Source organism: Xyrauchen texanus, chromosome 43 (genome assembly GCF_025860055.1).
Source record: "Xyrauchen texanus isolate HMW12.3.18 chromosome 43, RBS_HiC_50CHRs, whole genome shotgun sequence".
Classification (NCBI taxonomy): domain Eukaryota; kingdom Metazoa; phylum Chordata; class Actinopteri; order Cypriniformes; family Catostomidae; genus Xyrauchen; species Xyrauchen texanus.
Window position 1 is genome coordinate 15,134,610 of NC_068318.1, and position 121,896 is coordinate 15,256,505.

Consider the following 121,896-nt stretch of genomic DNA (forward strand, 5'->3'; position numbering starts at 1 on the left):
ACATACGTAGTGCAAATCTAAAACAAATTGGTTATATAAAGTACAAAAAATACAGTATGTTATGTACAGTGCAAAAAGTTTATTTTTTTCCTTTGTATGTAATGGCAGAAGAGGATATGTTAGATAATATAAATAGACTTAAACTGTGTATTGCACATAATTATTGCTCAATGGGGTGGCTTTAACTGTTTATGAGATGGATAGCCTGAGGGAAAAACTGTTCCCGTGCCTGACGGTTCTGGTGCTCAGAGCTCTGAAGCGTCGGCCAGAAGGCAACAGTACAATAAACCAACTCCCTGTTCCCATCTGTCAGTGGATTACCAGCTTTCAGTTGGTACAGTTGATACAGTTCTACTCAGCAGTCATTGAGTCTGTCCTCTGCACTTCAATAACTGTCTGGTTTGGTGCAGCTACGAAATCAGATATCAGAAGACCACAAAGAACAGTTCGCACTGTTAGAAATTACCAGCATTTCACAATAATTAACAGTATTATTTTACAGTAACTTGTTGTAATTAAGTTTCCCTGTAATATCCCAATGAATACCTGTAAAAACGACAGTATCCTTGGATTTTACAGCATTTAACTCTTATTTTACAGTAAAATCTTGCAATCTAAAACCTGATGTTATATCACAACAAGGTCTGTAATGTCACAGCAACACAGTGAAAAAAATTAAGGATTTCACAGCATTAAACAGTATTATTGCAGTGAAATATTGTATTGAAATATGCCCTGGGAAGTCACATGACATAACCGAACGGTTTTGAACTGAAGGCTCTGTCGTGTCTCTTCTATTCCGGGCTTAATGGAGAAGGTGAGCAGCATGCATGTTTGCAGCACTTACACCCATGTTATTTTAATATGATAATAATATTTACTTTCAAATAAACGTTTATCGCATGACACAGTTCACATTTTGTTAGCCAGTGCCCGGAATTGTTGAAAGTTCTCTCACAGCATTTGCTAATAGTAGTAATGTTAGTAATGACGAGAGTTTCGCTACAAATTTTCATGTCACTATCACCGTTTTAGACAAATGTGGTGTTTGTAAAGTTTATAAAACCAATGATGGGACAAACATTACTATTTATGTGTGAACATTTCTGTAATTAGTCAAGGTTATCATAGATTAGCAGGGCTAACCGTTAGCTGTTTATCTTTAATAACGTAGTGATTCAAACGGTCCATGAAAAAATCTTTTAAATACTGAAGTATTTAAATTTGGGGAGACTTTTACTTTAACTCCACTACATTTCAAAGTCAAATATCTTACTTTTTACTCTCGACATTTTCAAAATCAGTCGTTCCTTTTTTATTTATGAGTGAATAAAAACGTAACTGGTCAAACGAGCCACCAATCACAGTAGGCCTACAGCGCGCGCGCGCTTTGTTTTGAACTTGCCTTGGCGGCATCTACTAAGCGCGAACCAGCAGTGCGTTTCCCAAAAGCATCGTTAGCCAACTATGGTCGCAAGTTCCGTCGTTATCATCATAGTTCAACGAGTCGGTGTTTCCCGAAACCATCGTTCCAACGAACATTCGCAAACAGCATCGCAGAGTTGTGTGGTTGGAACGACAGCTCTCGACCTGTGGTTAGAAGCAGAGTTTCTTGTTATTATAACATGTGGGCTTAATAAATTATTATCTTGAGCCAAATAAGCAAGATGACATTCAGTACAATCAGTATGTTTTATTTAGAAGACATACAAATGTCATTTATGTCTTTTAGTTTGTCAATAGATTTAAAGCGTTTTTGAAGAGTGCGCATGTGTGAACGTGCTCTAGTGCGTAAGAACGAGCCTATGATTGAATCTGGAAATAAAGCAAATAACTGAGAAAAATATGAGATAGTCCTCAGATGACATGTCCGTAATTTATAGCAAAACATCTAGCATTAATTCGATCGCAAACAGATTCATTAAAAGTAGTTTTTACTCCGCCACATGTGTGACATCATTAACCAACGTGGTTGAACAACCAATTTGCGACAATACGGTTTCGGGAAACAGTCGTGACTAGCAAGTTGATTTCTTCAACAGTGCATCGTACTACGGTAGTGGAGCAGCAAGTTACGTCGTTGTACGGGAAACGCACCCCAGAGCCGTTAAATATGAGAGTTGCGAACATAGACGGTTGCGATAGTGATCTCGCCGCCGCGCGGTCACGTGATTCGTGTAGCTCTCAGTAGTTCCAAAAGAAATTGCGTTGCCAATGATTTTAAGCGGGGCAGAGAGCAGCAGCTATTATTGCAGCAATTATCGGTAAATATTGACGCATAATGTGTATTGCTTATTATGTTGACACTAAAATGACTTGCATATAATAGCATTTTTTTTCTGGGGAGTAGCAGAAACACTGCATTAATACGTTTTTGTGTTTAATTTTGGAGGGAAATTGGCTGCTCCCATAACATAGAATATGCGCGCGCGCGTGTATATATATATATATATATATATATATGGCGTTGTGCAGGTTTATGTGAATGTAGATCTGACCTTGGTGAAGGAGAGGGATCTGGTGAAATACCTCAAACCTGTCCAAAGTCGGAAGTTAATGAAGGGCATCAAAGAAGGTAAATTCATCTGTTCACCCATTACACTTTCACTCTTTCATGTCACTGAACTAGGGCCTTAGAACATTGGCACAACTGGTAGACAATATACTTTGTATGTAGTCCCAAGCTCACACATTGGTTACCTGTCAAATACTACTGGATGAAGTGATTAATCTCAGGTGTGCAGCACAGCTTATAGACCTTATTCATGTGTTTGGCAATTGTTCAGTGTGACGTAATGGGTTGGGGAAATGTATAATAGGCATAAAAAATAATAATGGGAATTACAAACTCATCAAAACTGGGCTGTTTTTCACTGCTGTTGTTTTCACATCTGGAAATACATAGAAGTGAATGCAGCTGATGCTTATTACTTGCATGCATTTCCAAAATTAATAACAATAGCAGTGAAAAACAATCAGACCCTGTTATGATGAGTTTGTAATTCCAATAGTGTATTGGCCTGTTATTTTAACTATTGTTTTTTAAGTGGCATTATTTCAGAGCAATCTTTTAACATGAGTCAATGGACACTTCTGCGTTCTCCCAACCCATTATGTCACATTCGAACAAATGGCACTCGCGTGAATAAATTAGAATTGCTTCATCCAATAGTGCTGACAGGAAACCAATGTGTGCTTCCTCCAGGAAATACTGGAGCAGGACTACAGTTAAGCACACAGTCTATTGACCCATAGCCCTACATCTTGCCCTATCTTAATTAATAAATTGTTTTTGTGCCTTCTAGGACTTGTTACTCTTAATATGGAGTTGGTCTCTGCTCCTGATCCAAGTGCTCCAAGTTCCCCAACTCCATGGTCTCCAAACACAACATTCCAGCCTCCAAATCAGCTGTTGCCCAGCCCTCCAAGCACTGCCCCAAGCACGTCAAGCGCTTCACAGCCTGGCGTACCATGGCATGTTGACTTTCGTCTCAACTGGGACCAGGTGTCATCAGCCATTCGGCTTAGAGTGGAAAAAGAAGAAAGACCATTGCCAGACGAGAGAAAGGCCTTCGTGGTCGTGCTCGTGGACCAAATGATGCAGCACGACCGCAACCCAACCAGAGCCATGTGCCACAGCGTTGTGAGAAACATTGTCAGGTAGGGATGGGACTATTATCAATATTAGCTGTCAGTTAATCCCCAGCCCCACCCCCTTCAACTGTTTGTAACTTTCACTGATTCAGTCCCTGCACCTATGATGTAACAAGGGTGCAAAAGTGAAGACTTTGTAAACATGGTTTGTTTAAACAGAGCTAGTATTTTCAAGAAAACCATACTAATTCACATGTTTTTATGAAGGTCTTGTTCAGCCTGTTAGTTTTTATTTTGGTCTTGTTCAGCCTGATGGTTTTTTTAAGCGTGGTTCTTTCCTTTAAGTAATCCTTACATTAGCTGTACGCTTCTGTCGTAAGTGCCACAATGGTGACATGTTTCCTAATTATCCCACCCACATTTTCAGGAGCAATCCAAAATCATTTGGCGACATTGGCAAGCACGGTGATACTGCTGGAGACGGATGTCACTCTCTTCTGCAACAAGTAAAAACGAGAGTGGAGAACCAAAATAGGAATAATACTCTTGCTCAACGCCGCAGAGAAAGAAGACCGTGCACGGGAATGGCAGGAGAGGCCAGACTGGCAAGAGGTCCTGTTGACCAATACGGGTATGTAGCAATATGTAAAGTCTGTCAATATTTGTTCGAAAGCATTGTATATGACCATGAATAACCCTGAAACAGGACAAAACATACTTTTCTCTTGACTACTTTATTGTCACTTTGACATGGACCCTTTTCACAGCAAGCATGTTGCGATGTTAATAGTGTAGTAAACACAGGTGTAATTAACTGTGATTATGGACCCTCATTCTGGTGTAATAATCAAGGAACGTTGTGAACGTACTGTGGGCGCAGTGATGTCACGCAGCACGTGAAAATAGAATGCAACGTGGACTACTTTCAGGTGCTGCATGATATCACTGCGCCCATGGTACATTTGCAACGTTCCTTGATTATTACGCCAGAATGAGAGTATAGTTCCATGTCAAATCAGCCTAGAAAATTGCCACGTTTCATTTTCCGTTAGTTTTATTGCACATTCTAACTTGAGAAGAGACAACTTTTAAATAGGAAAAATTCTGGAAATCTTAGTCACTTTGCGGGCGAGATGCTAATGGTCTAATCCGATCCAATGATCTATGCTAGGCTGGAGCTATACGTGGTATCGCCAGACTCAGGGAACTGCTGGATGAACGGGAGAAAGGTAAAAATCAATTGTTTTACCCGAGGGGAGGTGGAAAATGAGCTTAATTCCCCAAATGGTGGAATATCCCTTTAATTAGTTTGATAAAATACACCTGTGTTTACAACACTATTACACTGTAACATAACTTCTGTGGGATGGGTCTATTTAGACAGTCACAACAGGGAATCAAACTGCTGACCCTTCAGTCATGAGACGACTTGCTCCTACTTCTGAGCTATAACCGTCCCCAATAGTATTGTTACCCTGTGATGCCCACTCCTAGGTGTGTCAGGTGGGGCCCAGCAGATTGGCCAGAGGGGGGGACCGAGGCAACGTTGGAGAACATGAAGAGGGATCTGCTGAACATCTACTCAGGCATGCCATCTACTGTTTTTGGGTAATTTTGTTTAGACTTTAGTAATTGGTCAAGATCTGAACTCTGTGTGTGTTGGGCGGCTACAAGACCAAATTGTTACTTGGGTACTAACAATACATTTGTATGTCTGTATACACAGAGGAAGGAATGAGTGGGGCAGAGAGAGCAGAACCAATGATGGAAAAGACATACGTCATCCTGCGGAAATACCTTAAAGTGCCTGCTGCAGCGATGTCTGAGATCAAACAGGAATGGACATTTCTCTTCTCTCAGAAATGCCTATTCTCACACTTTTGGCCTCCTGACGGACGTCGATGTCCTTCAGAAGCTACAGGAGGCAATTAGTCGACGAGGACAGACCATCCTGGATTACTGTGCAACACTGGACGACCCCAAGATCCGTGATGTTCTGGCCTGCTATGATCCAGACTCTGACAAGGCTGCCTGCATCCTGCTGCTCCTAATGTTGTACTTCAAAGAGCCGAAAGAGAGTTTGATGCTTGAAGTTGATGTAAGATTTTTTATTCAAATATTTAAAATGCAAAATGAGTGATTACATTATCAAAATTTACCTTGCATGATTTACTACCTCTGACAAATGAACAATATTTATCCTTTATCCTAAATCCATGCTATTGTGTGTTAACTATGTTACAGCCATGTGTCACTGCTGTGGACGTCAATACTGCAGAACTCCCCAGCACCCCCTGCTTGATCATTCAAGGTAATGTTACTTTGATCTAGTATCGACAATTCTAACTCATTATTTTGTTTTCATTCTAGAAATCTACATGACCACAATAAATAATAATAATTATAATAAGAATTACATTTGTATAGCCCTTTGTATCTTAAGCAGATCGCAAAGTGCTCATAACACATAATGTTGTATCTGTTAATTTCAGGTGACATGATGAAGCCCTCTGGATGGCTTATATCCATCGAGGGACATGTCGTGATGGGCCCACACCCTTTCTTTTTACACAGAGTAGCTGCTTTCTTCAGCAGCTATTACGTCTTCAACCTTGAGTATCCTGCCGCTGGATCGTCGATGCTGGAGTTCATTCAAATGTATTTTATAAAGATCACATTTAATCTTGTAATTCACATTATAGTACAGGCTTCCAACTCAATGATTGTCTTCAGGTCTAAAATGCTGACAAACGAGGTACCTGAGGCTAGCCTGGTGAGACCATCCTGATCTCGCGAACTCATTCAATTTCGCTCTGCAGATCAGTCTGGTTTTCTACACATGTTATGCTGACAAATACCTGCCGGTCCAATCACAGCTATTTATTTTGTTTTGGGGCAGGCTATGTGATGATGATTTTGAAACGTCTATTGCGAAATGCGAATGTATTGAATGAAGTAGATGAAATTTTCTTTAAAAGCAGAACAAAATGCTCTCAGGCCCTTAATTGAAAAGGATGTGTTTGAAAAGGATGTGTTTGTCATACTTTTAACAGGGTTTGGTTTTAATTTACCAACTGGCCAATTGCGTGAAGATGCATTTCAGTGGCGGCGCACGTTGATATGGCCTCTCATAGTAGAAAATCAACCACTTTGCCTCAGGCAAACCTAACCTGAGGCACCTTGGCTAAAAATGGCTGAAAAAAATTATGGTGAGAGTAAGATCTAACAAGTTTGGATTATAAATCTATTAGGGTTTGATGTGGGGAAAAAGCACACCTTGATAAATGCTGTCTGCAATACATACTGTAAGTCTATTTAAAACTGAAACTATCTTTGCTTATTAACAGGTGCTTCCTGGGCATCAATCCTGAAAGAGGCTCAAAGACCAAGAAGTGGACAACAATGAACCCTCATGTGAGCACCCTTTTGAGGAAACTTATTGACCATGAGTGGGCATCATAGTTTTCCTTCATCACATTCCTTCATCGCTCTCTCCCTTGCTCTCTTATCTTGCCATGAAGGCCTCATTCCCATCCTGTCCATTACTGTTATTGTGACACAGCTAGTTGAATAGTTGAATTGTGAGACAGGTAGTTGAATTGCAAGTTTGCACAATTTCTCTGCATTTTAAGATGGCTTTTATGACTAGAAAGTTGAATTTCTTGAACTCTTGAAGTTCTTGGCATCTGCTGTACATTGAAAAATATGTATTTGTTAATAAATATGCCATTGGGCTAACATTGACTTTACCTCAGAGTTGTTTGTTGGGGGGAGGGGGTTAATTGTAAAATGATTGTAAATTCACAGTAAGTGGAAGCTTCATCTGCATTACTTTTACAGTAAGTTACTTGACAATTTTAGCATGACTTCCACAGTATACATTGTAAATTCACAGTAAATTATTGTCAACTTGTACATTACTTTCACAGTACACACTGTAAAAGTACAGGGCCCTGTTGTAATGATGTACAGCAAAAGATGGTAATTCCCCAGTAATGTACTGTAATATCACAGTAATTGCTTTGTCATTGAAGCTGTGAAGTTACAGTATACAGTTGTGCTTTTACAACAATGCATTGTAATATCACAGATATAAAATTACAGTAAATTGCTGTGAGTATATTTCACAGTGTATTGCTGTAATCCTTACTGTGAAAGTCATGCAAAATTTATCCAATTATTTATTGTAAATTCACAACGAAAAATTTTGCAGTGCGGACTACTTAGCGGATTATTTGTTGCCCCTGCACTACAATAATTATACGCTTCCAGAGTGAGGAAAAAGGTTGTAAAAATCACTCTGGATCCCACTCACCCAGCCCACTACATTTTTGAAGAGATTACTCATTTAATATTTAGTCCTTTCAGATGGAAAACATTTATACTTATAAATTATGCGATCCAAAGTGCATTTGAACAGCGGTGAAACACTTTCTTATGATGTGTTACATTCATACAAGCAGACAGAGAAGTAAGTCTGAATTAAGTTGAGCAGAAGAAATAGAAATAACCTTGTGTAAATTGTCAGCTTTACGCTAATCTAAAATCTTATTTCTACCCATTTACCTGCACATGTTACCAGACACAATCATATTTTTTTTTATCAAGAAAATTCACGTTATACATATAAATATGTATAAATATTTTCCATCTGAAAGGACTAAATATTAAATGAAACAAATGACAATAAAATGCAAAGTAATCTCTTCAGCAATCAAAATACTTTGTGAATGTAACTCTAAATACCAATGATATAAATGGTAACTGTAGTTGAATACAGTTACATATATTTTGTATTTTAAATACGTAATCCCATTACATGTATTCCGTTACTCCCCAAACCTGTTTTTATATATATATATATATATATATATATATATATATATATATTATTCATAAAAAATAAAACAAATGTATGTGCAACAGTGGCTGGAGAAGAAAAGTAAAAGTGTTGCAGATTGTGCATGAAGTGTCTGAATTGTTCTCTCCACACTCTTTTGGAAGAGCAGGTGTGCTTTCTCTCTTTCTTCTCTGAAAGGATTATCATGTCACTTGGGTGATGGCTGCATCGGTAATCCCTGTCTCTTTGGACAACATTGTTAGAGCAACCTTGTTGACAGACCTGTCATGTTAACTATACGACATCCAATTAGCTTTAATACAAACTTCAAATTTTATATACTGTTTTAAATACAGGAGAAACTTTAAACAAAAAAAGAAATTGATAGACAACTTAATAGGCATTAAAGACAAAATGAGAGTGGAGTGTGAAATGCTTTCATTTGTGCAGATGTGTCTCTTTTAATTAACAGTCACTCGTGCTCACTGTCTCCTGATTGCTATGATAAAATCTGCTAAAATATTCATGGCCCGAAAGAATTATAGATTTTGCATGGCTGCTAACAGTTAGACATATTAGTAACCATTTATTTCAGACTTAAAACATTTTTCATCTCTTTCAGTTATATCTGATTTGACTCTGTGTAAATCCAGTTATGTGTGTGAGGTGCAGACATCTATCAGCAACAGGATTACAGCTGCATCACCTGCTTTCCCTGAGAGGCATAGTGGTAGTTCTAAAACACACACACTCTCTCTCTTTCATTCTGGCTGAATGTCGTTTATTCACAGAACTGCACAACTGGAAAGACTCCGCTTTCTCTTTGGTAAAAGTGCAAAAATAATATTGATTCACCTCGTCTCACACACACTCTTAACCCATCAGTTGCATGACATTTTTTTGCAGATTCTCTGTCCTGATTGACACTTCTGTTTCCCCAAAGGCAGGGGCATCTCTTTGAGATACTGTCTCAGTACTGCATATAATACCTGTCATTGACAAACTGAGCCATTCAATTCAGGCTATCGATCAGGTTTTCCTGCATTTTTGAGATTATTTGCTGTTAACACATGATTTGACAGTATGTAATATGGTATTTATTTAAAAAATACCATCCTTAGGACATTGTGTTGTGTTTGTTTGTTTATTTTAGGGGGTTTAATGTCCTTTTTGAGAATATGGGAATGGCTAACAGACAGAAATATTCAGGGAATCAGTATGTCTTTACCTTTGAATTCTGAACTCTAACATCACTTAAGTTTGCTACTGAGTCATATGAGATGAGATCGACCAGACCTCAGAGAAAGACCTCCAGCCATAAGCCTTTGATCAGCATCAAAGCACCTCAACAGGTGATCTACTGCAGTCAATACAGCAGCTGCTCTGCATGTACCATGGATAAGTTTCAAGTCTGAAATAAACTGTCTGCAGATTGAAGTTAACATTCAAATGTAATATCTTTGACCTCACAAATATTAGGACAAATAATAAACTGACATTTATTCACATTATGAGATTGCATTGTAATCGAAAAAATAGGGGAGACTATTTTTTTTACTCCAGTGAATATTTCTCAGGGTGGGATTATTTATGAAAGTCAATTTCTGTATATATATATATATATATATACATACACACAAGCTATCAAATATAACCTTTTTTACCCAAGAAAAAGATACAGTTCATTGAACACACCTTATTATCACAATAAAACCTCTTGCTTATTGATGCTTTTTATCCACAACACTTCTGCATTTTAACTATAAACAAATAGTAAATAACCTGTTTAATTCTTGAGCTACAAAATGTAAACAGAACAAAGAAATTCATGATGCAGCAAAAAATAAATACAATTAAAAAAGAAATTGTTATTAAAGAATTACCCCAACCTGACAATTTTGAAAAACACCCTTGTCCACAGAACACGGAAAATATATGCCTTTACAAAACACCTTCCAGTTTAGAGTTAATGTATCCCCTTGTCTTTCCAAGAGCTGTATTACAAAAACGTTTGTTTGAAAGATAGAATTAAATAAATAAATAAAAAAATTTTTTATAAATATTATATAATGCTTTAATATATTAAATATTTTATTACATATTATTAAACTATATTTTTGTTCATCATTATGTTTGAAACCAAAAATATAAATTGATCAATTTAAAAATTTATTCCCAAATATTTTAATATTTTAAAAAGTTTGGGTGCTCCACCTTTATGAAATTAATCCTAATTTATGGTGGTTTTGACCATGGTGTTTGGTCTCAAAATCGTGTAGTTCGTGAAATTTTACTTTTCTATATATCTGTACTTTGTTCTTCATGAAGTTGCTCTGTAACATTGTACTTTTTGGTTTTCTTACCTAGCCTATGTATATGACTACTGTACCCCCAGTCTCCCCTATACATAGAGAGAGAGAGAGAGAGATACACTATGACTACCTCAGTCTAAAAATCAGTGCTTCAGGGGGATTTGGTCTGGCAGTGAATGCAATAAAAGAGTAAGCTAGAAGAGCATTCTATGCTATTAGGGGCAAATTTACCCAAGTTGACATTCCTGTAACAATTTGGTGTAAAATCTTTGATAGTATTATAATGCCTATTGCTCTGTATGATTGTGAGGTTTGGGGTCCACTCTCTCTGGCAGATTACCCTAGATGGGACAAACACCCCATGGAATCCCTGCATGCAGAATTCTGTAGAAACATTCTAAGAGTTCAGAGAACAACACCTGCTAATGCATGCCGGGCCAGACTAGGCAGATACCCCCTTATAATACATATTAAAAAATGATCCCTCAAATTTTGGTCACACCTAAATTCAAGTTCCCCTAACACACTGCAACATGAAGCCCTTAAAACCCAAGAGCTGAAGCCTAAAATCAGTCCCCTTTGTCAGCTGGCTCTGAAACTCACAAACCCACTACTAACACCAGTTTCAGACCAGCACTGCAGAACTAAACCAAATCATAAAAGAAAGCAAAAAAATGTATTTGGACCATTGGGGAAATGAAAATAAAAACCAAAGAACATATAATCTAGCAGAATATCTCCACACTGTAAGAGATCCAAAACAGAGACGGATCCTCACCAAATACAGACTCCGCGATCAGTCTGGCCGTAGAAAAAGGCCGACACAGACAAACATGGCATCCAAAGGAAGAACGAGTCTGTGCTCACTATGACACTGGTGTGGTCGAGACAGAGACACACTTTCTCCTTCACTGTGAGAAATGTACAGAGGTGAGAGAGAGATACCACAACAAACTCTCAAACCTCATGCCACAGTTTTCCAGTTCAGCAGAAACAGATCAGATGCTGGTGTTACTGGGGGAGGACCATTATCCATAAGTTGCAGCTAAATTCATTTTTGAGATGCACACCCTCAGAAACCAATCACTGCCTTAATGTACTTCAGTCACTGTACTTTTATTTTCTTATGTTCATAATGTCCTGTTAAAGGCTTATTTTATTTTAAATTGTATAGTGTATATTGTTATTATAGTTTTTATTTCATTTTATTCATTTCCTGGCACCTTATTTTAATTATATGTTTATTGTTATTTGTTACTATTTTATTATTATTATTTGTCATGTCATTATCTGTTTTGTGTATTAATGCTTTGGCAACATTGTATGTGAACAAAATCATGTCAATAAAGTACTTCAAATTTAAATTAGAGAGAGAGAGAGAGAGAGAGAGAGAGAGAGAGAGAGAGAGAGAGAGAGAGATCCCCTTAAAGACCCATTTTGACCACTTTGTTGATCTGCAAGTGGATTGTGTACAGACTGACAGACAGCTAAAAACAGTACTTTAATAATAACATTACGTCCCAGAAATTGTGGTGGGCGGAAGAGGGGGAGGGGTATAATATGAAGGAGAAAAGGTGCATGTCTTAATCTCTGAATGTCACACTTGTTGCAGTACAAGGTATGACTCTTGGACCGGGACTCTCTCATTTAAAATGCTGAATGAGAAAGACAATAGCGAAATGCTTGCAAAGGAGCAGTTTATCATATCCCATGCCGCACTTTGCACCATCCCACTCGCGCTGTCATCGGGGGATGCTGCTGCTGCTGTCGCCTCAACGGAGACCGGCCGAATGCGGCGCACTCCTGCGGAGGAGCATCCGAAACTCACCCCGCTGATGCGTTCACGTACAGTGACAGAAACACCTTCTCTCGCCTTGACCGACCGTTAAGCAGGTGTATGACTCTTCCTGGCACTCTGCTAGAGAGTCGAGGCTACTCGGACTGGCAAAACGAGTCAACCAAACCAGAGTTACTAGATCTTCATGAAGTTGAGGTGTCTAGACAGATAGAGCACGACGAGGACTTTGGACTTCACGCGCACAGGTTGTTCGACAGTGACGATGACCTTGAGGATCACGTGCACCATAACTGGCATCCCCATGAAAGCATCTCACACTATTCGTAAGTATTCAACATCAAATAAGACATAATCTGCGGCACTGCCATCATTTGTAACTTTGTAAATGTATGTAAAATTGTATTTTGGTCTAAAATTGGAAGAAGTTTTGATTGAGTAAAAAATTTAGATAATGTCTTATTGAATTGAGCTTTGGTTCAGTTGGGATCTGTTTCACGTTCAAATGCCATGTGTTTCCCATTTTATCGATTTTTTGAGGAAAAAACAAAAACAAAGATTCTTATTGGCCTTTCATGATTTTCGGTAGCCTATTATATGGCCTTATTTGCTCTAGCGCCATCTTTGATTTTTAATGGGAATGACTACGAGATTGTGAAGGATAGACTTACTGTCTCTTCAATGAACTGTACTGCAGTTTAAAGTGTTTTTGGATCGTTCCGAGAACAACACATTGATAAAATATCTTTCCAAGAACATTCAGTATATAAAGAACTCCAGACAACATTAGTTGTGGAATATCAGCTGTGATCTAGGAGCTTTATACAGCTTTTCGTACCATTGAAGAGACTGTATGTCTATCCTTCACAGCCTCATTGTCATTCCCATTAAAAGATGGCACTAGAGTGAATTAGGTCTATGCGTGAATAGCATTACAGTTATTAGATTGACTCACCTCTCTCAGGCCTTATTGAAACATAAATTATTCATTCTGTTTATTTTAACCTCTGTTCAGTTTTAAAACAACTAAATACATTGAAGACTTAAAATGCGTTGTCCACATTGAACTCAAAAAGCTTTTTGATTATGTAAAAACTTAATGTAGGCTAAACATTGTTTACAAATGCAACCAAAATCTGCATGTTCAAATATCCATAACCAATATGTGTAACACGAGCACTATTAATGAAAACAATGAGGGGAAACACAAAAAGAAAGGGAAAAGAACAAAAATGGCACGAAAAATCTATTTTATTTAACACTTAATTGCCTTTTTTTTCTTCCAAATTTTTATATTATATTGTTTATAGATATTGCTTTATTTCCTTAATGCTTAAGGTTTACATTTTGTTTTAGATTTTTAAGAATTTTAATTTGTGGATATTTAATATATATATATATATATATATATATATATATATATATATATATATATATATATATATATATATATATATATATATATTCATATTTATTATAAATATAAAACACATGCATCTTGTTTAGTATAACAAATGGTTAGAAATCCTGTAAAACATTATTACTTAAACTACTGCTGTTATAATATCTTTCCATATACTTTTTTCTTTCTAGAATTTCAGCTTTTAATTTTTTGTTTTTAACCATTTTTATTGATTCCATTCACAAATTAAATAAACATAACAGAAAATACAGAATCAAATTATATAAATGAAACCCCTCCCCCTGAACAATTGTGAGAAAAGGGGATACCATTTTTTTTTTTTTTAAACTACAAATCCCCCTCCACTGCCCCTCCCTGAGAACCCCCAAAAAGGCCAAACATGAACCCCACCTCCCATTAAACAAATTCAATTTTCCCAGCCCTCTACATGTCACCTCCCCGAACACCGCCACCCTGCCCATTTCCACATACTACTCCCGAAACGAGGGCACCCAAGCCGACCCCCATCCCCCAAGAATGATCCCTTTGCTGATCATAACTCCAGCTAGGACCCAACTTTTTATATATCTGTCCCCTATATTAATGACGCCCCATCACCCAAAACAAAAACCAAGTGTCCAATACATCACATCCAAAACCAAAATTCCTGGATCCCAATACCCCACCAAAAAATATGGGCCATGTCCCCATACTCCGAACAGCACCACCATCAGGTGTGTGTCCCCAAGACCAAGCCCACACAATCCAGAGGGGGCCCAACAGAACCGATGCAAAACCTCAAACTGCACAAGCCGCACCCCCGTAAATCCAGGCGCAGACCCGACGCCCTCCAGAATACAGGCCCACACTCCCTCCCCCAACACCAAGTCCAAATCCCCCTCCTACAATCTCCCGAGAGAAGCCGAAGCTCTGCCCCCCAGATTACGAACCAGCTGGGAGCAACACACCTATGCCCCACGGCCCCCTCCAAAAGCAGCTATCACCGCTCCCTGTGGAGAAAGGTGCACCCACCGAAGAAACACCACATCTCCCCCATGGGGTGCCCCAACTCATCCAAACTCCACGCGGTGAGAGACAAACCACCCACGCCAACACTGACATCCCGAAACACAATAAAAAACAGATTGTGTGCCAAAAACAAGACCACAAACGTTTCACTGTCAAGAACCCCCAAATATTATGATCCCCTGTTTTCATACATACAGATCAATACAGTGTGAGAAAATATTATCCTGAGAGACAGAACCACACAGAAAAAGACAATCTACCAAACAAACTCCAGCCAGTAGGCGTAACAAACCCAAAGAGCATGCAGATTCATCCACAAAACCGTCCCAAAGGTGTGCCACTCCACAAAATAAACTCCAGCCGCTAGGTGGAACCAGCACAAAAAGAGTGCACAAACAGTCAAGTGAAAGTTCAGCAAGCCAGTCCACTCTGCCTCAATGTGAGCACAACAAAATGGCTCACCCACTCCACCAATCCCACGAAGGATACTGCCCGATGTGGGCACGTGAACGTCCCACAGCCCTCCCCAGCATCCACTCCCAACCCGGTCGGGAACACCATTGCAAAAGCGACCCTCCGCCGATGCAAAAGTTTCCCGCACTCCCCAAATAGACCATGTCCCCCTCCCGCTGAACCCGCAAAGTCTGGGAACAAGAAAACGCCGTGGGCCCCCCAAAGAAAGCCCTCCACCACTCCCTGCCCAGTGCAATACTAGATCCCCACCGTATGATCCCAGAAACCCAGACAGAATCAATCAGGGCCTGTCCCCCTCTGCGGATCCACATGGCGGAACCCCATGAGCTCATTCAATGCCAAATAGACCCGGAAGGAGCTCATCCAGACCCTCCTCGTCCCCAGTAACCCCGACAACATAGATGCCACCCCGCCGGTCACGGCCCTCCATTTTCCTCCAACTCCTTTCAGACACACACCAAATCCACCCTGGCTACCAGCAGACAACTCCCCTTCTGATGACAATAGATCCGCCCCTCGACACCCTCCACTCCTGAAACCACCCCAGAGAACCCCGCCCCCATGGCAGCGATCGATCGACTCACCACAGCAAGATCCTCCAAGCCAGTAACGACCCCCGCCAGCACCGCCGACATGCCCAGCATCTCCCGCCACACCCCCCGCACCCCTCCGACCAAACTGACCCCAGGGCCCACGGCCAACACGGGGGAATCAGCCCTATCATGCAAGCATCTCCCAATGTCTCCAGAGCCCGAGGATCCTGAACTCCCCGACACATTGAATCCCACCGGTCCACATCACCAAAAATGGCAAAACTAGCAAAGTGCGCAAAGCTCGCCACCCACATGTCCGATCCCCACACAGCGACAATCAACCCCCTTTCCATAGACTTAAAAAAGTAATGCAGAGCCATAGATTTAAGTGCAATTGAATAAAACAGCAAGACTGAAATTAATGACTGATTCAGGATTGGGACATTTTTGTTAAACAAAATAGTGTCGTTCCTAAACTCACATTAAAATATTTGGAGGTGGAGCAGAATGCCATTGGTACACTATACGGTATATATATATATATATATATATATATATATATATATATATATATATATATATATGTATATGTATATATTTGTACAAAATTTTATTCTAAGTGACATCCACTGTTGTGATCTGTTCACTGTGTTATTTGCACTTAGGCTCTTACAAAATCAAAGCGAATTAGATTTCATCCTTGTGTACCTGTTTGTGTTTGAAAATAACTTGCGTAGTTCTGCATCTTTGAATTTAAACTTCAAGGGAATATGACACTACAAAGTACCCCCGGTTAATTCAATAATGTCAGTTAATTAAGTCCTAAGGTGAAGATCACACACATAAAATTACATTAAGAACATCTGTATCAGAGGTGGTGGTATTTTCCTGTCATGACAGGAAGCTCTATTAAAAGTCCATCTGCATTGATCTCATTGACCACATGTGCAATGTATTATACTGTACTGTTAAGCAGTGTGTGGTATATACCTAAACCAATGTTGTTTTAGATGAATGGAGGTCCTGGACAAATTTCTTCCAGCCTTTGCTCGTCCAACTAGGCCTATTGTAGTCCGGTCTACCCTACAGGTCAGCTTAAACCAAAAAGAATTTTCATGCTGGTCCAGCGTGGTTTATGCTACATTGGTGCATCAAAAACTCAGCGGGTGATGGTTTTCAACAGCATGGTCTTAGTGGGGGAAATGCTGTGAAAAGAGCAATGCTTGTCTTTTCAGTTGATCTATTTGTATTTTTTTTTGTAATTCAGTTTTGAGGCCATGCAGCGTAGACACACCACCCTTAGAGAGAAATGCCGCAGGCAGGCTGTCCGTGGACCGGCATACATGTTCAGCGAGAGAGGCACCAGCCTTACCCCTGAGGAGGAGCGCTTCCTGGATGCTGCCGAGTATGGAAATATCCCAGTTGTCCGTAAAATGCTTGAGGAGTCCAAGACTTTGAATGTGAACTGCGTGGACTACATGGGTCAGAATGCATTGCAGCTTGCTGTAGGGAATGAACACCTGGAGGTCACAGAATTGTTGCTGAAGAAGGAGGGGCTGGCACGAGTGGGTGATGCCCTGCTTTTGGCCATCAGCAAGGGCTACATGCGGATAGTGGAGGCCATCCTGGCCCACCCAGCATTCGAGGGTGGACTGCGTCTTACACTGAGTCCCCTAGAGCAAGAGCTACGTGACGATGACTTCTATGCATACGACGAGGACGGAACTCGCTTCTCCCAGGACATCACGCCTATGATTCTGGCAGCCCACTGCAAAGAATACGAAATTGTGCATATTCTGCTACTTAAGGGGGCTCGCATAGAGAAACCACATGACTACTTCTGCAAGTGCGGTGAGTGTGCTGAGAAACAGAAGCAGGATTCTTTCAGCCACTCAAGATTAAGGATGAATGCCTACAAAGGGCTCGCCAGTGCTGCCTACCTGTCACTCTCCAGCGAGGACCCTGTACTCACAGCTCTTGAGCTCAGCAATGAGTTAACACAACTAGCCAACATTGAGACTGAATTTAAAGTAAGGAGATGCACAGAAACACATTCCAATTTAAATTCACATAAATTTATTTGCTAGGCCATGAAGTAGATTTTCACATTTTCACTGTCAAGAACCCCCAAATATTATGATCCCCTGTTTTCATGTATACAGATCTATAATGTGTGACAAAATATTAAGTGAGATAATAAAAACAACATGTCTGCAAAATAAAAAAGGCTTTTATACTGTCATTGTCCTAAAGCTAAATCAATTTGTTAAAGAAATAGTTCACCCAAAAAATTCATGAAAAATTAATTACTCACCAACATGCCATCCCAGATGTGTATGATGGAGGAGTTACATTTTTGGTCTGTTTTAACCCAAAAACAGTTAGATCACTTCTGAAGACATGGATTAAACCACTAGAGTCGTATGGAGCTTAATTAATATTTGTGGAGCTTCAAAGTTATTGCCACCATTCAATTGCATTGAACTGACCAACAGAGCTGAAATAATCTTCTAAAAAAACATCTGGGTTGGCATGAGGGTGAGTTAATTATGAGAACATTTTAATTTTGGGGTAAATTAATATTTAAAATATTTTCTGGAAAATATTTCCTTCAGATGAATACCCACTATTAGAATACTGTTAGATGTACAAACCTAAGTAAAAACACAATACACAGTAAATAATCAGAATAAATATTGTTTCAGAGAGAATAGTGCCTTGTATAGTGCCATCCCTGAATTGGCTACATCACTCTACCATCTCCTCTCCACCAATAGCTGGTGTGTGGTGGGCGTTCTGGCGCACTATGGCTGCCGTCGCATCATCCAGGTGGATGCTGCACACTGGTGGTGGTTGAGGAGATTCCCCCTATACTATGTAAAGCGCTTTGAGTTTGAGAAAAGCGCTATATAAATGTAAGTTGTTGTTGTTTTTGTTGTTGTTGTATCTCCAAATTATGAGCAAGCTAAAGGAGGCACAGGGGTAAGGAGAAAATATAGCTGTCGATAGAATAAAATAATTGTGAATAATCACATGATTTCCAGTCTTTAGAAAGTAGAATTAAACTGTAATGTCAAATGTTGGGTAGCTCAGCGAGTATTGACACTGACTACCACCCCTGGAGTCGCGAGTTTAAATCCAGGATGTGCTGAGTGACTCCAGCCAGGTCTCCTAAGCAAACAAATTGGCCTGGTTGCTAGGGAGGGTGGAGTCACATAGGGTAACCTCCTCATTGTCACGATTAAGTGGTTCTCTCTCTCAATGGGGCACGTGGTATGTTGTGTGTGGATTGCGGAGTTTAGTATGAGCCTCCACATGTTGTGAGACTCCGCTGTGTCTTGCACAGTGAGCCACGTGATAAGATGCGTGGATTGACGGTCTCAGAAACGGAGGCAACTGAGACTTGTCCTCCGCCACACAGATTGAGGTGAGTAACCGCACCACCATGAGGACCTACTAAAAAGTAGTGGGAATTGGGCATTCCAACATTGTGAGAAAAGGGGAAACGATTTTTTTTTTACACTTTTTTCTTTGAAGCTTTCTACCAACCGCCTAACATGCCTTTGAAGCCCCCTGGGGATCTTCATTTTGAAAGCCCATGTGGCCCTGGAACAGTGGCTCTGTGTACAAAAAATGAAAGGGAAAGTTCACCCAAACATTTTAATTTAGTCAACACTTATTCACCCTCATTTTTTCAAAACCATATGACTTTCTTTTTTTTTTCTGTGGAATATCTGTGGAGATATCAGGCAGAATGTTAGCCTCTGTCACCATTAATCTTTTTTGTATGGAAAGAAGATGCGAAAGTGAAGGGTGTCTGATATTCAGCCTAACATCTTTTGTGTTCCACAGAAGATAGAAAAACAAAGGGTGGTAATCTCTTTAAAACAAGATTTTACTGCATTAATGGCAAAGGCATTTTTATGAATCATTAAGTAATTTGTGGATAATACAAATTCCTTTAAAGTACTCTCATGATATTTCAAAGCACATTTTAATAATAATAATAATAACAATAATAAAACAGCTTCTCATTTAATCTAAGAGGACTCCAATCATGATTAGTACTGAAAAGTCTTTGCTCATTTGAGCTCACAGACCAGCAAAATATTTCACATGAAATCCAATTTCCCACCCTTGAGAGAACCCCTTATTATAAATTAGAGGCTTTTCGATGACAGTTTCTGGTTCATAGAATCTCTGTACACAGAATTTTTCTAAAATAAATTGTTTCTCTAGAGAACTCTGCGCGCTTCAGCGATGTGTGTTGTTTTATATTTAAATGTTTTGGTGAGAAGTTCTTCACTGAAAGTAACTCCTGGGAAATGTCTAATCACGACTTCTCCAATCCAGACAGTTTTCCCCTTATTGTGCTTAGTGAGCTATTAATTGAAAATGCTCCATTGAGAGCTTCCTGTAATCATCCCGTTATTATTCTCTCATCATCATTTTTCTCCACAGACTATCATTTTCGACTGTTGATTCTGGGTCTGGAATTCGACATAAAATGTTTGATCTCCTAAAACAATGTGATTCTATAATTACTGAGGCAGGCTTCTCTTGGGTGCCCTCCATTAGGTACATTACTGTTTGAGAAGATCATCAATTAGACTTCCATTTAGAGGTGTTACTTGGGATTTTTGTTTCAGGACTTCTGCACATCAATGTCTTTCATAGCTGAGTGTGCCCCTGTCGTTTACTGTTTGGGTCTCTGTTGGAGTAATCCAGTAATACTGTTTCTCTGTTTTGTCTCAGAATGACTACAGAAAGCTCTCAATGCAGTGTAAGGACTTTGTGGTTGGAGTATTGGATCTCTGCAGAAACACAGAGGAAGTGGAGGCCATTCTAAATGGAGATGTGGATCAGAACCCCCCAAGCGAACACCACAGGCCCTGCCTTAGCCGGGTCAAACTGGCCATTAAGTATGAAGTCAAAAAGGTACTAAGTAATGTACTCTGTATATCTAAACTATTAATTATAACCCAAAGCAGAATAATTTCACAAGTGCTTACAAGACAATGTCTAATATAATAATTTCTGTGCAGTTTGTGGCCCACCCTAACTGCCAGCAGCAGTTACTGACGCTGTGGTATGAGAATCTATCAGGCCTCAGGCAACAGTCTATAGGCGTGAAATGCTGGACAGTACTGGGAGTGATGGTCGGTCTGCCATTTCTTGCCATTGCATACTGGATTACACCCTGCAGCAAGGTAGATCATTATTGTCCAGTATCAATTCATCTAAAAACAATGAGCAGGCCTTCCTTTTTATCCACTGTACAACATTGCAGGATTAGAATATAAATATCCTTTACACAAATGCGTGTATGCAGATGCGAGCACTTGGCCAACAAATTGTCAATGAGCTGTCCAGATTGAACATATTAACATACGTTTTTGTTTTACTGTGGCGGTAACACGCCTCAGTACTCAAGGGAGTGATAGAATTGCCATCAAAAGTTTGTGCCATTTAATTGGATTCAGGTAAGTTGCTATAAATTGACCATTCTGACTATATCTTACTTGCTCAGCAGTATTCTCTTCAAACTGTTGCTCTGCCATGATAATAGTTGACTTGAAAGAGAAAACTAACCATAGAAGCAGACTAATGTCCCCTACAGCAACCCTTGTGCCAACGTTGAGAATGCAAGACAGTCTGTAACTCAACAACTCATGAAATCAAGATTGCGCAGAAAGAAACCTCAGCATTCATGCACTTGTGAAAAGTATGTTTCGGTCTTTACAATATAGATGAGTGGTTCTCAAGTAGTGGCTACACCCAACAATGGATGGAACAGGATCTGTTCTAAAAGGGTCACAAACATACATATATATATGTGCGCGCGTGTGTGTGTGTGTGTGTGTGTGTATTATTTATTTAAATGACATAAAATGTCTCATCAATTTCCATATACAATGCATCCAATCAAACCCTGAAGTTTTTTGGCCAACCTGGTCTAATAGAATGAATGTTACTCTATTTACAATTTTGCAAACTGACTTGTATGTGCCACTTTCTAAATTTTGCTGCAGTTTCCTGGTGAAATGTACTCTATAGAGGCACTACAACAACTGTGTGATTTAATCATTGTCACACAAATCACGAGTACAATTGCTGATTTTGATTTTATAAAAAATTGTACGCATTATTTGAAAAACGGAACATTTGAAAACTTGTATTATAGACCCATCTACATATTCACTCTTATTCATATGTCTTTAGCTTGCTTGGTAGCTCACCTGATTGGACATTTATTTGGACTTTGAGCGAGATGACCGTGGTTAGAAACCAGCCAAAGACTCACAAAACTGAAAGTGGCATAGAAGTGACACAAAATGACGTGGTTGCTTTAGTTAATGTGTCTTTTCTTTTTTCTTTCTTTTTTAAATTTGCATTTTAAAGCACTATCAGTTAGGGTAAGGTGCTGGTTAAAGGTAAAGATGTCTGTTTTGTTTGGATAGGTTTAGGGTAACGTTTTAGGTTAGGGAGGTATGCTTTACTTATTAAAACATCCATCTAAAATTCAATTTAAAAACCTCATCTGATTACAACCTCATTTTGCTCGATTTTGGCGCCCCCCGCTGGACATTTCACTTGAAAACTGCAGCCAAACATGTAATGAAGCATGCAATTTCAGTTTTGCAAAAACGTTGCAATGCTCACATAAATTTCATGAGACCAGGCTGTTTTTGGTGCAAATCAATCTGGCTAACTTGGACAGGTTGTGATAAACAATGTAAAAAAGTGTATATTCTGTAAAAAGATTGCTTTTATGTGCCTTTTTAATTTATATTTTTTACAGGTGGGACAAGTTCTCCGCAGTCCCTTTATGAAATTTGTAGCTCATGCTGTCTCATTCACCGTCTTCTTGGGGCTTCTAGTTCTCAATGCTTCGGACCGATTTGCAGGAGTCAAAACCCTTCCTAATGAAACCATCACTGATCATCCACGTCAGATCTTTCGCATTAAAACCACTCAGTTCTCTTGGACAGAGATAATGATCATGAAATGGGTACTTGGTGAGTATCAGTCTTCAGTCAAGCCTGATCAACAGAATCATTTGTAATCATTTGAGTTGTGATCTTGAAATGTCCTCTAAAGAAACAATTTTTGTAATTTTTTACTCACCTTCATGTTGTTTCAAACCCATATAACACAAAAATAGATGTCATGCATACAGTGCGCCTCAGTCACCATTAAATTTTGTTGTATCGAAAAAAGATGTGATGGAAGTTTATGGTGACTAAGACTAACGTTATGTCTGACATCTACTTTCGTATACCCTGAGAATCTTTTTTTTTTTAACAACATGCGGTTGAGTAAATGATGACAGAATTGTTATTTTTGGGTGAACTATCCCTTTAAGATTGATTTCACTCATAGTTTGCATCAAAACACCACAAAAAGAAACATAAACATAATTATGATGAAATACCCTTAATTCTTTGCTTTGATTTCTCTGATCAGGAATGATCTGGTCTGAGTGTAAGGAAGTTTGGGCTGACGGGCCGCGTGAGTACATAATGCATTTGTGGAACGTTTTAGACTTCGGCATGCTGTCGATCTTCGTAGCATCCTTCACTGCACGGCTCATGGCTTTTCTTCGAGCTTCGCATGCACAGCTGTATGTGGACTTGAATGTGACCAATGCTGACCTGAGCAATGCCTCATTACCAGCAGACGTAGCCTACTTCACTTATGGTAGGTTGCGTGCTGTCATGCTCTATTTAAGACCAAAAACGTATTGAGATATTTGTGTTTTCTTTCATTTTATCAGTAAATTCAAGAATGTGTGTCTGTTTCTTTTCACAGTGACATGCTAATAAATGTAGCACATGCTTTTTAGTTGTCCTCTGAGTTGAAACCAAATGCTGCCATCAAGTGGTGATACCAATAATTTACTGATTTCTGTCTTTCAGCCAGGAACAGGTGGCTTCCCTCTGATCCTCAGCTCATCTCTGAGGGGTTGTACTCAATTGCTGTGGTGCTGAGTTTCTCTCGTATTGCCTATGTTCTGCCGGCCAGTGAGAGTTTCGGACCCCTGCAAATATCCCTCGGCCGCACTGTTAAGGATATTTTTAAATTCATGGTCATCTTCATCATGGTCTTCCTTGCCTTTATGATTGGCATGTTCAATTTGTATTCCTACTATTTAGGAGCCAAGTACAACCCCGCTTTTACCACGTAAGTCTGGGTAATTTACAATAAAAATATATTTATGTAGGAATTAATTGTTAAAGGAATGTTACAGGTTCAATGCAAGTTAAGCATAATATTGATAACCCAAAAAAAACAAAAAAACATATATATATATATATATATATATACTGGCAGATTTTGCTCTTATGGAAAGAAATTGGTACTCACCAAAGTGGCATTCAACTGATCACAATGTATAGTCAGGATATTAAAGGTGCTATATGTAAGATTGACAACAAGCATTTGAAATGGGTACTGCGGTCCAGATTCAAAATATTTAAGAGTTGTCTGCCCTGCCCTAGACTCGAAGCTCATGCAGGTTGACATGCAAATTAGCCAATTTAGCTTCAGTTTTAAAGAATTTATGGGATTTAAACTGTCTCCATCTTCCAAAGGCATCTCAAATATTTATCCTTGTTTTACTACACCTCTGGTCATGGTGGTTTTTAGACTTATAGAGGCTTTTTAGGTTGGGTGGAAATCTGTTATCTCTGATCCAGTTTGTTTGCTGGCTTCCATGGCTGCAGCATGCAGTGTTGTTTGCCTGCAAACCTGTTGAAATCTGGCAATCCGGCAGTGATGGAATACTATTTGTGAGTGGGAAGTGGGTGGGATCACAGGCCAAAACATAAACATAAATTCCAGCCCAGAATGGAAACTTCAAAGTAGAATATACTGGCTTTAGCATTGTCATCGTAGAAGCCAGTATTTCAACTTAGCATGTTTCCTAATTCTCTAATTACATATTTTGGTAATTTAATGATTTAGTACATTAAAATTATTACATATAGCACCTTTAATAATGTGAAAAATTACTATTTGATTTTTCTTTTCAGAACTTCTTAAAGTACTTCAAAGAGTTCTCATCAAAAAATCCTCCACGTGCAGCAATGACAGCTTTGCAGATTTTTGGCATTCTAGCTGTCGGTTTGTCCAGATATTCAGGTGACATTTCACCCCACACTTCCTGTAGCACGTGCCATGGATGTGGCTGACTTGTCGGGCACTTCTGATCCACCTTACAGTCTAGCTAGCTGATCCCACAAATGCTCAACGGGGTTAAGATCCATAACACTCTTTTCCAATTATCTGTTGTTCAATGTCTGTTTCTTTGCCCACTCGAACATATGCTTTTTGTTTTTCTGTATCAAAAAGGGCTCAATTCGTCCCATAAGGCCTGTACCCGAGTCTTCTCTTTACTGTTGTACATGAAACTAGTGTTAATCGGGTAGAATTCAATGAAGCTGTCAGCTGAGGACATGTGAGGCGTCTATTTCTCAAACTAGAGACTCTCATGTACTCTCTTGTTTAGTTGTACATCTGGCCTTCCACATCTCTTTCTGTACTTGGTAGAGACATTTGTCCTTTGTCTTTTAAGACTGTAGTGTACACCTTTTGTATGAAATGCAATTTCAAGCATTGTATAGCCTTCATTCCTCAAAACAGTGATTGACTGATGAGTTTCTAGAGAAATGTTTTTCTTTTTTGCCATTTTTGACCTAATATTGAGCTCAAGCCATGCCAGTCTTTTGCATACTGTGACACCTCAAAAAAAAAACCACAATGTTAAGCTTCATTTAATGAACCAAATAGCTTTCAACTGTGTTTGATATAATGGCAAGTGATTTTTTTTTAGTACAAATTTAGCAATTTAGCATGATTACTCAAGGATAAGGTGTTGGAGTGAAGGCTGCTGGAAATGAGGCCTGTCTAGATTTAAAAAAATAATAATTAAATAGTGATGGTGCTGTTTTTTACATCAGTAATGTCCTGACTATACTTTGTGATGTGTTGAATGCCACTTTGGTGAATTAAAGTACCAATTTCCACCCGAAACAGCGAAATCTGTACATTACTGTGTGTGTGTTTGTGTGTGCATACGTGTATTACAGGGTTGAAGAAAGTTTTAAGACCCTCTTCTGGTCCATTTTTGGTTTGTCTGAGGTGATCTCTGTGGTCTTGAAGTATGATCATAAGTTCATTGAGAACATTGGTTATGTGCTCTATGGGGTCTACAATGTCACGATGGTGGTGGTATTGCTCAACATGCTGATTGCCATGATTAACCATTCATATCAGGAAATTGAGGTGAGATCAATTTACTTTTCTTTAACAGATTTGCAGTGTTGCAATATAAGTGAGTAGTGCCTGGATCATTTGTCATAATGTACATGGTTGTGTGTGTGTGCGTGTGTGTGTGTGTGTGTGTGAGAGAACAGGAAGACGCTGATGTAGAATGGAAGTTTGCTCGTGCAAAGCTGTGGCTCTCCTATTTTGATGAAGGCAGCACTCTTCCACCCCCCTTTAATCTAATACCCAGCCCCAAATCCTTCTATTACATGGCTCAACGCACCAAAGCATGCCTAGTGAGTTTATGCAAGGCCAGAATCCGTACTCAAAGCAGCCAGCAAGACAAGGGAATGGCCAATCCACGGTCTAAGGTCAGAGTTCATGAAAGGGTTTTTGTTTTGTTTTTCAAGTTAAGATCAAACAAAATTATACTTTTTTTTTTAATATTTCTTTTTTATTTATTTTTCAGCTTCATCGGTTTCAACCTTACCATGAACAAGAGGGATTCACAGTTAGAAATCCCATCAAACACCCGACACGATATCAGGTACTGATAAATGTTTTCCCCAACTCTGTAATTTATAGTAATTGAAGGCAAAGTCATCATATTACTTTTGTAATCTTGTGTATTTCCAAGCAAAAATGGATCTTCGATAAGAAAAAATGTAATGCGGTGCTTGATTTGATCCGTTGGGATTTGATTGGATCAGGAAAAATGGGCATTCCGTAGCACATTGGAGACAGGTGGTTGGAGGGGGAAAGGGTTGGAAAGTAAGAAGGATTTGTGACATCAGCACAAAAGGCAAGTCATTTTAGAGGTGGAGCAAGCTGCTGTATTACACGTTGATTACGTGGATTTAATCTTTTTTTTTTTTTTTTACATGAAATAACGTGCACAGATGCACTGTGCCAAATGAGACCAGCAACACGCATCAAAAAAGTAAACGGGGTCAATTTGATTTCATGTTGACTTGAACTCTCTTGATCTCATAGAAACTGATGAAACGTCTCATCAAGCGATATGTCCTAAAGGCCCAAATTGACAGTGAAAGTGATGAGATCAATGAAGGTAAGATTAACCTGTTTTATGGTGTTTAAGGAATAGTTCACCCAAAATGGAAATTCTCTCAACATTTACTCAGCCTCAAACCATCCCAGATATATGACTTTCTTCTACTGAACACAAAGATATTTAGAAGAATATTTCAGCTCTGTAGGTTCATACAATGTAGGTGAATGGTGACCTAAACTTTCATTGGTTTAATCCATGTCTTCAAGGCACGATCATGATTTCAAGCTTGATTAAAATTACTAGTGCTTGACGCATATGCTGAGCACTAGATGGTGCTTGGAAATGTCATCTAGCTTGAAATCACGATCGCCAATGAGACTGCAGATGTCAAGATATACTATGAAAATGGAGTTATATTTTGGTCTGTTCTCACCCAAAACAGTTTGAATTGCTCCAGAAGACTTGGATTAATCCACTAGAGTTGTATGGATTACTTTTATGGTGCCTTTATGTGCTATTTTAAGCTTCAGAAAGAAAGCAGAAAGAAAGTTCTGGGATGGTATGATTGTGAGTAAATAATGAGAAAAATGTTTTTGTGAACAATTCTTTTAACTAGACTTATAAGGACAACCAAGATGCATTTCTTCATTTGTTTTTCTTTGATGTATGCCCTAAAATGCATCCCTGTGATTGTCCAATGTTATAGTATACATATTTCCACACTCTATGTGTAGAAATTGCTATAACCTCATGTTTCTTGTGATTTTGCGACCAAATATTACTTGAAACCCATGTTTTGTGTGTTATGTTTTATCTCAGGTGAGTTGAAGGAGATCAAGCAGGATATTTCCAGTCTCCGCTATGAGCTCCTTGAGGAAAAGTCACAGGCCACTGAAGAACTTGCTGAACTAATCCAACAGCTTGGAGACAAACTCAGCAAAGGAACCAAGAGACCATGAAAAGTGGACCATTGCAATTGCTTGATGAAGAGGCTACCCTTGTACAGCTCACAGAAATCAGATCTGCTAAAAAGTTTAGTTTAGAGGCTAACTTTTAAGCCCCTTTATACTCTCACTCTGTTTTAGTCATTGGTTTGTGAAATGTTTGAGGCTGCCGTTCTGGGCATTAGGTTGCACATTAATGCAATTAAATTAAGTGATTGTAGCACTAACTCAGGAGAGATTCAACCTATAGAAAAATATGGATGAATATATTATCACAGTACACAGAGCTATGTGTGTTAGTATTAAATATTATGACAATGTATTTTTAACAATAAAATATATTTCATGTTTTTGGTTGTACTTAAATTTTTTTTATGTAAATCATGAAACATGAACGTTTTATTAACATAAATAATGTGAATCTCACGAGACCTGTCAAGACCATGTCTGGGTCATATTTCACCCCAAAATCAAAAGAAACTTTTTTATTATTAATTTATGCATATTTAAATGAAATCATAAAGATTACTGTAGTTCAATAATTACAATCTTATGAGAATCACACTTGAGAAAAATGGCAATTAAGGAAAAAAAAATGTGTATAATTATCAGGAAATTAATGTCATTGCAAAAATTTTCCTAAAAATAGGCTTCGTTTTATTTATTTTTTTAAGAAAATGTCATTATTTTATTTGATTTATTTAATTGTGGGGTGAAATGTGACCTGAAAATGTTTTTGTCTGAAATACAGATCCAAAATATTTAATAATAATAATAATAATAATACAAATATATATCATTACATTTTTATGACATAAGACCTTTCATCAGGGCCGTGCACATACATTTTGAAGGGCAGTGGCCCAAACCAAAAAAGGGACACTAAGAGGGTGGGTGCTTATTAATACAAATTATCCAGTTCTTACAAATATACAATTAAAAGTGAAGACAGTACACGCTCTAATAAATTTCAGACTTTATTGTAGATGTTTTGATAGAACTTCACAATTACACATGGCTGATTATAACAAACTATTTACTGTTTTACATTTTGATATTTACCTGTTCCATTTACAGAAAAACCTTTTTATTTGCTACTATGTCCTGAAAGATCTTAATAATCTCATCTTTTATGATTGGGATGTCCCAAAATGTCTGTGCACGGCCCTTGTATTGCCTTTCTTTCTGAATCTGAACATTTTCTGTCTTTGGCTCAGTTCCAAGACCTTCAATTTTACTCTGTTGAGTTGAGTCTGAGGCAGTTTCATCTTAATATTGAGAATAAATAAATACATGGAGTGGTGGTTCGATCCCCACAGCCACCACCATTGTGTCCTTGAGCAAGGCACTTAACTCCAGGTTGCTCCGGGGGGATTGTCACTGTAATAAGTGCACTGTAAGTCGCTTTGGATAAAAGCGTCTGCCAAATGCATAAATGTAAACAAACCTTTTACAAAAACATTGTAAATACAATTGTTCGGCTTAGTGCTAATTCAATGTATGTTGTTGTAATGCAATTACATTCTCTTGTAACTCTTCCATTCAAATAATGTAATGTCCATCTTTCTTTTCATCACACTCTAGCATATTCCTTTACTGTCAGCCAGTTTAACAGTTTTACCTGTAACCATCTGATTTGGCTGATGCTCAGTGGGCTCTCCCTCACTCTTTGAGCATGCCTCTGCCTCATCTTAAATGGAGGTATGAGTATTAGACATTTTATTTCATATTATACAGCATAAATCTATATTATATACTATACTATGCTAATTTACAACTCATTTAGAACATTTATATTAACCTTTTAACTATGTATAGGCCTACTATTAATATGGTCTTAATAAAATAATATAAATAGCCTATGATGTGTTATAGATTACTAGTATCAACTAAAACAAGTAACTATAATGGGAAACAGGGCCGGTTCTAGACATTTGGAGGCCCTAGGCAAAATGTATGTTGGAGGCCCCCCGCCATGCCCTCCTCCCCTCCACCTTTCAGAATTCACGAGTTCACACTTACATCAAATTAAATAGAGTAAAGATTATGCGTATTTGGCATGCTGTCCAGGGGAGGGCTCCAGGATCTGAATTTTGGCCAGATTTACACAGTATTACATTGGATTGCATTGTATTTTGGATTGTGTTGTTTACATCCAATAAGAGATTATTAAAAATCAAAGTGAGGAGATAGGGGTGGTGGAGGGATGCTGATAAACTGTCAATGAACAGAGCTAAGTCTGCAGTATATATACCTCTTATCTCGTTGATTATCTGAATGTGCTCCTCCCGAACTTTGTTAATAAAACATCATTTAATAAAAAAGACTTGAAAACAAATATGATTCCTAACCATTTTATTTATACAAAACCTGTTATCAGTATTTTTATATTTTTACTTAAATGTGCATATTAATGTAACTTTAATTAACGTAAACAAAAAAATAATAATCTGAAAAGTCATCTTTTTTTTTTTTTTTAGCAGTCAGGACGTTTTTTGCAGTACTTTGTTCAGTAATTTATTTATGGTAACACACTAACCCACTATTTGGAATAATGAACAGTTTTGTTTTTGATAGACTAAATATAGTCATATTAGGTATGTATTGTAGAGAAATACCTTATGATACACAAATCAGCTGCTAGTGGAAGTGAAAAGACAAGTTAATTTCGTCAACTGTAATTGTGTGCTTATTCATATGCTTAAGATTGCATACTTATTTTCAATAAATATTGCAACAGTATTTATGATTGGAAAACGAAAAAAATGAAGTCTATTATGGTCTATAGTCTATTATGATAGACTAGAGCAGTTAATGTAGGCTAAACATCTGCGTTTTAGAAGATATACAGACTGTTTTAAAACATAATAAACAATGCTTTTAGTATAGTGCGTTTGCTCTTTGACTGACAAACTTTACTTTTTCTGTAGTATTTTGCGAGTCAGCTCCTGACTAGGGCTGGAAATCGATTGTAGCTACATACGCTCGGATTCAAAGTGTCAGAAGTGAATTCAGTCCATCAACGGTGCTCGCGCTCTTTTGAACTTGAAATAACCGTCAAATGATCTATCTCAAAATGACGCTGATCGTTAGAATCAGTTTATTTTTTACAATACATTACAATCACTCAAAAATAGATGATACCTGAATCACGAGCTGCACTTTCTTTGCGTGCCTGCTTAGCCTTACGCTTAGCAGCCCCTGAAGGATGAGTTCGCTTCGGCGCCATCAGATAAATTTGCAGAAAAGTTGGATTTTATTCATCTACAATCTCTTCATTCATAAATTCAGAGGTTGGGAGTGACTCGCATGTACACGGTGATATTAATTGGTTTAACTACAGGTGAATGACAATTGCTATATCCAATGGACAAACAGCATAGTATTTTGCTGCTCTTGATTGGTGGATAAGCTTGCGTATATTTTGGAGGCCCCGCCTCCAAGGCCGAGGCCCTAGGCAACTGCCTAGTTCGCCTATAGGTAGCGCCGGCCCTGATGGGAAATATACTTAATTACAAGAATTAAAGTGTGACAAACTGTCTGCTAAATATGCTACATGATAATTTACCTGCTGGCTTGCTGGAGCTTTGAATCCACGTTTGCAATGTTTAACTGCCTTTAACAGCCTCCCTTCACTCTTTCTCTCTCGGTCTTCTTTTTTGTTATTTATATTAGATCTGATCGGGTACAATAATTTCATTAGACAAACATTCTAATTCTAAGAACGTGGATATTTTGAACAAGTTGTTAGCACTACTAGAAGACCAAGAGCAAAACATTACTGAGTGATGCTGCGGCGCGAGCGGGAAAACCCGGAGCGGATTAGTGGAATTAGTGGATCTTTAACAGTGACAACACAACGCTTTGAGCTGGGGTGCGAGAGGGCACCTCGGTCGGGTTTACTTAATATCTCTTTACAATTATTAACTCTTTTGCAAACGTTCACTTGCAAATAGCCAAGGTAATGTCAACGAAACCCTGTTTAAAGCTATTTTGCACAGACTTCAGAACGTTTCAGAAAGATTTGACCAGTAAAAAAAATGAAAAGAAAATCAGTCATCTCTCTCTCTCTCTGTCTCTCTCTCTTTTTTAAATATATAATTATATAAATGTACATTTATAAAAATATATCTTTGTGCTTCAGTCGAAAAACAGATATACCTTTATTCAATTTATTATTTCTATATCATTGTATGTATTTCCCCTCGTATGCAACTGTTTATCAGTTTATGTTTATTTGCAAATACAATTAAAGGGCATTGTTCCAACCTTTTGACTGACAGCTCAATCATCCAATTACATAGCTCCAACTACACCTTCATGCGTCGCGTTTTCAGGAAGCGATACTAAATGGAATGTCTGCCTTTCCCCCACGTGAGCCTCCATTGAAGCATCACCACGCGCAGCAAGAATAAACCGGCTGCTAACGATAAGTGTATAACGTCACTGTGAGAAACAGCGGCGAGCTTGCTCTGGACCATAAAGTAACTGCCGTAAGGAGACGGCGGAGCGGATCAGTGTAGTCTGTGAGTATCTTACAGAGATCTCTGTCACTAAAAGGGGTTTAATGATTCGGACCATGTGTATCTAATAAAAAAACAAATAGAGTTTATTTTAAGGGTTATTTCCCGCGAGCGGCACAGTGTTCCCAGGCGCGAGAGGAGAGGAGAGGAGAGGAGAGGAGAGGGAGAGGGGCCCGCGAGCTGGGTTGCACTAGTCAGTTAGCGCGTCAAACTTCAGTCCCACATCTCTTTCTTGGCCACAATAAGCCTGCCTTACACCGTGTAACCATCCTGTTCTATCGTATATACTTAATCAGTGCCCTAAGATGCGTTATTGTGAATAGCAGTCCATCATAATGGCTGATAATTCATAAAGTTCAATGATCTTTTCAGCAGGTCCAGACGGCACGACGAAGATGGCGGACGATCCCAGCGCAGCGGATAGAAATGTGGAAATTTGGAAGATAAAGAAGTTGATCAAAAGCCTTGAAGCGGCCAGAGGGTGAGGCTCAACTCAGTCTCATCCTCTTTATTTGTATTCCAGGTGTTGAATGACACCTCTGATGTGTGATTCGATTCGCTCTTGGGGAAGACCACATGCTAACCAGTTTGCTAACAGCTGTCTGCTGTTGATGAGAGAGCAGCATGATGGACGGAGAATGAGACCGCGCACAGTAAAGCGTTTTATCATTTATTGACAAAAAATTTATGTTTTGTTATAAAAGAACAAACCAATATTAGTAACTAGTGCGTTGAAAATGTGAAGACCGTTTGGGATGACGCCTAAACATTTGGCTTGTGGATGTGACATTTAGCCTAGCCCATGTATGCTAGGCAAAATATTTTGTATGCTAAAAAATAAATAGCTCTTCAATGGCTTGTAATGTCACATTTGGAAATTACAATGTGATATCTTTGTAGTCAAAATGTTATCTCAACGTGTCCTTGCTTTCTCAACCATGATGATTTGGCTTAACTTGATAATTCTGACTCAATATAAAATTATTGAACATATACCTCTACGAATGCCATCATGAATGTTATATGTTGTTATGAGGCATCTTTTAAGTTCATTTTATAGAAGTAAAGGTCAGTTATTTGTAATGATGCTATGAAGATTTGATTATGGACACAATTTTAACAGATACTGCTCAGTTGCATCCTCTCTTACTTTGGATATTGTCCAAATATTCTGAGTATTTCTCAAACTTTGAGTTGTAGATATCAGTTAATATGCTAATTTTGTATGATTTCACATGGCTTTTATTCTTGCTCCACAGAAATGGCACCAGTATGATTTCCCTCATCATCCCTCCCAAGGATCAGATCTCGCGTGTGGCGAAGATGTTGGCCGATGAGTTTGGCACAGCCTCGAACATCAAGAGTAGAGTCAACAGACTATCTGTGCTGGGAGCCATTACCTCGGTACAGCAGAGACTCAAACTGTACAACAAAGGTGAGTGTGTGGTTGTTTATGCAGCAGAGGGGGTTTAGTTCAAAGATGTTTTGTGGCAATTTATTTAACCGTTTCCTTATCAGATCAGTGATTTTATTGTTGGTAAAGCTTAACTTCTCTTAATGGTGCTGTTTAAACATTAAACTGGCTGTTCAAACAGATGTACCATGCATGTAGAGGTTCAATGGAGTGAATTTTGTTTGTATGGTGGCTGATTTAATCGTTTCTTTGGTGCGGTATCTCCTGATCCCCCTCTCATAAGCTTACTTTTTTTTTTTTTTATCTCGCAGTGCCTCCCAATGGCCTGGTGGTGTATTGTGGCACCATAGTGACAGAGGAAGGCAAAGAGAAGAAAGTCAACATTGACTTTGAACCTTTTAAACCAATCAACACATCTTTGTATTTATGTGACAACAAGTTCCACACTGAGGTGAGTGCAAGATGTGTTTTGCTATGATGTGAGCATCAAGGAATGGGTAATGAACCAACTATTTTTGTCTTTCATAATTGTCTTCATTATCATGATTTTTGTCATAAATGCGCATACACATTCAAATTGCATCAGAAGGATGCAAAGGAAAATTTCATTGGTTCACAACCAAAATTTGACAGCATCCTGCCACATTTTTTAAAATGACATTGCACTTTCCACACCCTAAAAACCGAGCTTACGTATTTCTACCTGTCATATGCTGTCATATATTTTCTTGTGTATTTTTTCCCTGTGTGTGATACAGATTCTCCCACTGCATGTATTTCATACCAAAATATTGTGTTGTCTAAACTAGGGATTGACAATACTGGATAATGTTGATTACTGAAGTGGTGGAAAAGGCCAATAATTCATTAATCGAATTATAGTTTTTTAAATTCATTTATAAATTGCTAAAAAATAATCTTAGTTTGCGCAATAGAGGTGTGAATCTTCACTGGCCTCACGATTCGATAATAAAATGATTCTCACTGCATCATGATGCATCTTGTCCTTCAATATCTTTACTCTATTTTTTCCCCTTTCAGCTTTTTAAATGAACAGCCGTTTTAAAAATCAGAATGAGTCACATTACATAAATTGTCTTAAAAATATTTATTAATTGAAAACATCTCCTGAACCACTGCCTTGTCATTATTCTGTGTTTTCCCTCGTTGTTTGCAAATCAGTGCAATTATGGGTGCGAGCTCATCTTTCATGTTGTTTGTTGGCTTCTTATCACAAATAAACTCTCCTTTTGCTATGTGCATGGGTTTGTGAAAGAATTTCTTTATTGTTGTTTCATTCGGGCACAAATGGTCATGTTTAATACAGCTGGTCTGCAAACTGTCATGTTTGTGCTCTTGACTTCATTGTATGCACTTAACTCACGTCTTTGCTTCCACATCTGTCTTTGGCGTGCACCACTGCTCTGCCATTATTTAAACGGAACTCAGAATCGATTCACCCGAAACACTTTATTTTGAATTGAAAGAGACTTGCGTCTATTTAAAATGTTCTGTATTTACCAAATTAAGCTTTTTATAGTATGCGGTGTGTGTGTGTGTGTGTGTGTGTGTGTGTGTGTGTGTGTGTGTGTATGTGTGTGTGTGTGTGTGTGTATATATATATATATTAGGGCTGTTGATTTAACGTGTTAATTCGCTGCGATTTAATTTTACAAAAACAAACACGTTAAAAACATTTACGGAATTAATTGCAATGCCCGGACCCTAATAAGTAAGAATCCTGAGAAATGCAAGCTTGTAGTACCACCTGTTTACTCCAGAGGGCAGTAAGTGAAATTTCAGCTGTATGAGCAAGGCGCAGTTTATACAGTGAAGAAAACACTTCAGTAGGCAGAACAACACAAACATGCGTTACTTTCTTGCGTTCAAAACACTTGGAGCGCAAGATGTGTTTAAAGATATAGTATTAAACTATGTTTTGTAATATGACTTTGTCCAAATCGTGCATGTTTATGACCCAATGCACCCGAAACTAGGGCTGCACGAATTGGACAAAGTCATATTGCGATTATTTCGAAAAATATTGCGATTATGATGGTAATGTTTTCCACATGTTCAACTGCAAAAAGGCTACTGGGGTTTTCACATTTGAGCCCTCTTAAAAAGAACCAAACAAATAAATATATAAACAGTGTGAAAAAGTCTTCTTCATATCCAAATGTTACCATCCATCGTGTACCTGTTTTTGTTCATTTTGTGACAGGAATCAGCCCACTAATCATCATCATTAGTTTTTGAAACACAGTCAACTTGAATATTAGGGATGCTCCAATCAGGATTTTAAAATCTGACACCGATCTCCAATTGTCATCTCATCAATCCATGCTGATCATAACCAGTTTTGACAGCTGCTGATAAAAAGTTAAATATGTAAGCTTTCTGCTCAATGTCACTGTTAACTAAATTTACCTGTTTCCGTCTGGATCCCTGTCCCCAACCATAGTTGTTGCCTAGTTTTTGCTGTCAAATATAATGTTTGAATAATTCAGTATAAACAAAATATAAATGTAACTCTTTATTCTAGGCCTTAAAAACTAGTAGGCTTATACAAACTATTCTTTACTGTATATAAGATAGTCCTAAAGAATGAGGCTTAATGTCAAACTGAAGTTGAACTGATAACCCATTGGTGTAATTAAATTTAAAGTGAAAATTTTGGTTAGTTTGTCACCATTTAATTATTTGTATTCATTATATTTAATTTAGCAATGCATTATATTATAGTAATTGTTCCTTCCTTTTCATTTTGTTGGATGTTGGTAATATTAGTTCCGCTTTTACTTGTTCCCGCGGGGAGTGTAATAAGTGCTCTCTCGTGAGGTAAACAAATGACAGGAGAATGAAGAGATGTTTCTGGTCTCTACAGGTGTTACTGTTAATGCTGTTTGCTCCGCAATCATTTAATAAAGATGTTTGAATTATACCCCATCTTGTATTCTGTGATGTTATTATTATACCTGTGCTTTGCGGAGACGGAGATGCTGCTACCGCAGATAATAATAAAAAAAAGCTTCACGCAGGACGTGCCAGTTTAGTGTAAATGAAGTGTTCAGCACACATAAGCAAACCGAACTCAGAGCACTTCTGTTACTCCAAGCATGAGAGGGAGTTGTGGAGCACAGAGCCGCTCTGAAAAACTGTAACAATGCGCAAATTTAATATAGACTGGACTGACCGCAAATAAACTTCGAAGGGAGCAGACTATTTATTTATTTATTTAATTAAATCGCAGCCTTTGTTAAATTCACTTGTGAAATGGATTGCTGTGAACTGTGTGCCAATGTTTGGATTATGATCAATAATATGGTAGTAAACAATACATTGTATTCTAAAGCCGCTTTTTGTATTGTCTTATCAATGTTTTTTTTTTCTACTACAGGAATGCATTGTAATTATTTGAATATTTTTTTTTATTATTTTATATATATATATATATACATACACACACACTCACCTAAAGGATTATTAGGAACACCATACTAATGACCCCCTTTCGCCTTCAGAACTGCCTTAATTCTACGTGGCATTGATTCAACAATGTGCTGAAAGCATTCTTTAGAAATGTTGGCACATATTGATAGGATAGCATCTTGCAGTTGATGGAGATTTGTGGGATGCACATCCAGGGCACGAAGCTCCCGTTCCACCACATCCCAAAGATGCTCTATTGGGTTGAGATCTGGTGACTGTGGGGGCCATTTTAGTACAGTGAACTCATTGTCATGTTCAAGAAACCAATTTGAATTGATTCGAGCTTTGTGACATGGTGCATTATCCTGCTGGAAGTAGCCATCAGAAGATGGATCCATTTTCTCTTTCTGTTTATGCCAAATTCTGACTCTACCATCTGAATGTCTCAACAGAAATCGAGACTCATCAGACCAGGCAAAATTTTTCCAGTCTTCAACTGTCCAATTTTGGTGAGCTCTTGCAAATTGTAGCCTCTTTTTCCTATTTGTAGTGGAGATGAGTGGTACCCGGTGGGGTCTTCTGCTGTTGTAGCCCATCCGCCTCAAGGTTGTGCGTGTTGTGGCTTCACAAATGCTTTGCTGCATACCTCGGTTGTAACGAGTGGTTATTTCAGGCAAAGTTGCTCTTCTATCAGCTTGAATCAGTCGGCCCATTCTCCTCTGACCTCTAGCATCAACAAGGCATTTTCAGCCCACAGGACTGCCGCATACTGGATGTTTTTCCTTTTCACACCATTCTTTGTAAACCCTAGAAATGGTTGTGCGTGAAAATCCCAGTAACTGAGCAGATTGTGAAATACTCAGACCGGCCCGTCTGGCACCAACAACCATGCCACGCTCAAAATGGCTTAAATCACCTTTCTTTCCCATTCTGACATTCAGTTTGGAGTTCAGGAGATTGTCTTGACCAGGACCACACCCCTAAATGCATTGAAGCAACTGCCATGTGATTGGTTGATTAGATAATTGCATTAATGAGAAATTGAACAGGTGTTCCTAATAATCCTTTAGGTGTGTGTGTGTGTGTGTGTGTGTGTGTGTGTGTGTGTGTATATATATATATATATATATATATATATATATATATGATGTTGTTTCCATGTAGTTCATTTAAAAAAAAAAAATTGTATGCCCTTGCTTCAATTAGAACCCTTTATTTATCTAATAAAAAAATTAAGTGAGGATTAAAATATGTATGAATATGGTAACTTTTTTTTTTTTTTATGTCAAAATATGTTCACTATCCTGAGTTATTGTTCATTCTCAATTATAAATCATTCGTGGGTTCGATCCTGGTCTTGTTCATTATGATGTTAAATGTTCAAGTTTTTATTTAGTATGGCCTATTTGTTCATAGAATCAGAATGAGCTCATTTGCCAAGTATGCTTACACATACAAGAAATTTGTCTTGGTGACCAGAAGTTTCCAGTGCACAGACAATACAACAACAAGACCGAGATAATACAAAATAAAGTGAATAGTAAATATATATATAGAAATACACAATAGACCAAAAGATAGATATATACACAGTACTGTGCAAAAGTTTTAGGCACTTGTGAAAAATGTTGCACAGTGAGGATTTTCATTTTTCAATAAACATCATTCAAAGTCTAGTAAACATTAAAAAAAGCTAAATCATTATTTGGTGTGACCATCTTTGCCTTCAAAACAGCACCAATTCTCCTAGGGACACCTGGAATCAGTTTTTCTTGGTTGTTGGCAGATAGGATTTTCCAAGCTTCTTGGAGAATTTACCACAGTTCTTCTATCTATTTAGGCTGTCTCAATTGCTTCTGTCTCTTCATGTGTTCAGTGGGGGTCTCTGTGGGGGCATGCCATCTGTTGCAGAACTTCATGTTTTTCTATTCTATTTGCAGAAGGAATGTTTGGGGGTCTAAAATGTATATTACCTATTGACACACTACAGCTAAAGATATAAATAACCATCTTAAGACAAATGTTTTGTCATCTTATGTTCCTAAGATTTTTGCACAGTACTGTATATATGTACAAATACATATTTGGTTATAAACAGATAGTGCATGGGAATGCAATGGCAGAAGAGGTAGGATATGTTAGACTAAGCTGTGTATTGCACATAATTATTGCTCATTGGGGCATTTTTAACTGTTCATGAGATGGGTAGTCTGAGGGGAAAAAAAACTGTTCTTATGCCTGACTGTTCTGGTGCTCTGTAGCGCCGGCCAGAAGGTAACAGTTAAAAAAAGATAGTGGGCTGGGAGAGTCTTGTAGTTAGTAATGTCTTTCAGGCCTCTTGCTACTGATGCAGAGGCAGAGACGCCAGTTAGAGAGCGAAAGAGAGACACTCGACAGTGTTTTTGTGTGCGCCTTTGTTTGTTTTGCAGTTTATGTTTGAGCTTAGTTTGGTATTAAAGTTTTACGCTGACTGTACACTGCTCTCTCTCTAACTGGCATCACCGGCCTGGAGATTAGTCTGATTAGTCAACTCCGTGCCAGGTGTGTGTCACACCCCACCTAATCAGACTCCACCACCACCAGTTTCAGGCTTGGGAGACCTCCAGCCTAACTTACCTCTCCCTTCCTGGAGGGGAGGTGTTGCCTCCTGGGAAACTGAGAGAGACGAGGGGAGGTAGAGAGGAGGGAGAAAGAGCGAACGAGACATAGAAAAAGTGTCTTGCCAGTCCCCGGACATGCTGTCGCTTGATCCTCAGCCACTCCTCCACCCCCTGGCGGACGACAGCCGCTCCTCCGGATGGTAGCGAGTCCTACATCCCCTTGTGGATGGGAGTGGTGACTCCGTACCCTGGCGGACTGCAGTGGCGAGGACTGCACGACAGCGCGTCCTACTTCCTTGTTTTCGCACCAGTGTAACAGGGTTCTTAAGATGGGCAAGGAGGAGGCGGGAACCAGCTGAACAGTCAATGTAAAACTTTAATATCAAACTGAACTCAAACATAGCATAAACTGCAAAACAAAGTCGTGCACACAAAAAACTGCTGCCTTTGTCTCTCTCTCCCACTGATTAGTCAACTTGGAGCCAGGCATGCATCATCACGGTCCGCTCACACCCACCACCTCTTCACAATGAATAAATACAAAAAGTCTCTTAACTATTGTTAACTATCGTCGATATCAATAGTTCCAAAAAGCAACTATCGTTAAACAAACCTTTAACTTAATATCTAAAACAACCTCCTTACTTAAGTATTGAACTTCAACCTGCACTGTTTGTGCTTGGACATGAATGATGCCTCAAGTCATGCAGCTTGTCTTGGTCTGTTATTACTTAACAAATAGATCAGACTCTACTTTTTTTGCCTGATGGATAAAAGGCGGACAAGAAAAATATTTTAATTACATTTCAACTAATAATTTATGTCTGCAGGCTTTAACAGCGCTGCTGTCAGACGACAGTAAGTTTGGCTTTATTGTGATTGATGGTAGCGGTGCCCTTTTTGGGACTTTACAAGGAAACACAAGGGAGGTGCTACACAAGTTTACTGTGGACCTTCCCAAAAAACATGGTAAGTTTTTTTTCAAACCGCTTAAGGTACCTCTTTCCGAATTGAATTTTTATAAAAAAAGAGTGTACTGACTTGGATCTTCACTCCCAGGTAGAGGAGGTCAGTCTGCTCTGCGATTCGCACGTTTGAGGATGGAGAAGAGACATAACTACGTGCGTAAAGTAGCAGAGACTGCTGTACAACTGTTTGTGTCCAATGATAAGGTCAATGTGGCAGGACTGGTGCTCGCCGGATCAGCTGACTTCAAAACGGAGCTCAGCCAGTCAGATATGTTTGATCCGGTGTGTTCTCAATTTAATCATCTTCTATTAGTCTTTTATTAGTCACTGTCTTTTCTGACTTTATTGTCGTCTTTTTCTTTTTGCAAACATACAGAGATTACAAGCAAAGGTTCTAAAGTTGGTTGACATATCGTATGGAGGAGAAAATGGATTCAACCAGGCCATTGAGCTCTCAGCAGAAGTGCTGTCCAATGTTAAGTTCATCCAAGAAAAGAAACTAATAGGTAAGAATACTTTACATGTTGGATGAGGGTGATGGACCACCAAGAACTTCATTTAAATACTTCTGTTATGGTATTTAGTTAAGAATAATAAAACATATGACCTTCTGTGAAATCAACATGTTAAAATTCAGGGAAATTGATTAATGACTGTATGCTTGTTTGATGTTTTATGATGTCCTTGGTTGTGCAGTGAGTCATTTCTCTGATTTCAGGCCGATATTTTGATGAGATCAGTCAGGATACAGGGAAGTACTGTTTTGGAGTTGAAGACACACTCAAAGCAATGGAGATGGGAGCAGTGGAGATTCTAATAGTTTACGAGAATCTAGACACCATGCGTTATGTCCTGCGTTGTCATGGGGAAAACACTACACCGGAAAATGGTATACACATTCTCTCTCACATTATCACAATCAGTATGTTTACATTGTGAACTATACTTTGACTGATTGATGGACAAGGTTGGGGAGTAACTGAATACATGTAACAGGATTACTTGTTTAAAATACAAAATATTAGTAACTGTATTCCACTACAGTTACAATTTAAATAATTGGTAATTAGAACAGTTACATTCTAAAAGTATTTTATTACTGAAGAGATTTCTGTGCATTTTATTGTAATTTTTTTCATTTAATATTTAGTCCTTTCAGATGGAAAACATTTATACATATAAATGATGCGATCCAAAGTGCATTTGAACAGCGGTGAAACACTTTCTTATGATGTGTTACATTCATACAAGCAGACAGAGAAGTAAGTCTGAAGTAAGTTTTGAGCAGAAGAAATAGAAATTACCTTGTGTAAATTGTCAGCTTTACGCTAATCTAAAATCTTATTTCTAGCCATTTTACATGCACATGTTACCAGACACAATCAGATTTTTATTATTTTATCAAGAAAATTCCTGTTGGATTATAATTAATATTTTTCTAGTAAGACCCTTGATATTAGGGCAAAAATCATATTCTTGATAAATTTTTTTATTGTTTTCCTGTAAAAATATAAAAAAAATCCTTAAAACAATATCAATTTGATTGATCTTGTTTTAGAAACAACACTGCATAAGATATTTAGGTTTTTCAGAGAATGTATTTTTAACATGTGTATTTTGTCTTACTGTACCGGCAGAGTTTTTATAGTCGAAAAAAGTGCTGAAGATGTAATCCAAAGTATTTAGAATACATAACTGGCCTTGATCTAACGGAATACATTACAAATTACATTTTACAGCTTGTAATCTGTAATACATTTCAAAAGTAACCCTCTCAACCCTTTAGATGAATACAATGTAGTATGAATACACTAAACTCTGCTGTAGCTCAATTAAAACTTTGCATGTAAATGTAATGTATGTTTTTAAAATATAAAATTGTTCCTTTCTGGTTTTAATTTACATTTTTGTTATTAGATGAAAAGGTACTTTACCTGACACCAGAACAGGAGAAAGACAAGTCTCATTTCACTGACAAAGAGGCAAGTGTAAAGACATTACCAAATACATTTTATGTGAAATTCTGAAGATTTTATTATTAAAAGTTAACAAAAAAAGTTAAAATTAACTTATTGATGGAACACTCTCTCACCCAAATGACCCTCTTGTGGGCTTTAAGTGCTAATCTTAAAGGCACAGTGACAATCTCAGTAACTAGTTGTTCTTGTTCTGATTGTCAGCTTTTGAATGAAAAGCCTGATCCTTTAAGGAATGTTCCGGGTTCAATACAAGTTAAGCTCAATTGACAACATGTGTTGTATACTATTGAGTACCACAAAAAGTAATTTTGACTTCTCTCTCCTTTTCTTTAAAACAAGCAAAGATCTGGGTTCCAGTGAGGCCTTTACTATAGAAGTGATTGAGGGCAAATTTTTTTACGTAAAGTATAGTGACAAGACAAACAGTATGCATGTAAATATGCTTTTACTATAATAAAATCACTTCAACTTTTTTGTGTAAAGTTATAGACAATTTTATAGCAATGACGATGTAATGTCAACAAACCCAAAAATGACTAAAAATTACGATATAATGCGATATCAAATAATGCACACGTTTTAACAGAAGAATTAATGCAAGTGCTATTATAAAATTTATAAGCTTCACATTTCTGTCTTTTTTTAAACCCTCAAAAAATGGAGTCATTCACTTCCATTTTAAGTGCCTCAATGTAACTTTTTTTATTTTTTTTTTTTTATTTATTTATTTATTTTTTTTATTTTTTAAAGAATAGAAGGGACCAGTTGAAATGCATTTTGTGGTAATCACCATTATGCAACAAATGCTGTCATTTAAGCTTAACTTGTATTGAATCTGGAATATTCCTTTAACGATTAGGATGTCACTGCAGTTCTGTTTTTATGTTTAAGTATTTACAGTTGGATCCGATTGTTTGAGAAATGCCACATTAAAATCAAGGATTCAAAAGAGTTTAAGGAGTTTGAAATTGTTTTAAAAGAAACAACAAATAGAATTGGCTTCAGTTGTTTTATATGAAATGTACATATTTCTTCTGAATATACAGTGAGGTTCAAAAGTCCACATTGTAAATATGTGATTCAAAATCTAATTGTAAAAATGTGTAAATTAATGATTATAATTATTAATTGGTACATACTAAAACTCAAATTCATATTAACATAATTACGCAAATGTAAAAATATAATTTTATGAAAAATGATTGAATTAGAAAAAATGCAAAAGCAAAAACAGTTTTCTCTTGTGATCTCTGACTTTTGGACCTCACTGTATGCACATTTGTTTGAACTGAACAAACTTCCCTTTTGTAGTATTTATTTTCAATATAAAACCAATGTGTGGTTCCAGAATGAGGACTGTACTGTATGTTTATTTTTGTTTTTAGACTGGTCAGGAGCATGAGCTGATCGAGAGCATGCCGCTGCTTGAGTGGTTTGCCAATAACTACAAGAAATTTGGGGCCACGCTGGAAATAGTTACAGACAAGAGCCAGGAGGGATCACAGTTTGTGAAAGGCTTTGGGGGTATCGGTGGTAAGTATTCTTCCACATTCTTATTTGAGTTATCTGAATAGTTTTTTTTAATGAAATCAAGGGGCATTTTTTTCACCTTCTGTACTTGTTTTTTTAAGGAATTTTGAGGTACCGGGTGGATTTCCAAGGCATGGAGTACCAGGGAGATGACGATGAATTCTTTGATTTAGATGACTACTAGGTAGTCGGGACTGACACATAAGAAATTTCAAAAATAAGACCCCCCCCCACCCACCTACCCCACAAATGGCAGGGGAGCGAAGGAGATTGAATCAGCAGGAGGGAGAATACGAATTTGAAAAGATGGCAGATATTTCCCTGGCTTTAGAAATACAGTGACACCATCTCTGGACTGGGAGGGACAAGAGTTTTCTCCTCTCTACTAAATACTGGATCATCGCAACAGTATGGCCATGGTCCATCTGCCTGTCCTTCCTCGGCTCTTCACAACACACACTAGGCTTTCAGATCTACTTTTTCTTCTCATCTCACTCCTTTCATCCTTTTTATAATGCATCTGCTGCTGTTGTATTTTATTGAAAATGTATTATATTTTCTCTTATTCAGTGTATGAAGAAAGCAGTAGCAAACGATTAGGTCTGTACTGCTTACATAGCCACCTCAAGTCATTGCAAGGCCTGCATTTTAATTTCCTGGTTATTCCAGACATGATTTGTTGCCTTGTTTCTGCTGTAAACCAGTGTGGTGGCGGTGATGCACTCTGAGCCAGTGGTACACCTCCCATCGTATTGTTCCGATGTTGAGGTGTTTCTTGCCCTCAAATGGACCATTATGGTAACTGGACCCACCTCCCTATGCTCCAACAATTCCTCCATGAAGACCTAGAACAGTCTTTCTCCATACATTTCACTCACTTGTTTTCCTCAGCCCCCAAGAGATGCAAATTCTCAAAATGAACTATATATGAGTGCCTGATTTTTGCAGTTTATGAGACATCACAGCACAGTGTACCAGCGTATGGACCCTAACTTCAGCCTCCTGTTTCAGAACATACAATCTTAGCTCGACCCTTCAGCACTCATTGGTGGCTTCTTTGCCAGCAGAACACATGCATGGAAATGTCAGTTTGGACCGTTTTAGGGGTGAGGGCTACTGTAATAACTGTGATGCGTGAGTGAGTATATGTCAGTTTGGCTGTTTAATTCCCTTTTAGAAGAATTCATTCTGAGACTGATCAACCACACAAAGCTCTAAATAGTTTTTTGTTTTTGCCCAGTTGTAAGAACAGATTGTATTTAGAAGCAAGCCAATGCAAGTAAATGGCATTTTGGAACTTCAGTAGTTGTGGCATGGTTTGTTCTGGCACTTATTAAAATAAACCAGAAATAGAAAACCCAATAATGTAAAAGGGGGAAAACATTAAAGTCCCACAATATTTTAACACGTTGTATATTTTCTCTCTTTTTTTTTTTATTCATTGCTATTTTGTATAAATCATTTGTTACATATGGACACAAGCATTAAACGTTCTCATTGTTTTCAAGTTGCACTTATAGCCTGTTTGTTTTGACAAGTAAATCTTATTTTGGGTGTAAAAAAATTATTACAATTATGAGGTAACTTTCGAATTCCGTTGGTATAGTAAAGCTGGTGAACTTATTTCCCCGACGTATTTATGTATGTAATTAACTGCGGAGAAGTACGGGTTTTTTGTTGTTGTTTTTTTTTCCTCCAAGATTTACTATCGGCGAAATCATCGGGGATAACCCCATTGTTTACCCCAAAACCAGAAAGCAGCCAATCGCTATTAGTTTTACGAAGTGGACAAAACCTTTTTGTCATTTGTCGACCAATCACGAATCTTGTTTCACAAGTCATGACGTAGTGTATCTAGACCCGCTTAGTACCTTAGAAGCAGAAATTAGCCAATCACGACGCGGACAACGCCCATTTAGTCAATTTGTTGTAGTTGACAGCCAACCGTATGTTTCAGCTCAAGGATTCTCTCCCCGCCTCCTTTTGTGACGCGCTTGTGTCGCAGGGCGGGGTTTCCATTTTCACTGCGAGTTTCGGGGAACAAACATGGAGCCGGAGATGGAGGACAAAACCCTGGAGCTGATGGTGAGTCCTCGGTTCTGCTTTTGTAAACGGGGTTTAGTCTGTTCTCAAGACTTAATGTAGATATTGCCGTTTGTGAGGGCAGTCCGTGTGAATATAACCAGCTTGTGAAGTCCGTAAAGATCGATTGAGTTGGTGGGGTTGAAGGAGGGGTGTATACTAGGAGAAATGGCTGGCCCGACTGACAGGGTGGGCCCTGCTCTGAATTGCTGGCTCTTTGGCTTTCTTGTTCGTTCCTTCGCCCTCTTCCTTTTGTCTTTTACTTTTTAGAACAAATGGGGTGTTAATGAACAAGATGAGATATTGTATTGGGCGATTTTTGACGATATTAACTAAACGAAGCGACGGAGTTGGAGGGAAGAAAGCTTCCGCTGCATCGTGGTGAGTCTGTGTCTCATCGACTTTAGCCGGCGAGTCGAGCTTCACTGCGGCGCCACTCAATTCCGCGTAGAATTAGGCCACAGCGGAGAACTATGTTGGATTTCAAGGTTCAGTCCATTTAACAGTGTTTTATTTGTTTGTTTTTATACGTGTTATTGCTGACATACAAACACTCCTCGTTTTCATATCACGACATTTTAAAAGGCGTTTAAAGCTGCGTAATGGGAAGTAATCGACCGTGTTGTCAAATTCTGATGAAGCTTTTAAGCCAGATGATGATCAAACGGAAAATGTTATCATTAATTCTTCTAGAACAGTAGTTGGAAAAGTGAATATTTGTTTTACAAGTGCCCACAAGCCTTTATAAGTTAAATATAAACATCAATTTTTGAGAAATACTCAGTTCTAGCAAGCTGCTAAGTGGCTAATAAAATCCGGTCATTAGCTTATGTAAAACAATTGCGATTATTTCGTTTTTTAAAGAACACGTTTTTTATATCAAGTATAAGTTCAAGTGTTATAAGTTTGTTATGAAAATTAATGTAAAACAAAATAGCTTTGAATAGTTATTTGCTGATTAAGCATGCAGGTTTTGATCAATTTGGTATTTTTGAAACTATTTACGTCTGTGTAGTCATCAAGTTTGATGTACTATTTATTGATATAAGGATGTTAGGATTAAATATTATGTGCAGTATATTTTATATTTCTATATTGATTTAACATGCAATATTAAAAACGACATCTACAAAAGCATTAGCGTGATTCATTTGGCTTTCTACGAATCAATGGCCGAGGTATTTAATACAATAGCATTGTAGAATCAGAGTGAATTTGCTTCTTGTTACCATGGAGACAGTAAAAATGGTACGTGTGAATACTCTGAGTTTGTTCACTTGTGTATATGAAGCTTGAGGTAGATGGATAAATGACTTTTTTCTTAAAGACAACACACCATGTGCAATTGTTTATGAAGACTCTTTATTAGAAACCCTCATGAGTAGTGCTTTTCCTGCTCTGTTGACCTTTTTAAGATGACTGGAAATGAAACCTTTACATTGTCATCACTGAAGTATGTGGCAGTGTCTAGCTTTGATGTCACTTCACTTTTAGTCCTGAGGGCTTTTATCTACGTTTGTAAAGAGTTTGGCTGATATTCATAGTAAAAATCATGGCTATGGATTAAAACGGGTGCTGAATCATGAATATTAAGAGCAATGCTATGGATGGCATCATCTCTGTTTTGCCTGTATTTGGGATGTAAGCAAATACTTGTTATGGCCTTGGCTAAGGGACAGCTGTTGACACCTTACCCAAACGCCTACACACCCGGCCCTGTCTCCCATCAATACCACACGCTGATGGAGAATCTGTCCAGTTATTTAGCACACAAATTGTAAGCTGTTGTACAGTCCTCCTTCATCTGCTTTCCAGCAAACTGTGAAACATGACCATGAACCTATGAGAGAAGATGATCATAGTATCACCATATAACTTTAATGTTTTGAATAGTTTGGTTGCAGTTCAGTGGATAAATTGTTGGATTTATTTTAATGTTGGATTTATATTGGATCAGTTGTAGTATTGATTTCGGTTTTTAATTTAAATCACACAGTACCATTTCTTAGTTTTGAGAACAATGAATGTAATTATTGTGTGATTTCTTATGCAGAACACCTCTGTCATGGACTCGCAGAATGCAGACCGCTCCCCAAAGATCACCACATTGTTTAAGGTGAGGTGAAAGTGCCATACGTCAAAGTCTGTAGAAATAGTAATATGATAAAATGATAGCAATTAATTGACTTGCCTATTCCTGGATTAGGAAGGATTTTATGTGGTGAACCGCTGTTGACAGTGGAGTTTGTAAAAGGGCATGGCCTAATCGGTGCCTGAAAAACCCTTTGTGTTGTTTTCCACAGTCCTTTATGATATTATATTCGGGATCAATAATTGATTTTTTTTTTAAATGTCCTTCAAACAAGCGATGTGGGTTATGTAGGCCTGTTAGCAAAATGGTAAGGGGTAGTTCAACCAAAAATTGTAATCCTCTCATTTACTTATTTACATTTTCCTTCAACAGAACACATTTGAAGAAAAATAAATCAAATGTCTTAACTCACTAGGTCCTTAAAATGCAATTGGGTTGTCATCAGACTTTTGAATCTCCAAAAATCACTTACAGTCAGCATAAACGTCATCCATAGGACTCCAGCATTTAAATAATGTCTTCTAATGTGATACGATCGCTTTTGGTGCGAAAAAGCTAAATACCTTTTTAGCGATGTTCATAGTTAAAAAGTACAGTCTCTTCTGCTCTGGAGCAACGCATTCATAAGAGTGCTGAGTTCAAGCGGTCTCTGGTGGGACGTATTTGTGTTGGCATTTTATGGGCGTTCACGCTCTGCTCTCAGTTGATATATCCAGGATAAGCACACAAATACACTTTGTAAAAACATACATACAAAAATACTGATCTAAACCAAAACGAATTAAGCGTCTGTACAGCATTCCTCCCACTCACTTGTAACAATGCTGCTCTTCCGGGTGTGTCGCACGTGCGTCAGTTCTCGTGTGAGCATGCCAACGCGATTACATCACGCGCATACTGCTGCTGACCAGAAGCTATAGTTTATATTTAAAAAGTACTTTAATATTGATATTTTTTGCACCAAAAGCAATCGTGTCTCTTTAGAAAACATAAATTAACAGCTGGAGTCATATGGATGACGTTTATGCTGACTGTTCTTTTTGGAGCTTCAAAAGTCGGGTCACCATCAACTTGCATATTAAGGACCTTCTGAGCTAAGTTATTTTTTATTTTTCTTCAAATGTATTCTGGTAAAGACAGAAAGTCATGCACACCCAATATGGCATGATGGTGAGTAAATTATGAGAGAATTTTCATATTTGGGTGAACTAACCATTTAAGTTTCCATGGCACCTTATCAATTCAATTTAAAGTACTTTATTGGCATGATTGTGTTTACATACAATATTGCCAAAGAATTAATACACAAAACAGATAATGACAAGAAAAATCTTTTTAAAGGAGGCAGTAGACAGCAAAGGCAGTATCCTTACTGAAAAGGAGCCTCATAAGTGACTTATTTGGAATGCTTCACACAGGCAAAAATAACACTCCTCACATGAGGGACTCAATTTCCAGTTGATTCCATTATAGTTTGATGTTAGCATGTTGATAAACCAATGATGCAATATTTTTAATCACACATATATTGGTTAAAATATGTAAAAGTGAACTTATCTGATCAAAAGTGCCTATTTTTTGATAATCAGAATCAGCTTTATTGCCAAGTATGGTTACACAAGGAATGTGTCTTGGTGACAGGAACTTCCAGTGCACAACAATACAAAACAAAATACAAAAACAACAGCAAGACATAGATAATAATAAAAAATAATTACATACCGCCTTCATGCATACACACATACGTAGTGCAAATCTAATACAAATCTGTCATATAAGGTACACAAATACAGGATGTTATGTACAGTGCAATGTATGTAATGACAGAAGATATGTTGGATAATATAAATAGACTAAACAAATTGTTATCCACATTTCTCTGGACTTGTCCACCTCATGGGTGTATTGTTTGGCAAACTGCAAAGGATAAGCTACATGTGATGCTGCCTTAGAATATGGCCAAAATGAGGTACAGAAGCATTTGCCCCTTCCTGATTTCTTCTATATTTTTTTTTTTTTTAAGCAAAAAGTTATCCAACAGTTATATCACCCATGTGAAAAACGAACTGCCCCCTTAAACTTAATAGCTGATGGGGCCACCTTTAGCAGCAATATCTGCAACCAAATGGTTCCGATAACTGGAGATTAGTCTTTCATAACGCTGTGGTGAAATTTTGGCCTACTCATCTTTGTAGAACTGTTTAATTCAGCCACATTGGAGGGTTTTCCAGCCTGAACTGCCCGTTTATGGTCCTGCCACAGCATCTCAATCGGGATCAAGTCAGGACTTTGACTAGGCCACTCAAACTTTAATTTAGTTTCTTTTGAGCCATTCAGAAGTGAACCTAACCCTTGCTTTGGATCATTGTCTTGAAGCTCAAGTGCAACTGTAAGTGCAACTCACTGCGTCACCGCGTTCCGGATGCGGATCCCAGATTTATTCCATCTTGACTGCAAGACATCATGATGACTGTTACACCCTCTCATCGTCTCTAATGAGCAGTGCGACAAAACAACAGTGCTTGTTACATCATATTTGATCTTTCTACGCTGTATTCTTGTATATTTTTCTCTAGCACTGAAACACGCTTCACTGATGCCCTGTCCGCACCCACTTCCTCTTTTCCCCACATGTGAGTAAACATGAGGTGCCTGTTTCCAGAGTGCATTTAGACCATAAAGTTTTTCTTTTGTAAATTTTTAGTTTTATTAATCGGCATGTTCCAAGCCTTTAATAATAAACAAATAGATTTCAGTTCTAATTTTGTGAAATTATTCAAATTTCATAATCTCTAACAAGGATGAAAGACAAAACAATTACTAGTTTTTAGCCTAGTCTTTCTCACTTTAATGAAAATAGAAAAATGGTCCATTCAGACTTACATTTTCAAAAGTTTCTCTCTGGAGATACCCCTGAACCCCCATACAGTATCATTCCTCAGTCACAAGGGCTTATATGCCCCCATACTTTGATATCTGTATGTAAAGAAATATGAAAATAATTTTACGTAAAGAAATATGAACATTTTATGTAAAGAAATATGAAAATAATTTTAATGTTAAAAACAAATATATATAGATAAATATCAGATATAGTGATAAATATCGATATGAATGATATGAAAATAATTACTTGATAATATTTTTTGCCATTTTGCTCAGCCCTATTTGTATCCCTTCCCAGACTGATGCATTTTAATCACTTTTTTCCTCATAATTTCTGGAATTTCTTTCAACCTTGGCATAGTGGGCTATTGGTAGAGACCTTTTAGCCAACTTCATGCTGCTGAAAAAGTTATATTTATGTGTTGATTTAATTGAACAGCCCTGGCAGTAATTAGGCCTGGGTGTGTCTAGTCCTGCTGAACCCCATACATAACATTATCATTTAAAAACTGTATTTTGTGTTTATACAGATTGTCTTTTTGTTTGAAGTTTTGAAACCATTTAGTCTGAGTTATACACAAAATGGAGGAAATCAGGATGGGGGCAAATAATTTTTCACCGCACTGTATCTTTTGAAAAGGCCTTTGCATCAGGAATGTGACTATGCCTTTATTTGCTGTCTAGGTACACATCTCACTATGTTTTGGAACAGATTATCTCTAATTTCACATGTTTGCTAAGAACTGCAATGAGAGTTGTGCTTTACTGCGCAAACATACCTAAATGCTAGGAATGTCATTAAATATAATTAAATTGATTATTAATCAGCATTTTATTTTCTATATATTTATAGCTGATGCCTTTGACGATATTTGGCTCGTTTTCCCATTAATGTATTATTATTAGGCTATGATTATTATCAAATTAATATTACAATTAATTTGCCCTGCCATATTTTCACATGGACATCACCGCATATAACCGACATTTGCGACACCGACACGAGAGACAGCAGGCTCAAATAGCGGCATCTATCAGTGGCATTTCCGGTGACGACTACATCCACATTAAAATGTAATTGCAAGGTGATAGACCTTTATTCACAAATTATGTAAAGAGTGCTTGTTATAAAAGAGACGCATCATTCTTATACAGTTGTTGTTTGAGCCATGGCGAAAACGGCATCGTCATTCATCAGCATTTTTTCTTTGCATAGCACATTAACATAAAATGGTAATGATACTCCTAATAATAACAATGCAATAACAAATTGGTGTTATTATGATTAAAAATGATATAACCATCCATACCTCTGCTTCCATGTCGTTTCGAGATATTTTGCCTCCAGTTTCCAATCCTCCGAAATATAATGGACTGTCACAGACATGTAAGGGTTCATATTTATGCTTGTCATAGACATGTCTGTGGTCAAGCGACAACGTCAGCCACTTTCAAATCTTTAGTGATCCTCTCCCTCGTTTTATTGGACAGATCGGAGATAGCAGTGTTGAAGTACTTGCCTTGTACTGTTCGTCAAAGGTTTGGAGTAGTTCTCTAAAACTTGCCTTCTCAACTGTAGGAGACCATCTCCTTTGCGATAAACTTGGAGACAGCTGCTGTGCACTGGGCCCATCTTTCACTTTTTTCGTTTTTTACTTTTTGCAAAAGCTCCGATGATAGATGGCTGACTTCGATCTCTCCGACCACAGCTTATCTTGGTGCTAGCTTAGCAGCATCAGCAGAGTGGTGGGCACGCAAATGTACAGATAGATTTGTGGTTTGAGACTCCTTCACAAGTTTGCAAATTGCCTGTGTGATATCCACGGGCCCGGCTTTTGTGCCTGGTTTAAAACCGAAATATTGCCAAATAGGTGACGTGACATTTTCTTTATCACCAAATCCATCTTTGTTCGCAAAATGATGCACAACGATAAATGAGCAAATAAGTAAATTATTGCCCCTCCCCCCGCGCGATAATATTGTGTATTGGCGATCTCACAGACTGACGAATAGGGCGATCTGACTATGTAGATGATCGCACAACACTAAAAGGCATCGATTCCATATTCTAAGTTTAGTTAAGTCTCACTTTTCTAGACACATCTCTAATCCATCCTTTCAAAGGCCTCATATACTCCTCGTATTAAAGCAGAAGTGTGTAACTTTTTCGGTGTTCAAATAATTTCTCCTATCCCAGCATAATATGCAGAGAACACTAAGTTAACCATTTGTAGGTTGGTTTTCTCAAACTGCGAGTGAGCCGTCCAGCCCAACACAACGTTGACTCAACAATGGCATGATTTTGTTTGATCAAGTAGACGAAGGTGTATTCGGAATGCTGGTTAAATGTTTCTTTTTGCAATTCTGCTCTGTGATGCAAAAATAACACACTTCAGATACATTTTGGGTGATCTGTTTGAAATGAGAAGACGTTAAAGACTGGTGTAAACTGGGTCCAAAGAAATGTGATATTTGTCAAATTCAGCCACATTTAGAGATAGTCTAATGTGGTTAAATAAATGGTGAAAATAACAACCAAGTAAACACACACCAGAGATGCAAGTTATGGAAAAAAAAATCTTTTGAAAAATAACTGCACAACTCAAAATGTCGGTGTTACGGATCAACTGGGGATCGTGTTAACATGCACATGAATATATTTACTTGCCTTTTCAGCAGATTTGTCTAATGTGAATTGAGTAAAGATGTTTTGCACATTATAAAAAATTATTAAACCCTTTTTTCCATTGTCTGTTCTAATGAATTTGACAGTTTAAGAGCAATTTAACCATTTCACAGGGTACATTGTAGGGGGATATTGGTTTGAATGGGAACAGGCGATTTACATTTGCCAGCAGTAAATCACTTGATTAATTATTTTATTTGCAACACTAAAATATTATATACTGATACGTGTCAATAATATAGTTTCAATTGCTTTTTATTTGTTTATAATGAATAATGGCCTGATGAACTAATAGTTTGTGTAACTTACTCCAACAAAGTGAATGATAAAATATAGATGGGACACTGGTCCAGTGGTAAGTCATATTGGCAGTAAACATAGCAACCCCAGTTAACACCTGCTCTTTTATTTCTCTTAAATACCGCCTATATTTTGAGTTGTGCAGTTATACTTTCTTTTTTTCAAAACAAAAAGCATGTGTCTACATTGTGCTTTGTAGTGGAAACGTGTATCCATTCGAACCGCAGCAAAGCACCACCCACTCACCTATCAATCAACCACTTTGCTAAAACTAGAATTTTAAACTTGGTTTTGAAAAGCGAGAACTGTCTGATTTGAAATTGAAAAAATGCACCCCTATATTGTCATGTAGCACTACACCATGTCGTCATTTAAAATCATGTACCCTCCCATTGAAATCCAAACACAAGTAGTCAAGAGACTTGTATATTACGAACAGATGTAAACTGCGATGCGTCTTGACTGTACACTTGTGATCAGATTGCACAAAACGCATCTAAATACTATGTGTAAACAGGGCTAAATAATCATGGACCGGTTTATTTTCTCTCACCTGTCTAATATATCTATTTCTTTGTTTTCCTTATGATTCTTCCAGCATACCTATCTCTGTCCTCAGGTGAGTAATGGGCTGCTGACAGGCTCCAGGAAGCGACCGTCGGAGGGAAATTACGAGAAGGAGAAGGATGTGTGCATCCAGCTCTTTGATCAGTGGTCTGAGGCGGATCAGGTGGAGTTTGTAGAACACCTGATCTCACGTATGTGCCATTACCAACACGGCCACATAAACTCCTACCTCAAACCCATGCTCCAAAGGGATTTCATCACGGCACTTCCAGGTATCAAATAAAAATCCTTGTACTGATTTCTGAACTGTAACACTTTCTATGAAGCCCATATTTATAGAAGCCTTTATTTTGGTAGCACATTATACATATATTCTTGCATATATACAGTGAAATGTATTTGTTTTCACATATCCCAGCTAAGCTGGGGTCAGAGCTGATCTTAAAAAAATCAGAGTAAAAAATAATGCATTGTCAAGTTATTCATTATATTGCATTCATAATGTCTTGAAATACACCTTATAAAAAGTTATAACTTCTCAACTAATTATGCAGTTATAATACATTTTTAGACTTCCCCTATTCAAAGTTGAACTTAAGAGTGTAATGCATTATAACACAAGCAACATCCAATTTTTATGCAGCAGAAGCTAATAAAGTTAATCGTATAAGTGCTGTCATGCAAAAGCAGCATAGTGTTAACCGTTAAAAAACTTTTTGACATGATCATATTACAGGTGGTCTTTGCTTGCTCCAAGTTAAGTTACAAAAGCCCAATTTTATTATAAATGGCAATAACATAAATTTGTAACATATATTACAAGTCAAGCTTATACAGTGGAAGTTATTTATAAAATAAGTCTCCAAATAAGATTCACAAATGTAAAGTTTATTGAATAGTCCAGTGTGGAATCAGTTTGATTTCTTTATTTTTATTTGATTTTTATTCTTGGGTGGGTTTACTTTATACCGAAGAAGACTGGCTACATGTGTGATCAACTGACACCAATCAGCCACAACATTAAAACCACTTGCCCCCTCGTTTTGCCACTTCAGCACCAACTGAAGCATTCTGAGATTATATTCTTCTCAACACAGATGTACAGAGCGGTTATCTGAGTTACTGTAGGCTTTGTTAGTTTGAACCAGTCTGGTTATTCTCTGTTGACCTCTCATCAAGGCATTTCTGTCCACCGAACTGCCACACTCACTGGATGTTTTTGTTTTTAGCACCATTTGGAGTGAATTCTGGAGACTGTTTTGTGTCAAAATCCCAGGAGATCAGCAGTTACAGAAATACTTAAACCAGCCCGTCTGGCACCAACGATCACATTTCACAGATCACATTTTTCCCCCATTGTGGTGGTTGATGTAAATATTAACTGAAGCTCCTGGCACGTATCTGCATGATTTTATGCACTGCACTGCTGCCACACAGTTGGCTGACTAGATAATCGCTTGGATGTTTGTTGGTGCCAGACGGGCTGGTTTGAGTATTTCTGTAACTGCTGATCTCCTGCGATTTTCACAAACAACAATCTCTAGGATTTACTCAGAAAGGTGCCAAAAAACAAAACTATCCAGTGATTAGCTGTTCTGTGGACTGAAATGCCTTGTTGATGAGAGAAGTCAACAGATAATAGCCAGACTGGTTCGAAATGTCAAAGTCTATGGTAACTCGGATAACAGCTCTGTACAATTGTGGTGAAGTATAGCATCTCGGAATGCTATTCAGAGATGTGGGTTGGTGCTGAAGTGGCGGCACGAGGGGGATCTTCACTTAAAAAGGGAAATTTACCCTTTTTACTTTAATACATGTTTCTGGTTTTGTTGTGCATGATTCTTCAATGCGTGCTATTCCATAGAAATATTTATCTTAATCTTGCATCAAAACATTTCTTATTTTTCCTCACCTCCAACTGCTTGATTCCATTCCGTTATGGAACACCCACTTTTCATAAGGCAATCAAGTCCTGTTATTTTCTTTTCTCTTTTAAATATTCCATTTCAGACAGAAATGCATATGATTACTGAAGTAAAATTGGTTCCGAATGTTGCTTCATGTTGATTCATGCCACTTTTAAATATTCAAGTTTAATAGCTTTTATGGCTTTAAACTCTTAAGGCCTAGGTTACAGATCTGATCCCACCTGGTTGACCATGTTGCCTTTTCAAAGTATACTCTTGACTCCTCAGTCAATGGCAGGTGCATGCGCTGACAAAGAGCAGGGATGAGGATTGGGCTGTGCGTGGACCAGAGCATGTGAGCGGAGATAATTCCACCTGAATGGAGAACTCATTTTGAAGATTCCGCTACACTCTAGGGATGCTCCGATATCGGGATCGGCTCCGATACTTATGTTTTTAAACTGATCGTGTATTGGTCCGACGAGCCCCATCCAAATCCGATACTGTGTTAGTCATGTTCTTTACTCTCAAGCTCAAAAAATTACAAAAGAACCATTAAAACACAGTTAATATAGTACATATGACTCGTGCATTTTATTTAAAGCCACTTGACGTGCAATCGCTTCACTTTGAGTGAAATATAAACACGCATTCATTTAGCTTTACATGCTTCGTAATGTGCTCATCTGAAATTATTTGCGATTGTGGTGTTTTTTATTTTAATATAATGTCACTGTTTATTTTGTAACTAGGCTACTGATTTACAACAGCGATGTTAATTCTTCTCTATTAGCACATATGCCATTGAATATTTTCAAATAATGCCTTAACATTTTTATTTTATTATTATTCTTTTTATTACCTTTTATTTACTTTGTTTAAAGCATCAGACATGCCTATAATAATAAAACATTATGCACGGTGGCGTGGAAACTGGATCTGACTCAGACCCAGAAAAAAGCAATTCGTAATTTTTACATTGCATGCAATATAAACAGCTGTGGTTAATTATATTATTATTAATAGTTATATTAGTAAATGCATTGCACTGCCTTTGTTTTTCCTTGATATTTTTAAAGCTGCATAAAGTGAAACTGGACTTTATATGCATCAAAAGATCATGTGTTGTGAATGTGCTCTCTGCACAGCAGGGTTTAACCATGGATTTAACATAAAAAAAAAAATATGAATCCTGTTCCAGTTGGCTATTATATAATTAATGACAGACCTTTAGTTTACATTAAATTGTAGAAAATATTAATCAAGCAACAATACATGGGGGGGGCTGGGTAGCTCAGCAAATATTGACACTGACTACCACCCCTGGGGTCGCAAGTTCAAATCCAGGGTGTGCTGAGTTAATCCAGCCAGGTCTCCTAAGCAACCAAATGTTGCTAGGTAGGGTAGAGTCATGTGGGGTAACCTCTTTGTGGTCTCGATCAGTGGTTCTCACTCTCAGTGGGGCGTGTGGTAAGTTGTGGGTGGATTGCAGAGAGTAGCATGAACCTCCACATATGGAGCCTCCGTGGTGTCATGCACAACGAGCCATGTGATAAAATGTGCAGATTGACGGTTTCAGAAGCAACTGAGTCTTGTCCTCCACCACCCGGATTGAGGTGAGTAACCACGCCATCATGAGGACCTAGTAAAAAGTAGTGGGAATTGGGCTTTCCAGATTGGGAGATAAGGGGATTTAAAAAAAAATATATCTATATCTATATATATATATCTATATATATATATCTATATATATATATATATATATATATACAAAAATCAAGCAACAATACAGAAAAAAAATAAACACTCACTGCTCTTTTCTGGACAACTTAATATGCCATTTAACACAATTAGGTTTGAGAAATTGATCTTAGTCTGATAGCATTAAATCAGTAGACTATATATGTATTAAATCTACACTAATCATTCTGTGGCTATTTTTGTTAAATCAAACTACTTGAACAAACTTCAAAGTTGAAAAGAATTGTTATTCTGGGTCGGTTGAGGCACTCTGATTCAATTTAAACTGAAAAGCATGAATCTGCGCACATGCAAGAGTTTCCGGGCCACCGTGCCTAATGTTTTATCACTTAAAGAGGCATTTTTGATGGTTGAATAAAAATGCTAAGGCGTTATTTCAAGATGTTCAATGGCATATGTGCTAATAGAGAAATATTGGACTGATTGCAAACTAGGACTGAAACAATTATTCAACGTTATCGACAACATTGACAATAAACATTGTAGACTAAATTTAGTTGTTGAAAAGTCTTTTGATCTCATTTAATATAACAAGATCAGATAATACTCCAATGATGGCACACAAGAACTGCAGCTTGTGCCTGATTAAGGAGAGGAAGAATTACACCGCTCACAGTCCAGATGCACTGTAAACTTTTCCAAACAGCTTCAGGTGATGTAGATGGCAAACTACAAACTCCAAAACTGGCATTTCTCTGTGCGGTCAGCGCCTCTTCTAGGAGTTGCGCGAATGTCCCAATCTAAGGGGGAGAGTCTGAAACTGCTCCCAGCTGAGGCACACTCTGAGGGGATGCTTGTACTTCGAATACACGCTTGATGAAACTAGATTATAATGTGATTGCTCGTGACTTATTGAATCATAAAGTCACTGTGCAATTCTTATCGTGAAGAAAATTGGCAATATTCAGCTTTATTAATACGTTTTTTTTTTTTTTTTTTTTTTTGAGTTACAGATGGATTGAAGTGAACAGAAAGGTGAGAGAGGGTAGTCTTCGCCCCATTATACACTGCAACAAAATATGTTTTGGCTTGTTTTCCAATATAAATGTCTAAAACTCCTTTTAAAACAACGTACATTTTCTTTAGCCGCAATACTTTACAAGCTGAATAGTCGGTTGAGAGCTAATGATTAATCTGTGCAATAAATGCAGAATAGTTGAATAATCATTTTAATGATTAGATTAATCGATTTTAAAAATAATCGTTAATTGCAACCCTATTACAAATGAAGGTCTGGAGACCTGATTATCTAAAATAGTCATTCAAAGAAAAAGTGAGATTGTATAAACTTAAACACCACAATACAGTCTCATATAAATCATTTCAAATGTGTATCATGCTAAGCTTGTAAGCATTTGATAAATGCATATGTTTATATTTCACCCAGAGGGGCATCTTAAAGGCACAGTTCATTTGCCACCAACCACCTGCATACGTGGCTGGGAAAAAAGTATACTACAGAGACATTTGACAGAGTGGGATTTGAGCAAACTTTGATTTACCGGTGAGCATTACTTGAGCGGAGCATTAGCTTGGGTCGTGAGTGGTTGAGCGGAGTGTCACACCGCTTCGCGCTCATGCTCTGGCATCAACTGTGCTGGTTAGAATCACGCACACGGTGCACTGGAAACCCAAATGGAATTTAAGCACAATCTCAATTTGTGTTCTAGCTCAGGGTCTGGATCATATAGCGGAGAACATCCTATCTTTTCTGGACGCACGATCACTATGTTCAGCAGAGCTGGTGTGTAAGGAATGGCAGCGCGTGATTTCTGAAGGCATGTTGTGGAAGAAGCTGATCGAGCGGATGGTTCGGACAGACCCACTATGGAAAGGTCTCTCAGAAAGACACCAGTGGTGAGTCACAATGCTGCTATCACTGTTTGCATCCACCAAACCCCCTAATTTACACATGGGGTTTAACAACAACATCGTCAATATCTTTATACAGTGTAATTCTCCAAAAGACATGCTGGAAACCATCTTTTAGACTGTCCTTTACATCTCGGTTCACTGTGTATTATTTGACTCGTGAAGATGTTTTGTCAGTTCATTTAAGATTTTTAATGCCGTTTCTTTCACAGGGAAAAATACCTGTTCAAGAACCGCACAACAGAAGTTCCTCCGAACTCATACTATCGCTCTCTTTATCCGAAAATCATTCAGGACATTGAGGTAGGAAAAGCAGCCATCATCTCATTCTGTCTTTTTCTTTGACCACAATGAAAAATATTAGCTATTGTGTTCATTCCAGAAGGGAACCAACGATTTGAGGCTAAGGGAGATGTGTAGTGGACGACCAAGATGGGTTTTTTAGTGGCCGATGCTGATATCCAGAGAGCAGGGTTGCCGATAGGCAGATACAATGCCGATATATCACACAATTTAATATAGTAAATAACAAACATAAAATTGCTAAAATAATAAACTCTTATTTAGCAATATATTTACTCAATTTCACAAAACTTTAACTTTTGTAAAAAAAATCAATCTAAAAATATTGTATTCTAAATGGTAGATAGCAGTTTCTTCTAATTTTTGCTAATCATCAAATTGTAGTAATTTATTTGCAAATGAAGAAATACATTAGGAAGAAGGAAATGACAGTACACACAGCAAGAATGGATGGCATCATGTTAGCAATCACATTTTCTCCAAAAATTACAGAATCAAAGCAATTGTACATACAGTGCATAGTGAATAAGACATTTACTTATACTACTTATAGCACATGTGAACCTTGAAGTTGCACTCACTTGCTCATGCAGATCTAGCACTAGCAGCAATCTCCCGACACGTTAAACGGCCTGGATCGCCTGCTTGGGTTTGTGAATCAGAGGAACTTTTGATCCTAAAGTTTTTGATTCTGGCTGATAGAATACACTGTTCAGAGGAAGATATTAGATGAGCACTTGATGGTAAGAAAATGCTGGATTTTCGTGAAATACTTCTGTTTAAATGAGAGTGGTATATAATGGATTTATTTATTATTCACAATGCGCTCTTAAATCCTCGTTGTGGCATAGTGACTCGCCTTAATCCGGGTGGCGGAGGATGAATCTTCGTTGCCTCTGCATCTGAGAATGTCAACCCGCGCATCTTATCACATGGCTTGTTGAGCGTGTTACCATGGAGATTCTGTCCATATAACTCCTATTCTTCAACAACTTCACTGGCTCCCTGTTAAACTTCGTATTGATTACAAGATTCTGTTATTGACATTCAAGGCTCTTCATAGACTAGCACCTTCCCATGTTCTCAATCTTCTTCATATATATTCTCCTACTCACACTCTTAGATCCTGTTTCTCTCTCTCTCTCTCTCTTGTGATACCTTTGGTTCGTCTGACTTCTATGGTGTCCAGATCCTTTAGCAGTGCTGCTCCACAACTCTGGAACTCTTTACCATCAGATATCTGTAATTGTGATCGTCTTTCCACTTTCAGGTCCCTCCTCAAAACCCACCTTTTTTAAATTGGCTTACTACAAATAACTCTTATTTATGAAGCCATATATTCCTATGATAATGCACATTTTTATGCGATTTTTAGTTTATCTTTTTGTTCTCTTATTGTAAACTTGATTATGTCTGTAAGGTGTCCTTGAGAGTCTTGAAAGGCGCCTATAAATAAAATGTATTATTATTATATAGCTCATGTGGAGGCATCACACCATCCACCGCGGCATCCACGCACAACCATGCGCCCCACCGAGAGCGAACAACCTTTTGGCGATCACGAGAAGGTTACCCCGTGTGACTACCCTCCCTAGCAACTGGGCCAATTTGGTTGCTTAGGAGACCCGGCTGGAGACACTCAGCATGCCCTGGGATTTGAACAGGGGTGGTAGTCAGTGTCTTTACCACTGAGCTACCCAGGCCCCCTATAATACAATTTTATTGATCTTACCTTTTATCATTAGAAAAGAAAGGTATAAGTGACAGGGAACTGCTGAGGAGAGGCTGATAGGATGCTTGCTTTAGAGGTAAATAAATACGTGCCCTACAGGATGCTGGATCTGCTCAAGTTTTGTGAGGTTTGTTTATTACATCTGTTTAAACAAGAGATGCACATATTTGCAGACTGTATATGATATTGGGTTTTATTGATATTTGCCTTTTTATAATCGGACAAGACAGTTAAAAGTTACAGGGAACTGTTGAGGAGAGAGAGGGAGAATTAAACAGAGGAGCACTTTAACATTATCAAACGCTTCAGCAGCGGCTAAATATTTTTGATAATTGTTTAATCTAATGTTTATAAGTGATTATTTGGATATTCTGCAATTGCAATGATTCATCCTTGGCTCTTAAAATATTCAGCTTGTAACCCTTCTTAAAAGGTTGTATTAAACATGCTTCCTAACAAACAAACAAAAAGAGGACAAAATCAAGGACATTCACTAAATAAAAAAGTATTTTTGGCATTTAATACAGTAAAGAAATTCACTGCAAAAATTCCTTTTGTTAACAAGTGTTTTTGTCTTGTTTTCCATTTAAAATAGTTTAAAAATCCTTAAAACAAGATACATTTACTTGAGAAGCAACATATAAGATATTTGGACTTGCTTTTAAGATAATGTATCTTAAATATAAGTGTATTTTAAGTGTGTTTTTTCACTTATACGAGTGTAGTAAAGACAAAATATACTTATATTCAAGATATATTCTCAAAAAGCAAATCTAAATATATTATATGCTGTTCAGGTGAATGTGTTATTTTTTTGTAAGATTTTTAGATATTTTAAAAGATTTGTATTTTTAACATTTATATTCAACATTCTCAGATAAAAGATTTTTCTTCTGCAATATTTCTGCTAAAGAAAATGTACGTTGTTTTAAAGGAGTTTTATGTATTTATATTGGGAAAACAAGCCAAAATGTTAACATTTTGTTGCAGTGTATAATGGGGTGAAGACTACCTTCTCTCACCTTTTTGTTCACCTCAATCCATTTTTAACTCACAAAAAAAACACTTTATTAATAAGCGGCATTTATTGCCAATTTTCTTCACGATAAGAATTGCACAGTGTCATATTATAATTCAATAAGTCACAAGCCATCACATTATAATCTAGTTGTATTTAGCGGACAAGCATCCCCTCAGAGTGTGCCTCAGCCGGGTGCAGTTTCGGTCTCTCCCCCTTAGATCGGGACATTCGCGCAACTCATAGAAGAGGCGCTGACCGCACAGAGAAATGCCAGTTTTGGAGTTTGTAGTTATTTACATGACCTGCTTCCTTATTTTAACTTTAATAAAGCTATAACACATTAAATATCTTCAATGTAGTTATATAATGCTGGGGTGTTTCCTTTAAAGATGCTCGACACACAAGTTTTGCTTCAGTGGAGTGAATGCTCCGATTGCGCTTATTTCACAACGAGAGTGCATCTGTATTTACTGTACTGTTATTATATATATTTTTTTATGTAATTCCCACGTACTTTGACATCACATCACCTGAAGCTGTTTGGAAAGTTTACAGTGCATCTGGATTGTGAGCTGTGTAATTCTTCCTCTCCTCAGTCAGGTGGGAGCTGCAGTGCTGTTGTCGCATGTCATCATTCGAGTTTAAAGTGATCTCATATTACGGTAAATGATCAAAGATCAAATGACTATTTGACAACAACATTTTGTTGACAGTTTTTTTTATTGTTGATGTCGATAACGTTGAATAATTGTTTCAGCCCTAGCAGGGGCTAAAAGTTTTATGTTTTTCATTTCGGTTCGTTCTGAGCATAATAAATTTTTTCGTTCCGGTTCAAGTTCTGCAGCCTCCTTTCTGTGTCCCATCCTGATATCTTCTGTTTTTGTGTATATCATACTAAATTGTTTCAAAATGTCAAACAAAATCTAACATAAAACAAAGAAAATCGGAGTAAACAGAAAATAATGTTTTTAAATTATAATGTTATTTAATGAAGCTCACATCAATAAAGGTCACTGTTCATTACTCCACTATCAGAAAATACCATCTGTGGAAGAGTGGCCAAAACATACATTGATGATCCTCAAACCTTTTGGGTGAATGTTCTGTTTACTGATGAGTCCAAAGTGGAACTGTTGGTAAGACAGGTGGGGTCCCGATACATCTGGCATAAATCAAACACAGAATTCCACAAAAAGAACATCATACCTACGGTCAAGCATGGTGGTGGTAGTGTGGGGATGCTTTGCTGCTTCAGGGCCAGGGCGACTAGCAATAATTGAGGGAAACATGAATTCTGCACTCTACCAGAAAATCCTAAAGGAGACCGTCCGGTCATCAGTCCTGTAGTTGAAGCTCAAGCAAGACAATGGACATCATTCGTGAAACATGAAAACGCATTTTTGTGCAAATCATTCTTAAAGCCATTCTGGCGTAAATTCTCGGGTTCATGTAAGTTTTCAAAATGTTAGTTGGTACGAAAGAAATTTACACCTGATCCTGACCATGTGTAAATCGTGCGCAAGACCATCCGAACATGTTAGAGTGAAACTAAACTTAAAAAAATTACATAAATTCGAAAAGAAAAAAGCTTTCTTTTTAAACCATATCCTTATTTAGAAACATTTCTTTTTCTAGTATAGTTTTTCCAAACTATTAAATCCATAAACGCATTGCAGGCAGGTGGTGTAATATCTTACAGCGTTTTGATTAAAGATCTGTAGGCATTCTGTTCATTTCTATAAATATTCATCCATTTGCAAGTAGCCTATACTACTGTTGCTATCATGATTTACCCTAGAAGTTTCACAAATGATGCTGGCGATGAGCTGCAAACTGAACCAGAGGTTAATGGTGGTGGACATCCTCCTCCCCGGCCTGTTCAGTACTGAATTTGTTTGCCAGTCCATTTTTATTGACTTGAACTGTTTGAATCAGAAAAGAGAATCATATGACAGCAAAAACGTGACGACTGTAAGTCCTCACTTTCTATGAGAATCCATTGTGCTTGCTAAATGAACATTTTACAGTGTGAATGCACTTTATTTAATTCTTGCATTATAATTCTACTTGGATGTTAACCGCATTTACTTGCTAGTCTGGTGCCTGCCTTATATGGCATTTTCATAGGCATGGATTATGATAATTGTGAACGAACATGCACAACGCCCCCTCTTTATGAATGTTTGGAATTCACTAACATGCACACGTTCTACTAACAAATCTGGGGAGTACAAAGAGTTTCTGAATCCAGCAGAATGTTTTCAGGAAGGTCAGTTTTACATGCAAATTCTCAGAATTTACTCCATAGATTTTTGAAAGTTTCATGAATGAATGATCCAAAACATTGGAGTAAGAAGAATTTTTAGTTTTGGAGTGGCCTAGTCAAAGTCCTGACTTAAAACTCAATTGAGATGCTGTGGCAGGACCTTTAAAGGCAGTTCATGCTTGAATGCCCTCCAATGTAGCTGAACTAAAGCAGTTCTGTGAAGAAGAGTGGGCCAGAATTTCACCACAGCATTGTGAAAGACTGATTTCCAGTTATTAGAAGCATTTGGTTGCAGTTGTTGCTAATAAAGGTGGCTAAACCAGTATTAAGTTTAAGGGGGTTTTTGGTTTTTCACATAGGTGACCGTGATATAGGTGTTGGATTACTTTTTTGCTACAATAAAAATATATATTTGAAAACTGTATTTTGTTTACTCAGGTTGCCTTTATCTCGTTTGAAGATCTAAAATAATTTGGTATGAAAAATACGCAAAAATAGAAGAAATCAGAATGGGGGAAAATACTTGTATGTTACAGGGCAGCCAAAGCAGTGCAAATCTCATAATATAATACTGACATTACCCACTCAAAGAGATGCATTAAGGTGCGGTAACCCACACCAGTTTTGAGCCACCACAATGTGATAAGGTGTTGAACGTCTCCTCACACGAATATGGGACGTATTTTGAGCGCTTCAACAGGAAGGGGTTCCTCTATAGATGTCGCTGTCAAACACATTTATGCAACAATACGGGACACAAAGCCTTCAATACAAGATGTTTCACTGCCCACTAAAATACAGGACAATAGGTGTCCCATACGGGATGTCTTAATTTTGGCCTAATCTTGACTAAAACTGGACTTTTGTAAACCCTAGCATCAACAAACATTGCATATGCCAGCTCTGTCATTTGTCTAATGTGTTAATATTTGGATACTGCCTTCATTAAAACATTATGGTGAAACATCCATTGCTGATCTCTCACACATGGTGAACATACACAAGTTTACATCATTACTATGACAACTAATGTGGACGTGCTAGCAAACTTGACTAAATTCTGAATGGAGTCTTGTCAGATCATCTCTGAAATGGTGATCACAGGCAATCATGAGTAGCCCATACCTCAAACCATTAGATAAATTTATGTAGAAGAGGAATAATCTGGGGTATTTCTGTCAATTTCTATGCCTTTTTTTGTCCCAAGCCCTGGTTAATTTCTAATACAGATTTTCATATGTAATATTAAAATGGTGAGATTTAATATTAGTAAAGTAAATTAGTTACACCTCTTAACAGTTTCCTGTTACTAAATTTCTTATACATGAAGAGATCAATTTAATTTGTGCTTTTATGTTTCCTCTGATGTTTCCAGACCATAGAGGCAAACTGGAGGTGTGGCCGACATAACCTGCAGAGGATCCAGTGTAGATCGGAGAACAGCAAAGGTGTTTACTGCCTCCAGTATGACGATGAAAAGATCATCAGCGGTCTACGAGATAACTCCATCAAGGTGCGATTTGCTCTCTGCTAGTGTTTTCTTGGGAAATCTTGTGTGGTTTTCACTCAGTTTAGGTTCTGAAACCACATGATCTGATTCCATTCTTACACAGGTGTCATTTTTACTACATCTTTTCATTTAAGATTTACACTGGCGTTTGAAAACATTTTGCAAATGTTTGATTTTGTGACTGGGTGTAATGGAACAACATGAGAGTTCTTCAATCAAACGGATTAAGGATCTCCTTTTGTGATGTAGTAATTCTTTTAAAACTGTAAACAGAAACCCTAACATGCCTTGATTTTTGGTTTTACACATTTAAAATCCTCTCTTCATGTAATATAATAATGAAACTAGTGAGAGCACATTGAAGTTGGCAAGAAAATACAAAACCATGTGATAAATTCAGGATGTAATGTGAATTGGGTGTTCAGCCCACATAAGGGACAATTAGATATAGCTGCTTGAAAGGATTGTCCCATTAAAAATCAATCTAGCTGATTTGTTCTTTATAGAGTTGCAAGGTTCACACCTTGTTGTTGGAGAGAATGTTAGCATATCTTTCTTTTGGCTAGAAATTAGATGCACATTAGGTGCTTCCCAAACTGCACACCATTATTCTATAATGCACTATTCTATGTCATTTTGTTGTTAGGCAGTGCGAGTAGTATGTTTACACTAAAAATACAGCAAAAAGAAGTGTACTACGAGTACCTGGATGATGCACATTTTCAACCATCAAAACGAAGTGTGGAATGTTGGACACTTAGTGCACTCAGAGCACGTGGCTTGCTGTACATAGCAGAAGGGGCGGTTACGCTGCTGGTCAAGTCAGCCTTTATTTATAGAGCACATTTAAAAAAACAATAGAAGCTGACCCACGGTGCTTTACAGATCAAACATACAAAATGACAGTGATTATAAAAACAGATTAATTTAAATATAAAACATAATAAAATAAAAACATTTAAAAACAACGTGTATTTATCCATTTCAATCTATTCAAAGATCTATTCAAAAGTTCCAGAATAAAAATGTTTTTAAAGATTTTAAAATAGCTGATGATGGAGCTGACCTGGTCTGACAAAACAGTTGTAAATAATGAAGAATGTAGCTGCTAGTTAAACCTCTGTGAAGACAGCATATGTAAGTTGAATGCTTTACCATCACACCACGCTGTGTGAATATGCACGTTGTTTGTGATACAAGTGTTGAACTGAGGTCTGCTAAATTACTAAAGCTAGCGGCAACACATCACTTGTGCTTGAAACTTCACTTACGTCACCTGTTAAACAGCGAATGCTTCTGTGTAGTAACAAACAGTTAAATGTTCCATTTTGGGACGATACTACATTTTGAAAATTCATACACTACATGGTTAAGTGCATAGTGCATATTTTACAAGTGTATAGTGTGTCATTTGGGACACAGCTAATGTCTTGAAGACCATGGTGAGTTTTACATGGACAAGAACCACTCGTTTACTTGAGAAAATGTGACAAATCTAGGATTTATTTTCTCTGTTGGTTTGATTAGGTATGTATTTGAAGCAGAGAATGTTTTATTATAATTTAAATCATTATTTAGATTATTTTGAATCTGCTAGGGTGTTACAGAATGGCTGCCTGCTAGCCTGAGTCAAAAGAACCGACCACCTTTTCTCTACGATATTCTGGTACTGAGATATGAGTGTTGCTATAGAGATTCTAGGGTGTTCCATCTGGTTGCTAGGGCATGTCTTGCAGCTAATAGTGTGGTGCAGGATGGCTTCATGTGGGCTTGAGTCAAATAAACCCATCCCTGTGTCTACAAACTTATGGTGCTAAGAAATTACTGTTGCTGTATACGGTTCTATCATATAGATGTTTTGATTATTGGCAAAAACTATGTCCGTGCATTTATGCTAAAAAATGTGACAAGTGCTGTTACTAGGATAACCATGAGTGCTGAATACGCTTTACTAACATGGCTAAGATTTAATAGCATTGTATGTTTAATGTCCTTATGAGTCAGATCCACATGTTAAGAAGACTGTTTAAAGGCCTTTCGTGTTTGTAATGTGTAAGCCCGTTTATCGGTCCAATGACGGTCTCCAATAATACGGGTGAAGGTCTCTGCGCGTTACTGTCTTTCTTGTTAAGCAACACAACAATATTAAATGAAATACATTTTCTCTTATGTATTACCTCATTATTTCATCTGACTCCATAAATGAAAAAGGTTTTTAATGATATCTGAGCATCATTAAAAGTGAGCGAATGTTTGATTATTCTTTTAACTCCTTTAATTATATTTTACCCGTTTAGATTAAGAAACTATGTCGCTTTGAGGTCCTTGCGTGTGTTCTCTACACCGCGGGTCTCACGATCACAAGCGGCCAGTATTGGATCATCAAACAGAGGTAATTGCTATATACCTGAGATCGGTTACGTTCACGTATACACAATCAAAGATACTTCAGTATAGCCCCATGGAATTGCATACACTTGAATGTAACTTAACGTTTTCTTCAGTAGAGGTCACGGCCACTATTACAGATGTAAGTTGACCAACATAACTTCTCTTATAATAGCTTTGGATTGGCCATGCGTGGTTTCCCACGTACACTTATCTGGAGAAACATCAAATTAAAACAGAGGTTAGACACCCGAATTTAGATTGGTCAAGCAGCTGTTGCTGTTCTAAACTGAAATTCCCTTTTTGTCTTTGCAAACCAAGTACACTTGAATCGATGCCAAATATTAGTCTTCACTAATCTGACGCAGACTTGCGGTAACATACGAATCGTTTAATCTGTTTGGGAAACACAATGTCAGAGTCAGTCAGAATAAAATCAAATGTTGACAATTTATTGACCAGGTGACATAATCAATTCATCAATTCCAATTAGACAGTGATAAGTCAAAGTTAGACATTTTATCAAAACATAAGAAATTTGAATTGCAATCACCTGAAATAAACTACAAACAGTAAACTGTTTGGGATCGTCTGATTACAGAGAGCCCTGAGCAATGTGTCGCCTTTCCTTAAATACCCAAACCATGGACAAAGGGGATTTTGGGAGTGGTTAGGTTTGGAAGACCTGGGGACATACTTCATTAACATACAAGCAGGGATGGAGACAGACCTCCAGAATTATAAAGCATTTGGCAAAGACCTTATAACTTTGCTGTCATTAAGTTTACAAACCTGGGGATAAGAGCACTATACCAGACGCACTGAGACATTTTAAATGTTTCCAAACATGTTACACTAGTTACATTATTTGTATACATCAGATATAGACTTTTGTTACATACAGATCTTAGGTGATTCTGAGCTGGATGGGGGAGAGAGGAGAGAATGGGACAGATGTGGAAGGGCAACAATGAGGTGTGAATTTGCGATCTTCGCTCAGTGGGGTGTGGTGCCTCAGGAAGAGTTGCTAATTGCGAGAAAGTTAGTTTGTTGATTTTCTCAAAGATCATACATTTGCTCTTTGCCTTTGAATGCAAACACATTGGCACCCTGCCTTACAAATGTGTTCATCTGGAAGATTAATTGTTCTTTCAGTTGTTAAAAAACAAATGTATGTATGTTTGCATTCAGATATGGGACAAACAATCTCTGGAGTGTTTGAAGATCCTGACAGGGCACACAGGCTCTGTGCTGTGTCTGCAATACGATGAAAGAGTCATTGTTACCGGCTCCTCTGATTCTACTGTCAGGTCAGAAATCTATTACACTCTCGCTCTCTATAAGTCCTCTGTTAATTTCTGCATTTCTTTTTTTATTTCTCTCCCTTTCCTCTATGTTCTGCTTCAGTAAATGAGGTAATGATTATTTCAGTTCTCACTTGTCTTTCGATCTCATTCTCAGAGTCTGGGATGTGAACTCCGGGGAAGTTCTGAACACTCTGATCCATCACAACGAGGCTGTGCTCCACCTGCGGTTCTGCAACGGGCTGATGGTGACCTGCTCCAAGGATCGCTCCATCGCCGTGTGGGACATGGCCTCTCCCACGGACATCAGCCTTCGCCGCGTTCTTGTCGGCCACCGAGCTGCCGTCAATGTGGTTGATTTTGACGACAAGTACATTGTCTCCGCCTCGGGGGATCGGACCATAAAGGTCAGCGCTCAGATCTGACTGACTGTCATCGGCTCTCAATCAAACCACAAATCAATGCGTTGTAAGAAAATCTAAAGCAGAATGAGAGGGTGGGTGTGAATGTTGAGGTAGTTTCACAATAGTTAGACTTTTGACTAAAGGGTTCCTTTGGGTGTAAATCTGGAATAAGCAGGACATTTTGAAATTGTTTTGGCCAGGCGTGGAAAAGTTTTTGCTGCAAAAAAGCTTTTTTTTTTTTTTTTTTTTTATAAACCAACCTGCCAAAACGACTCGTTCTCTACTTCCTCCACATTGTGATGTTGCATCACAACAAAACATCAACACCTATTTGCTTCCATAGCCCCGCCCAGTACTTGTGAGCAGTGAGATAGCAAGGGGAGAGCAGGTCAGTCAAGAGCAAAGATCCAATCGTAACATTAGGCATTTGCTGTCAAGTCTAAATGGAGATGCAGCACCAAAACTGAGCATTTCTGGCAGAGGGTCAGAATGAAGGATGGAAAACGATCATGATTTACAAATGACTTTTTTTTTTTTTTTGTGCAAAAACATTGCTAATATTATAAATGAACCTCAATGAACATATTAAAATAATGTTAAAATAAGTGTTGTGACCCCTTTAAACGTATGGAAATTTCTATAATGAAGATATTTTTTTTTTTAGTTATGCTTTGCTTTAAATATGTAATTGATTGATAGATAGATGTAGGTGTATGTGAGAGAGAGAGAGAGAGAGAGAATATCTCTTTGCAAGCCATAGTGATTTCTGATTTGTGAGTCAATCGTGTTTTTGAGACTTTCTTTTTTTCTTCATTGAATTGATCAGTCAAATTGATTTTACAAATCAGTCTGAATGATTCATTATGTAACTGATCTGAATTTGGATGTTTTTTTTTTTTAAATCTGTAGATCATGAAAGAGTCTATGTGACTCCTCAAAATCTTGATCCACATTGCAGCATATTCTGGCCAAGAACAGCCCACTTAGACAGGAGGTAGCTATCTGATTGACACTAAAAGCTGTGCTATTCAAATTTGCTCCTTCACACCTTTTGTCAACAGTGCATTTATATCTATTAAGCTATAGAGTTGTCAAACAGGTTTCCAGTATAGTCAAAATAGACATGGCAGGTCTGCTATTGGGCTAGTTTGGACTAGTGGTCGACCGATATATTGGAAAGACCGATAAATCGGTCGATATTCTGGCTTTATTATCGCATCGACCAATAAATTGTCCCATTTGGCCAATTTGTTTCTTGTGCCTGCTTGCATGTGAAGTGACAGACTTTTGTTGTTACATGCCATCGTGTTGCTACAATAATATAATAATAGGCTGTGTGCAACGGTCTCATTTAAACAGACCGCATATCAGAGTCGCGACAGATGCATTTGAGTTCATAATGTTAAAGTGCTCGTCTTTTTCATTCTCCCTCTCTATCTTCAACAGTTCCCTGTAACTTTTATTTGTCTTGTCTAATGATAAAAAGGCAAATATCAATAAAACGAATATAAATCTTCCTTTTAAAGCATGTATTCTAGCAGTCTCTCCTCATCAGTTCTCTGTAACTTTTAACTGTCTTGTCTAATGATAAGAAGGCCATCCAGCATCCTGTGGAGTGCTCATTTATTTACCTCCTAAAGCACATATTCTAACAGTCTCTCCTCAACTGTTCCCAGTAACCTTTCTAAAGATAAATGCCCTAAACAACTACATTGTGATTTATACAGTTGCTGTGTTTGCCAAATTTGGCAAATCCATTGATTATGTTAGTTCTTGTGAACTTGACTTTTTTTCCAGTGAACTGATGAACCTATGCACTCCCTCCCAGAAATTACATAATGTGTTGGCATGCTGTCTGAGGCTAAGATTAATGTTCAGGTGTCTGTTTGCTCTGGTGCATGCTCAAAAGCAGCCAGTAGAGGGCAGCAGTGTACCAACAGCCTCGGAATTCTCAAGACTGCAGGCCTGCTGTCCGCTCCTCTTGCCCAGAGCCCTATTGGGCACTTGTATTGTCCAGCCCCTCTCTCCCAGATGTTGGATTTGTGGGCAGTTGGGATTCCAGTAACAGACAACCTTGAGCCAGCCCACCTATCACCCTGGGAAAGGTGCCAAGTCATTCTTGACCCCACCCTCTCAAAATATTCTCCAAATATGTTAGCAGGACATTGAGGGCTGGTGTGTAGAGGCAATTTCACATATGGACATACACACTGTAGTTTGAGAACGTTATGTACCAGTGCTTCATCAAATATACCTGTTAATTTTCTATACAAAAATGCCACTGAATAGAAGGTATAATTAAACCAGTTTTATAAGAGTTTGTGTAGCAAATAGTTCAGCCGAAGTTGTTTTTTTTTTTTTGTAAATATGGATTTATTTTTTTTATTTTTTAATTTTTATGGTTTTGTTATTTTTTTTACATTCATTCTTCCAACAGTAGGTTTGGTCTGTAATTTGTGATTTGAAGATTGCCATGGCAACACAGTTATAATGTAGTATTAAATAGAGATGTGTCAATGTGTTCATAAAAATGGCAACAAGATGAGTACAGCATGTTACATATCTATGGACATATCAGCAATAGCAACCATAAAGGAAAGAAAATCTGTTTGGCACGTGACAAGTCGGTTTTGTGTGCATGTGTGCGCGTGTGTGCGTGTGTGTGTGTGTGTGTGTGTGAGTAGCTCAATGATTTATTGTTTAATCTTCTGTTGCATGTAGAATTTGTCTAACGTTGAGGATGTTTTATGTGTGTGTGTATTCTGCAGGTGTGGAGTACGAGCACCTGTGAGTTTGTTCGGACACTGAATGGTCATAAGCGAGGTATTGCCTGCCTGCAGTACAGAGACCGACTCGTGGTCAGCGGCTCTTCAGACAACACCATCAGGTATGTGAGAATAAACAATAAAAACAGTACTTGGTGTTTGAAAATCAACAAATGTTTAAGTCAAACAATAGTTCCCCATTGCCTTGGGTTTATTTGTTGTATATGGCATCAAAACCGTGGGGTTTTTTCCCCCCTATAATATTGCTCATTCTCTCAACAGGCTGTGGGATATCGAGTGTGGAGCATGTTTGCGGGTTTTGGAAGGGCACGAGGAGCTTGTTCGTTGCATTCGTTTTGATAACAAGCGGATTGTGAGTGGAGCATATGATGGGTATGTCTGAGTCTGATTTATTCTTAGTCAAAGGGAGGTTTGAGTTTTTCAGAAAAACAAAATGCAGGAAAAAAATGCTTGGAATTTTCAATGACTGAGACAGTTTACAGACAGGAAGTTCCTGTTAAATTCTTAATAAAAATGTATTTGAAAATATTATATTTCAACTTGGAGACTGGGGACTCATTATGAGTCACTGAGATGTATATTTTCAAATAAACCTATTAGCAAACCCCTCTTAAACTCGTTTTTCTATCCAAAATGCTGTGTAGTCTGGGGATTAGAATTACATTTTTGCAAGGTTTTTTGTTCGGGTTACTGCTGGTTTATTCCTGCCCTTAATGTGCATAATCCCTTTATTCTCACATCTTTAATCGTGGAGATGCAGTTGTCTACTCCCTGTGCTCTTGTCATTAATCTGATACTTGAGCGGTGCACAATACCCTCACAACCAAGGGAGCAGTCTCATTTAAACCCACAAAGCCCAAAATTGAATCAGAGTATCTGTAGATTATGCATGAAATGCAGCTCTAAAGAACAGAAGAGAAAGTGGTATTTTAGCTGATGTATTTTGGATTATGACAGTCATATTCTGTTTTGTTTTTTTTTGTGTGTATTGTCTAATGGGTCTTCATTGTATTTGTGTGTGTGTGTGTGTGTGTGTGTGTGTGTGTGTGTGTGTGCAGTAAAATTAAAGTATGGGACCTGCAAGCTGCACTTGATCCACGAGCCCCAGCCAGCACTCTGTGTCTGCGTACGCTAGTGGTGAGTTCTATCCTTCCCAAACAAACATGCCCCCAACCCACTGCCATTCACTTTCTTATTTAAAGTGTTAGTTCACCAAAAAATTATCATCATTTACTCACCCTCATGATATCCCAGGCATGCATGACTTTCTTGAGCAGAACACATTTGAAGAAAAATAAAATATCTTGGCTCAGTAGGTCCTTAATGTAAGTGGATGGTGATCTGACTTTTAAAAATCACAGACATTCAGCAAAAACATCCATTCCAAACAACTCCAGCTGTAAAATCTACATTGGAAAATGACATTGTTTTGGAAACGCACTGTCCACACTGCCATTTTCAAGCATTTTCCATAAGTTACTTGTCCACACTGAAATGTTGTAAAGGCTTTAATCTCCTCCCTGCGCATGTGAAAAAACGTCTTTGCATGTACGGTCTGAAACACTATTGTTCTCGTGTTCTGTCGCCTGACACCAAAAAAAACGTCATCTCGGTGTGGATTGAAGGCCAAAACTTAGAGAAAAAGATGTTAGTTTGGATGTGTCCTAAAGCAACACTATCCCTTTTTGTATGGAAAAAAATATCAAGTGCTTTTTAATTCTAAATCATTGCATCTGGTCAGCAGCTTTATATGTGTGTGGCGTAATTGCGTTGGCATGGGAGACACGCAAGAATTGAGGCATGTGCGACACACCCGGAAGAGCAGCGCTGTTTACCACTGAGTAGGAGGAAAGCTGTACATCATTTGTATCCGTTTCTTTTCTTACAATGTTGCTTTTTTGTGCTTATCCTGGGTATCTTAACCGAGAGAAGAACATGAGATCATATCCGTAACATGCCAACAGGAATACGTCACATGAGACTGCGTTAAAAAGTACTTAAATATTGATAATGTTTTGCACCAAAACAGATTGTGTCGCTAAAGACAGGGTTCGTACAGTGTGCTTGAAGTACTTGAATTTGGCTTTTTCAAATTTAAGTCCTGGAAAACCCTTGAAAATAGCCATTTTTACCAAGAGGTGCTTAAAGAGCTTGAATTATAGAAAGACTTAAGAGTATGACAGACCACTGCTGAAGCTGGCAACGCATAGACTGCACTGTCATGTGGCACCTGTTACTTATGGCAGCGCAGTTCAGAATGGGCCAATCACAATCAGTTGTTACTGGAGGATTTTGAAAATATATGTTTTATAGATACTTCTGTGATGGATTTAACAAGTATAAATTCTTGCAACTATCAGTTTTACAAATTACTCTCCAGAGTGAAAAATGATATGTGATGTAAAACGTTCTGAGATTTGAATGCAAATCAATGGAGAATTCAATTTTGTTTAGCAGTCTAGCACCCCCTGGTGTAAAGACAGCTTTGTGTAACATTTCAATATTAAAGATATCAAAATATGTTGACAAACATGTTCCTTGACTTTTTAGTCATTAAATAGTTTTCAAATAGCGAAAAAATAAAATAAAAGGTATCATTCTATAACCTAACCTTTAATGATATGAAGTGGCTTGACTCTGTTTTGAATTTTGTTTAGAATATATATTTGAAATCAATTGCCTGAAGAAAAAAAAAATCTGTCCCCTTCATCTGGTACACTACATCTATGACATTTAAAGTTATTTATGTATTTATTTTGTACTTTTAATACTAGCAGTTGTGCAAATAATAGGGCTGAATAATGTGCTAAAAAGCTAAACAAAATTGTTATGATTTTATATATATATATATATATATATATATATATATATATATATATATATATATATATATATATATATATATATATATATATATATATATATATATATATATATATATATATATATATATATATATGCTTTAAAAATATATTCAGATGTGCATATATTGATTTTTCCCAGCATTATTATTTCACATTTTAACTAATATTTTCACACATAAAAATGTGGTGTTTTTGAACCCTCAAAATTTGGCGAGTAACCCTTATTGGTGTTAATTTAATGTTAACTTGCTTCGTTGTGAAAATAAAATTTATGAAATTTCAATATTTTGTATGTTGGAAAGTCAACATTTTTTGAGTGACCCATTTGCAGTTTGGGTCTGTTCCTCACATCTGTTGTGTGAGTTTAGAAAACATGGAGCACATGCGCATGAGTCTACTGTTTATGAACACAGTTATTCACTTATGTGAAAGCAAAGTGCGTTTTAAGGGAGCTCACTACAATAACACATCAATTTTGTCATGAATGGTTACTGAGAATATGTAGTTAAAGATGCACATTGAGACATGTTGTACTTGTAATAAGTGGTGTTTTATAAAAATAAATGAACTGAGTAAATAAAATATTTTTATTAAAAATTAACAATTTAAAGAATTTGTTTTAATGACATCTCGAGCATAGTCCTTGAAAACAAATAAAAATGTGCTTAAAGTCCTTGAAAGTCTTTGAATTTAACTTTGAAGCATCTGTACGAACCCTGCTTAGAAGACATTCATTTAACCGCTGGAGTCGTATCAAAGACTTATGAGGTTTTTTTGGAGCTTCACAAGTCAGATCTGCATCCACATGCATTTTAAGGATCTACTGAGCTAACAGTAGTTTCTTCCAATGCGTTCTGATGAAGAAAGTCATACACATCTGGGATAACAAAAATCTAATTCATTTTGTTCCATTAGGGAATTGACTTAACAGTAACTTAAACCTTTTAAAACAAACCTGCTGTGAGCTCTGTGGTTGTTAATCGATGATATTCTGTTGAAGCCAGCAGTTAGTGTTATTTCAACTTCATTAAAATAAAAAAAATCATGTTTAATAGTAAAATTCCTGGTGGAAAATCTACACTACACTACCCACGATTCTGAAGGAAACAATCCACCAATTGTATAATCTGGGCAAACAAGCGTGCCAAATGAGCCCATCAGCGACCCTTCTACTTCCATACACTGGGAGTGACGCAACCAATACTCTCTCCCTACACTCAAAACTATGTGTAATACTCTTTAACATATCGACTCTGTACTCATCAATAACTTTAAATCAATAGTTTTATATTTTTTCCTCATCGCTTTTATTATGTTCACATAATTTGCAATGCTTTAGGGGATTGTAGTTCATTCCCTCATTAAATATGTTACGTACACAGTCTTGTACCTTCGTCTTTTTTTCAAATAACTTGGATTCAAATCAAAGTTTGTGATTAATCTCGAAGCCGATTTGTTTGGTGAATGGCTTGGAGCTCTTTTTGTTAAACTTTTTATGCAATCACTATGCCTGTATTAATATGATATACTATATATCATTGCAATATTGTGCATATGAATTTTAACTTTATTAATTATGCCTGTTAGAAAAAAAGAAAAACGGCCTCTAATAGTCTGCCCTTTCATGTGTGTCTGCATGTAGGAACATTCTGGCCGAGTGTTCCGGCTCCAGTTTGACGAGTTCCAGATCATAAGCAGTTCCCATGATGACACTATCCTTATCTGGGATTTCCTGAATGTGTCAACCAATGGACAGACAGAAGGACGATCACCGTCCCGCACGTACACTTACATATCCAGATAGCAGGTAACACGCTCAACTCGGTGCATTTAAAAAGCACGTTAAGCAATTGTAATATAACAGTAAAACAGTTGTGCAAACTCTTAAGTTGCATGCATGTGATCTCTTGGCAGGGAAGCTCTGGTGGCGTGCGGAGTGTGTGTGAGTGTGTTTGGGGACTGTTCGGCTGACCCAGTCTCTGTGGAAGTGTGCCAGGATCAAAGGTCGAGGAACGCCACCACTACCCCTCCCCATCACCCTCCTCTCTCATCTGTCTTTTTGATTTCTCCCCCTCTTCTATCCTTCCGAGGGCCATCCCCAACACACAAACAGAATGGGTTGTCTTTCTCCCTCTCTGCGGAGGAGGAGGTGGAGAAAAGATGGAGAGTGATGCCATGAAGCAGAGAATGTGTGGGTGTGGAGCCCCGCCCCCTCGTACAGAGTGACGGCTGCCCCGGCTCCGCCCCCTGGGCCCATGAACTCTGTATCTGTCTTTTTGTTTGTTTATTTTTATTAACGTAAATAAGAAAAGAAAAACTAAAGGGAGAAGGCAAGGTCTAAGAAGACCCAAGTGCTTTCCTTCCCTCAGGACTGTTCTGCATGATTGAGTGAGAGATGGGACATAATGTGTGCTGGTCAAACCTCGGTTTCTGTCTTATGTTGTTTTTTTTATGCTTTTCCTTTTTTAAGTTGGGAAATTGACTTCTCTTTTGCTTTTCTCGTAAAATCGTATGAATAATTGTAGTTTTGACTTATCTCCTGATGTGTCCTGCCATTTCTCCATTTTAGCGCTGTCCTTCTCTCCGTCTCGTTCCCCATTCACTGTCTGCTTGTCTAGGTTCTGAATGACCCATAACTGATCTGAATTTAGTTGTAAACAGAATTGTCTTGTCTAAAATGGTGTTGTATATTGAAAAGATTTTTTAAAGAAAAAAAATGCATTATTAATAAGAATAAAGTACTTGACTGTGAAGGAGTGTTAAGAAGCTTGCACAAGCACATCATGTTTTAGTGTGTGTGTGTGTGTGTGTGTGTGTGTGTGAGCGTGTATTTATCACTTTGTGGGGACATTTTGTCGGTCCCCATGAGGAAAACAGCTTATAAATCATACTAAATTATGTTTTTTGAAAATGTAAAAATGCAGAAAGTTTTCTGTGAGGGTTAGGTTTAGGGGTAGGGTTAGGTTTAGGGGATAGAATATAAAGTTTGTACAGTATAAAAACCATTATGTCTATGGAAAGTCCCCATAAAACATGGAAACACAACGCGTGTGTGCGTGTGCGTGTGCGTGTGTGTGTGTGTGTTTTTTATGCATGATTTGTCCCTTTTGAGAGTGAGAGAGAGAGACAGGCTTTCCAACAGGCCCAGATTTCATTAACCTGCCACAATGGCTGCCAAACCCTTCTGCAAGCACCACTGCGAAAGCTCAGGGCTGCTGTTCAAATATTTAAGTTTACCTCCTGCTCAGAAAATGTGGAAATTGGCAGCACTATTTTTCATCCAATGGTGAAGTCTTATTTCACTTCTCCTTTTCTTTTGATCGGCACCATAGCAACAGGCACAATATGAGCCCAATTTGGAAAATAATTTCAACACTTTACCGGATGGCTGTAGCAATTCAAAATATGTAGAAATGTAGAGCAATTTTTTAGTCTTCAATGATAAAATATGAACATTTAATAGTTTCCTTAAAGGGATAGTTTACCCAAAAATGGAAGTTCTCTCATCGTTTACTCACCCTCATGCCACCTCCGATGTATATTACTTTTTTTCTTCAGCAGCACACAAACAAAGCTTTCTAGAAGAATATCTCCGTAGGTTCATACAATGCAAGTGAATGTGATCAGATCTTTTGTAGCTCCAAAAATCACACCAAGTTAACAGAAATAATCCAAAAGACTCCAGAGTTGTTTAAATCCACATCTTCATTTACAATATAATAGATGTACTTTTGTTTCCTTTGATTTTTTTTAAAAAACAATTTTTTTTTTTTTTGGAGCTGCAAAGTTCTGATCACCATTCACTTGCATTGCATGGTCCTAGAGAGTGGAGATATTTTTCTAAAAATGTGTTTTCTGCTGAAGAATGTCATACACAACTGGGATTGCATGAGGTTGAGTAAATGAGCAAATTTTACTTTTTGAGTTATTCTTTTAATCACAGGGCTGAATTCAGTTCTGTGTGAAATGCAGAATGGAATTCCAACAAAGTCCAGCATTAGTATGAATGATTGCAGGCTAACACCAGGCAGTGTCGACTCGTGATACAAGGGAGTATGTGTGAGAGTGAATGAGATGTTATAAAGACAGGAGGATCAAGAATGCAGCAGAAGACTCTGCACTCACACATTTACTTATTGCTTTAACATTGATGTCTCTTGATATGAATGAATATCGGAAACGTGGGAGTAGATCATCAGTGTACAGTATAGAATGATCAGCCTATTTGGTTAATGTGAATAGTGCATACAAAACATTTAAATGATGTCATCATTTACTCACTTTCATGTTGTTCTGAACTCCCATGTCTTCTGTGAAACTCAAAAGGTGTAATGCAGAATGTAAGCATTAGTCACCATTCACTTTCATTGTATGGAAAGAAAAAAGTGAGTTTTGGGGTAAACTGTCCCTTTAACTAGCTGTTAATGATCAATGATTAGTTCTAAAATATAAACGTTATACTGTATATTAGATGGTTTGCATTTTTTGTTTATACAAGAATGGTGTGGAGGATAAAGATCTCATATAGTTCATTCCTTCTGGGTCCAATAGGCGGCAATAAAACAAGGCTGGGAAATATAATTATTAGAAGATATCTCGCCCTTCAAAGGAATGAGTGATGGTGCCATGGAACAGTAAAAAAGAAATGGATACATCCACAAAATAAATATTTTAATAACATGAATAGTATCAAAATATTTCATCTCTCAAGATTTTAGGCAGTTTGGGACACAGTTATAATCAAAAAGCAACATTTTGCAATGCATTACTTGCTGGGCTGGAAGCGCCTGGGTCAGTTGTAATAACTCTGGTACATGTGTAACTATCTAGAGTGGAAATAAATCCATGCAGTGACCATTGCTGGATATGCTTTTCCCAGCTTTCCTTATCAAATTGCCCCAAATGTCAGTGCAGATCAGATTTTAAATATTATTATTTTTTCCATCTTTCTTTTTTTTTACATTTTATACGCTTCTATTATTATGGAAGACCATTCCCGTCACATTAAAAAAACAAATTATTTGATAAGTAATAACTCTGAGATATTACCAAATAAATATGAGTATCTCATAATTATGACTTCATCTCATAATTAAGACATTCTCACAATTTTTACTTCCTTGAATATTTGTGAAATATTTGACTGTCATGAATACAATTTATAATTCCATAATTTTGTTTTACCATCTCATAATTTCGACCTTATCTCATAATTATGCCTTTTTTGCCATAAGTTAGATTTTGAATCTAATAATTGACTTTTTATCACTTAAATATGAATTAGTTTCTCATAATTATGACTTTTTATCTAAGGATTATAACTTTGAATCTTATAATTATGACCTTTATCTCATAAATATGATATCAAAGCACATTTTTTTCCCCCATATGGCAGAAATGGGCTTCCATACTAATTTGATAGTGAAAGCACTAGAACCAAATTAGCCAAAATATTGAATTTCAATGGATGTGTACAACTTTGTGAATGACAGGAGTTTGAATTCTCAGAATCTGCTGAGCTTTCTGCGGAATTCTATGGGCGTAGATACTTTACAGGCCAACACATAAGGTGCTTTTCTATCATTGAGCCAAATGTGCCATTCCATACCGATCCGGGCTCATTGGCAAGTCTACAGTTTTTTTCCACTGTTATCCTGCGAAAAAGAATTAAAATCGACTGACTAGGCAAGTGACCAATCATGAGCCGCGACGTCAGTAAACTCTCTGACATGAGTAATGTCCACTACGAGTCTCTTCACAAATACATTCTGGTTCTTTGATATAATCTCATGGTTCTCTTAGGCCCAATGCCTATAATAAAGGAACAGTTCACCGAAGAAGAAAAAATTCTGTCATCATTTACTCACCCTCATTTTGCTCCACACCATTCACTTACATTTTACAGCAAAAGTTTGTAAAGGAAGTGAATGGTAAGAGTGGCTTGCCGAACATTTAAATGTTGACAATTTTCATTTTTGGGTGAACTATCCCTTAAAGTAGCAGGTCCTTTTAAAGGGATAGTTAACCTAAAAATTAAAATTCTCTTATCATTTACTCACACTCATGTCATACCAGATGTGTATGACATTCTTTCTTTAGTAGAACAAAAACAAAGAGTTTTAGAAGAATATCTCTGCTCCGTTGGTCCATATAATGCAAGTGAATGGTGATCAAAACTCACATAAATGAAACAGAAGTAATACATATCTTAAACATATAAAAACATTTTAATCCATATCTTCATAAGTAATAGTATAGGTGTGGGTGACAAACATCAACATTTAAGTCCTTTTTTTACTCTAAATCTCCACTTTCACTTTTTCATCTGAAAGTCACATGTGGTGCCTGTTTAGTTAAATTGGAGATTTAGATATTGCTCCTTCAGATATGGATTTGAATGCTGGTGTCATATGGAGTATTTTTATGATTACTTTATGTGGTTTTTGGAACTACAATGGTCTGTCCACCATTAATTTGCGTTGTATGGACCTACAGAGCTGAGATATCTTAATCTTTGTTTGTGTTCTACAAAAAAAGAGTCATACACATCTGGGATGGCATGAGGGTGAGTAAATGATAAGATAATTACAATTTTGGGGTGAACTTTCCCTTAAATCACCATTTTTGTTGTGAACATTCAAGTCCAGAGGTCTTAGTTGATGTGTATTGAATTTGAACTTGCCAGTCTTCCATCCTTTGCTGCGTATGGATTGCATCCATGTTGAAGTTCACATAAGAAGAGCACTTGACTTAATTTCTCAGTCACTCATTTTAATGGTGGATCTGTGGCACTGGACATTAGAGAGGAATTCTATGGCCTGAAGTGCTTGGTCCCATACTTGTCAGGGTTTAGTAACTGGACACTTGCCCAGGAGTCTTTGGTTATGTTTGCATGATTACACAGTGTTTAAGCAACCTCATCCTTTGACTGTGACTGTGACTTCTACTGGGAGGTCGATCCTACGTCTAACCTAATCACATTTTAAAGGATATTGTGTCTGTTTCTCTGTCCTTTTAATGAAATGGTCTTTGCAAACAAGCTCCAAGTGTCATTCTCCCATCAGTGCGTGTTAAAATGCAGTGTCATATGTTGTATTATGGGAGTGGTTGTGGAGACGTGGAGGTCTGTTGGACTCTTTTCCTCCTCTTGCTGACTGTGGTAAAGCTGCAGGGCTGGAGATCTGGCTGCTCCCCTGGAGGGAAGCGTTTCATGAAATGCACATCTCGCTGGTTGGGTAACGTGTTGGGGCCCTTGCGCGGTCCGCCTCTTTTGGTGAAGCCTACATACCAGCCCAAGTAGCGTGCTGACATCCAAGCGGTGTAGTTATTCTCAAGCATTATCTCAACAAAAACACAGCCTCCATTTACACTGCTGGCTTTCTGAAAATGGAAAAAACATGTACATACAGTGAGGTTCAAAAGTCTGATATCCATGTGTATATATACTGTATATATTAAATAAAAATTTTATAACAGAATGTACTGAACTGAATTCACAGGAATTTCTTAGAATTTGGTTTGACTCCCTTTAGCTACAATGACAACATGCACTTGAGCTAGCATGGACTCCACAAGTTTGTGCAAAGCCTGATGATCCATCTTAACCCAGCATGATTTGACAATATTCTAAAGAGCATCTTGTTTGCTTCAATGGAAGCAAGGAAATATGATCTTTTGTACAAAGTGGGAATGGTGGTGGCGTAGTGGGCTTCAGCACATAACTGTTAATCAGAAGGTCACTGGTTCGAACCCCGCGGCCACCACCATTGTGTCCTTGAGCAAGGCACTTAACTCCAGGTTGCTCCAGGGTGATTGTCCCTGTAATAAGTGCACTGTAAGTCGCTTTGGATAAAAGCGTCTGCCAAATGCATAAATGTAAATGTAAAGTAGTTCACAGGGTTAATGTCATAAATTTGGCTTATTTGAGTTACTACAACGGACCCAGGCACTTGTATCTAGTGGCATAGAAATGGTGCAAAATCTTAAATGTTTCTTATTCGTTGTCCCTCATAATGTTTATTTGTTTTATTTACAGGTTTTAATTATATTTTGAATGCAACCCTGTTGACAACTCTGCTCACAAATAACTAATGATGTCTCCCATTACTGATTAGAAATTCCGGTTGCCAAAAAAGGCAGTGCAATCAGCAGTTGTAACTCTACTTGTAGTGAGTGGTAGCGCTGCGTAACATGGTCAAGATCGCCCTATAGCTTGTTAGCGATTTCCCCTAATGTGCGATGGTCAAATCTATACTTCTGTGATACATTTTCAATGCTAAGATAATCCAAAAGATTCTCCCTATCACGAAAAATTTGCCTTGGCACACTGTCCTATTCATGTACTTCTATAAACGCAGCCATTTCTTTTTCTTTGCCAACACTTAAGGTGAATTTTTGAACCTTAAAGAGATAGTTCACCCAAAATTGTCATTTTCTCACTCTCATGCAAACCAGATGTGTATGACATTCTTTCTTCTGCTGAATGCAAACAAAGATTTCTATAAGAATATTTCAGCTCTGTATGTGCTCACAATGCAAGTGAATGGGTACCAACTTTTTAAGCTCCAAAATGCACATAGAGAAAGCATAAAAGTAATCCATAACTCTCCAGCTGATAAATCCATGTCTTCAGAAGCAATATGATAGGTGTGGGTGAGAACAGATCAATATTTTAGTAATTTTTTTTTTTACTATAAATTCTCCTCCCTGCTCAGTACATGGCGATATTCACAACTAATTCAAATCACCAAAAACAAAAGAATGTGAAAGTGAAAGTGGAGATTTATAGTTAAAAAAGGACTTAAATATTTATCTGTTTCTCACCCACACCTATCATATTGCTTGTGAAGACATTGATTTAACCACTGGAGAGTTATGAATTACTTTTATGCTGCCTCTGTGATTATTTTGGAGCTTCAAAATGTTGGTAACTATACATTTTCATTGTGAGGACCTACAGAGCTGAGATATACACTCACCTATAGGATTATTAGGAACACCATACTAATACTGTGTTTGACCCCCTTTCGCATTCAGAACTGCCTTAATTCTACGTGGCATTGATTCAACAATGTGCTGAAAGCATTCTTTAGAAATGTTGGCCCATATTGATAGGATAGCATCTTGCAGTTGATGGAGATTTGTGGGATGCACATCCAGGGCACGAAGCTCCCGTTCCACCACATCCCAAAGATGCTTTTTGGGTTGAGATCTGGTGACTGTGGGGGCCATTTTAGTAAAGTGAACTCATTGTCATGTTCAAGAAACCAGTTTGAAATGATTCGAGCTTTGTGACATGGTGCATTATCCTGCTGGAAGTAGCCATCAGAGGATGGATCCATTTTCTCTTTCTGTTTATGCCAAATTCTGACTCTACCATCTGAATGTCTCAACAGAAATCGAGACTCATCAGACCAGGCAACATTTTTCCAGTCTTCAACTGTCCAATTTTGGTGAGCTCTTGCAAATTGTAGCCTCTTTTTCCTATTTGTAGTGGAGATGAGTGGTACCCGGTGGGGTCTTCTGCTGTTGTAGCCCATCCGCCTCAAGGTTGTGCGTGTTGTGGCTTCACAAATGCTTTGCTGCATACCTCGGTTGTAACGAGTGATTATTTCAGGCAAAGTTGCTCTTCTATCAGCTTGAATCAGTCGGCCCATTCTCCTCTGACCTCTAGCATCAACAAGGCATTTTCGCCCACAGGACTGCCGCATACTGGATGTTTTTCCTTTTCACACCATTCTTTGTAAACCCTAGAAATGGTTGTGCGTGAAAATCCCAGTAACTGAGCAGATTGTGAAATACTCAGACAGGCCCGTCTGGCACCAACAACCATGCCACGCTCAAAATGGCTTAAATCACCTTTCTTTCCCATTCTGACATTCAGTTTGGAGTTCAGGAGATTGTCTTGACCAGGACCACACCCCTAAATGCATTGAAGCAACTGCCATGTGATTGGTTGATTAGATAATTGCATTAATGAGAAATTGAACAGGTGTTCCTAATAATCCTTTAGGTGAGTGTATATCTAAAAATTGTAGTTTTTTTTCAGCAGAAGAAAGAAAGACATACACATCTGGGATAGCATGTGGGTGAGTAAATGACGTGAGAATGTTCATGTTTGGGTGAAATATTCCTTTAAAGTATACTTAGGAAAATGGCAATAAAGGATATTTATGGAACACAAAACAGTATTTACGGGTGTACTTAAGTAAAAAAAGAAAAAAAAAAAAATATATATATATATATATATATATATATATATATATATATATATATATATATATATATATATATCTATACACACATACATAAGGGGAAAGTGTAAGGGATTATGACATTTCACTTATAGAAATATAAGTAAAACTTATGGGCTATTATCTACAACAACCTTATGTTTAAAGGAAACGTTAGGTTAATTTTAAGGAAAAATTGCACTTAAGGTGCTTAATTCAATCAGGCACACATTTTCAAAGTGGACTTATTAACCCCACTGTATTTTCATATAAATGAAGTACATTTATTATGTATAATTGTCTTCAGAAACCGCCACTCCCTATATGCATTTAACACAGTCTGCATAGGGCACCAACTCCCTAGGGGGCACCAGAAATTCCACTGGCTGCCCTTACTCGCACGTTATTCAAGGACCAGATAGCAGTCACAATACCACAAGCTTGCACCGCGCCTGGTATCCCATTGAGCTTTGATCCCACTGGAATCATTTAAAAATAAGCTCATTATTTCCCAACTGTTGAGAGATACTGTTTCAACAACAGCTCAACATAGATGCATATGCTAAAAAGCATGGTGCTCACAATTATGAGACATTCACACTGACAGCTCTTTAATCATGAAAGGCACCAAGTTGCTGTGCTGTTGTTTTCAAGAAGCAGTTTAGACTAAAATGCAATTTTATCAGTAGCTAGCACATAAGCTCACTGCTTTGCCCTAATATTAAACTCTGCTAAGCTTTATCACATCAGCAACTGTCATTTCTGCTTATGTCTCCTTGAATCAGCAACTCTCATTGAAAATGGTAGATTTCTGGTTGATTTAGCACTGCAAACAACTGTCAGTGATAACACCACTTTAGAGTGCAGTAACTCACCTTTCCCACAAGCTTTCCCTTACGATTCATGCACAGGTAGTAGTTTGACTCTTTTCCTCGTATTCTCACTTGACTCCCAAAGGTGTCTGCCTCCACCACAAGCTGGGCTTGTGAAGAAACACACACACAGAGAGACAGAAATATAAACAGGCTGCACATGAATCAATACTGCAGAATAAAGCTGTCCGAGGCAACTACGGTTGGAAACTCAATATGCAACAGTCCTTCAATATTTTACAAAAGGAAACAATACACTGTTATTAAAATTAAACAGAGCTATCTTTCTCTTTTGTTTGCTCATTGTCTAATCTAAATGTACCTGTATTAATTTAACAGTTTTATTCCAAATAAATTACAAATCGAGAAAGCTACTACACAAGCGATTCATCCTAAGTAACATTAAAGGGATAGTTCACCCAAAAATGAAAAGTCTCTCATAATTTACTCACCATCAGGCCATCACAGATGTGTATGACATTAATTATTCACAAACACAAACTTTTTTGAAAAATATCTCAGCTCTGTATGCCATAAAATGCAAGTGATTATTAACCAGAACTTTGAAGCTCCAAAATCACTCTAGTGGTTAAATCCACGTCTTTAGGGGTGAACTAATAGGTGTGTGTGAGAAATAAATCAATATTTAAAGGGATCATGACATGAGGAGTCACAGTTTCCTTGATCTTTTCACATGTAAGAGTTCATTGTACTATAAAAACAGAAGAAGCTAGCAGATAAAAACATAAACGTAAGTTTCAGAACTTAAAACTTTCTCATCACTGCAAAAAGTGTATTTGGTGAAACCAAGCTGCCAAAACTTCCTTCATATTTTGATGTAACACAGTAGACATTTGCATCTGATTACCTCCACAACAACACTTCAACGCCTACTTAACCTTATCACCTCCATAGCCCCACCCAGTAACCGTGAGCAGTGAGATGGCAAAGAGAGAGCTGGTCAGTCAAGAGCAGAGAGCCAATCATAACATGTTTACTGTCAAGTCTTAAAAGAGATGCAGCACCAAAATGAAAATTATCATGTTTTACAAATATGCAAATTTTTTACTAACATTATAAGTGAACCTTAAGGAACATATTGAAATAATAAAAAGGCATTTCATGAACCCTTTAAATCCTTTTGTACAATAAATCTCCATTTTCACTTCCACATTCTTCTTCTTTTGTTTTTTTGGCGATTCACATTCTTTGTGCATATCGCCACCTACTGGTCGGGATGGTAACAACAGCAGATTTGTAGTAAAAAAGGACATAAATATTGATCTGTTTCTCACCAACACCTCTCAGATCACTTCTGAAGACATGGATTTAACCACTGGAATCATGTGGATTACGTTTATGCTGCCTTTATGTGATATTTGGACCTTCAGAGTTCTGGACACCATTCACTTGCATTGTATGGACCTACAGAGCTGAAATATAATTTTACAAATCTTTGTGTTTTGCAGAAAAAAGAAAGTGATACACATCTGGGATGGCATGAGGGTGAGTAAATGATGAGAGATTTTTCATTTTTGGGTGAATTATCCCTTTAAGGCACAGCTGATCCTTCATATGGATTGTCAGACATACTCTCTTTATTATTGTATTGCTATTGTTCAGTTATCTTATAATTAGTTAATCAGGCAGTAATTCAACTTAAAGTTAACCTCAGTCTTCCGTGGCATTAATTTGTAGGTACACATTCAAACATATCCTTACCATATTTGTCTCCATCCTCTCCCATGGCAGTGATTTTCTTGCCAAGGACCTGGACATGTTTTCCGCTGGTCCGGCTGTATAGTTGGTAAACTCTGTGTTGCTTCCGGCTCAGACCATCCCGAACCCCAGTCTGATTCTCCACGTGAACTCCAAAGTTAACATTTTCCACTGCTAATACCTGTACAAATGCACAAATAGGAGTCAGTCAGACACCAAGAACTCTTATTGATTATTAAGCTATTTATTGATGAATTAATGGTAACATATGTGCAGACTGTAAACACCTGTAATGGGCTGTATAGTAGTAAAACGGCCTGGAAGCATCTGGCCAGGGAGAAACAGAAAAGAAACATATGTGATTGTTTGGCATTTGCGTTCAGTAAAATTAACATGTCAGTCTAGTTTTTTATTTTCTGTACAATAACTCTATACAGCATTGAGGCAAAATCTAACCAAGCTTCTGGAAACAGCAATATGAAGGATAACTATTCAAACATTGAAAGTCTCATCATTACTTTGCATGTTGCTGTTATCAGAGGAGGGTCCCATTTAAACACACACAGACAGACTGACTGGGTGGGATGTGTTATTGTGAGAACACAGCATCTGCTCTGGCTATAAGTCTGACCCAGAGATGGGAAACACAACAAATGTCCAGGGTGGACATAAAGGTGGAAACATGCATGTCTGTCATCATCGGTAGAAGGAGACGCAATTCAAGAAGCCTTCACACCTCATACAGAATGAATGATCTTACATCAAGTTAAACTTACAGCAGGACAGCCGAGGACAGGATGGATTGCATCGCTCCAGCGCTACTATCACCCAGGACAGTGAGCTCTTTGCGCCGGATTCGGGCGATCGTTTCAAAAATTGCACCCAGGTGAGCATCTGAGCGCGCAATAGGAGGATTGTTTAGAGAGAGTCTTCTCGCAAGCAAATCTGTTCAGATGTACACGGGTCCATCCGGAAAAGAACGACAGGTGAAAAACAGGTCATCGCCCTCCAGTGTGACCCCGTTCTCCACATGACACACTGACAATGGCTATTAAAAGAAGACGTCCAGTGTCCCTTGTTCTTGAAACGTCCTATAAATAAGCATATAAAAGCGCAATTTAGACTTCCAAATAAAACTAATGCATTGCAATCCAGGGTTCCGTCTGTCCTTTCAGAGGTGCTTATAAGATTTGATCCTTTTCCAGTCTTCTTTTGTCTGGCAGCGGGGTGGAAAGGACCCCTCTCTCGCCACAGGACAGTGCGTTTACTGAATGAGAAGGAAGCGCTGCTGAAGTGGAACGGAGATGGGCGGGGTGCGCGCAGGGGCAGGGATGAGGACGGGATGATGTTTCCAGCTCAGTTATCATTACCAAGGTGGAGCGAAGACGATTGAACACCTTTTTTGTGATTGTGCTTTTGTTAAATCGTTTTGGAATAAGGAATGATAGAACAAATGTCGCCAAATGTATTAACAATTTTAGTTAAATGTATTTCTATTATAATACAAACTCTCAGATTCATTCATTTTTCAATATTCTGGGGAAGATTTTATTTTTACAATCGCCACTATATACATAAATATAATTTTATAAGGAATACACAGCTGTTTTCAATGTTTTTAATGGATTATGATTAACTACTATCGTTTGCTTTGTTCTTATTTTTTTTAATAGCCTTTATTTTTTAAGATTACACTATTTTCAATGTTTTTAATAGGCATGATTAACTAGCACCACATCTATGTTGCCCTTTCCCCTTTACTATAAATCTCCACTTTCACATTCTTCTACTTTTGCTTTTGGCGAATTGCGTTCTTGTTGCATATCGCCACCTACTGGTTGGGGCTGGTCAAAGGTGAAGATTTTAATGTAAAAAGGGACCTAAATATTGATCTTTTTCTCACCCACACCTATCATTCTGCTTCTGAAAACATTAATTTAACCACTGGTGTCGTATGGATTACTTTTGTGCTGCCTTTATGTGCTTTTCAGAGGTTCAAATTTCTGACCACCATTCACTTGCATTGTATGGACCGACATCATAATTTGTGTTCTGAAGAACAAAGAAAGTCACACACATCTGGGATGACATGAGGGTGTGTAAATGATGAGAGAATGTTCATGTTTGGGTGAACTATTCCTTTAAAGATGCAGAATTTTTCAAACCCGAATGGGACAGTGAGTGATATTAGGTCATATTGGAACATTTCAAAATGGAAGAGAGGGTGTGAGAGAGGTATGTAAGCAACTAGTCATTCCAAAATGAACATTTCACAGGGATTTCAGAAACACTGCCCGTTTCCCCCTTCTCTGACCACGACAGAACCGCAGACACTCAGGTCAGCCAAGAAGCGCCAGTGCTGCATACTCCTGCACCCCCCTTTCTCGCCCCAGCGCCCCTGTGCCCCATCCAGGAGGAGCAATAGATGTGTGCAAGTGAGAGAGAGAGAGAGAGAGAGAGAGAGAGAGAGAGAGAGAGAGAGAGGAGAGAGAGAGAGATGTAAATTAGTGGGTAGCTAAACAGGATATGGCCTGTTTTGGTGGTTTTGAACATACTAAATGGGCCATGTCACATTTCCAAAGAACAGAACTCATAACTCACCAGAATGTTCCAAAGACAACAAACATTTGTTTTGCTGATCAGTAGAATGGTTTAATATTTCAGAGAGCATTGATCAATTAGCAGGTCATAATGATATTCTATATGATATTCGAAGAAACACCCGGGCATGTGAAAAGCTATATTAGACCAAGTAAAGTAGCAATGCATGATTGAATGGATCATGTTTTTTGTCCTTTTAGCTGCCCACATTCAGTTCTTACAAACGCACAGCTGTAATTGGATAACCTTTTGTACTGGCATTTTGTCTGCATTCTGTCTTTCAGTGTCTGGGCAGGCCAGGCCCTCCACCCGATAGAATATTAAGATGAAGTGCAGATATGCAGAAAAAAAAATTACTTCATGTGATAGATATCAAATGCACATTCTCTCAGCACTCTCAATGTGTTCTCTGAACTTCAATGTGTTCCGTGATTTCTCAGATACCAAAGGGATTTTATGAATATCAATATTAGAAATCAAAGGCTCAGTCAGAGCACTGGCTGAATGGTATGAATGTGTGCACAGTCCAGAACTGAGCATAGTTTATCTATTCTCTCAATGGAGTTGGTCTCCCCCCTTCCAAGCTCATTTCTCAGCCCGACATGTCCAATTCTACCAGTTTCAGACAAAATAGGAGTTTCTCCTTCTTCTTTTTGTCTCCCTCTGTCTTGATCTCTCTCTTCTTTTTGGCTCATCTTCCATCATTCCAGACTTTGAAGGGAGTTTTAGACTTCTAATATAAGACAGTTCCCTACCACAACAAAGGAGTCAGCTTTGAGTTTGAATAAACACTTTCTCTCCTTTTCTGCCTGTCTGTACCCCACTCCCATTTTTCCCTCTCTGTGTTATTTCTTTCTTGGCCCGTGGTGAAGTATGAGCACTTGTTATGTGTTCTCCATGGTAGCCTTTCTTCTGGAATAGATTAGCAGAGCAGGGAGGAAGGGGAATCAGTGGCAAAGTGAAGTCGGTGGAGGGAGAAGAAGGTGTAAAAGCGAGTGAAATGTGAAAAGAACGACTGAAAAAAGCAATAGAGGGAGAGCGTGATGGAAAAAGGAAGGAAGCAGCTAAATAATGGGGGGAAAAGGTGCATTGTAGATGGAGGGAATGTGGAATGACACACAAGGAGAGCAGGTCACTCTAGGTAACAGAATACACACTATTTGGATCATGCAGCCTTTTCTTTAGAAATTCAGCTCTGATAAATTTCATCACACTGACGAATGCGCCCCCAAAATGCCCTCCACATACCATGCAGATTTCCAGAGTTTTCACATGTCCTGTACATCCTATTTGCCATGCCCTTACATACGCTGCATTGTAATTTCTGGACTCTTTCCTCATTCTACGGTCTCGGTCACTTCCCCACTCGCATTTGCAATGCATAACATCATGAGCTGTCATCACTCCACTCCCCTTTCCTTCTCTCTCCCCCTCTCCCTGGTGTGAGCTGGCTGCGTTAAAACCACAGGTCTCTCCTCTCTCTCTGGGTTGGCGAAAGCACATGACCGCAGTCACTGAACTGCAAGTACAGTGTGTATGGTAAATGGACATTCTCTACCTCTTTTCTTCAGAGTGTGGATTAATATGTTTAGTCTGTTGACCACAGGTCTCTTGTAACCTCAAACATATGCACATACTCATGCATATACTCTCGCTGTTGTCATGTACGCACACAATAGTAGTGGTTAGTCACTTTCATGTGTGCTTTGATAGTTACTCACAATCAAATATTGAACTTGACCTATCTATCTTCCTTCAGTATAAAATAATTAGTACAGTACGACTTTCAAACTATTTCTGTATGGCATAAAAACAAGAGGTAAAAGAATGTGTCTGCGTTTGAATTGCTAATAGGTAGAACTGTTCCTTTGAGCTCTGTGGAAAAAGTGTTTAACATTCAGGCTGGGCTCTCCACACAGACTGCCCGAATTCCACAAATTTGTCTGCCATGCTAGCCAGCTGTCAGTCACCTTTAATTTGCTGCAACATAATTGACCTTATGGCTGCTGGCAAATGCACACACGCATACACAGAAAAACCTTTCGTCTTGTGAGGAGCAGTTTTGTACTTTTCAGATTTTGGAATGTGTTGCATTATCGTCAAATTTTTCAAGAGCTGTGAGGGTGCCAGGTGCTTTAGCAAACATGCTATTCTTCAGTCAAGTCTTCATATGTTCGGGAACTGATGTTTTAACCCAGCATGGTTTATGCTGTCATTTGAGCAACAATATTTGACTTACAAGGATTAACTGCCCTAAATGGCCTAAAAGGAAGAATGAAATGAGACATCGATAAACACATTTAGGAACAGGTGCAAGGAATATTCTGGGTTGAAAAGAAGTTATGCTAAATCAACAGCATTTGTGACATTATATATATATACACACATATATATATATATCTTTATTTATAGATTTATATATCTTTAATGATATATATATATATCATTATATATATATAATGTATATATATATATATATTTGAACCCCTAGACTGTTTAAAAAAGAAAAAAAGAAACAAGCTATTAAAGTAAGGCACTTACATTGGAAGTGAATTGGTTTATAGTGGATCCTAAAATACTCACTGTTTCAAAAGTATACTCACAAGATGTAAACATTATACTAGTTAACATGATTTTAGAATGATAACATAATTTGCTAATAGTTGCTTGCTAATTAGCATAATGTGGATTACCACAAACATTTTATTTTTACTCGTCTGGACTTTTCTTTAAAAAAAAAAAAACATGGTAACAGTGGGGCACTTACAATGGAAGTGAACAGGTCCAATCCTTAAAATCCTCACTGTATCAAAAGTATAACCACAAGACAAACAATATGCGTGTAAGCATGATTTTAGCATGAGAAAATCGCGTACTAACCTGTTCTGTGCAAAGTTATGTAAATTCTACAACTTTGTTGCCATGACGACGCTTAAACGACTGTTAAGATGACAATTGAACATCTCTACAGCTCAATTAATACAAAAGTTTTAGAAAGAATATTTAATATTCAGTAAGTGCTTTCATAAAATTATTAGCTTTACATTTCTGCCTTGAAACCCAATAAAATTGGCCCATTCACTTACATTGTATGTGCTTCACTGTAACCTTGATTTTTGCTTCTGTTTTTTTTAAGAAAAGGAGGGAAGAGTGAAATATTTTTTTTTGCATTAATCAACATTATGCCACAAATGCTGTTGATTGTTTTTAACTTGTATTGATCCTGGAATATTCCTTTAACTGGAACTGAACCCAGAACATTCATTTAAAAGTAAAATTGACTCAAAGCACTGAAAGCCTACAGTGATGACTTTTGATTTCCTGTTAAATCACAAGATGAGGAATAGAAAAATAACTTGGAAACCAAATTCACAATTCTAACATCCAGTACATGGCACAATGATTTGATTAACATACATAGTGTTAGCTGTTTGCACAACCAGACAGTGTGCAACAGAAGGTGCAATTCTCTCCTAGTAGAAATACATAGCAACAACCATGTGCACAACAGAAAACAAGACTGCATGGAACATTTTATTTGAAACAGATTTCCTGTTTTCTTTAAAGAATGTGTATTAATGAAGGATGAGTGTAGGGGTGTTGCAGTTTATGCAGGTAGAACAGTTGTTGTGACAGACTAGATAATGAAATATAATGCATTTGACAGATGCTGGGAAAAAGTGAACCCTATCAAGGTCAAATGTATTAGTGTGGACTTGTCACTCTGTGGTGCTTTCCTTAGGGTTGTTGTAATAAACATATACACCTGCACACAGGCATTTACTATTACACAAAAATGTAGTACTGTTATCTTTTCTCACACCATTGTCCTCCACCACATTTTATGTTGATTATTTTAGAGTGAAACTATTTCAGAACTGTTAACGATGTTCAGAGAGAAACTATTTTTTAAAAGATTAACAGATGTGAGATAAAAGCATGGTTTCTGGGAACACCAGGTACGTGTTATTCTGATTTACAATAGATGAGTAAATCAAACATACAATTCTCAAATGCATCCAGCAGGTATTTAGATGTGTGGTATTAGAGGATTAGAGAATCCACACCATGTAATCTGTAATTAAGTAGAAAACCAGGATTGTGTATCAGTTTCTAATATTAAATGCACTAACATGTAATTAAGCTTCATGAAGACAAACATAACAAGCCTTTGGACCCTGAGACAATAAACTGGACATGATGGTCATGGTAGGGTGTTGATTTTATATTAGACTTCCCTATTCATATACATTCTCTATTTGCATTTTTGGTTACACTACAACTGTATGATAGTCATTTAGCACTAAAACATTTTTGAGAACAAAATGTGATTTAGATGTCTTACATGTGGCTGTTTGCCATGCTACTCATCTGTTTTCACTTATACAGTTTTACTTTGGAGCACTGCTGCTTCCCCCCGATGGACATATAGAGAACTTCTGGGAAAAACAAGTCTTTTTGTGCCCTATTACTTCCATGTTTTGTCATTGTTGTCAAGACAGTGATGAGCTAAGCCTGATCTTATTTAGATAGTTGTACTCACTGACATATTTCCATCTCTAATATACACATGAAGGCCTAAAACTACACGTTCAAACGGTATGTGTTCTGATTGTCACCAGCCTATCTGCTCTACACAGGGTTTGTTTTGTGTTTTGCTGTTGATGTGATGACACTGCAATGTCATCTGTAACTGTTTTAACTAGTGACTGGTGAGCTGCTTCGTAAATGCAAACTATGTGGCTGCGTAGCTCAGAGCACATAGACGCTATTCACGCTAGCGCCATCTTTGATTTGAATGGGAATGACAACGAGGCTGTGAGGGATAAACTTACAGTCTCTTCAATGGACTGCACTGCAATTTAAAATGTTTTTGGATCGTTTCGTGGACAAAACATTTATCAAATATCTGTCCAAGAACATTCAATATACAAATACCTCCAGTTGTGGAATAACAGATGTGATCTAGGAGCTTTACACATCTTTATCCCGTTAGTGTCTCTGAAGTGATGGTAAGTCTAGACATGGTAAGACATGCCAAGGGGGACGCTTACCCCGAACGTTTTTAAGACGCTTTGTCAAGTTAACTTTTTTTTTTTCACATTTACGCTTTCTGTGGGAACGCCCCTTAAGCAGTTTGGATACTTGATGAACTTGCAAGAAGGGTGTGACAGTTTCCTCAGCAGCCACTCCATAAATACCAGTCTCTCTTCTGTGAATCCATTAGTTGACACAGCTGAGAAGCAGGTGTTATTCAGTCTGCTAATGTCTTCCAGTCTCTGTGTATAGGCCAACTAGAAGAGTATCTGTGGATCTGGCTCTACCATTCATTTTAAAATGACAAACAATGACGTTGTCCTGTATTGCATGTATGTATCTTACTGCGTGTGGGAGCATCTGTTTATATATGTGTGTGTGTGTGTGTGTGTGTGTGTGTGTGTGTGTGAGAGAGAGAGTGAGGTAAGGGCAGTGCCCAAATTCCTATGGCATTCTTCACATTCTCTGTCTGTGGAACTCAGCCCCATCTCCGCAAAGTGTGTGTGTGAGAGAGAGAGAGAGAGAGAGAGAGAGAGAGAGAGAGAGAGAGAGAGAGAGAGAGAGAGAGAGAGAGAGATTTGACGCGTTAATGAAAACGTGTGTTGTTCTTCTGATTGGCTGCCACCCGCAGGGATGAATAGGGTAATTAGCAGAAGACTTTGCCTCCACCCCGTGGCGGTCCATGAAGGTGCAATTAGTCTACAGATGTCAGGACCAGAGTGCTTCACATTTAGTTTCCTAATGCATTTATTACAGTGCTTGTACCACGCCGCCAGTATTGTATTGACGTTCATACATTCCTGGGACTATACAATAATTAAATAGCTGTGCTATTTTTGGAAAACCTTAAGTAACATTTTGGCGATTAAAATTAATGTATTTAAATTTGTGCAGTAATACGTATTCTTTTTAGTTTGAAGTTAGACCCTTGGGGTAATATGCCCCCCCTATATTGGCTCTATAATAATTGGTGTTATTATTATTATTATTTATTTTATTAATGATTATAAATCATGAGGTGTTGTTAAATAAGTTCATGCATTACATGAACATTTCAGACATCTTCTTTTTACATTATAATCTGGCTAATAGAGTGCAATCATTCAATCAGAATTCCTAGTGTTGCTATAATGACATCCCCTCAATTAAAAATATGTGCATCTAAATATGTAGTCCTATATATTGTTAAGGCTGTGTATAATTATAGAATAAGTTAACCTTTCACATTAACTTAAATAACAAAAATACATTGTTTAGAATTATAGCCTAGAAGATGAATTTGATACATTCTTTAAAAATCAGATGACAACTGGGACAAATTTACTCTTTGGGGCTTGTAGCCCCAGTTGGTTACCCCCCCAGAAAATGTACATTGTTTTAGGTGGGCATCTTCTCCTACTCTATTGATTTTTTTTTTTTTAAATCGCACATACCGGTAGTTAGATTATTCGCCATTATAAACTTAAATGGCAGCAAATTGTAATGTTTGCATATTTAATTGCGATTGGTCATCTTTCTTCCATTTACTTGGTTGCTGAAATGTGACATATTTATTAAATGGTCACACTCATCTTTGAAGCCCCACACTGTCGTGATTATAACAGTGGCCTGATTGTGCAGCCTAATGCTGTTTTAGGTCAATCCCCGTTTATGGAGTTCGCCGAAGGTTAATGTAGGCTACAGACGAATTTAAAATCGTTAAGCCACTCTGGTAAAATCAATTCAGAGATTGAAGGACATTGAGCTTTTAATTAGTGTGAATCGAATGTCTGAACGTCCATGCGACATCCTAAAATTATTGTAGGTGATTATAGGCTGCATTTCGTCCCATATCTTATACCTTTATACAGGTGTAGCCTATCATATAACTCAACATTTTGTGGGTGATCAGATACAGCCCAACACTTTACCACAAATTACAACAATAGTAATTATGCTTTGTAATTGCATTGCACCCTCGTCTCATTTATTTTTCAGCCTTAACTGCACTAAACGAAAATAAACAGAAATCAAAGCTATTTACTCAACGCCACATTCGTGCACAACAGAAGTGTCCTCTTTTTTTGCCATTAACGAGAGTAAATGGGTTTGTTCGTTGGGTCGATTTAAGTTGCTTTATTTCCGACTCGGCTCTATGCCATTTAGTATGCACTTAAGGTAATGGAAAGCAGGAGAATATCATGGGAACCGTATATTCTGCTGCTCAACCAATCGCAAGCGGCGGGATTATGCCTCACAAAACCTTTTAAAAACCACTGTTCGCTAATGATCCGGACCCGCGGCCCTTAAATCCCCTCTACATTAATTAAAAAAAGCACGATCCCTTGCAAGATCATGCCATCTGCTGCGGGTTCATTCCACAGAGAGATTGTGTTTGGTGCTTATTTAAAACACGCAGTTTCTTTACTTGTTATAAGGCAGGCCGGAAGAGTGGAATGAGTTAAGGATAAGAATATAGGAAAAAAAGGAATAATCCCCAAAAGTTAGGGTATTTTAAAACAGGTTTAAAACTCGTTGTCTGTGTCTTAATATCGAGTATATTTTGTACCGACTTTCTCATTTCGTTTTTTTATTAATAATTTTTTTGCAAAACTGAGATTATAATTTTTTTTGTATTTAAAGACTTTTGAAATTGTTTTTGGAGTTGAAAACGAGCATTTAAAGCCAATGCACAGCTCCCATCCCACCTCCATCCCCTCTTTCTTCCTCACCCAAACACATACACGCACACTTGCTCTCTATTGCGCACGTGCAGTTGGCCAAATGCGCACGCACTGACGTTAAATTAAGAGGTTCAAGGACTTACCACATCACTGCATACGCGAGCTCATCCTCTCTCCAAATGATATTATGCGCTGGGGTGCACTTTTACAACTTCTGTTTACTGTTTTATAGCCTCATAATAAAATTATGAGAATTTGGCCGTTCATTTGATGGCACATTAAGAAGAATCTTATATTTCAATGGAGCTGTGGATATGGACATGGCAGGTGACCAGCCTGGCACTCATTGCACCTGTGGTGGATGTGGTTTTGGCACAGATTCGTTACACAATCCCAGAGGAACTTGAGCATGGGGCTTTTGTTGGAAATATTGCGGAGGATGTGGGACTAGACACCAACAAACTCTCCATTCGCAGATTTAGACTAGTGTCTGGTGCCAAAAAGCAATATTTAGAGGTCAATTTAGAAAACGGCGTCTTGTTTGTGAACGAGAGAATTGATCGAGAAGAGTTGTGCGAACAAAATCCATATTGTTTATTTCACCTTCAGGTTGTAGTTATCGAAAATCCGTTGGAACTGTACAGGGTAGAGGTTGAAATAATGGATGTCAATGACAACTCTCCCGTTTTTCCGTGGAGTGAATTTAACCTGGATATCTCGGAATCGGCCGTTTCTGGATCACGCTTCCCGCTGGAGAGCGCGCAGGACCTGGACGTCGGTGACAACTCTCTCCGCTCGTATCTGCTGAGCCTAAACGAACACTTTGTCCTTGACGTTCAGACGCGCAGCGACGGCAGTAAATTCGCCGATCTGATTCTCGTGAATCCGTTAGACCGGGAGCAGCAGAAGACGCACCTGATGGTTCTCACAGCGGTGGATGGGGGCTCGCCGGAGAGGTCAGGGACTGAGCAAATAAACGTAACGGTTCTGGACGCAAATGACAACGCGCCAGTGTTCGACCAGAACTTCTATAAAGTGAGGCTGGCTGAAAACGCACAGCGAGGCACAGTGGTAATACAACTAAATGCCACTGATCTAGATGAAGGACCCAATGGCGAGATCACATACTCTTTCAGTGGGCACACTCCAATTAGAGTGCGGGAGCTGTTCAGCGTGGATTCTCGCACGGGAGAAATCAAAGTGAAAGGACTCATAGATTATGAAAAGGCAAGAATGCATGAGATATATGTACAAGCTAAGGACAAGGGACCGTCTGCCGTGGCGGTGCACTGCAAAGTTATGGTCAATATCATAGACGTCAACGACAATCTTCCTGAGGTGATACTTACCTCAGTGTCCACATCTGTCCAAGAAGATGCGCCCCCTGGCACCGTTATAGCAGTTATTAGCGTTATGGATCAGGATGCTGGGGACAACGGAAACGTTGACTGTGAAATTCCCCATCACGTTCCCTTTCAGCTACATTCTTCTTTTAAAAACTATTATACATTGGTTACCTGTGATTTTCTAGACAGGGAAACACTATCTGAATTTAACATTAGTCTCACCGCCCGTGATATGGGATCCCCGCCTCTTTTCACCAGGAAAACTATTTTGGTGCAAGTATCTGATATCAATGACAATGCGCCACGATTCAAAGAGCCGTCCTACACATTCTACCTGACCGAAAACAACGCCCCCGGTGCCTCAATCTGCACCATTACAGCACGAGATGCAGATGTGGATCAGAATTCCTACTTGTCATACTCTATACTGGAAAATGACATCCATGGGATGCCCGTATCCACATATGTGTCCATCAATTCAGACAATGGCAACATTTACGCACTGCGCTCTTTCGACCACGAGCAGCTCAGAAACTTTCAGATTGTGGTTCAAGCCGAAGATGCCGGCTTTCCCCCTCTGCGCACGAACGTAACAGTAAATGTGTTTGTTTTGGACCAGAATGACAACCCGCCAGTCGTTGTATCTCCCGTGCCCGAGAATGATACAGCCGCATCAGTTATAGCTGTGCCCAGATATGCCGATGTTGGATACCTAGTGGCTAAAATCACTGCCATGGACGCAGATGCCGGGCAGAATTCACGTCTCATTTATGAAGTCCTGCAAGCTACAGATCTGAGTTTGTTCAGTGTTGCCCTGTACACTGGAGAGATCAGGACAATTCGCCGGCTGATGGACAACGACCCCACGAGGCAGAGGCTGGTCGTTTTGGTCAAGGACAACGGTCAGCCGCCCCTTTCGGCCACGGCTTCCATCATTTTATCAGTTGTTGACAACGTGCCGGAATCCTTGCCGGATTTCGCCGACCTCGCATTCAGCCCCCAGTACTGGTCAAACCTCACGCTGTATGTAATAGTGTCTCTGGGCGCAGTTTCATTCGCGTTTCTCGTGGCTATTATCGTCCTAGCAACAATAAAGGGATACAGGGACGGAAATTCCGTTCGTGATTACTCGTCTTTCAGCTCATGCTGTGGATTCCGTTCAAAGGCCTCTGCCAGTGACGTCATTTTAAAGTCTAACTTAAACACGCACTTATCACCAGGATCTAATTCTAAAGGATCCACACACGGTGTGGAAGTTAACGGGAACATCCCAATCGGTCAGAACTACTGCTATAAAATGTGTTTAACTCCAGAGTCATCTAAATGTGACTTCATGTTCCTCAAGCCATGCAGCCCGACGGGAACAGCTTTTCGAAATAACACCAAGGAAGTCGAAAACAAGACTTTGACCTGGAGCTCAGCTTGCCAAAGAAACGGCGTAAAAAACGGGACGACCTCTCCAAACGAGGTAGGACAATTCAACCGTTGATCTAGCGCTAACGAGTTGTACGGGAGAGCGGGCCACAAACTAACACTTTTTGGTTTCCTTAAGTTTGTGTAAATGTAGGCTACTTGGGGTTCAAGGTATTTTTCTTTTTTCGCATAAATTGTACCTACATATCTGGTAGAATTATGTGGTCTTGTTTCATGAATACAGACAGCGTATTCTTTTTTCGCCATCTACCTGGAAAGAAAGGAAGTGAAATGTTACAACGTGCCCAAAGTCTAACAGGCGAGGGGCACATTGTAACATGATAATATGACAACTGTATCTGATCTTATTAATATAAATATAAAAGATAAACTGAAATACTATGTCATTAAGGCCATTTATTAACTTTATCACTTTGACACTGAATACACAACAAAGCCACAGAATTGGCCGAAGATATGCAAGGATTTATACCTTCCAATATTGTTGTTTTCATGTTTTTTGTTTTTTTAATTTTGCCACAATTTTGTCCCCCACTCTCCCCTCACCAATTTTTCTTGTCTGACAACACACTCAGCGAAATCGTCAGAATTAGACTCTCACCACTTTTCTAAATTTGGTTAATTCGTATGATAATGTGCCACTGCTCTCGTTTGAATTCCTACGACTTTCTACCACTTCCTACGACAGCCAATGACGTCGCTGGACATCGTTTCCATCTAATACGCGACCATTACTTGCTTCTGTCACACACAACAGCTTCCTATCATGTTTACACACTCTACCTGGGCTGGGCAGGTAATCTGTCATATCGGGCATTTTCCCGGTGGTCCAACGCACTTTGGGGCCGATTAGGGGTGGACTGGCCATCGGGAGAACCGAGCGGGCCGGTGGGTGGGCCGCGAAATGTGCAGAATGGGCCGCGATAGGCTACAATGAGCAATAAAACGATAAATGAGCATATCCTTAACACCGGCTGAGAACCTTTATCTACTTCCGCATTAGACATCCGGGAATTTGCACGTGATAAAGTTGTACAAGTTTATGCCAACACAATCGTGCAAGATCATACGAAATAGCCAACTCATAAAATTATGTAGGACTTTTCATGAGATCAGGTCGGCATCTGTAAAGATAAGAATATATGCAACTTTAAGCTCACTAGATTGAGACTAAAGATTAAAGTGAGCTTTCAACAATGATGCTGGTTTGTATTAAAATATTAGAAATATAAATAATATTTTATGTTAAAATAAACTAATAAAATAAACTATAGTAAATAATATGAATTAACGTTGATATTTTATGATCTTGAAGTAAACATTAATGCAGAACAGCATCAAAATAACTGCAAAAGATGTTCCACTAAATCGTGGGATGATGTAATGATCTAATTTGTGAACAAAATTGTTTGTTTCATTGTGCCATTTTACCTTTGAGCTGCACTGGCATACATATTTAAGAATTTTTTGTGGTGAACTAGATTTTAAAATCATTAATGTTCAGCTTATTAATAAACCACAAATTAGTGCCTTACTGTTTTCTTCCTTTGGAGTATTTTGAGGTCTTTCCACTCTTCTTACAATCAATTATGTTTAGTACATTCATGTTTTCCACATGTGCAAGCAAAATGGAGTTCATATTTCAATTGTTCTTTTTTGTGTCTGTTGTAGCTCAAACAAGGCAACAAGGATCTTACCCTGTCCAAGAACCAGCTCAATTATACATATAAAAGGTGATTATGAGGATGATTCTACTCTGTCTTTCTGTCCCCCCCTCCCTCACATACAAGTATTTGATGTTATATGTTGTTTTTTTTCCTAGTCATACTTCATTAAACACAGACAGGACACTGCAGTGTAGACTGATGCAGGACTCTTACACACCTGTTCCACAGTACTGGACTTGGGGGAATCACATGCTTGGTAAGAACATGATTTTTGTTATGCCCAAAAATACAAGTTAACATCTCACAGGGTGTATTTTAGGCACATGTTTGGTCTTGGGTACAAAATAAGCTATTGAACATGTATGCTGTTGACAAAATGCCCTGAGGGGAATATTGGTACACTATATGGGGTAAGTTGGCAATTGATCAAACTATTGATTGGACAGCACATTTTATTATGAATAAATTATAAAAAATACCTATGTCCTGAGATTTTAACCATTTTCAGTTAAAATCTATAGGCCTACAATATCCCAGTGTATATCTTATATCTTAATATTCCAGTGTGTATTAATAGTGTTCCCTTAGTTTGAAAAATAGGACAATATTGGTATTTTAGTTTGGAGGTTTTCAGACACCTTTGAACTAGGTGTTTGAAACCAATAAAACAAAATCACAAAAAAAAAAAAAAAGTAATGACGTAAAATAACAGTAAATGCATGGCAGCACAGGGTGCCAAACTTTTAATATAATCTGAAATAACAGTTTTAAACCGTGAAGTGAATTAACATGTAAAATGAAATAGGTGTTTGAACCATAACCTAAAATAACATTTTAAATAGTAATTTTAAATATCGTGTTGACACTGTAAGTTGAAATTACATGTTTAAATGTAATTTGAAAGAACATGCTTCAACTATAAAATGAAAATATTTGTTTTGACTGTGCATTTAGAAAATTAATCATTAATGAAAAAAAAACTGCAATACTGCAAATCACGTTGAAGAGGCGAAAACAGGAGAGGAGGTGCAGGCAGAGACCAGTCATGCTTTTGCTATCATAATGCTGATGATAGAGCCAGTGAGAGGAGGACTGAGTTAGCACAGCTATCCTGAGCTTCTGGGGGTGATTTGACTGTAAATACAAATAACATTGTTAGTCCATTCATTGAAAAACAACAACACGTTTTCACTGTAATTATTGTGCCTCACTAACAAATACATTTCAGTTGTTTAACCATAAGAGTTAAGAAGGTTTACTCCATTTTAACTCATTTAGTCTTATTATTGTAAGACAGACACTTTACATTTCAGGAGCTTTGAAGCTCAACTCTTCACCACAGTTTTAACCTCCAAAAATCGAATATTACAGAAACTCTTCTAAATCTCAACATAACAGAACATTAAATACTTACAAATCTCCCCCTTTATCCATCTTACACGAAAATACATAAAATTGCTCTTTATTTGAACATTTACTCTCCCCATTGAGTCTAATGCAAAGCATGCTGGGAACTAAAATTCATGGTAAAATACCGTAAATTTACAGTTCACTACCGTTTATATTATTAAATGTTAAATACTTAATATATGAGCCTTCTGGAACTGCAAATATGTGTTTTTCACTTTATTTATTGATTTTGATCTGTATTGTTGAACACTGTAACTACAAAAGTCCACATGTCTTAAAAATCATCAAGAGTGACTTTTACAGGAGCAATAATTAAATTAATACACATGTATAAACAGTGCACAGTCTAACTCACACAAACACAAAACACCATCCCGGTAACACACGTGACACTCAAATAATGCAATAAACATGAACTAAACTACATAAAATATAGCATAGGACAGCCCCTTGTACATAACTGATATAAAAATCATTTGAAGAAAATAAAATATGAAATGTGATGGCTCATGCAGAGACTTTTGGGAATGCACGTATATAATTTTTCACCATGATTTTAATAATAGTTTACTGTAAAAGTACATGCAAACCCTTATTAGACATAATATAAATGTTTACCACACTGTCAAATCGAATTAGTTGACCTTAATTAGATTTTTCAAGGCAATCGGTTTGCATGCTTTTTCTAAGTAAATGTACTTATTTGGTTCAGGTAAACTGAACTTAATTTGTTAAGTGACGTTAAATAGATATAAGTAAGCTTTACTCATCTGTGATTGAAGTATTGTTGTTTTGATCTAATTATATAAAATATATTTATATATTAATAAATCTATTATAATAAATATATAAAAAAATGTTTTACTCTATATATTAAGGTTGACCAGTTAACGTTTTTTTACTGTAGCATTTTTACATTCTTTTTCTGTTTAATGTAGGACATTTTTTTTTTTTTACAGTTATAGAAATCCCAACATAAATTGATTACATTAGTAAATGTATTTCACTAAGTGAAACTTAGTTTGCTTTAATTTTAATGAAGTAAACTGAATGAGCAGAAAAAAAAAGAAATATTTTACTTAGGAGTTTTCTAAACTCCAGATTAATTTTGACAGTCAAAATTTCTTGTTGAGTTTCTTCATTATCATGAGTACAGCATAAACTCAATATCTTGTGTTGCAAGTTTTGAAGTAAAATTCAACATAACTTCATAAGTAAATGTTTTATTATTTTACAATGAGCAATACTGAAAATTCATATTTGGTGTGAATAAGTGTATTTTGGGAATTTAAAACTTATTAAAAAATTGAAATTAATGTTAAATTATGCTGTATTTTCTCTAAAATAAATGTTTTTACACTGGAAGAAATCTTGTTTTTACAGACATATTGTTAAAGACATCTCAGGTTAAAATGACATTTTCACATGTAAAAAATATGGTTTACCGTCATTTAAAGATGAATGCCTGTTTTTGTCAGTAACAAATCAGTTAAGTAACAGTAAAAATTTAAATTTGGTGTGAAAAAATGTGTTTTAGGGGAATTTCTCACTTTTATTGGAAGAAATGGGGAATGAATGTTAAATTAAACTGTATTTTCTCTGTAAAAATACTTCTTTACTATTTGTTTTTATTTTTTTTACAGTATACTGCAGAAAACAAGAATTTGTGCAATTGGACTTTTGCCTCAAAACCTTATAGATACGGAGATATAGCCCTTGTGATAACTTCTTCGTGTGACAACTAGCCCCAGTCTCCCATATATATGATGCATTTCATGGCTGTCCGAAGACAGTTGTTTTCGGTTAAACTGAACTGTTGATTCACGACTATTTACCATTTATTTGGTTTTCTCTTTGACTTCTATAGATTATAGGACTTCGCCTAAGGTTGGGGGCTTTTCAAATCGCTCATGGACGCATTACAACCAACAGGATTCAGTTCAACCTTCACCAGACTATCAACATAATGTTTACATTCCCGGAACACCATCAACACTCTGTACATTCAAACTGGCAAATAATGGGGACCTTGAAGTGTACAACTCATTCTCAACTTTTGGAAAAAAGAAAAAGCTAATGCCATACAATAACTGCCAAGAAGATGCAGTGATAACCAATGATTTTTTCCAATGACTTCTTCACCTGTACGCTGTATACAAGTTTCATTATGTTGTGTATGATTGTTGTTTAATTGTACCTGCTGTATGATTTGTTCACAACAAAAATAGGACTCTGATGTACTTTGGTTATACTTTTTGTATACCTTCGGAAACATTCTTCAATCATATAACAGGTTGTTGATTTAATTGTAAATAAATACCTATATTGGCAAGAATAAGTGATATCTTAAATGTTTATATCCCTCTTGTTTACCTCATTTACAAAATAGTTTATTAATAAAGAATATTATTACAAATAATTTAATGGGTCTGGTATTAATTCAGGATATGTCTCTGTCGTGGTGCTGAACTCATTTTTTGTTGGATGACACCCAACTGTTTGAGGCAGTTTAAAGAGTGATACCCTATATTCTATTACTACTATTCATCATTTTAACATTTGCAGCTAAATAACGCTATTTATAGATGCTGGATTTAGTAAACATTTTCAGTAAATACATTACACTCACCCGCGACCCTGTACACAGGATAAGCGGTTGACGATGGATGGATGGATGAACATTACACTCACTTTTATATTTCAGTCTATCTTTAAAGCTACACTATGTAACTAGAGGTTAAAAAATAAAACTGCATGCGTCTTGTGAAAGAACATTGTTTTGGCAATGACGGAAGTTGTGCTTCAGCTCTGCTCCTCTGCGTGGATGAATGTGGTTTGAGGCACCCCCGGTGTACACATGAATACAGGACATCTTATCAGAGCGAATGGACAAATCAATTACGAAAGAAAGGAAAAGACAGATATCCAAAAACATGTCATCTTAGTAGGTAAGTGCCATATCTTATGCTGTTGTTTTGATTTATTGGAAACATTGATGTTTTGAAATAAATGACGTTTCAAAAGTTAGGCAACATTTGTTAACATTAGACATAACGATTGCTAGTCTGATAAGTCAAACGTTCTTTTTTATACTTTTTTATAACTGCAGGATATTCTGGAACAAATAGACTATGGTAGTAACTAATTTATAGATTGTCATTGTTACCAACAGTGGTCAACATGATTTCAAGACTCACATGTCCTTGGCAAGCCGAGGACTAAAGGATTTATTTATATGAATTACAGCCTTTATAAAGAAAAATACAAACGTGTGTTAGCAAGTGAAAAGTTCTGCATTGATTATAGCAAAATTATTGTATTTCACCACACACACACACACACACACACACACACACACACACACACACACACACACACACACACACACACACACACACACACACACACACACACACACACACACACAGGTTCTATTACAGACTCTGTCACTTTCCCGTTTTGCTTGTAGACTCTGCTCTGTTTGGGGTTTCTTTGTTTTTATAACCAGTGATTCCCCAGAGATGTGCTGTTTTGAATGATCCATGGTCAATTTTTCTCATTGGTTGTGACAACAAACTTTCAGCTTCATGCTACTCCCACACCATACAAGCACTACATAGCCAGAGCTTATTTTCTCTGTATGACGTGAACATGTGAACACTCAATGGCTAATTACGCATTTATGCAATTTCCCGCGAAATCGGTCCTGACTGCTCTAAAAATAAATAATTATTAAAGGTTTATCAAAGTGTATTTGGGTAAAGACATGGTTTGGAAGATGGATTTTGCCCATTGTGCCAAAATCATTCTTTGAAAATCTTCTTTCATAAAATTGGTGATTGCATGAAAGAAAGAAACAAGAAATTGATAACGCATTAAATTGCAATTCTTGATTTATTTTGGAAAATATACTTTATGCACTTTTACTACTACTTTGTGTTATTTAAATTGTGTTCTGAATTGTATATTTGTTACACTTTGAAGCAGTTTGAAAAATGTTTAAACAAAAAGAAAAAACATTTATGCTTCTGTTAAGTGCAAATATTTTGTCATGATAACATGACTATTTTAAAATATAGCTGGAATGACTCCAAAGGTCATATAACTTATCTATGGATTTTTTTTTTTTTATTTGTATTTTGTGTGTGTGTTCAGGTATATATGGTTTATGAAGACTGTTCACTATAGGCCTATTCTATACTATACACATATAATTATGCTATAAACAAACACTCAAGCATCCTCACGAAGCAAAATGCGTAAAAAACATAATAATTTAAGGATTTTTGTTGTAAAAATGCAGAATGTATTCTGTGAGGGTTAGCGTTAGGGGATAGAATATACAGTGGCAAGAAAAAGTATGTGAACCATTTGGAATTAATTGATTTTCTGCATTAATTGTGCTTAAGATAACAACACACAAACAATTATAATCTCTCACGTTTTTACACATCCCATTGAATTCACAGTGCAGTGAAAAAAGTGAAAAGTTTACACAACCCGGCTCTTGATGCATCATGTTGCCTTCTTGAGCATCAGTGAATGTTTTCACCCTTTGTAATAGTTGTGTACGAGTCCATCAATTGTCCCCAGTGTGAAAAAATGGATCCCAAAATCATACAGTACTATTGGAAAGGAGTAAATTATGCAGAAGATGCTGGAAAACCAAAGGATATGCAGGAACTGGAGGGTTTTTCTGAAAAACATTGGGTTAAACTACTCAAGGACTAACAAGGACTCATGAACAACTATCACAAAACTAAAAAACAGTTGCTGATCATCCAGGTAACATCAACAAGGTACTCACTTACAAAGTTCACTTACTTTTTCCACAGCACTGTAAATGTTTAATGGAATGTGTTCAATAAAGACGTGAAAAATATGAATTAAGCATAATTTTAAATATTTAATTGAACTAAATTATTTTGCATTTATGCCTAATTTATAATGTAGATTACTCAAATGTATTGCAGAGAGAACATTCTTCCATGAATAACTTTTTTTATTCATAAAAATATATCTTTATGAAATCTTTAACATTCACACGATGTCGCTGCAATACTGCAAATCACGTTGAAGAGGCGAAAACAGGAGAGGAAGTGCAGGCAGAGACCAGTCCTGCTTTTTGCTATCACAATGCTGATGGATAGAGCTAGTGAGAGGAGGACTGAGTTAGCGAAGCTATCCTGAGCTTCTGGGGATGATTATTAATGGAATCCAAGGCACGACACCAAGGGGAGCTCTCCTGGATATATTTAAAATCCCAAATACTCGCTAAACTCAATTGGTCTCGGAAATGTCAGTAATTGTGCTCCTTCGACCAACATTTTTTTTTTTTTTTGGCGAAATCTTTCGCTAGAACGTGAGCCATTGCATTGACATTCCCTGTGCGCTCTGCAATGGAGCCGCAATCAGGCGTGCCTCCGCGGAGATGGCACCTCTGCTTTGTGTTCCTCCCGGTGATGTGGAGTGTCGCCTCAGCCGTGACACGATACTCCATCCCCGAGGAAATTCCAGTGGGCTCCGTGGTCGCAAATATAGCTGGCGATTTGGGCCTTGATGCACACAGCCTCTCGGAACGAAAGGTAAAGCTGGATTATATTCACAGCAAAAAATATTTAGAAATAAATAAAGACACAGGAGAACTGTTTATCGCCAAGAAAATCGACAGGGAGAATTTATGCCCCGCCAAGACCTCATCGTTCTGTTTTCTTAAGATGGATGTGATTATCGAGAATCCAATACGCATCTTTAATATCGAATTGGAAATTATGGACATTAATGACAACGCGCCTCAATTCAGGCGGGAAAGAATACCGCTCGACATATCGGAATCCGCGACGCCAGGGGAGCGGTTTTCCTTAACGAATGCAGTGGATGCTGATGTCGGAGAGAACTCTATCGAGACTTATTATCTGAGCGAGAGTGACGAGTTTACGATTGAAATTCATTCTGGAAGTGATGGAACCAAATACGTTGACTTAGTGCTAAAAGCTAGTTTAGACCGTGAAAAACAAGCACTACATACGCTAACGCTCACCGCCGTGGACGGCGGCATACCTGCACGGTCAGGTACAGCTAGCATTATCATCCAAGTGTTGGACACCAACGACAACGCCCCTCAGTTAGATCTACAAGTTTACTCCGTTGATTTGATCGAAAACGCGCCGAATGGGACCCTAATTATGCAGCTGAATGCAACAGATTTGGACGAGGGTACAAACGCAGAAATCATATACTCTTTCACTTTGTACACATCTGAGAAAACACAGGAGAAGTTCTCTCTGGATCCCAGCAGTGGAGCAATAAGAGTTAAAGATGTGATTGATTTTGAAGAGGTTAAAAGCTTTGAGATGTATGTTGAAGCCAAAGACAATGCGGTAAATCCCCTGTCTGGTCAGTGTAAAATATTAGTGTTCATCACCGATCTGAACGACAACTATCCTGAAATTACAGTAAAATCTTTTCAAAGTTCAATCAAAGAAAGTGACCCCATAGGAACAGTGATAGCTGTCATCAGTGTGAGTGACAGGGACTCTGGAGATAATGGTAAAGTTGTCCTCTCAATCTACAATGCAGAATTGTTACCTTTTGCATTGAACAAGTCATCAGAAGACTTTTTTGCATTAACAGTTACTGAGACACTGGACCGTGAGAAGACATCCCATTATGACATCACACTTCATGTAACTGACAGAGGAACTCCACCTCTGACTGATAACGAAACTATCAGTTTTGTAATTCAGGATGTCAACGATAATGCACCAGTGTTCCCCCAGGCCCTTTATACCATTAATGTGATGGAAAACAATGAGCCTGGGGCTCTATTAGCCACTCCCACCGCTCACGACCCAGACCTGCATGAAAATCAGTATCTGGTATATTTTATAATTGAAAAGGAGATTGCCAACACGTCAATGTCCATGCTTTTTTCCATCAATCCAGAGAACGGCAACCTCTATGCTTTACGCACATTTGACTTCGAGAGGGAGAAGGAGTTTCTATTTCATATTGAAGCTAGAGACTCTGGGGTCCCTCCTCTTAACAGTAATGTGACTGTACACATCATCATTCTGGACCAAAATGACAACACCCCACTCATAGTGTCTCCATGGTGTCTGCAAGGCTCTGTTATCGAGGAAATAATCCCAAGATCGACTGATAAAGGATCCCTGGTCACCAAGGTTATTGCGTTGGATGCTGACTCTATGCAGAACTCCCGCATAACATATCAGTTTCTGCAGATCACGGACACTACGCTGTTTAGCCTTGACCAGTACAATGGTGAGATACGAACCACACGTATGTTCAGCTATAGGGATCCCAGACATCAACGGCTGGTCATCACGGCCAGAGACAATGGAGAACCTCCTCGCTCTGCCACGATGACCATCAAAATCTCCATAGTGGAGCAAGTGGTGACGCAGTTTACAGAAACCACAGAGGTGCCTATTGAATATGACTTATTCACTGATCTAAACCTGTATTTGCTCATTGGTTTGGGTTCAGTGTTGTTTTTGCTGCTCATCACTATTCTGGTCATCATAGTCCTTAAATGTCAAGAACCGAAACAATCGAATGCGGCTCCACATGGTAGGAACAGCATCGTTAGCCAGAGAAACTCCACTATTGCTGACTCTACGCTAATCTCTAGTGATGCCTATTGGTACAGTCTATTTCTGGCAGAGACCAGAAAGGGAAAGGTGGTGGTACGGCAGCCCCTTCCTAACGGGGCAGGGTTTATTGTGTCAAGTGTCCCAGGAAGTGCTGCACTGACTGAGACCAGTGCATCAAGGTCTTCAACATTACAGGTAATAATAATATCTCTTTGGGATGCCAATGTATTTAGTCTTGTATGTGTTGACACAATGTGCATATACATTTGCCCCCCAAAAGTATTTTAATGTTTAAGCCACAAAGATGTTTGAATATAATGGCATTAGAAAACAAAATATAAAACAAGTGACATTTATTGTAAAGTGAAATAGCACAAGCATTTCAAACAAAACAAATGAAGTTTATTAGGTTTTAAAAGAAAAAACAATAGATACTATTATGCTTTTGGGGATTTTACCTTTCCTTTAGTGTGTAATGTAGCGTTTGTGCATGTAAAAGGTCTGCAAAGTTACAAAGCACAAAGTCCATGCAAAAGGGAGTTATTCTCTCCTACAGACAACATTGCTCATGAACTACAAGAAACGGCTGGATAGTCCTGCCATTTCTTCCGTAAAGTATCCATGTCACTATATAATACATTTGCATAATGCCCGCCTAAGGGCTACTTTGTCCCACCCTCAAACAAAGAGTTTATAGCAGAGGCAAGGATGAGATGTGTTAGTGTTGTTGCCATGTCGAGAAGACACTGTTTTCTTTACTGCAAATGCAAAATCTCTTTGTTTGTACTTCCAAAGGCAGACGAATTGAAGAATCAGTGGTTAAAATGTATTTTAATTATTTAGCAATACAACCACAACCAATGCTGGATTTTCAAGTCGGTTATCCCTGAAAGATGGTGCAGTTCCCACTTTGTTGGGACAATCTGGCGCTTCAGAATCACAACCTGTAGCTACTGTGTACAACCTGTGCACAGCTGTAGGTCTCTGCTAACCTGCTAACTAATGTTATTGTGTTGAAATAGTTTTGCTAATCAGCTGCGGGCCCACATTTACCTACAACTGTGTAGAATTATGCAGATTGTTTATCATTCTTACTATCATGAATAGATATGAATAGATAGTAAAAAGTGTTGATATGGATTTATTTTTACAAACAGTAATTTTATGTCTGCGGGCTGGCTATTACCTAAAACTGTGTAACAAAATGGTCGAGCTCAAGAGTCTTATATAATTATATAATTACAAGCTGTAATGTTATGGCCAGTATCCACTGTAGTCAATGGCTAACTTGCTCACTAACTCCCTAATACACCCGGTAATGTCCAACCGAGACAAAGCCTCTGTTCTCCGTTCATAGCGTGGGTGAATAAGTTTGGCTACGCCCATTCCAGCAAAGATGACTAACTTTGATGCACTATGTGTCTTTTACTTGAAGCTTTGTTAGGTTCACAATAATCAACAGTGTAGTTGTATGAAAGCTACAAAAGTAAAACTTACCACTGGGAAACGTCCTGCTCAAGTTGTGCTTGCGAAGGTGGTTCGGGTCGATCGGCTTGTTCTTCTAAACTTTAATTATTTAATTCATTATTGGACTTGGGCTAGAGCTGGTATGCCAAAAACTGACACCATTTTCAGCCCCAGACTGGGCTTTTCAGAAAGGGGGCTTTAAAGAGAGAACCTAAAGCAGAGCGTTTGAGCCAGATGATAAAAATAGGTTTGTACAGTATGTGAAGAATAAGGTTTTGTTTTTTAATTTTTTTTACATTAAAGCATGCAAACCTATTCTAGTAGAACCCCCAAAATAAAATCATGAACCTGTAAATTAGCATAATATAAGATCTTTAAGGCCAAAGTATTTGGACAGCTTCACCTTTGGTTAATCTGCTAGGGCACCTGTATGTACATGAGGGGAACTGACATCATCCACAAATCACATTGGGCTGGTTAAAGGTAATTGCAAAATGGCTAATCAAAAAGAAGTTAGTTCTGAGAAAAGGTTTCCCTGATAAAAAAAATTCCAGCATTGCTGGTCACTAGCTTAAGTTGTGTTCTGGTCCCCCAGCATGGCATGCTGGTGTGCTGGTGACCCTACCATGCTTTTTAATTAGCTAAACCAGCTTCACCTGAAAGACCGTGCTGGTCAACCAACTTCAACAGCTCTGTTTTGCTGGTGTAAATCATGGCTATGCTGGTCCACCAGCTAGACCAACACCAAACAAGCACTATCCAGCATTAACCTGATTAGACCAGCAAGGGAATTGCAAGCTGGATAGGCTGGATTGTTTTTGTGTTTTTTTGCAGATGCCACTTGGTCCACTTGTCAAAATACTTAATGGGGTAGCTGTATGGCTGCATGTGTATACTGTAAATGAAAAACAGCATTAAAACAGATCTATTTTATAGATAGTTTTCTGATTACCCTGCTAGAAAAAATCACAAACAAGTAACGTTATTCTATGAAACCAGATTTGTTTCATCCTCTGGGCTGATGATTAACTATGTTTTCTGTGTGCTGACAGGAGTCGAGCAGTGATTTACCATGAGCTGACTGATGGATTACAACATTCTACAACTGCCAGGATCTCTGTCCTTGAGGGGATGACTGATCACTTGTTAATCATTACTTCAGGGTTTAACTCATGCAAGACTGTATGTCAGTCACTTGTAACCACATCGAGCATGACTTTGCATGGCTAAGTGAAGGATTAAAAAAACACATTTATCTAAAAGACTTATAAATAGACACTACAATAGAGGAGAGAGAGAAGTAATACTTCCAGACTACTGGGAAAACGGAACTGAACTGGATAGAGTCTCGCACACATTCATTTTGGATTTATGGATTCAGGAAGACATGAACTGCACAGACATTAGTAGCAGAGATCAAACAAGAGACAAGATCTTGTTTAAAAGGAGTTCATTATAATTTTACATAGATAAAACATGCTGACAAGAAAGCTGTGATCTGATGAGCACAATCTTATGAGCCAGGCATTGACTTTACCTCAAAATATTTTCTTTTACATGTACGTGGTATATATGCAGTACTGTGCAAAAGTCTTAGGCACATAAGATGTTTCACAAATGCATTTGTCTTAAGATGGGTATTTATATCTTCAGCTTTAGTGTGTCAATAGGAAATATAAATATTAGTCTCCCAAACATTACTTTTGCAAATAGAAATGATTGGAATAGAAGAACAGGGAGCCCTGCAATAGATGTCATGGCCCCACAGAGCCCCCCCACTGAACACTGAGTTAGTCTGAGATGACATAAAGAGACAGAAGCAATTGAGGCAGCCCAAACAGACAGAAGATGTGGTGAATTCTCCAAGAAGCTTGGAACATCCTATCAGCCAACAACCAAGAAAAACGGTGTCCAGGTGTACCTAGGAGATTTGGTGCTGTTCTGAAGGCAAAGCTGGTCACACCGAATATTGATTTAGCTTTTTTATGTTTACTGGACTTTGTATGACATTAAGTGAGAAATGAAACTGTTTATGTCATTATTTTTGAAGACATCCTCACTATGCAACATTTTTTACAGGTGCCAAAAACTTTTGCACTGTACTGTATATACAGTGAAAATTAGATTAATATTATTTTCTGCTGCCCACCAAATGTATAAAATCATTTGCCTTCGCCAAGTAGATTTTATAAATTCATAAAATATACTGTTTTAATACTGGAAATATGACAAAGAGAAATCACATCAGTATGTCAGCCAAAGCGACATGCCAAAACTTTACTGAAAACGAAGGGGACAGCGAAAAATATTTTTGGTGCAAAACTCAGTATACTACATTATATACTGTATATATACATATAAACATACAAATCTACTTGTTTTCAGATGCTAGCAAATTATCAGAACTACAATATTATCTTGACACAAACAGAAAGAATTAACAACCATGATTATAGTAATATTGAACTTGCATGTGGCTGCGTTGCATATGTGTCTGTGTTTGTTTATTTGAAAAGTTTGACCTAAAAAAATTATGTTTACTGTTCAGCCGGTTCCCGCCTCCTCCTTGCCCATCCTTTTTTAAATTTTCTCCCCAATTTGGAATGCTCAAATCCCAATACGCTCTAGATCCTCGTGGTGGCATAGTGACTCACCTCAATCCAGGTGGTGGAGGACAAATCTTAGTTGCCTCCACGTCTGAGACCGTCAATCTGTGCATCTTTTCACATGGTGTGTTGAGCGCATTACCGCGGAGACATAGTGTGTGTGGAGGCTTCACGCCATTCTCCGTGGCATCAGCTCACCACGTGCCCCATTTAGAGCGAACCACATTATATCGACCATGAGGAGGTTACCCCATGTGATTCTACCCTCCCTAGCAACCGGAAAATTTGGTTGCTTAGGAGACCTGGCTGGAGTACCTCAGTATACCCTGGATACAAAGTCGCGACTCCAGGTGTGGTAGTCAGCATCTTTACTCATTGAGCTACCCAGGCCCCCTCCTTGCCTATGCTTAAACTGTTACAGTGGTGCCAAAACCCGGAAGTGAGGAGGGATGCACTGTCGGAGTCCTCGCCACTGCCATCTGCCAGGGGAGCAGCCATGGCCATCTTCCTGGGATGGAGGGGTTGCTGCTGGTTGCCGAGAGCCTGAGGAACTGCTGCCGTCCACCGAGAAGGGGAGGAGCGGTTCCGTCTGCCAGGGGTCAGAGGTCTCACTGCCGTCCGCCGGGGGAGGAGTGAGTTGTTGAGGAGATGTGGAGGGGGAGTAGGTCAGTCTGCTGGCACCCTGACCTGAATCAGACGGGGGAGGAATCAGCTGATCAGCGGGAGAGTGAGAAAATTAGAGTCACGCTGTTAGAGAGAGAGAGACGCATGCAGCCACGTTACATGTGTGTCTGTGTTTGTTTATGTTTGTTTTAAGTTAAGTTTGAAATTAAAACTTTGTTTGCTGTTCAGCCGGTTCCAGCCTCCTCCTTGTCCATCCTTAAACTGTTACAGAACTCTTAAATCTTTTTTGTACAAGAGTTAACAGTTTCTTTTAAACTGCTGTTCAGTGTCATTTTTGGCCTTGTTCATTGCAATTCTTGAAGTTTTATTGTTTTATATTATGAAACTGTCAAAATCTTGACATCTTTTATGCTGTTTCTTATATGATGAACACTGTGCAGTGTTTTAAGCACCAAAATTTGTGGTGAAATATTTGGCAAAAGTGTAATTATTTAATTACAGGAATAAAAATGGCATTCTCTCTCTTTCTAAAGCTGTCCCAAACTATTGATAAGAGACATGGAGATGAGGTGTAGGAGGGACAAAAGAGAAAGACAGCGAGAAAGGAGAGAAAACAGTAGGACTATAGGTCACTTGGGACATGTGAACTGTATTTAGATGGTCATATTGCTTGCCTGTCACCAGGGCAACAACTTTCTGCTTGAGAAAGCCACTAGAAGTAGCAATCAGTATTGACAACCATATTATATTCTGTCCTTCAAGTTACTTTCTTGAAAGACATCAGTCCAAATTTGAGTTCCTAGCAGCATACTTGACCATAGAGCATGAGTAAAACCGTAGGTGTGCCTTTTATCTGTTTGGTCTAATGTAGGGAAATAAAGAGTGCCTAAACTTAGATCTGACAAAGAGGAGATGATCACTCTGGTCCCCATCTGATTAGGAAATTCTACAGCTCTTTTCCCACCAACCCATGTTTATTTGGGAAGAAACAATAGCTGGTAAAGTCTATTTATATATAATAAAATACATCACAATCTCATTGACATCCCTTGGAGTTCTCTTGTTTCAGTATTTCTATTTACTTTCTGTAACCTTACATGCAAAATGCCCTTATGCAAACAAATGCCTTTGTGTCCTTGTTGAACTGTATGATTTGTCCCTTGCTTGTAAATACAGCAATGTGAATAAAAGCATTTACAGTATGTTTTTGGTTTCGCAGACTCATCTATTACTGAGAAGTAGGGCTTGAAAGTGTGTTTGAGGTTAAGCAGGACTCTCGGTGTAATCGCATAGTGACAGAACACACCACATATTTCACTAGTGCTGACCTATGCAGCACTGTCTCCATAGTAACAGTAACTATGACAAAAACTCTTCTCCATATTTAGCAAAGCACACCGTTTTTTAACATCCCCAACACACTGTTTAAATCAAACATTGAAAATGTACACAGAACTATACTGCCTCACACAGGCAAAACGCAGGAACTACATATTTTGTCATATAATTGTATGATTGAAATCTGCTCTTGTAGAGAGATCAGTTAAGATTTGGCTCTATTATGGTCAGATTACGAGAAAATAGATCATATAATTGTTTTCTTGTGCAGTTCAAGGATATACAGCTGCAGCACATAACATGACAGCTTATGAAATGTGATTTGGTGTTGCATGGACAGGAGGGAAGTACTGACACATCTCTTTATACATACAGGTGAAACTCGAAAAATTAGAATATCGTGCAAAAGTTCATTAATTTCAGTAATTCAACTTAAAAGGTGAAACTAATATATTATATAGACTCATTACAAGCAAAGTAAGATATTTCAAGCCTTTATTTGATATAATTTTGATGATTATGGCTTACAGCTTATGAAAACCCCAAATTCAGAATCTCAGAAAATTAGAATATTACGTGAAATCAATAAAAAAAGGATTTTAAATACAGAAATGTCGGCCCTCTGAAAAGTCTAATCATGCATATGTACTCAGTACTTGGTTTGGGCCCCTTTTGCATTAATTACTGCCTCAATGCAGCGTGGCATGGATGCTATCAGACTGTGGCACTGCTGAGGTGTTATGGAAGACCAAGATGCTTCAATAGCGGCCTTCAGCTCTTCTGCATTGTTTGGTCTCATGTCTCTCATCTTTCTCTTGGCAATGCCCCATAGTTTCTCTATGGGGTTCAGGTCAGGTGAGTTTGCTGGCCAATCAAGCACAGTAATACCATGGTCGTTGAACCAGGTTTTGGTACTTTTGGCAGTGTGGGCAGGTGCCAAGTCCTGCTGGAAAATGAAGTCAGCATCTCCATAAAGCTTGTCTGCTGAAGGAAGCATGAAGTGCTCTAAAATGTCCCGGTAGACGGCTGCGTTGACTCTGGACTTAATAAAGCACAGTGAACCAACACCAGCCGATGACATGGCTCCCCAAACCAACACAGACTGTGGAAACTTCACACTGGACTTCAAGCATCTTGGATTGTGTGCTTCTCCATTCTTCCTCCAGACTCTGGGACCTTGGTTTCCAAATGAGATGCAAAATTTGCTCTCATCAGAAAAGAGGACTTTGGACCACTGAGCAACAGACCAGTTCTTTTTTCTTTAGCCCAGGTAAGACGTTTGACATTTGAAGCCCATGTCCAGGACCCGTCTGTGTGTGGTGGCTCTTGATGCAGTAACTCCAGCCTCAGTCCACTCCTTGTGAAGCTCCCCACACATTTGAATGGCCTTTTCCTGACAATCCTCTCCAGGCTACGGTCATCCCTGCTGCTTGTGCACCTTTTTCTTCCACACTTTTCCCTTCCACTTAACTTTCTATTAATGTGCTTTGATACAGCACTTTGAGAACATCCAACTTCTTTTGCAATTACCTTTTGAGGCTTTCCCTCCTTGTGGAGGGTGTCAATGATGGTTTTCTTCACAACTGTCAGGTCAGCAGTCTTCCCCATGATTGTGAATTCAACTGAACCAGACTGAGAGACCATTTAAAGGCTCAGGAACCCTTTGCAGGTGTTTAGCTGATTAGAGTGTGACACTATGAGCCTACAATACTGAACCTTTTCACAATATTCTAATTTTCTGAGATTCTGAATTTGGGGTTTTCATAAGCTGTAAGCCATAATCATCAAAATTATATCAAATAAAGGCTTGAAATATCTTACTTTGCTTGTAATGAGTCTATATAATATATTAGTTTCACCTTTTAAGTTGAATTACTGAAATG

The 121,896-nt window shown here is 37.9% G+C and overlaps 6 protein-coding genes and 1 pseudogene across 16 annotated transcripts; 6 read left to right on the plus strand and 1 right to left on the minus strand.

The window, feature by feature from the left end:
• The first annotated feature begins 2,089 nt into the window (after positions 1-2,089).
• On the plus strand, positions 2,090-12,871 carry LOC127635520 (uncharacterized; annotated as a pseudogene).
• Positions 12,872-17,253: 4,382 nt separating this feature from the next.
• On the plus strand, positions 17,254-28,375 carry LOC127635901 (short transient receptor potential channel 7-like). Of its 5 annotated transcripts, none has more exons than XM_052116182.1 (11): positions 17,254-18,009; positions 20,735-20,917; positions 21,025-21,189; positions 22,782-22,998; positions 23,447-23,680; positions 23,899-24,163; positions 26,071-26,266; positions 26,398-26,625; positions 26,718-26,795; positions 27,242-27,317; positions 28,080-28,375. In XM_052116182.1, the coding sequence occupies exons 1-11, from the start codon at positions 17,257-17,259 to the stop codon at positions 28,217-28,219; spliced, it is 2,535 nt and encodes an 844-aa protein (XP_051972142.1). In that variant the 5' UTR covers positions 17,254-17,256; the 3' UTR covers positions 28,220-28,375. The 5 variants fall into 5 exon arrangements, with proteins under 5 accessions (XP_051972142.1, XP_051972138.1, XP_051972139.1 ...); XM_052116178.1 differs by having other exon boundaries at positions 17,257-18,009; positions 26,398-26,612; positions 26,765-26,795; XM_052116179.1 differs by lacking the exon at positions 26,718-26,795 and having other exon boundaries at positions 17,257-18,009; positions 26,398-26,637.
• A 4,176-nt stretch (positions 28,376-32,551) lies between these two features.
• Positions 32,552-46,156, plus strand: LOC127635903 (eukaryotic peptide chain release factor subunit 1-like). Of its 6 annotated transcripts, none has more exons than XM_052116183.1 (11): positions 32,552-32,730; positions 33,100-33,208; positions 33,987-34,162; positions 34,453-34,592; positions 41,004-41,142; positions 41,233-41,423; positions 41,518-41,647; positions 41,860-42,030; positions 43,059-43,123; positions 44,506-44,653; positions 44,752-46,156. In XM_052116183.1, exons 2-11 carry the CDS (start codon positions 33,123-33,125, stop codon positions 44,832-44,834), a joined length of 1,329 nt encoding a protein of 442 aa, XP_051972143.1. In that variant the 5' UTR covers positions 32,552-32,730; positions 33,100-33,122; the 3' UTR covers positions 44,835-46,156. The 6 variants fall into 6 exon arrangements, 4 of the variants coding, with proteins under 4 accessions (XP_051972143.1, XP_051972144.1, XP_051972148.1 ...); XM_052116184.1 differs by having other exon boundaries at positions 33,103-33,208; XM_052116188.1 differs by lacking the exon at positions 33,100-33,208 and adding an exon at positions 33,251-33,380.
• Positions 46,157-46,664: 508 nt separating this feature from the next.
• LOC127636110 (F-box and WD repeat domain-containing 11-B) lies at positions 46,665-80,144 on the plus strand. 2 transcript variants are annotated; one of them, XM_052116507.1, is made up of 13 exons: positions 46,665-46,735; positions 48,786-48,848; positions 55,295-55,535; positions 60,602-60,788; positions 61,016-61,106; positions 67,501-67,638; positions 71,215-71,333; positions 71,485-71,734; positions 74,500-74,618; positions 74,779-74,889; positions 75,576-75,654; positions 79,024-79,188; positions 79,296-80,144. In XM_052116507.1, the coding sequence occupies exons 1-12, from the start codon at positions 46,697-46,699 to the stop codon at positions 79,183-79,185; spliced, it is 1,599 nt and encodes a 532-aa protein (XP_051972467.1). In that variant the 5' UTR covers positions 46,665-46,696; the 3' UTR covers positions 79,186-79,188; positions 79,296-80,144. The 2 variants fall into 2 exon arrangements, with proteins under 2 accessions (XP_051972467.1, XP_051972468.1); XM_052116508.1 differs by having other exon boundaries at positions 46,687-46,735; positions 55,316-55,535.
• A 1,593-nt stretch (positions 80,145-81,737) lies between these two features.
• On the minus strand, positions 81,738-91,455 carry LOC127635810 (fibroblast growth factor 18-like). Its single transcript, XM_052116042.1, has 5 exons — positions 90,981-91,455; positions 90,492-90,531; positions 90,208-90,385; positions 88,489-88,595; positions 81,738-84,761 (listed from the first exon to the last, which is right to left on the minus strand). Exons 1-5 carry the CDS (start codon positions 91,010-91,012, stop codon positions 84,477-84,479), a joined length of 642 nt encoding a protein of 213 aa, XP_051972002.1. The 5' UTR covers positions 91,013-91,455; the 3' UTR covers positions 81,738-84,476.
• A 9,350-nt stretch (positions 91,456-100,805) lies between these two features.
• On the plus strand, positions 100,806-108,690 carry LOC127636217 (protocadherin-10-like). Its single transcript, XM_052116651.1, has 4 exons — positions 100,806-103,319; positions 104,957-105,018; positions 105,108-105,208; positions 108,230-108,690. The coding sequence occupies exons 1-4, from the start codon at positions 100,806-100,808 to the stop codon at positions 108,493-108,495; spliced, it is 2,943 nt and encodes a 980-aa protein (XP_051972611.1). The 3' UTR covers positions 108,496-108,690.
• Positions 108,691-111,517: 2,827 nt separating this feature from the next.
• On the plus strand, positions 111,518-119,868 carry LOC127636218 (protocadherin alpha-C2-like). The gene is made up of 2 exons (XM_052116652.1): positions 111,518-114,173; positions 116,498-119,868. The coding sequence occupies exons 1-2, from the start codon at positions 111,762-111,764 to the stop codon at positions 116,519-116,521; spliced, it is 2,436 nt and encodes an 811-aa protein (XP_051972612.1). The 5' UTR covers positions 111,518-111,761; the 3' UTR covers positions 116,522-119,868.
• Positions 119,869-121,896: the final 2,028 nt, after the last annotated feature.

Coding starts and splice junctions, on each gene's coding strand:
- LOC127635901 (XM_052116182.1), top strand. CDS start 17,257: ATGCAGCGTAGACACACCACCCTTAGAGAGAAATGCCGCAGGCAGGCT. Junction 26,626..26,717: donor ATCCACGGTCTAAGGTCAGA/GTTCATGAAAGG, acceptor TTTATTTTTCAG/CTTCATCGGTTTCAACCTTA. Junction 27,318..28,079: donor AAGTGATGAGATCAATGAAG/GTAAGATTAACC, acceptor GTTTTATCTCAG/GTGAGTTGAAGGAGATCAAG.
- LOC127635903 (XM_052116183.1), top strand. CDS start 33,123: ATGGCGGACGATCCCAGCGCAGCGGATAGAAATGTGGAAATTTGGAAG. Junction 33,209..33,986: donor AGCCTTGAAGCGGCCAGAGG/GTGAGGCTCAAC, acceptor CTTGCTCCACAG/AAATGGCACCAGTATGATTT. Junction 41,143..41,232: donor GGACCTTCCCAAAAAACATG/GTAAGTTTTTTT, acceptor CTTCACTCCCAG/GTAGAGGAGGTCAGTCTGCT.
- LOC127636110 (XM_052116507.1), top strand. CDS start 46,697: ATGGAGCCGGAGATGGAGGACAAAACCCTGGAGCTGATG. Junction 71,334..71,484: donor TCCTCTGATTCTACTGTCAG/GTCAGAAATCTA, acceptor TCTCATTCTCAG/AGTCTGGGATGTGAACTCCG. Junction 71,735..74,499: donor CGGGGGATCGGACCATAAAG/GTCAGCGCTCAG, acceptor TGTATTCTGCAG/GTGTGGAGTACGAGCACCTG.
- LOC127635810 (XM_052116042.1), bottom strand. CDS start 91,012: ATGCAATCCATCCTGTCCTCGGCTGTCCTGCT. Junction 90,532..90,980: donor CTGTCCTCGGCTGTCCTGCT/GTAAGTTTAACT, acceptor CTCCCTGGCCAG/ATGCTTCCAGGCCGTTTTAC. Junction 88,596..90,207: donor AGAGGATGGAGACAAATATG/GTAAGGATATGT, acceptor TTTCTTCACAAG/CCCAGCTTGTGGTGGAGGCA.
- LOC127636217 (XM_052116651.1), top strand. CDS start 100,806: ATGGAGCTGTGGATATGGACATGGCAGGTGACCAGCCTGGCACTCATT. Junction 105,019..105,107: donor CTCAATTATACATATAAAAG/GTGATTATGAGG, acceptor TTTTTTTCCTAG/TCATACTTCATTAAACACAG. Junction 105,209..108,229: donor TTGGGGGAATCACATGCTTG/GTAAGAACATGA, acceptor TGACTTCTATAG/ATTATAGGACTTCGCCTAAG.
- LOC127636218 (XM_052116652.1), top strand. CDS start 111,762: ATGGAGCCGCAATCAGGCGTGCCTCCGCGGAGATGGCACCTCTGCTTT. Junction 114,174..116,497: donor CAAGGTCTTCAACATTACAG/GTAATAATAATA, acceptor GTGTGCTGACAG/GAGTCGAGCAGTGATTTACC.